At 38.9% G+C, this 129,440-nt stretch overlaps 1 protein-coding gene across 1 annotated transcript; it reads right to left on the bottom strand.

Moving 5' to 3' along the window:
• Positions 1 to 9,353: 9,353 nt before the first annotated feature.
• Positions 9,354 to 118,002, bottom strand: ASAH2 (N-acylsphingosine amidohydrolase 2). Its single transcript, XM_065893907.1, has 22 exons — positions 117,876 to 118,002; positions 114,579 to 114,742; positions 112,970 to 113,119; positions 105,222 to 105,398; positions 103,832 to 103,959; positions 102,669 to 102,746; positions 88,420 to 88,540; positions 86,298 to 86,423; positions 82,106 to 82,192; positions 79,847 to 79,951; positions 79,630 to 79,711; positions 68,404 to 68,519; positions 67,239 to 67,333; positions 65,542 to 65,581; positions 64,661 to 64,756; positions 61,874 to 61,969; positions 59,572 to 59,718; positions 45,794 to 45,853; positions 43,000 to 43,088; positions 40,860 to 41,034; positions 17,002 to 17,338; positions 9,354 to 9,481 (listed from the first exon to the last, which is right to left on the bottom strand). Exons 1-22 carry the CDS (start codon positions 118,000 to 118,002, stop codon positions 9,354 to 9,356), a joined length of 2,724 nt encoding a protein of 907 aa, XP_065749979.1.
• Between the last annotated feature and the right edge of the window lie 11,438 nt (positions 118,003 to 129,440).

Raw genomic sequence — 129,440 nt, 5'->3', positions numbered from 1 at the left:
TGGGGTAGGATCATGGCGAACACAGAGGAAGGCAACATCTTCTCCTCCACTCTTCAATCCACTCCCCATCTAGCTGACCCTCTACTGCCCCTTGCTGGTCCTAGTTTTCTTCCCACTGCCCCTGGGCTCTGGGTCCTGAGTTCTGCCTTTTGTTGACAGAGCTAGCAGGCACTTGGCCACATGGTGCAGAAGAAAAGATGAAAGATAGCTCTTGGGGGCATGTGCTTAGCCTGTCAAGGTCAAGAGGGCATTAGTAGGGTCTTAGAGCATTTGCTGGGTTCTTTCTTCCTGGAACCAAGCTACCTACACCTCAAACCAGAAAGGACTTCCTATGTAAATCTTCATATTAAGAGGCATGATGTCTTTTTCCCTCCTTCTGTGTTTTCCAGATTTGCTCAAACACTGACTCCCTTCTATTTACCTTCACCATTATGTTTGCTCATCAACTATCCTTCACCCCAAATCATCATATAATCCCATATAAAGAATTTATTATGTTTAATGGAAAATAATGTTAACAGATAGTTTCCTTTTTAACAGGAATTCCTTTTCACTCTTCCTTTATTCTCTTTACTAATATTGAGAATTAAACAAATTTTACAGTCTTTATTGCTATTAACCCACAAAACTATTCTTCATAGAATGTATGATCAGTCTTTGTTTACTATGCACCTACTCTTATGCCAGAAACTGTGAACACAAATCTATTTTTTAAAATTTCTTCCCTCAGTGGGGTACACAGTCTAGTGATCCATTCTGCAGTTTTTAAAACTGAATATAATTGCACGTATTTAAGTGTGTCATCTGGTAAGTTTTGTCACTTAGTCAGAATCCCCAAAATAAATCGACTCTGTTCTAAACCTTGTTTCCACTATCACTGCCAAACACTAGGTTCGTGTAGTAAGCCTTTTTAAAGACGAATTTAACTCTTGATCTATCATTATTGCTACTTAAGTAAAATGAGTTTTCAAATATTTTCCCCAGAAGAAATATAAAAGACTATGCAAAAATGTAAAAAGAAGAAAAAAGTTTAGTTAGAGACCCAGAAGGAGCTTTAAAACATGGAGTTGACAAATTCACATACTGATTTATGATGTTAATGAGCAGGGACGCGTGCTTTTTATTTACTTGAAAACAGTTTGGTTATTAACAACTTTTATTTTTTAAATATACCTGTGTTTATAAAATTAAAAACTGCGTAGAAAGCCTTATCTATACCTATATTTTTTGCAGTAAATGATTTACAATGAAGTATACCTATTTTCAAATGTAAATTTATTTTGAAACTTGGCATTTTCTACAATAATTTATAAGGGATTTTTGGGCTCACAGGCTGCAGAAAAGTCTATTAAATCAATCTGTCATTATCACTGGTTCAAATATGTGATGTAATTATTGGCATTTTTATCCCTATTTCTTCATGAGTTCTTTTTTCTACTTTTCTGACTGCAATATAGCCAGATATTATTATCTCTTCTCTTAATGAAAAGCATGCTGTCAGCAAAATGTATCTCTAGTTTCTAGATGTTAAACAATCTCTTCTTTTCCTTTTTGTTATTATTGACATTATTTATGTGAAGTTAGTTAGCTGAGGTACCAAGAAACAAAAACAGTATTAAAGAGTATGCATAAAGCACTTATTTTTGTACTTTGAGTACAATGTTTTATAAAACTCTGTGATCTATCTATATATACCGAGTAAAATTACAACATTCATTCATTGGGAAGATAATCATTGGTTTGGAAGATAATGGGCACTGTAGAATCATAAATCACATGAAATGAGAAAGAATGCAATATTGTGATGACTAATGTAATTCCAGGATGGTAAAATGATTTTAACTGAATTTTCAAGCACCATTATAAAGTTTTTAAAAGTATCAATATGTGTTGCTGATTCATTTTTTCTTTCCTGAAAACTAAAGTTTTGCTCTTTTTGAGTAAATACCTAAATATTAATGATCCATAATTGCAGTGTCCCTTTGGTGACTCCTTTACATTCACATCTTTTATAAAATTTCCCTCCGGTGCATCTTCTGAGAATAAATGTAACTTTTAACGATTGAGTGCATTATTTTCCAATCAATAAAGAAAACAAGAGGAATACTAAGAAACAAAAAAATAATGAGAAAACATGACTCCAGAAAGGTAAGTGGGCTGTGAAGTCAACATTTGCCCTGGGGGTATTTGCTGATCCCTTAATGGACGGGAGCAGAGGTCAGTAAACCATCCCTGGAGGACCAAATCTAGCTGCCTGTGTTTTGTTGGCCCTTGAGCTAAGGATGGTTGTAGTATTTTTATAGGACTGAGCTAAGATGTTTTTTACATTTTATAAAGTTGTTTTGAAAAAAAGGAAGAATTTGTGACAATGCCCATAGATGGCATATAAAGACTAAAGACTTTGCCATCTGGCCCTTTACAAAAAGTTTGCCAACCCTGCACTAAGCCAATACCACATATTTTGATGGTATTAACAGAATACCTTCTGTTACAGGTAGCATCCCACTTCTAGGTACCAAATTCTGAATTAGCTAGGATTAGGTTTGGCTGCCAGTGACAGTCCAAAATGGCAGTGGCTTAAATAATATAGCAATTTATTTCTCCTCACCCAAAGTCCCAAAATGCAGTACAATGCTGGTATTGTGTTTCACAATATCATGAACAGAGAGTCTCTTCTGCTGCTTTACCTGCATGGTCTCAATCTCATGATGTAAAACGATGGCACCTACATTCTACGTAGGAGGATAGAGGCGGGACAAAGAAGAAGAGGAAAAGACACCTACTAGCTTTCCCTAAAGGGAATTTACTGGAAGCTACCACACAACACTATGGCTTCCAGCCCATTGGCCAGAACTTAGGCCTAGCTGCAAAAGAAGAATGGGAAGTGTAGTCTTCATCTGGGCAACCATCAAAAATTATTTTACTGTAACAGAATGGAAGAATGAATATTGAGGGAAAGCTAGCAGAGTCTGCCACAAATACCTACATCACAGGAAATATGTGAGAGTTAAATAAGTAAGGCACTTGAGATCATTCAGCACGGGGCGTGGCACAGGCTAGATGCCTAGGACACTTGCCTCCCTTCCCTTCACCAAATAAAAGAAACTGTCAATTTACCTCAGAATTTCTTAAAGCGTTGTCACCCATTGAAAGTATAGTTGTGGTAGGGATGGTTCCACTGAAACCTCCTGGTATTCCCACCATTCAATAATCCCTTCTCCTTGAGTTCGGTGTGGACCGAGTGGCTCACTTCTAATGGACGGAATATGGGATATCACTTCTGAGATAAGGTTGTAAAAGGTTAGGATTTCCAACTTGCTGGGATCTTGCTAGCTCATCTTGTTTGCTCACTCTCATGAAGCCAGCTGCCATGTTGTGAGCTGTGCTATGGAGAGGGCCATATGGTAAGGAACAGCCTGTGAGTAACTGAGTCAGGCCAAGAGCCACATGACTGGGCTCAGAAGCAGATTCCTCCTCAATAGAACTGCAGTCCAGGCTAACAGAGTTAACGGCAGATTAGGAGAGATTCCGAAGCAGAGAACCCATCTAAACTGCATCTTGATTCCTGTGCCACAGGAGGTACAATGTGTTAAGTTGCTAAGTTCTAGGATAATGTGTTGTGAAACAGTGGATAATTAATGAAACAGTGAAAAGTTATAAAGTTATAGTGAATGCAAATGTGCTTATTTGAGAGTCGTTGAAGCTGTTATGCAAAATCAGAGAAATAAACTCAATTTTTAAATTTATGAATAACTTTGCTGTAGTCCGTATGCAGGAGCATATGCCCAATACTAGGGAGGATTAAAGCTAAGGAGGCTGGAGATACCTGATTGGAAGTGCTCAAAAATGTTGGCTGAGTAGAAAGAAGAAAGGAAGGGAGGGATGGATGAAGGGAGAGAGTGAAGGATGGAGGAAAGAAGAAAGGAAGAAGGGAAGGGAGGGGTAGAGAAAGAGAGGAAGGGAAAGAGAAAGAAAAGGAAGACATTAACTTAATTCTACTCTCACTTTATCCCCCTTTCTCAGAAGATCCATCTGTCTATCATTGCTTCGGTAAAGATATCTGGCCAAACATCAACCAGAGATTCCATGCAAGGCTTTCTGACTGTGGTTTTCCGAAAGATTTATCAATTCAAAGAATTTACAGGAAGTGAAAGAGTAGGAGATAGTGATTCACAGTATAGAGAGAGTATCATAGAGAAGGAAGAGGAATGACGTGTGCCCTCATCTCCAAAACAGAATGGGGGTGGGGAGAGAGAGAATAGTGAGACCTGAAAAGCCAAGAATATAGGGAATTTGGATTCTGCATCCAAGCAGCACCCACCAGAAGGTAATAAGATCTTAGAAAAGAATGGCTGCAGAACAAGTTCAGGCAGGCTTGAATACACACCAATGCCCCAAACAAAGCAGGGACTTCTCAAAGGAAATCAGAGGGGCTAAAGCAACAGACACATTGGCCTTCTCAGAAGTTATCTCTGTGCTCCAGTAATGAGGACCAGATCCTCCATTCCTACTACTACGAAGGACACCAAAGATTGTAACACAATCTCAGGAATGGGAGGATGAGCCTTGGCAAGTTTTTGTTTTAACCCACCCCACAAAATGGGAGTCAGTCAAAATTCAAGTTGAGTTATAGAAAAATAAAGTGATTTTTTTTTTCTTTAGTGCTTGTGTCTGTGGACTGAGACCTGCTACTCCATCATTCGAGGTCAACCTCAGCATCATTCCAATTGTTCTTTTTAACCCCATGCTGCCTTGCAGAGTGGCTAAAAGCACAAGATTTGTAGCCAGTCAGAACGAAGTCTGCCCTGCCACTACTTATGGTTGGGAATGAGAAAATAACTTAACCTACCTGATTCTGTTTCCTCATTCATTAGGGAGAAATTGTAACATCTCCCTTATAGGGTTGCTATGAGAATTGAGATCATGTACATATGAGTACTCATCATAATGCCTGACATGGTAAGAATCAAAAAAGCTACCAAAGCTTAATCAAGAAGAAACAGATAACTGGAATAGTCCAATAGCTTTAAAAAATTGAACTTGTAGATGAAAACTTGCACACAAAGAAAACTGCATGTCCAGATGGCTTCACTGTAGAATTCTACCAGACATAAAGGAAGAAATAATAATAGTTCTATTTACAATATTTTAATTTACAATAATTTATACAAATTATTCCAGAAAATTGAAAAGGAAGGGATATTTCCATGCTTATTCTATGAGGCCAGCTTTACCCCAATAAATAAGGCAAAGAAAGTTTAAAAGAAAACCTTATAATCATAACAATTCCCAGCCCACTAAGAATTAAAGGGAACTTCCTTAAATTGATGAAGAGCATCTACAAAAAAAATCTGTATCTAAAATTATAGTAATGGTGAAAAACTCTAGGCTTTCTCCCTGAGATAACATACAAGACCTGGGTGTCCAATTCTACCACTTCTATTCAGCACTGTGCTGGAGGTTCTTGCCAGTACAATAAGAAAAAGAAAATTTGAAAATCTAGATTGAAAAGAAAGAAGTAACACTGTCTTTATTCAGAGACCACATGATAGCCTATATAGAAAATGTGAAGGACTCTACAAAAAAGCTACTAGAACTAATAATTGAGTTTAGCAAGCTTGCAGGATATAAGATCAATATACAAAAATCAATTATATTCCTATGCACTAGCAACAAACAATCCAAAGTTGAAATTTAAAAAGCAATACATGGACATATACACACTAACAAACGTAGTAAGGTAGATAGCTAGGGGGAAGCAGCCGCAAGGCACAGGGATATTAGCTCGGTGCTTTGTGACAGCCTGGAGGGGTGGGATAGGGAGAGTGGGAGGGAGGGAGACGCAAGAGGGAAGACATATGGGAACATAGGTATATGTATAACTGATTCACTTTGTTATAAAGCAGAAACTAACGCACCATTGTAAAGCAATTATACCCCAATAAAGATGTTTTAAAAAAATAAATAAATAAAATGCACTTCTCTTCCCCCCCCCAAAAAAAGCAATACAATTTGCAACACCATCAAAAAAATGTGAAATGCATAGATTTAAATTTGACAAAAGATGTGATGCCTATACAATGAAAACTACAAAACACTTCTGAGAGTAGAGAAAGTAATTAAAGATAAATTAAAGAAAGTCTAAATAAACAGATAGATATACCATGTTCATGGGTCAGAGGATTCAATACTGTTAAAAATGTCAATTCTCCCCAAACTGATCTATAGTTTCAATGCAATCCCAATCAAAATCTCAAACTCAGCAGACTAGCAGACTTATTTAGACGCTGACAAGATGATTCAAAAATTTATATAGAAATGCATATAGAATATGGTGACACAACTTTGAAAAGAACAAAGTTTGAGGTTTTATACTACCTGAGTTCTAGATTTATTATAAAGCTAATGTATCCCAGACACTGTGGAAGTGGTGTCAGAATAGAGAAATAGATCAATGGAGCAAAACAGAGTCCCAAAATAGAGTCATATATACATATGTGTGTGTGTGTGTGTGTGTGTGTGTGTGTGTGTATACACACATACATATAACTGATTTTTGACAGCAGTTCAAAGTCAGTGAAAAAGGACAATCTTTTCAACAAATGGTGATGGAACAACTGGATATTTATATGTAAAACAATAAATTTTGATCCATACCTCACACTCTACCTAACAACTAACTCAATATTGATCATGGAATAAAATGTAAAGCCTAAAACAATAAAACTTCTAGAAGAAAAAAATAAGAGAAAAATCTTGTGACCCTAAGATAGGCAAAGGTTATTTAGATATAATACCAAAAGCATAGTTTTATATGAGAACAAACTGATAAATTGAACTTCATCAAAACGTAAAACTTCTGGCATTCAATAGAGAATGAAACAAGCCACAGACTAGGAGAAAATCTTTGCAAAGCAAGTATTTTATAAAGACATGTATCCAGACTATGTAAAGAACTCTCAAAACTTAACACTAAGGAAACAAAACAACCCAATCAAAAATGGGCAAAAGATATGAATGGACACTTTGGTGAAGCAGCAAATAAGTACATAAAAAGATGTTCAACATCATTAGTCCTAAGGGAAATGAAAATTAACACCCTAGAAAATGTCTCTATACATGTATTAGAGTAGCCAAAACTTCAAGAGACAGACCATACCAAGTGTTGACAAGGATGTGGAAGAACTAGAACTCTTTTTTTTAGCTGTTGGGAAGGTAAAATGATACTCTGGAAAACAGTTTGGTAGTGCCTTAGAAAGTTAAATGTATAGGTACTATATGATCTAGTCCAAGATAAATGAAAGCATATTTGTATACAGAAACTTATACACGACTGTTTCTACCAGCTTTATGAGAAAAAACAGTGGTTGCCTGGGCTTGAGGCTGAGAAGGGCAGGGTGATAGCAAATGATTCTGAGGAAACATTTCTGAGTGATGAATGTGTTTAATATTTTGAATATGGTGATGTTTTCACAGGCATATAAATGTGTCAAAACTTATCAAATTGTGTAATTTAAATATGTACCGTGTATCATATACCAAATGTAACTCAGTAAAGCTGCATTTTAAAAAGTTAAACACATACCTATTATATGATCTAGCCATTCTTTTCCTAAGTCTTGATCCAAGAGAAACAAAAGTATATATGTACACAAAGACTTGTTCATGAATGTTCATAGAAGCTTTATTTGTAACAGTCAACAACTGGAAAAAGCCCAAACGTCCGTCAACGGATGAATGAATGGATAAACAAATTGTGGTACAAGGAATGTTGCTCAGTGATAAATAGAATGAACAATTGATACATGCTACAACGTGATTGAAACTCCAAGTATGCTGAGTGAAAGAACTCAGACAAAAGAGATTCATTTATATAAAATTCCAGAATATGCAAACTCTTCTACAGGGAGAGAGAGCAGATCATTGGTTGCCTGGGGGACAGAGTGGGGCGTGGTGGGGTGGGGTGGGGTGGAGTGGGAGGGATGGATTACCAAGCAGCAGTTGGACACTTGGGAGCGTGATGGATACATTTATCCTCTAGACTGCAATGATGGCTTTGTGAGTATATATATGTCAATGTGTATCAAATCGTATAATTTTACTATGCGTAGTTTACTATATGTCGACAAAACCTCAGTATTAAAAAATGGGTATGAAACAGTAGAAGCAGCAGGGTAATTAGAGAAATCAAGGGATGAGGATTCTGAGGATCTGGGTACAAGAAGAAAAAAGAAAGGACAAAAGTATTGGCTCAGCTAAATGGCTGTGTACCCATCAATAGGTGCTCTATCACTTCTGAGCCCCCCATTCCTGATTGTGTGATGTGAAGTTGGTTGGATTTGATGCTCTTTAACATTTGGTCCACTTATAACAGGCTGTACTGCGATTTTTGATCATTGACATCAGGCTTCTTCAAAATAGACTCTCAAGAGACAGTGAGCTTCCTTAAGAAGCTTCAAAATCCTTATCAACTAAAGAGATAAGCACGCTTCACACGCCACACTTCCAGTCCCCTGGGAAAGGACCACACCCTCCCCAAACCCTGCAGGATCTCAGAACAAGTGCCCTAGGCAGTCAAATGTTTTCAATGGAAACCTGATTTACTCTTATCTTGGTAGCTCCTACAGGCCTGCAATTCTGCTGACACAGACCCAGAAATAACTTTCTGCTGTTCTAATGAGAACACAACCTGGAAAATCTAAATTGGAGACATAATTACCCTCTCTGACCTGGTTTTTCCAAAGGTGGTGGGTAGAGTGTGAGCGATATTAGCCTATATCCTCCTCCTGGTAGTTATGAAAATTTAAACTCCTGTGTGGTTGTGTACAGTTACATTATAACTTATTAGTACTCAGGGTGAGCTCTCTAGGCTTGTTTTTTCTGATAAGAGCTGGGATAAATCATGACCCTTGGCTTGTCTTACTGATTTCCTGTTAGAGGTTGTGGACTTTATTGTGAGCCTAATGTGTCTCTGCTAAGTGCTTTGGGAAACATGTTCCAATGTCCAAACACAGTCCCACCCCCCAACCAAGTTCATGAGAAAAAACACTCATGAGATAAAACACCCAATCTAGCGCTACTGTGAAAGTCAAAATATTCTGAAGCTTGTGATTGAACAGAGGAGAGAGCTAGAGTCAGATAATGATCCCTCTCATTTGCTTCTGCATAGTAGAAATTTCCTAAAGGTACATAATCTTGATGTAACTCTAGGGTACCTGGCTCAATGCCAGGCACCAATGGGGGAGTCAAGTGGCCTGAGTTCTAGTCCCAGATTTACCACCAACTTAAACTATGTCATTGGTCAAACCATGTAAGGTGTCTGGGTGGTCAGTCTCCTCTTCTATAAAATGAGATCAGGTGCTCCCCACTCCATTGCCTTGAGGAACCAGGTGAGTAACCCCAACGAGTGAAGGTCCCAAGTAGGGCTCTACAGGATAGGACAGGGTACCGTCTACCTGAGTGCATTCAAGTTCCATTAAAACTGAAAAAATAAAACATGTGCAAAACAAATTTGGCTGTGGCCTGCAGTTTTCAAACTCTGGCTCCAACTCTGATTCAAAGATCACTAAGGTCCACTCCAGCTCTGAAAGCACAAGACTGCCCAAGCCAAAGTACACTGGACAAGGTACATGTGGTAGCTTAGATCAAGTGTGACATCCAGTGGCTTATTTGGCTAATGACACTTAGAGACTTTAATAGCCTGGGGAATTCTGACCTCTTAGGCACTTAATCTTGCTGAAAAAGATTTCAGTTGAAGAAAGGGAACTGGAACTAACAAGTATTCTCCCCTGGGTTGTAGGCACTGTGAGAGGAACTTTCCCCATTTATCCTACCCACACTCCACAGTGACACCAGTATTATTATCCACCAAAATGAAAAACAGAAGGAGGCATAGAGATGAACTAACTTGTCCAAGCAACTTGCCAAGCTTGCAAGTAAGAAATTGTAAATACAGTCTGACTCCTGAATCCACGCTGCATCCATCATTCTGGGACTGTAGAGAACATGCTTCCAAATTTCTATTTTTAATGTGGAAGTTAGCCTGGGGAAGGTTAAGTGATGCCAGAAAGTTAACTAGCAACTAGGGAAAGGGCTGAGGCTGAAACCCCAGTCTTGCAGAAGATCCACCAATTAATTTTTCCATTATAAATTGCCCATAACAGAAACATCTTTTACCTCCACCAGGGCCTCTGAAATACAAAGACCCTTTGCTTTACTTCAGAGAAAAGCCCCCACTCTGACCACTGGAAGATTAGAAATGAACTTACAAACTGCTTCATACCAAGAGTTGGCAGCAGAAAGGAGAGAAAAGAACACTAATAATAATTTTTTAAAACCTGAATGTGTAGGTAGTACCATGAATACAGGGGCAAAAAATCTTGACATATTTTAAGGTCTCACTCTATACAAACTGGCATAATAACTGATGTCCATAATGATGACTCTGAGTCATTAAAGCAATTAAATTATTCTTAGAGTCTTATGTTTAATCAAGTAAGAAAATATGTAATCTAATTTAGAAAGATTTAACCTCCAAAATAATGAGAGTGAACATTTTCTCTGCAGTTAAATAGCTTATCTTGAAGACTGGCTTTGTTTTGCCACATTCTAAACCCTTGAGAGCAGTCTATAGGAGTAGTTAGATGACATCTCCTCTCTGGCCAGAAATTCTTCTACCATTAGTCTTTGGTTTAGGCTACAAATATGGGGGCACCATTCCCAGATAAGAACTATTTTTAATACCCTTTGCCGGTTTTGCCCTGATAAAATCTAGTCTCTTGCAGTTCAGTCTGAGCAGAGTCACCTTCAAGAAGGAGCTTATAAGGAATTTCATTCTTTATATTTCCCAAGTGACTTTGAAGGGCATTCAAATATAAAGTCTACAGTAATCTTGGTAAGAGGTATCACCTATCCTCTCTATTTACTTTTCTCACACACTGCATCTTCTCTGGGACGTACTTTTCAAAATCCCCAGGAAAAGTTTTCTCTGCTTCTTTACCAGCCACGCCTTGTCTTCTGCCTGGAATTTCTCCCCCATATTCACATCCCTTCTAGTCTTCTTTACCACTTTAGTCATGCCCACTTGTCACAAATTAACTCCCACTTTAGGGTTTGACTCAAATACAATAAAATCTCCCCTTCAGAGAACTCCCTGTGCCTCTCGCTGAGAATGAATTCCTTCTTCTACTGCATGGCAACTGCAATTTTAGTTCATACTCGTTCATTCTCTCAATTATGCCTGACATTTCAATTGTTCTTCCCATGCCCTATCAGAGTTCCTTGAGTAAAGGGACTATATATCTTGCTCTGTTTTGCACGTAGTAATCAAACAAGAAATACTGATGAATTTTTGAATACTTGTAAGTTGCTGAATTGAACTAAGCATTGCAGAGAAACTCAGAGAAATCTCCAATAAGTGTTTTACTTGCAACAGTTTTCATTGAAGACCTCTGTAAAATGAGTTTGCCTGCTTTGCTGACTTACGGCATCATTGAACTCCTAACAAATAATGCTCTTTGAGGATTTCTGGGTCCTCATTCATTCAACAAACATTTATTGAGTACCTACCATGTGCCAGATGGTTCTAAGTGCTAAAGATTCCATGGTAAACAAAAATTCTCTCTCTTTCTTTCTGTCTCCTCTTTCTCTTGATGATTACACAAGCTTAGAATGTATAAAGTTGGGCTTGAAGTTTATAAACTAATATTTATAACATATACCAACTTTTCTTCTATGAAATGCAGATGAAAGGACGTGGTTAAAGGAGACTTCTGGAAAGCTAGATTTCAGTTAGCCAAGATTTTGCCACATTTGTTATCAAATGTAGGGGAACTAGCATTTCTGGAGCATCTCCTTTACTGAGATTATTTGCTAAATTGTTTTCAATTATTTCATTTATATATTACAACCACTCTATGAGATACTCGCTATTTCCATTTTGCAGATAATTAAGCTGATCTTAGTTGAAGTTAAGAAAACAGTTCAAGTATAGAGTTTCCTTAAAAAACTAAAAATAGAACAACCATATGACCCAGCAATCCCACTACTGGGCATATACCCAGAGAAAACCATAATTCAAAAAGAGTCATGTACCACAATGTTCATTGCAGCACTATTTACAATAGCCAGAACATGGAAGCAACCTAAGCGTCCACTGACAGATGAATGCATAAAGAAGATGTGGCACATATATACAATGGAATATTACTCGCCATAAAAAGAAATGAAATTGAGTTATTTGTAGTGAGGTGGATGGACGTACAGTCTGTTATACAGAGTGAAGCAAGTCAGAAAGAGAAAAACAAATACTGTATGCTAACACATATATATGGAATCTAAAAAAAAAAATAAATGGTTCTGAAGAACCTAGGGGCAGGACAGGAATAAAGACGCAGACCTACTAGAGAATGGACTTGAGGACACAGGGAGGGGGAAGGGTAAGCTGGGACGAGGTGAGAGAGTGGCATGGACATATATACACTACCAAATGTAAAATAGATAGCTAATGGGAAACAGCCGCAGAGCACGGGGAGATCGGCTCGGTGCTTTGTGACCACCTAGAGGGGTGGGATAGGGAGGGTGGGAGGGAGGGAGACGTAAGAGGGAAGAGATATGGGGACATATGTATAACTGATTCACTTTGTTATAAAGCAGAAACTAACACACCATTGTAAAGCAATTATACTCCAATAAAGATGTTAAAAATAAATAAATAAAAAATAAAACAAAAACAACAAAAAAAATAAAGGCTGTCATTTTTTCAAAATTAAAAAAAAAAAGTTAAACAAGGAGGCCATTGCCCTGAGGCGGCTCTAATGCTGTGGAGGCCCATGTAAGCAAACCAAAATCTAAGCCCGTAGATGCCTAGATTTGAAGTAGAAAGCTACAGAAAACTAATCACAAACAGCCCATTAAGCTTAAGCTGTAGCCCATCAGGTAATTTGCTTTGGCACGTTTTCTATATGAGTCTTTCTCCTGGTTCCTGTGTGGGCAGAGAGCCCACTTCCAGTCTGGTGCTGCCCAATTCCAATTGATTTCTGCTCAAGTAAACTCTTAACATTTTTAATATGCTTCAATTTTAAAATTGCTTCAAGCAATTTTTAATATGCTTCAATATGCTTTTCACGCCTCTAACTTAAATCAAGAAAAACCTGGCCATCTAGAAGAATAAAAATAACCCCATGTGAATCCGGTAGTTTTGCTCAGGGTCCTGTCCTTATGTGTTCCTCTCTGCTAAGAAATGTCTACCTGGGGACTTCCCTGGCAGTCCAGGGGTTAGGACTCCGCACTTCCACTGCCGAGGGCACGGCTTCAATCCTTGGTCAGGGAACTAGGATCCCACAAGCCACACGGCTTGGCCAAAAATGGAAGGAAAAAAAAAAAGAAAAGAAAACAACTCTGTCTAGAATTTCCTCTGATGGGAAGAAATGCCCCACCCAGGCCCCTTTAACGTGTTTAATTGGAGAACTGCGCTGTGTTGGGCCAGTTAAGAAAAGTCAAAAGCCTATTTCTAGCACAAAACTCAGTGCTTTCCAGGGATTTTATTATTAATCAATTGGAGTATAAATTTCACAAGTGCTACTCCATTCTGGCTTTGGATATAAGACTGCTCTTATTCATTTCCTGTTAATTCTAACCAGGGATTCTTTACTCCATCTCTGCAAAAGTGATAGCAGGTTGACTGGTTAATAATTTAGAGCTCAAACAGTACTCAAGGAAGCACTATAGATATCACCAACAAACATGGGAAGCACGTATTACTAAATCACATTACACACATGTATACATACGACCCTAAACTCTTATCAGAGCCACTTTGCATACTCTTTGTAAGCTACAGCATCCCCAGCACTGTTCCCAAGATAACTATTTGCAAAGGGGCTTTGGAAGAAATACATTAGGAGGAATGTGCTGTTGCTATGAAGTCTTCTGAGATGCTTGAACTGCAGTCGGGCAGAATCTCCTGACATTCTCTAAATGTGATTTTAGATTTGTCCCTGCTGCCATCTTTTCCTTGAAGTCGCCTGGGAAACTTCTCACTATATCCTTTTGTCTTTGTTCATGGCTGTTCCTTTAATTGTGCTTTTCACATTAAATTCTGAGTAGGTCCCTTATCTATCTTCCCCGGGAGACTAGAGCTTCTGAGTGTTTCAATCATCATCTTACTAATATTTTATCCTTATTTGCCTGACGACTAACTAGGCTCTCAATAAACATTTGAGGAATGAAATAAAATACATGTGAATTGGGGCTTCCCTGGTGGTGCAGTGGTTGAGAGTCCGCCTGCCGATGCAGGGGACACGGGTTCGTGCCCCGGTCCGGGAAGATCCCACATGCCGCGGAGCGGCTGGGCCCGTGAGCCTGCGCGTCCGGAGCCTGTGCTCCGCAACGGGACAGGCCACAACAGTGAGAGGCCCGCGTACCGAAAAAAAAAAAACAAAAAACATGTCAATTAATTTGGCTTTGCGTAGTATCAGGAGACAGGAATAGCTTTAAATTTCAAACTCCTAGAAATAACTACTTGAGATGTTGATGTGCACAAATGAGACTTTTCTCTACCTCATGAAGACCACAGAAGGAAAGAATCTAGGAAAGAACTAGAAAGTGACCCTGTGTGGTAGCCACACAGTTCAAGTTTATGAGGATTTCAGAGAACTCACTCCTGAGCTGCATGAATCCCAAAATAGCACTACAAGAGTCCGCAAAGTTATATGCCACGCCTAGGAGACTCTCAGTAAATACTTGTAAAATAACTAAAGAGGACTAGAGTGGACACCCTATGATATTTGCAAGAGCAATGCGTAGACTCAAAGAAAAGATGAGCACAGGTTCTAGAGCCACCAATCTGTTTTGTTTGTTTACCTACCATGCATTATTCTGTGTGCCAGTCTGTGTTCTATGCATTTCACATGTATTAACCACTTGAAGCCTCACAGTTTGCCTGTGAGATAGTTACTGTAAACCTCATGATTTAAGATGTGATAACTAGGGCTTAGAGAAATGAACTACCTTAGAGAAATGAATAACCATATAGCAAATGAGTGGCACGGTCAAGTTTCAAACCCTGGCCCCCTGGCTCCGGAGCTGAGGTTATTAACCATTGTCATGGCCATGGAGGGCTGCCACTCAGACCTCCTTTAAGAGAACAGCAAGCACGTGAGGTGTGACAAGGCCACACTTCCCCCGGGGTGCTCCCAGACGATGGGCAAAGCAGAGGCATTAGAACTGGGCCGCCATTGCCCAGCACAGGACCCCTCTGTCAAGCAACCTTTCCTCAGAGATTCCCTGTTAGCCTAACCCAGACCTTCTCAGGGCTGCACCGTGGTCTGAGGATTTTCCAATGCAATCATTCCTTCCTTGCCTCCCTCTTTTCACAAATGCCAGATCTGCACCACAGTCTGAAGGTTCTCTAACCTGCTTCTGTTCCCTTCCCCTAAATCCTAAACAGGTATTTTCCCCAATAAAATCTCTTGCATGTCTAATCTCATCTGGGTATCTGCTTCTTGGATGACACAGGTGATACCACAAGTGGTCCAAGAAAACAGGTAGTATTATGAGGTTTCAGGACTGGCTCATTCACTACTCAAAAGGCAGGAATGACTCCATCCTGCGCAGGGTATAGATAGTCCCTGGCACAGGTGGCAGCCCAGTTGCTGAAGATTTCACTGGTGCTGACCTGGGAAATGCCCTGTTGGAAGGAAATGCTCTTAACGGTACAATAACTCAGATATTTGAAAGATATTGGGGAAAAATTCCTACAAAGGCAAGAGAGTTAGTCATTACCAAGTTGTTTTAATGCTCCACAAAGGAAAAATGTGAAACAGGTTTGGCAGCTACCGGCTGAGAGAGAAGCAAGAGGGCCTCTTTGGTAGCTTATCTCTTGCAGTGTAGATAGCTAATGGGAAGCAGCCGCATAGCACAGGGAGATCAGCCCGGTGCTTTGTGACCGCCAGGAGGGGTGGGATAGGGAGGGTGGGATAGGGAGGGTGGGAGGGAGGGAGACGCAAGAGGGAAGAGATATGGGAACATATGTATATGTATAACTGATTCACTTTGTTATAAAGCAGAAACTAACACACCATTGTAAAGCAATTATACTCCAATAAAGATGTAAAAAAGAAAAAGCAAACACAGCTGAGGAGCACGTTTAGAAGTTAATAGAGCTGCAGAATTCCAGAGACATTTCACTCATAAACAAAACAGCATTGGTGGCTCCAGAACCTGTTCTCATCTTTTCTTCACGTCTACATATTACTCTTGGAACTCCTGTAGGCTGTTCACTCTATATCTCTTTATTTCATTAATATTGTGTCTACTATGCACAATATGGAACTTTGCTGACTCTTGTAGCGCTATCCTTGGATTTATAGTTACTCACATTTAAATACACCGCCAAAATATGTCAGCTAAGCTAAAGCCTGGGCTCTGGTTGGGAAAACATGGGACCCTAGGATATGGGATGGAGATTTTCGGGTGGATTCCCTTAAGGATTTTACTCTGCAGACCTTCCTTCCCCCAAGAGCTTCCAGAGGGTGCCTTCACAATAAGAACTAGCATTTCTCCTGTGTGGGGAGACACTGCAGAAGCTTCTCCTTCATAAGGCAACAGATACCTCCCTAAGGTGATGCTCCCACTTCCTCTCCAGGACGGCCAGGATGATAGACAGGGTTCAATCCAGCATAACTCAGCTTGGACCATGCTGGGTTTGATAAGAGAGAAAAGAAATTATACCTCCAGAAGGAATAGCAAGAATTACCTAGTAGGTACAAGCAGAAGCCAAAGGCTCCTGTTAAAGTGGGGCCTATCAGGTGTCAGGTAATCAATGGAGACCTACTGAAGTCTGGCTTATAGGGCCTCTACCAGGTCCACAGACCCACCCAATGGTTACTGCTATTCACCTGAGCCAGTGGTGCTGAACAACCGGCCTTCTGGGCAAAGAAAGAAAAAAACATGTAATGTCTGGTAGGCCTCTTTGGGTTCTGGAAACAGGACGACACTCACTTAGAAATACTGCTCTAGTCGACATACAAGGTGTCAGGAGGCTGCCTGCTGGAGTGGGACCTGGAGTAAGAAAGGGCTCTGCAGCAGGTCCAGGCTGGAGAGTGAGCAGCCCTGTCCCTTGGGCCATATGAACCAAAAGACCCTGCAGCGTTGGGGTCGGTGGTGGTAAGAGACGTAGTGTGCAGCGTGTGGCAAGCCCTAATGAGGCATCTGCGGTGCAGGTCTGCGGGGGTCTGGAGCCAGGCCGTGTCATCTGCAGTGAAGAACCAGCTCTGGGCTTGTCACTGGGTCCTTGTAAAGATGAAATGCCCGGCACCTGCTTCTCATAGGATCCGAACTAACGCAACCACTCTGTTAAATCACGTCATCTGTGACAGCTCTCCTCCTGCGCGGACAAAGAGATGGTCTGCAGGAAGCTAGGCTAGTAGCCAAGCTGACGACCCGCACACCCTGAGGCATTCCTTAGTCCTTCCCTTGCAACTGATATTATCTCCCCAGCAAGGTGGTGCATGGTAACCCCCATCAGAGTGAGCTCCTTCCCCACCAAGTGCAGGTTTTGGTGTTTCAATGATTCCCCCAGAACCAAGAGAAGTTTTGTAGAGGAGCTAAATGGCAAGGGTCAATTTTCCCTTACCCCAAGCACCTGGATTCCTTGGGCAAGTAGACCTCTGGCAGGTTTGACCTTGAATCTCTGGAGTTTTGTACTTATTGCCATTTGGTTGCTTGTTTTCTGGTTCTTTTTATAGTTCTTGTTTCTTTCTTCTTCTTTTGCCCACTTCCCTTATGATTTTTTGTTGTTGTTGTTGTTTTGCGGTACATGGGCCTCTCACTGTTGTGGCCTCTCCCATTGCAGAGCACAGGCTCCGGACGTGCAGGCTCAGTGGCCATGGCTCATGGGCCCAGCCACTCTGCGGCATGTGGGATCTTCCTGGACCGGGGCACGAACCCGTGTCCCCTGTATTGGCAGGCGGACTCTCAACCACTGCGCCACCAGGGAAGCCCTTCCCTTATGATTTGATGACTATCTTTAGCATTATGCTTGAATTCCTCTCTCTTTTTCATGTGTGTATCTATTATGGGTTTTTGGTTTGTGGTTACCCTGAGGTTCATATATAACAACCTATATATAACTGTTTTAAGTTGATAATCTAATTCGTATGCATTCTAACTACCCTGCATTTTTACTTCTCCCTCCACCACATTTACTATTGTCAACATCATATTTTACATATTTTTGTTTTGTGTATCTCTTAACTACTTATTGTGGATATGGATGAATTTGCTACTCTTGTCTTTTAACCTTCCTACTAACTGCATAAGTGGTTGATCTACTAGCTGAAAAGTCAGCTCATAGTCTTATGGGAGTTCCCTTGTGTATAACTAGTTGCTTTTCTCTTGCTGCTTTTAAGATTCTCTCTTTATCTCTAATTTTTGCCATTTTAAATATAACGTGTCTTGGTGTGGACCTCTTCGGCTTCATCTTGTTTTGGACTGTCTGTATGTCCTGGACTTGGATGTCTGTTTCCTTTCCCAGATTAGGGAAGTTTTCTGCTATTATCTCTTCAAATAAGAGGAAATACCACTTTCTCTGTCTCTTCTCTTTCTGGGACCCCTAAAATGCCAAAGTTAGTACACTTGATGTTGTTCTAGAGGTCTCAAACTATACTAATTTTTTAAAATACTTTTTTCTGTTTTTCTTGGATGATTTCCCCTACTCTGTCTTCCAGTTCACTGATCCATGCCTCTTTATCATCTAATCTACCGTTGATTGCTTCTAGTGTATTCTTTATTTCAGTCACATTTTTCTGCTCTGTTTGCTTCTTCTTTGTATCTTCTCCTTGTTGACATTCTCAGTGTTCATCCATTTTTCTCCTGAGCTCAGTAAGCATCTTTATGATCATAACCTTCAACTCTTTATCGGATAGATTGCTTATCTCCACTTTTTTTTAGTTCTTTTTCTAAGGTTATTTGTTCCTTTATTAGGAATATATTTTTCTGTGTCCTCATTTTGCCCAATTCTCTGTGTCTATTTCTATGCATTAGGTAGGTTGGTTATATTTCCCAATCTTGGAGAAGTGGCCTTATGTAGAAGACATCCTATGTGGCCTAATAGCATACTCCCTTCTGGTCACCAGAGCTATGTGCTCTAGGGGTATCCTCTATGTGGGCTGCATGTGCCTTTCTGTTGTGGTGGGCTGACTACTCTGGGTGTGCTCGTAGGCAGGGCTGGCCTTGGGTCTGGTTGGTTATGAGGCTGTGCCCTGTGCAGTGGCTGCAGGCCTGCTGGAGATAAGGGTAGGCTTCCTGCATGGTTGGCTGTGTGGCCTGGGCATGGGGGGTGGGGGCAGGGAATGGAGCTGGTGCCAGCCTTCTGAAAGGTGGGACTGGGTCCCCAGGGCCAATAGTCTAGAGAGAGAATTCTAAAATGGTGCTTGCCAGAGTGAGTGTTATCATGGTAGAATGAGCTCTTAAACATGGCTGCCACCAGCATCTCCATCCCCAGGGGCAGTCCCTCTTGCCTCCTGGATCAGCAAGTGGGTCTGACACAGGCTCCTTTCAAGCTACTGCCTCCGTGCTGGGACTTTGAGAGCACAAGATTTTGCATGTGCCCTTTAAGAGCAGAGTCTCTATTTCCTATAACCCTCTGACTCTCCCAAACATAGGCCCTGCTGGTTTTCAAATCCAGACATTCTGGGAGCTTGTCTTCCCAGTGCAGGACTCCCAGGATAGGGAATCTGATGGGGACTTGTACCCCTCATTCCTTGGGGAGGACTTCTACAATTGTCATACTCCTCCTGTTTGTGGGTCACCCACTCAGGGAGTAGGTCTTGATTACACCGTGTCTCTAACCCCTCCTACCTGTCTCATGATTCCTTTCTATGTGTTTAGCTGTTGAAAATCTTTTCTGCTAGTCTTCAGGTCATTCTCACAGATGGTTGCTCTGTAAGTAGCTGTAATTTCGGTGCATCCATGGGAGGAGGGGAGCTCAGGGTCTTCCTACTTCACCATCTTGGCCACCTCTCTCCTGATCAAACTGTTAAAATTCACTTTCTTTTTAATCTACCACTTGAAGATGGCGGGACATCCAAAACACCTTCTACAACATGGGTCAGACATACAAGTTTCCTCCACCATGTTAATAAATCTTGTCAATTGTATTCCTATGTCATTGTCTTTGTTGGGTTTTATAGACTCATAAGAATTTGGAGTGGGAGAATATAGATATTCAGGATCTCATTTGGTACTCAATTAAGCCTCAAGAACTAGGTACATTCACTTCCTTTTAACACCTGAGGAAACTGAGACTTTGAGAATCACACAGAAAGCGAGAGACAGAGCCAGGAGTCAAAGGGCCCATCTTTTCCTGCCCTCTGTTCTAAAAGCCTGCTCTCATCCAGCTTTTCTATATAAAGTACCCAATATAGTCTGCCTAAAAATAGCTTCTGGATGAGTGACCTTCTGGAGTTATCTGTTCTTTAATAGCTGTTCTTCACCGGTAAGGTACAAAATCTATGATCCCTTCAGGAAAGTGACTTTGAAAGTTGAATCTCAGAGAATTAGACTATAAATTCTGCTTTCATGGCTAAGAAACCCAGTGCCTAGTACAGACCTGGGAAGAGACTAGAGGTGAAGCATCTTATGCAAATTAAGAATTCCCTAGAGACATCCATTCTCTCCAGTTATTCTCCAAAACAACAGCAGCTTTGGAAGTAGATGGTTAAGATTTTGAGGAGCAGCACGAAAAGACCATCTAGCACAGCAGGCCACAATTTCTTACCTCCAGGAGAAGAGAATCACTTGCTTCTACACGAGTGTACTTTAAAAGTGTCTCTACCCAAGGGAAGAGCCAACTGAAAGCAGCGCTCTTGTGACTCTCACCCCCTTGCCAAGCAGAAGATTCTGTCCTCAGCCCTTAGATACCCGAAAGGTCCTGTTGAGAGGCCATGTGATACAATTGGAAACAGCATGTTCTTAGGAACCAGGCAGGCCTGGGTTTTAAGTCTAACACTATCACTTTCTAACTATATGCTCTGCAAAAGTTACTTCTAACATTTCAACAATTTCCTCTGTAAAACAGAGGTAAAATCAGATGCCTGTAATGAAGCATAAATCAGTTAACACATATGAAGCACCTAGAACTGTGTCTGCCATATGAAAGACCAATATTTGAAATGCTTTAAAATAAATAAGCTATGTTCAACTAAATTTAGGAAACATTGAATTAGACAAACTTAAATAGATTTCTTACCTTCAGAGTGTCTAAAAACTTCTATTATCCTAATGTACAGCATGAATCTGTGAAAGAGGGGTTGAGCATATAGTAGTTCCTAAATTTATTGGATCATGAAACTTTTTTCATGACACTAGTATAAACAGTACTGGGAATACTAATTTGGAGCAACATCTAATAGACCCTGAACAAAACTTACTGTGGCTACAAGGACATCAGAAATGTACTTTGGGGCTTTGAGTTTTTAATCTTCAACTCTATCACTTAAAATACTCATTTCATAAAAGGGAAACAAGTGATTCAACATGTATTGACAACCTACTCATGACTGTTGTTTACACGGAATTAAAACTGGTGTGAGAGTTTCTCAAAAGGGTTCACCTATCATGTGAGAGTTTCTCAAAAGGGTTCACCTATCATGTGAGAGTTTCTCAAAAGGGTTCACCTATCATGTGAGAGTTTCTCAAAAGGGTTCACCTATCATGTGAGAGTTTCTCAAAAGGGTTCACCTATCATGTGAGAGTTTCTCAAAAGGGTTCACCTATCATGTGAGAGTTTCTCAAAAGGGTTCACCTATCATGTGAGAGTTTCTCAAAAGGGTTCACCTATCATGTGAGAGTTTCTCAAAAGGGTTCACCTATCATGTGAGAGTTTCTCAAAAGGGTTCACCTATCATGTGAGAGTTTCTCAAAAGGGTTCACCTATCAATCAAACTATTCTAATGAAAGCACAGCTAAATGATGAGATGAAAATATGTGCTCTTAAATGAAAAGCAGATTTCCTTTCATTGTCATCTGTAATGCTTTTACAGTCTTTGTACTATTTCCTACCTGATTCAGTAGATGGCACTGCAGATTTAACACAGAGAAAACCCCAAAGAGTATATGTAGATTCATCCTGGGATAAATATCCTGCCTTCTCCCCCCCCCTTCTAGTGTCCAATGTTACCTATCAGCCCAGAGGGGAATTTGTATATTTTGTTGGAGGGGAAGAGGGTTGAAGTTGGGTAAGAAATGGTTTTCTTCACCTTCTGGAGACTCTACCTATTTATCTTATCCCTGAAAAGGCACATTTATAGAATTCTGTAGATCAGGAAGGGCAAAGACCATTATTTGGCTGCTCATCTGGACCCAACACATGTCAGACAATGCAAATCAATGAGATCGCACTTTCCCACTGGACCCAAACACCATCTCCCAATTCTTTTCCATATACTTCTCCAAGTAGCTACTATGAATCGGTCTATAAAGGCAATAAAGATGAAATCTATTTATAATAGCAGCTGTAGAGTTCAGAGACTTTCAAGGTCAAATCCGTGATAAGACTCAGAAATACTAAGGAACTTATCCAAAACTTACCAGATGGTTTATGACAGAACCAGGACAGGGATCCAGGCCTTTTGACTTTCACTGAAGAGTTTTTATTCCACCGAGTCTTCATCTCCTCCTGCTAAGAGCCAGGCTATTTAAGTACAAGCCCTGAGCACCAAATCCAGATAATTAAGTGCTAGGGGGTCTGTCTGGTCTCATGTGGACCAATTACCCACTTGGAGAGAGAGAGGAAGGAAAGGAGTCAGAAGTTAAACCCAAAAGCTGTCTGTGGGGACCTAGTATTATTTGTGCCACCAACCTCACAGGCCAATTTTATCTTGGTACAAGAAAGTCCTGCTCTGTTGGCCCAGAATGTCACTGCCGTCCAGCTACTCCTACCCCAGAGCTCACCACCTCCATATGCCAAGGCTTTTAATCCCTTAGCATTTAAGGCAATCAGGTATTAATTTTGAGTCAAATGGCAGGTCCCTTCATTAATATTGCTTTTTCAGGAACTTTCCATGGTTTTTCAGCTTCTAACTGTGTTGCTCTAAAAGTACATCAGGAAAAACTGAAAGTGAAGCCCTTAAACTATATCCTGATTCTTTTTTCTCAAAACTGATGACATCAGAATGAACATTTCCAGTAGGTTTGGGGGCATTTCTAGATGAAATCCAGCCAGAATTTTAAATATCGTGCATCCAAAAGTGGTGCTGTCACCCTCTGTTTCATTCCTGATTTCCATCTAGTAATTGCAACTCTTAGAGGCATTGCTATTCTCCAGCCACCCAGATTTGAAATCTCAGTCATTCTCATCAGTCACGTTAATTTCTGTCTGTTCTGCATCTACTCTTTTTAAAACTCTCAATGCAATATTTCAAGCATATAGAAAAGGTCAAAAGAATAACATAGTGGACACCCATGTATCCACTATTAAGCTCTATCAAATGTTTGTGTTTTGCCATTATTACCTAATGTTTTTTAAGAAATAAAAGTACCATTTATATTTGAAGACCTTGCAGATCCATTCCTGATTCCATTTCTTTCCCACTTACCAGTTGTTTCAGTCAATAAATATTTCTCAGGCATTTCTAAGTGCCAGGAACTGGTCTAGGAATGGAAGTACATCAGTAAATGAAAGAAAACCCCCTGCTTTCATGGAGCTTACACACACAGAAATATCACCATTCCAATTTTTTTCTCACATCTTTTCTCATTTATCCCATTGTGTATATCCAAAAATAGTATACATTGTTGTTTTGCACATTTTCAAACTTTTTCTAAATGGTACTTACTAACATGCAGTACCTATGATCTTCAACTTACCATATTTGCCACATATTTTGATAATTACCTTGAGACAGGCCACTCTAGTTCACTCATGTTAACTTTTCTACAGCACTCCCTTGTACGGAACACCATAGCTTATTGATCCACTTTCCCTCTTGAAGGACAGTCAGGTTATTTTGCAAGTTTTCACAATTTAAAACAACACTGTAATGAATAGCCCTTCTCGCCAGTATCATATTCATATGGCTTCTTTCCTACTTCCCATACTTGGTACAGTGCCTTGCTCCTAGGAGCTCAGCCAATATGTGCTCTCTTGAATTTTCTAGCGTTTTCTAGGGTTGACCAGAAATTTATTAGTGGACTACTTTAGCTTGTAGGGAGAGCCCCAGACCCCCTAGATATCTTCAGAAGAGAATTTACATATTACAAAGATAAAATTAAAATTGTGCCCCATTACTAAAAGATGGGATTGTATTGGAAGAAGCATAAACAAGGTGAATTTGTGCAAGATATCACTTGTTACCTTTAGCACAAACTTCCCTGAGTCCATCGCTCCCTTATTCTTCTAACCAATATAGTAATAATATCTAGAAGAGTGCTTCTCAACCCTGGCTGACCATTAAAAGTACCTGGGAGATTTTAAATCCCAACTGACTCTGGGCCTCTTATCACAGCAATAAAATGAAAATGTCCGGGTGGATCCAAGGTGTCAGTGCATATATATATATATATATATATATATATAAAATGTTCCTATTCCAGGACTTATACTGCTCCCCCATTCTTTTTTTTTTTTTTTAATTTTATTATTTATTTATTTTTGGCCGTGTTTGGGTCTTCGTTTCTGTGCGAGGGCTTTCTCTACTTGCGGTGAGCAGGGGCTACTCTTCATCGCGGTGCGCGGGCCTCTCACCGTCAGTGCATTTTTAAAGTGTTATTGGGTACAGACAGTGTTGAGAACCTCTTAGCTAGGGCAGTGGTGAGCCTCACATTGTGGGCCACTGCACACTGCTGTGCTGAACTCTCTGCTAAGTGTTGGTCAGTCAATGTGCACAGTTATTCGGGCTCCAGGTAAAGATACATATTATTCTTACTCTAATTGATCACCTTTAGCAGCCTATCATTATCTGTATAGAACTGTTTACTGCCCTGTGTACTTATATACTCCCAAAGCTAAGTCCTTCCGGGTTCCACTGATCATGTGGTATTTCTTTGGAGTTAGCTGAATTTTGTCGGTACCTCATACCTGGAGAAGGTTAAAAGCCCTTTACCGCTCTACAACATGTCACACAAATCCTCGCTCAACTCAATGTTCTACCTGACAGGTGTTATCATTATGGCTGTTTTCTCGTCAGTAGTAAAAATAAATTGTACACTTTTATCGAAGTATACAGTGTTGTCTAATCTCAGGTTCTGGAATGAATACAAGTGGTTTTTTTTTTCATCCTGAAATTTGTTCTTTCTCTATACCAGTGATTACTTTTTAATCTCTTCAAATGTATTCCCAAAACTTTTAGTATTCTAAATATACTGTGAATCTTGAAAGGTTTGAAGCCACAATCCAAACGGCTCATATTAGGTTGTAGGAAGAAAAATGAGTCAAAATGTCTACTTTGTCTGCTTTTAGTGTAGGTCAGTGTTTTTCAAACTGAGGTCTTTCCAGGAGTTCGCTAATTACCTTTAAGAATTTTACATTTTGTATTTTGATGCCAAGCAAAGTCTTACAATATTTACATAAACAGCGATGGACTATATTGAGTGCTTGCTATATGACAGGCCCTCTGGTAAGTGTTCCACATACATACCTTATTCATCCCCACAACAGCCATGAGATAAAGTATTCTATCCTATTAGAGATGAAGGAAAAGAACAGAACACTTATTAACTCGCCCCAAAATGCACAGCTGACACCTGATGAGGTTGCGATTCAAACCCAAGCCATGTAATTCCCAGCTTCACCTTGTAATCAATAGTTTATGCTGCTACTTGAAGTATTAATAGAATGGTATTACTTTGGCACCAATTATTAAGAAAAGGTGGGCTTAAATGTAATCGGTTCTTTGTGCCATGTGAAGACCAACTGATGCCACAGCATTTGCTCAAATACGAACTTTGCAGTAGAACAGAGAAGAGTGATGATTAGAAGGGAGTCATCACAGTTCACCATAGCAAAGACAGGCAGACTCAAAAGAGCCCATATAAAAGTAGTGAGAACCATAATCACATTACAAGTGGCAATTTAACTTCAGCAAAACAGCATCAGGCATCACATTTAATAATTGCTGTTATTTGATTCTTACTGGTTTGTGGCTTTTCATTATATTTGAAATTTTAAAATTTATTTAGTTTTTAGAGGTGCGTAAGATTGATAAGTAAAACAAATTTATGCCTAATTTTGTCTCTGCATACTTAGCTAATATTTTATTAACAGGCTTTAAGTAAAATTATGGTATACATAATAAATTTGTTTTTCCTTTTAACTGCAGTTAATTTATTACTCAAGTTTGATAAACACTGATGTAGACTTAAAAACAAAAATGCACTAGAGCTCCCACACTTCACACAAGGTCCAGTCCTGGTCATTAGGGTTTAGGGCCCAAAGCCCCAGTGTTGCCTTGACCAGCCTTATTCTCTCTGCCTAGATGTACCTAAACAAATTATCGGGGGCCGCTGACAGAGCATCCAAATTTGCCAGGATCTTGACCATTCTTCCATTTTCTTTCCTACCTAGCTGTCCACAGAGCTAGCCCACAATCTCAGGTGACTACACTTTGAAATGAACACCCTTGTATTTGGAAAGAACTTCAACTTCAAAGATATACCAAGGCCTGTACAAAAGACTGACCTCTCTCTTCTACAGAAGACTAAGGAATTATATAATTTCTGTCTGGAGAAAGGCACCAAAAAATGCAACAGAAATTGTAGTAATCTTCTCTTCTCCTAAAGCTTGCATCTGTCTCTGGGCACATAAAAGATGCATTCACTCACTCATTTACTCATTCATTTCAGAAAAGTTATTAATCAGGCCATGTTCTAGGTACCAAGACCACAAGAATAAACAAGACAATTTCATAGGTCAATTTCATAAGGTGATAACTGCTGAGAAGGAAATAATACAGACTAGAGAAAAAAGGAGAGGGAGCTACTTTAGATTGGGTGCTCAAGGAAGGTGCCTCTGATAAGGTGAAATTCAATTACAAGACAAGAAAGAAATATTAGAGTACAAATATTAAAAAGAGCAAATGCAAAAATAAATTACTGAAAAACCAAAGGAAATTTTTCAAATAACATGAGACAATGCATTGTACAATGCTATCAAGTAAATATAACCTAGATAAAATTGATAATTTCCTAGGAAATCAGTAGAGATAGACCAATCTCCATAGAAGAAATAATGTCATCAAAAAGCTTCCCACAAATTTAAAAAAATAAAATAAAAATAAAGCCACCAACCCCAGATGTTTCCACAAGAGAATTATATAAAACATTTAAATATCATATAATCCCTGAAATACTTTAAATGGCCCAAAGTACAAAAAGAAAAACAGCTTCAAATTTTCAAAATTCTTCCTATAAAGTTAGTATAACATTGATACTAAAACCAGACAAATACTGAAAACATACACACAATACAGACCAATTTCATTTATAAACATTGTTGCAGAAATATTAAATATTTTGAGGACAAAATTTTACAGTATATTAAAAAGTACATCATTACAAAATTATTTTTATTTCAGGAATACAAAGGTGCTCAATATTATTTAAGCAGGAGAATTATACAATCACTCCATAGAGGTCAGGAAGACATTTGACCAAAAAAAAAAAAAAAAATCATGTAAAGAATACTCAATAAAATAAGAATTGCTGTATATTCTTTAACCTGATAAATACATATGCCTCAGCAAAAAAACCAACATAAGGCAACAGCAGAACAAGACCAGAATGCTTTCTTTTTCCTTGTTCTTTAATACTGTATTGGAGAGCTTAGCCAATGCAATTAGACAAGATAGAGCAATCGGAAGCATTAAGAATGAGAAAGGGATAGATAGAACTACATATGCAGAGGATATTTTTATATTTAGAAAAGTCAAAGTAATTAATGGATAACTACTACTAATGATAAGAAAATTTAGTAAAGTAGTAGGATGTAAAATCAGCATACAGAAATCCATAGCTTTCACATATAAGAACAATAACCAGTTGGAAAATATAATGAAAGAGAAAAACAACAAAAAGAAATGTGTAAAATTCTTGAGGAAACTAGAAAGCTCTACTTGAAAGACACAAAAAGAGACTTGAAAAATAGAAATTCCTACCACATTCCTGGATAGAAGGACTCAAAATAATAAAAATGTTGATTCTCCCTGAGCTTCCTTATAAAATTAATGAATACCAATAAAATACCTTCAACTTTCTTCAGGAGCCTAAACAAGTTGACTACAGAGCTCATATAGAAGAAACAAACAAGCTTGAATCTCCAGGAGTATACTGAAAAAGAAAAACAATGAAATGCAGAGCTAACTCTGCCAGCAGTAAAATGTATTATAAAAATCTCTATATTTAAAATTGTGGTATTGTAGCATAAAAAAAGGATGAGTGGAATAGAATATTGTTGTGACTTTGTTAAATTAACACTTAAGTAGACCCTGGGGTGTGGAATGGTGAGCCATCAACTTTCAACAAAAGATCACAAGGGGGCTTCCCTGGTGGCGCAGTGGTTGAGAGTCCACCTGCTGATGCAGGGGACACGGGTTCGTGCCCCGGTCTGGGAAGATCCCACATGACGCGGAGCGGCTGGGCCCGTGAGCCATGGCTGCTGAGCCTGTGCATCCGGAGCCTGTGCTCTGCAATCAATGGGAGAGGCCACAACAGTGAGAGGCCAGCATACCGCAAAAAAAAAAAAAAAAAAAAAGATCACAAGGGAAATTAAAATAGGATGTTTAGGGCTTCCCTGGTGGCGCAGTGGTTGAGAGCCCCCCTGCTGATGCAGGGGACGTGGGTTCATGCCCCAGTCTGGGAAGATCCCACGTGCCGTGGAGCAGCTGGGCCTGTGAGCCATGGCCGCTGAGCCTGCGCATCCGGAGCCTGTGCTCCGCAATGGGAGAGGCCACAACAGTGAGAGGCCCGCGTACTGCAAAATAAATAAATAAAAATAAAATAAAATAGGATGTTTATTACTTCTGGACATCCTGGGAAAAGTTCATGGCATGCCTCAAGGGGCCATGCAAGGAAGTCAGGGCTGGGTGCAGGAGAAAGAGTGGTAGGATCTGAGGCACATGCTTTTTTTAGGGTCCTTTGGTGGAGTGCTTTGGAGTGCCTAGGCTAAAGCCAGATTAGTTAATTAAAACCAGAAAGACTGGGGTTTTGGTGAACTCTGCAGGGTTTTACCTAAGGAGCACAAAATGTAAGTGCTCTGGGAGGTGAGGGACATCACTGTCTATCAAAAGGGCCATTGGGGGAGTCATATCAGGAATTTACATTTACTTGTAAATTATCTAGAGCATGCGCTGAAGGGTCTAGTGTCAGTTGATGGCCCCTGCAGGCCACATGGCCACACAAAATGGATGTCAAGGCAGCAATATAATGGAGAAGTTTAAACTCTCAACAAATATCTACAAGTCCTAGTGCATCAGACCCAAGGGTGTTAAAGATTTAGTAGTTAATAAACACAGAATCTCAAAACAGTGAAGAAAAGACAGACTTCTTAAGTGAGTATTAGGACAACTGGACAGTCATTTGAAAAGACAGAATTGTGTATGATCCCATACACCAAGGGAAATTCCAAATGGATTAGATTTCTAAATGTAAATAATGAAGCCAGGTAAGCACTAGAAGAAAATTTTTTAAAAATTCCTTTAAAGCTTAGAAGCAGAGAAAATTTTCTTTACTTTCACTCAAAATCCAGGCACAATAAAATAAAAAGTAATATATGGCTAATAAAAATTTTAAATAGCATGGAAAAAACTACTATAAGTCAAAAGACAAGTGACAAACTGGGAAAAATTTAACTAATTAAATTCCTGATGAAGGGCCAGTATACCAAATATATAAACATTGTCTAAAAATTAGGAAAGTATCCCTAATTTCAAACTATACGAAGTTGTAGTAATCAAACAATATGGTATTGGCATAAAAACAGACACATAGATCAATGGAACAGAACACAGAGCCCAGACATAAAACAATGCATATATGTTCAATTAATTTACAACAAAGGAGCCAATATATAAGGGGGGAAGGACAGTCTCTTCAGTAAATGGTGTTGGGAAAACTGGACATGCAAAAGAATGAAACTGGACCACTATTTTACACCATACACAAAAATAGATTTAAAATGGATTAAATACTTGAACGTAAGACCTGAAACTTCAAAACTCCTAGATGAAAACATATGTGGTAAGCTCCACAAGTGTGGCGAGGATGTGGAGTAAAGGGAACCCTTGTGTACTATTGGTGGGAAGAAAAATTGGTGTGGTCCCTATGGAAAACAGTATGGATTTTCCTCGAAAAATTAAAAATAGAACTACCCTATGATCTAGCAAAATCCACTTCTGGGTATTTATCCAAAAAAAATGAAAACATTAACTTGGAAAGATATATGCATGGCCATGTTTATTGCAGCATTATTGACAATAGCCAAGATATGGAAACAACCTATGTGCCCATCAATGGATGAATGGATCAATAAAATGTGGTATACATTTTATATATATATACACGTATACCACATTTTATTAATCAATAATATTGTATTGCATATTTGAGACTTGCTAGGAGAATAGTTCTTAAAAGTTCTAATTACAAGAAAAATAGTTTTATAACTACGTATGGTGACAGATATTAACTAGACTTGTGGTGATCATTTCACAATACACACAAATACCAAAACAATACACTGTATACCTAAAACTAACATGATTTTTATATATTTATATATTAATATAATTTATACTTCAATAATTAAATTTTTAATTTAAAATTTTTAATTAAATAAAATAAAACTAAGAAAAATAAAGACATACAACCAGTTAAAAAAATGGAAAAAATATATGAACAGTGAATAGGGGGAAAATGTAAAGGAAATGTGATCTCAGTTTTAATAAGAGAAATCCAAAATAATAACATTGAAATACCACCATTTACCTATTTGATTAGCAAGAATTTAAAAACCTGACAGTATATACTGTTAGCATGGCTCTAGGAAGACAGACATTCTCATTGAATATTGAAGAAAATGTGAAATGATACCAACCCTGTGGAGAGAAATTTGGCAATTTACAATTGCATATGCATTTATCTTTATCTATCAATCTCATATCTAGGAATCTGTATACTGGCAAAAATATACTTAATTTGTAATAACATAAGACTGGAAACAATCCAAATGTTTAACAACAGGGAACTGATTAATACATTACGGCATATGCATAGACTATGGTATGTTTGGGAAACTATAAAACATAAGAAAAATATCGGGACTTCCCTGGTGGCGCAGTGGTTAAGAGTCCGCCTGCCAGTGCAGAGGACACCAGTTCGAGCCCTGATCCGCCGAAGATCCCTCATGCCGCGGAGCAACTAAGCCCGTGCACCACAACTATTGAGCTTGCGCTCTAGAGCCCACGAGCCACAACTACCGAAGCCCACATGCCTAGAACCCATGCTCCACGACAAGAGAAGCCACCACAGTGAGAAGCCTGCTCACCGCAACAAAGAGTAGCCCCTGCTCGCTGCAACTAGAGAAAGCTGGCACGCAGCAACAAAGACCCAACCCAGCCAAAAATAAATAAATAAAATTTAAAAATAAATAAAAGTTTACAAAATTAAAAAAAGAGAAAAATATCAATATACTGAAATAGAATTATCTCTTGGTGTATTTTAAGTGAAATAAGGAAGACGCAAAGGAGAATGTATAACATGCTACCTCATGAATAAGAAGGGAACACTCCCGAACTCATACTACGAGGCTAGCATTACTCTGATACCATCACAAAAAGGACACTGCAAGAAAACTATAGGCCAATAACCGTGATGAACATAGATGCAGTAATTCTCAACAAAATATTAGCTAACTGAATTCAAAAGCACATTAAAAGGATCAAATCCCATGATCAAGTGAGATTAATCCCTGGGATGCAAGGATGCTTTAACATCTGCAAATGACAGAATGGACCTGGAGGGCATTTTTCTAAGTGAAATAAACCAGACTGAGAAAAAAAAAAAATACTGAAAAGTATCACTTATATGTTGAATCTGAAAAAAAATTGAACATGTAGAAACAGAGTAAAATGGTGAATTCTGGTAAGATGAATAAAGTCTGAGGATCTAATGTATAACATGGTAACTATAGTTGATAGCACTGTGTTGCATAGTTGAAATTTGCTGAGAGAGTAGAATTTTTTTTTTTTTTTTTGCAGTATGCTGGCCTCTCACTGTTGTGGCCTCTCCCTTTGGGGAGCACAGGCTCTGGACGCGCAGGCTCAGCGGCCATGGCTCACGGGCCCAGCCGCTCCGCGGCATGTGGGATCTTCCCGGACCGGGGCATGAACCCGTGTCCCCTGCATCGGCAGGCGGACTCTCAACCACTACGCCACCAGGGAAGCCCAAGAGAGTAGAATTTAAGTGTTCTCACTAAAAACAAAAGAAAAAGGAAAAAAAGGTAAGTATGTGAGGTGATGGATATAATTAATACAATGGTGAGAATTCTTTCACAATATATACATATGTAAAAGCATCTTATTGTACACTTTTAATATATTACAATTTTGTCAATTATACCTCAGTAAAGATAAAAAATAAAATTACTATTTTGTAATCCCTAAAGAAATAATGGATCTAATTAACACATCCATGGCTGTGAAAACCAAAGACTAAAGGTTGACAGGGACTTTTAAGATGGATGGATCAGGCTGACAACTCTCGAATGTCATGTCAATCCAAACATAAATGGGACAACCAGACATTATGTATCTCTTATTTCATAAAATAGTCCTATCAAGGAAGTATTCTTGCCAAAAGAAAAAATATTAACTTGAATCTAACCAACCTTTTAGATCTATCTATTGTTTATAGGAAATAGCAAGGATAGACAAAAAAGTTAAAACACACCATGAGAAAGCAAAAGGTCAGAATATGGGAAAAATGTGTTAGACAAACACCATGGTTTATTTATTAAACAAACAGCATGCAGAGGAGGTAGTATGGGGAGAAATGTTACATATTAAGAGCAACATAAGAGATAAGTAAACTAAATGCCATATACCAAACTTGTTTGGACCCTTAATAAACAAACCCTCTGTAAGGCATTTTTCAGACAATCAGGAAAATTTGACCATGGACTGAACAGTATGTGAAATTAAGGGGTTATTGCTCATTTTGTTAGCTATGAGACTGACCTTGTGGTTGAGTAAAAGAAAAATATCTTTTTCTGTTAACGAAATATAATAAAGTATTTAAAAGGGAAATAGTACAGCTTGAACCCATCCCCACCCCAGAAAATGTGAAGGGATAGATGAAATGAGATTGGCAAACTGTTTATAATATCTGAAGCTAGATGATGGAGTATATGGGGTATTGTTGTACTAGTCTCTTTCTGTGTTTATATGTTTCAAATTTTCCATAAAAATTTTTTTTAAGATCTCAAGAAATTCAATGATAGTCTAACCTTGGAGTCATGGTGGAGGCACAGGGAGGATGATCCCTATGAGAGAAAATTATCGGACTTTACTGTGTGGGTTTCACAGTCCCCACCAGAAGGAAACATATTTCCCACAGGACCCCAATAAATTTTATGCTAAAAATGGGCATTGAGATGCTACTTGGTTAATCCAAAGAAAATAAAATGTCCTCCAAAAATGGGAAGCTTTCTCTTCAATAGTCTTGAAAGCATTCTCTTATTCATAAAAACATGTCTTGAAATAGAAATATTCATTTTACATTAAAAAATATTTTTAATGAATAAAAATATTCATTTTTAATTTCATGTTTAAATATTCATTTATTTAAACATGAAGTGAATCACCCATAGAGAGAAAAAACTCAGTTACTACTTATTGCAATAACTGTCTACAACATGAATACAACCATATTCTACCTTAATCTAAAATTGACACAAATTCTTGAAGTATATCATTATTCCTTTCTAGCTTTGCCTCCATGTAAACAGAAATATGGACGCTACACTGACCTGTCCCCTATCCGCTGCTGAGCTTATAATACTTGCATAATAAATTTGAGAGGAAAAAACCAACTCAGTTCAATAGGAACTGAGAATAAACATGCATAACTATATGTGTCCTCATTCTGTCATCTTATAAATATATATAGTAGATATTCAGTCTTACCCACAACCCATAAAAGATCAATTCCCAAATTATAGAATGTTTATCCTCCATAAATTTTTAGTTAGAGCTACATCATAGCTGATTCATTTGGCTTTTTATTATATGTAAGTTAGTTTCAGAATTTACTAGTCTTTGACAGTGATAGATGACACTCATAGGCAATCAATGATAGATGAGACCAGTTGCCAAAAAGTGACCATATTATCCAGGAGAATAAAGGACGTAGTCCTCTAAACTGGGAGGCTCCCAGGAGTCTATTTTGGCAAGGTGCCTAAGGGGTGGAAATGAATCCATTGGCCAGTGTATTTGTTTCCTAGGACTGCCAGAACTAAAGAGCACACAATGGGTGGCTTAAACAACAGATATTTATTGCCTCATGGTTCTAGGGGCTACAAGTCCAAGACTGAATAGTCACCAGGGTTGGTTTGTTCCCAGGGCTGTGAGGGAAAATCTGTTCCGTACCTCTTTCCTTGATTCTGACGGTTTACTGGCAATCTTTGGCATTCCTTGGCTTATGGACACAGCACTCTGGTCTCCACCTTCGTGTTCACATTGTAGTCTCCTGTGTACGTCTCTTTACAGGGCATTCTTTTTAGAAAGGTACCAGCCATTTTGGATTAGGGACGTACTCTACTCCAGTAGAGTACTCTCAGAGTACTACTCCTCTTAACTGATTACATCTGCAATGATCCTATTTCCAAATTCTGAGGTACTGGGGTTGAGGACTCAGCATACCTTTTTGGGGAACACAATTCAATCCATAACAGCCAGAGAGTCAAAAAATAGAAATAGGTCACCATACCATTTTCTCCAGGTGAGCTAGTAAAAATCTGCTTTCTGATTTCATACAAATATGTTGATATTTGTTCTAGCCACAGCAGAAGAAAAGGCCTAAATTATAGCCCTCATGGGGGTCATAATCAGTATAGCAGTTAGAATATAGCATGTTTCATCTGTTCTAACAATGAAATGTAACAGTGAAAGATGAGGTGAAAGTTTATTTTCTCTTCAGTTAACCATCTGAGAATAAGCTGTCAAGGGATGATTTGACTATCAGGTACTATCACAGACCCAGGCAAGTAGTGGGGTGGTACATTGCCTGTTCTCCTCTAACTAGTGTTGAGCCAATACCCCAAGCTTCTAGTTTGCTTATTATCTTGAAACACAGCCAGAAAACAACAACAACAACAACAAAATACAGACAGGAAATGATGCATGCCAAGGTACTTTGAAATTTATATGGGTGGGTCAATTGTTTAGTATTGGACTGGCTAAAAAGTTCGTTTGGGCTTTTCCATACCATCTTACGGAAAAACCTGCATGAACTTTGTGGCTAACCCAATACTTGTAAGTACTTATAGAACTCTGGAATCCACCCAAAGGAAGAGAGTGGTCTTCATTGGCTGTATTTGACAACTCAGCAGGTATAAAAAAGCAAAAGGAACTCAAGATTTGAAAACATGAAATGTACAGAAGCAAAGAAGTATCTTAAACTCAATTCCGAGAGACAGGTTTATAGCCCATGAAGACAGAAGGGTGAAACCCAATATCACTGGAGACTGAGAACCAAAATCAGTTTCCTTGGTTATAAAATATGTCTTTTACTAGTACAGCAAAGGGAAAATACATTCAAGCACATTTGTGTCATAAGTGAAGAGTCTCAAGGAGGAAAAATGCTAATACAAACATAAAACCAAATTGCTATTTATGAAAGCAAAGTTCAGTGCTACATCTCTGACCACTCCTCCCTTGCACTTTAACTACAGCCTTGATAAACTACTTGATATTCCCTCTACCTGGAATAGTCTACTTCTCTTACACACATGCAAGTACACACACACACACACACACACACACACACCATTACCTTTCTCCTAGCTAATATCCTTCAGGTCTTAACTTAGATGTTACTTCTTCCAGGAAACCTACTGTAATATCCCCAAGACCATCTATGGTGCCATCTCTAACACCCTAGACTACTGTAGTAGCGTGGGCCACTCTGTGGGCTTTTTCCATTAAACTCCAAGTTCTTTGATGATAAGAACTTATGGTGCCTTCATCATTATTATATCTTTAGGGCTTAGTATAATGCCTGCCAAAAAGTATGTAAGTGCTCAATATAAATTTGCTGAGATGAATGCCTACATTTTGCAATACAGAAAGCAAGTCCTGTCATCCAAACATCCCTTATGTTTGGGTGATTACTTACAGAGGTCATTTATATCACTTTCCAACCTGATTTACACGTAATCTACCACCATTTGTTCCATCTCTTAAAAAGAAAGAATGGCTCATTTGTCTATACCTCTCATTAGAAAATAAGGTCCCAAGTGTAATTATTAATTTTTTAAACATTCTACTGAATACTGACAATTTACATAATACTCATTGAAAAATAGAGGTGGATCATTCAGTACTTTTTGAAGTAATAGCATCCTTAAAACCAGAGTAGACAGAGTACAGCAAATAAAACACAGACACTTTGACATGAGAAAAAAAATCTTCTCCAAAAGAATTCTCCCACCCACTGAACCCCCTTTTATACATTCTCCACCAATTTCAGTTTTCTCCACGTGCTTTGGCTCCAATGAGCCACTCAGAACCACAGAGATTGGATCTGTTTTTATCTTAACAGATGAGATCAGCCTCTATGTGCTGTTCTTTTATGCTCAAGTGAATAACTATAGTATTTATGATGTAGAGATCTGGTCTAATTTTTACAGGCAAACTGCAGGAATGGAACTTTATCAGATGGCAGGCAGTGAGAAAACAGGTTTCTGTGGGTTATATGGGGTCAATAGCACTGGTGGCAGAGGGTGGGGTGCCGAAGGATCAGCAGTAGGTAAGACAATGGTTGCCTTGGCATAGCGGCAAGTAAATAATACAGAATCATAGGCCGGTTGAGAAAAGCTTCAATGGGAGGCATGGAGGGGATGGAAAATAATTCAAAACCTCTTCTGAGTCATAAAAAAATACTTTTAAAAATATTGTCATAGGTTCAATATAATTGGTCTTTCTGGGATCAACTACCTTCAGAAGCACCTGCTCTTTTAGGCCTTTGAACTTTTATCCTAAAGAGGATGGTATCATTAGGAAAATGATCACCACCCATTGAAATCCTAATCAGTTAATTCTCCAGCAGTTAACCTGCACAGAAACAGCCTCTAGAGTACTGATTCATCAAAATATGTTCCAGGTTCATTCTAATAATACAATATAGCATGTTTAAGTCTTACCTAAATGGATGCAAATATTATTATTAATATCAGTATTATTTTCAAACTTGAAAGGTTTTTTAAACTAAAAGTTGATTTTTCCCCAAAATGCTAAAGCTTTTACACACATACAAAAGCATGACTCAGTTTTTGGAAATTTATTTTGCAGACTGGGAGCTCCTAGTTAACTTGGATAATTTTAAATGCAATTAGTACTTTCAGTCAATCGATGTCAGACTGTTATATCTCATTCTTTCAGATATTAGACTGGGTATTTCACAATACCCCGAAATAACTTTCAGAACAGCTTTCTCCAAGTTGTCTGGAGCCTATTTACCCCCAAATTAGAGTACCCAACATAGGCGATATACAAGATGTGACTTGAAGATTACTGATTTTTCAATGTCTCTGCAAAATTTATACATTGAATTGAATATTTTCTCCTTTAAAACAGTCACCTTGGGCTTCCCTGGTGGCACAGTGGTTGAGAGTCTGCCTGCCGATGCAGGGGACACGGGTTCGTGCCCCGGTCCAGGAAGATCCCACATGCCGCCGAGCGCCTGGGCCTGTAAGCCATGGCCGCTGAGCCTGCATGTCTGGAGACTGTGCTCCGCAACGGGAGAGGCCACAACAGTGAGAGGCCCGTGTACCGCAAAAAAAAAAAAAAAAAAAAAAACAGTCACCTTTTGACACATACGTTTAGCCTAAATATGATCTCACTAATTGTCAGAGCTGCACTAGTGCATTGCTGGGTAGGAGAGTAAGCCTTAATAAATATTCTATGATTGAACGGGTCCATGAGTGAGTGAGTGAGTGAGTGAATAAGAAATGACAGATAAATGAATTCAGAGCCTCTCCTTTGAGGACTCTGTTTAAAGCCAGTATCACTTTCTTTTTTTTTCCATAAAAATTTTTAAATTCAACTGAAGAAAAATTTTAAATTGCTGCATGGAAAAACTATAAACAAAGTCAGAAGGCAAACAACAACAAAAATTTTGCAACACATACAACAGACAACAGGCTAATTTCCTTAAAGTTTAAAAAGTTTCTATAAATAAGAAAATGACTATCCATCCAATAGAAATATGGACAAAAGACATATAGGGCAAATTTTAAAAATATAGATATTTCATTTTTCAGTTCTAGAATTCCACTTAATTTTTTAAAATATTTTTATTGGAGTATAATTGCTTTACAATGTTGTGTTAGTTTCTGCTTTATAACAAAGTGAATCAGTGTATATATGTATACATTTATCCCCATATCCCCTCCCTCTTGCGTCTCCCTCCCACGCTCCCTAGCCCACCCCTCTAGGTGGTCACAAAGCACTGAGGTGATCTCCCTGTGAGATGTAGCTGCTTCCCACCAGCTATCTATTTTACATTTGGTAGTGTATATATGTCCATGCCACTCTCTCACTTCATCCCAGCTTCCCCTTCCCCCTCCCTGTGTCCTCAAGTCTGTTCTCACGTCTGTGTCTTTATTCCTGTCCTGCCCCTAGGTTTGTCAGAACCATTTTTTTTCTTTTATAGATTCCATATATATGTGTTAGCATATGGTATTTATTTTTCTCTTTCTGACTTACTTCACTCTGTATGACAGACTCTACGTCCATCCACCTCACTACAAATAACTTAATTTCATTTTTTTAATGGCTGAGTAATATTCCATTGTATATATGTGCCACATCTTCTTTATCCATTGTATATATGTTCCACATCTTCTTTATCCATTCATCTGTCTATGGACACTTAGGTTGCTTCTGTGTCCTGGCTATTGTAAATAGTGCTGCAGTGAATATTGTGGTACATGACTCTTTTTGAATTATGGTTTTCTCTGGGTATATGCCCAGTAGTGGGATTGCTGGGTCATGTGGTAGTTCTGTTTTTAGTTTTTTAAGGAACCTCCATACTCTTCCCCATAGTGGCTGCATCAATTTACATTCCCACCAACAGTGCAAGAGGGTTCCCTCTTCTCCACACCCTCTCCAGCATTTATTGTTTGTAGAGTTTTTGATGATGGCCATTCTGACCAGTGGGAGGTGATACCTCATTGTAGTTTTGATTTGCATTTCTCTAATGATTAGTGATGTTGAGCATCCTTTCATGTGTTTGTTGGCAATCTGTATATCTTCTTTGGAGAAATGTCTATTTAGGTCTTCTGCCCATTTTTGGTTTGGGTTACTTGTTTATGTGATATTGAGCTGCATAAGCTGCTTGTATATTTTGGGGATTAATCCTTTGTCAGTTGCTTTGTTTGCAAATATTTTCTCCCATTCTGAGGGTTGTCTTGTTTATGGTTTCCTTTGCTGTGCAAAAGCTTTTAAGTCTCATTAGGTCCCATTTGTTTATTTTTGTTTTTATTTCCATTTCTGTAGGAGGTGGGTTAAAAAGGATCTTGCTGTGATTTATGTCATAGACTGTTCTGCCTATGTTTTCCTCTAAGAGTTTGATAATGTCTGGCCTTACATTTAGGTCTTTAATCCATTTTGAGTTTATTTTTGTATATGGTGTTAGGGAGTGTTCTAATTTCATTCTTTTTTCGTTTTAGTATCTACACTAAGAGCAAAACTTTGTGGGTTTGGGGTGAATTTGATTAGTGAAACAATCAAAAATCACTTAGAACAAGTCTTGGAAATACGGGACACAATTCAGTGGGATAAGGGCACCTAGGGAAACACAGGGCATGACCAAAATATTACAAGTCTGACTTTCTCATAATTGGGCTCTGAAGGCAATTCCAGAAATGATTTGAACATCAACAAAACTCTGGATCAGCCATATCAACTCCAGGGTGACTTCTTTGAAAAGCTACACTCAGTATAGAAAAACTGGCATGCTAATTTTCTCTAACTGGGCTTACACATTTATGGTCAATGTTTATATAATATTTTTAAAATGTGACTGAGGGACAAGGTCCTAGCCTTATGCTAATCTTAAATCCATAAAACTTCATTTTCCCATCTGTAAAATGAAGGATCCAACTAGATGACCTCTTTAAACTTTTTAAGTGCTATCATTCCATAATTCTATAAATAAATAGTTTAAACATTGTTCACACATCTTTAACCACTCTCACTAACATTTCAGAGGTTTCATATTGAGGGTAACTCTTTCTTTAAACAACCACAGGGCCCCAAGGGAAATCATGCTTTAGGCAGCAGACCATGATGTAAAATCTACTAGAGCAAAGGTAAATGGGACACATACACATGTCTCTCTCTCTCTCTCTCTCTTTCTCTCTCTCTCTCTCTCTCTCTCACACACACACACACACACACACACACACACACACAGACAGACACACACACCTGTCCCATTAGTAGTAAACTATCTGTCCCCAAACAAGGACAATTATTGAAGTCATCATAATGGTTACATTCACATGAAATTGATTATTTAAATCATACAGAGTACAGCTGCTCTTTATCAACTTTTTTATCTTTGTCAACTTTTCACCAAGTAGTTACAACGTCAAAAGTGGAGGGAGTGCTTTCAAACGGAAGTATGACAGCCTTGAGAAAGTTCTTTTTCCGATTGTGTCCAAAGTATCTTATTCTGTAGGTTCCAGGTTGGGCAGTATCTGGAATATGCCATTGTATCGTTGCATTGCTATGACCCCTTAATCCCTTGTGCCAATAGAAACTGTTGGCAGGAAACAAACAAACAAACCCAATTTTACTCTTAAAAATGTGTGATTAGAAAAGTGTATGATTATTCATTAAATGAATAGGAAGGGAGTACCTACCATAAGCAAGGCACTATGCTAGATATTGAGAGTATAGCAATGAACAAAACAGTAAATACTTCCTAGAAGCAGACCTTTAAGAAACAGCCATTTGTAGAAATATCTTCACTTGTTCTACCTAGCTACTTAAATTCTATCTATCCCAGGTAGCCTCACTTGATATTCAGAACACAGGATGTCCCCTGCTTTAAAACTGCTATAGCATCCTTTTAGCCCTTGCCATCCTCTGCTTCAACTTGACACTCCTTTTTGCATCTAGATTCATTTGTTCAAAATATATATTTCATTAGCTCATGTGCCAGACTCTATGCTGGAGGTACTGAGAATACCATAGCGAGTGAGACAGACGTGGTCCAAAGTTTCATGGAGTTTATGTTCTACTAGGGCAGAGATAGGAAGAAAGCAATAAACAAGTAAACCAACAAATAATTTTTAAATTTATAAGTGAAATGAAGAAGTAGGACAGAGGGAGCCCTAAGGAGATGTCATTTAAACTGAACCCACACACGTCTAGAGGAAGAATATTCTAGGAATAAGGAAGAGAGAATGCAAAGTGTCTGAAGCAGGAGCAGACTTGGTACAGCCATGGAACAGGATACAGGTGAGTAGGATCAGGGCAGAGTGAACTGTAGAAGAGTGGCTGAGATGATAGAAACAGATGGAGTCAGATCACGTTGGTCCTTGTAGACCATGGCAGGAAGTTCAGCTACTCTCCTAGATACAGCAAGCTACCATGGGTTAACTAACTGATACTCTCAGTTATGTGGAGGGCAAATCCCCTGGGCAGAGAGGGTGTGCTCAGCATCCTATGTTTCCTCAGTGACAGGTCCAGTGCTTTCAGTAAATAGCTGGTGATACTGCTGCTGTTGAACAAGGCTGAAGACTACACATATCCTCCGTGTTGAATGCTATTCTGATTGTGGGCTCTTGAAAACAAATCATCCTTTTTTGTCATCCGTATAACCTTATTTTGGCAATAAATATGTATGTATTACTTGTTTAAAGATTACCTATACCCTAGAGTCCTAAAGATCAGAATAAACATTATGCCCATATTTTTGAATGGCTATCAAATAGGCCACAACAAGGTCATATCTCTATTTTCAGTTAACCATGGGAGCCAAACCAATATACAAATAATCACTTAGCTTGAAGTGGTTTGAATTAGACACAAATTGCCAAAAATTTTGCCCATGTCCATGCTACTGTCCTGTGGTATGAAGTTTACAGAGTTAGGAACGGAAACATTTTCTTACTTCAAATATATTTTCAAATCTTTACATTATCTATTCAGCTCAGGTATTTGATAACAAAAAGCACAGAGAGATGTTTCTCTGAGGGAACTCCATAAACACATTCCTTTCCTCCTTGGGTCAGTAAGAATTAAACACTCAAGCTTCTTGTGTTTTAGTAATTCAAATGAAGAATCATTGACCATATACAAACATGTAATACATGGTAGGTATGGACTCGTTATTTTCCCAGAAGGGATGTTGGGCTCTACAGAGCCATCTCAACACCTTCACCCAGCAGCCCTTTCAACCACTTTGCAGGAAGGCTAACCAGCTCTTAGGGGTAATGTCTGTGACCATGGAAAAAGACAACACTAACAGATGTTTATAAGAATTGAGGTCATAACCTCATTAGCATCTAATCTTACAGAAGCACACACCACATTGTTTTGTAGAAAAAGAGGATCAAAATGAAATCTAATAAATCAACTAAATATGGCCAGAAGGCTCCTTGGGAATTTGGTATCATTAATATCATGTACTGAGCCAGTCTTCCCATTTGTCTTCTCTGCATTACTAACCAACTCGTTTCAGGGCTTGAAAAACAAAATAGTCAATAAACGTGCTCACCGAGTCTCCCAGGAGGCATCATTATGCATTATCTTCCATGTTGCTGATGTGGCCTCATATTTCTCCACAGTGAGGAAGGTCTGATGGGTCTGAAATGCAATTAATATAACTGATCAGACACTGCATAGTCACAGAAGAAACGTGTTTGTACATTGTACATACCCCATACTCCCCTTTGTTGACCATTGCTAACCTCCCAATATCTGATATGAACGTGTATTAGAATTTCATCCAAATCCTTAGGTGTTCCTCTTAACATTCTATGCAATGTCTTCAGAGTGTTAATTCATCCAGTCTATTAAAAAGCACGGCTTTTCTTTAGAAAGCGGAATGAAGCATAATTTTAGAGCTGAGAGAAAATTTTGGGAATTAGAGCAAAGAAGAGATGAAATAAAACAAGATTTAGAAAATGCAGCAAACAGTTTCATGACATGTTTACTGATCTGTATTCCAAGACCTTCTCTATTCACCTCAAGATTTAGGAGGGAAAATGGGAAAATTTCCTCATCTTTTCATCTCCAGGTAAGTGAATTATTAGTAAATATACCTGCCTTAGTGAAAGAATGGAAAAGGATGCATAAATCTTCCTACTCCTAGGGTGCTATAAGCGACCCTTATATTTTGTCATAATGGATTCCTAGAAACCCACATCATAAGCAGATTTTATTTTCCCAGTGGAAAATAAAAATTTCCACATCAGTGGAAAATTATAGTAATTTGTTTTAGGCCAAGAATTCAGCTTCAAATAAAGCATATATTTAAATAACATAATAAATTAAAATATACAAAGGCCATAAATCTCCAATTTTCCTTAAAAATCTTTAGATTATGGCCCTTAAGGGCAGGACTTGTGTCTAATTTACCTTTATCCATCACAACCCTGTAATTTACAGGTGTTCAAATAAATGCTGAATGGATCACCTACTTATAGCTGGGCCATGGGATTATTTAAAATTCTTCAATTACTCACCTAATGGATTATATTCAATAAAAAAAGTTTTCGTAACCACAGTGACTCTCAAAGAGAACTGTTCATGGCCATTTAGGGCAGAGTGACACTGGGAAGGCCTTCAATGGAGTAGGAGATAGGGTGGAGTAGGACCCAGTGTATAGGTCTAGAGTGCAGATCAGAGGACAAGGCTAGGATGCTGAATGTGTGAACTATGTGACCATCCTCTCCTCGCCTCCCAACCTTAATCTTTTCCAGATACATAATTAGTTCATACAGGTTAATTAATCTCTCTAAGCCTCAGTTTATTCACCTGTAAAACAGGGATAATAAAACATAACTCATTGGGCAGTAGGGAGGATTAAATTAGATTCATGTGATGATGTATGTAAAACTTTAGCCTCGTACCTGCAAAGAGTAAGCATTCAATAAATAGTGGTGAGGAAGTGATGATTACTAAAAATAAAGGGCACCAGAAATTGTTTTATGCCAAGTCCCAAAACATTCTTAGAAATTAATTCTATTCTCATTATAGCGCTTTAAGCAGTTTAGTCTCTTGTTTCTCCATGGCAATAATGATGATAATATTTCTCTACCCTAAGGATGTCAGATTACAGCTAATCCTGCAGTCTTGCTACAACACTTTAATATCTTTAGAAAGTAATGTTGTAAACATGTAAATATTCTGGCATGACTTGACTGCCTAGAGAAGTTATTTCAAACATGTGCATGTTGACTGCCCAAGCGGTAGAAAAAATTTCCCCAATATCATATTTGAAAATGTCATATTGTCACAATTTTTATCAAAGGAATAACCATATTTTAATAAACAGGGATGGGAAGGCTTATTTGGAAGAAAGGTATTTTGGATTGTAAGTGACAGTGGGCTCTGGGAAGAATGGCTCATAGATAAAGTGAATGCATTCTCCACCCTATGAAAAAATCTGACCTTGAAATCACTTTCATAAACCCACTTTCTATTTCCTCTATATATTTCTTTGTTGTTTGAATTTTTACAACTCAAATGAGTCTGGTTATTGCTTGTGTAGTCATATGAACATTCCAAGGAAGTTACAGAGGAATAAAATAACTTTATTCATAGATATATTATATATACTTTATTACATATATAAATACATATGACAAAAACAAAAAACTATGAAATGATATGTAACAAACTGTCAACAGTGATTACCTCTAAAAATGTTTATGAAAAGGAGGTATTTTCACGTTCTATTTTAAGCACTTCTATACTGTCTGTTTTTACATGGGATCTGTATTTCTTGTGTCATTTTTCAAGATTAATAAATAAATACCATATTAGTGCCAGTAGCAAAAACTAGGGAAATGGCCAATGCAAGAAAAAGTAAAGTGCATGGGCCAGGGCTCCAAGCCAGTAGAGCGTCCACCCAGGGATCCATGATCATTCCACAACAGTAGAGGCAGGACCAGAGTCAGGAGTGCAGGAGAAGAGGAGAGGAGACAAAGATACATGTCACACTGGCCTTAGGATTATTTTACCAAATTCAATAGAGTTTTAAAATTGGAATATGGAAATAGGAACTGTATTCAAATCTTCATCATCTCAAGAGACAATGCCATTCTCTATGCATTGTGCTATATGTGATCGTAAGTAGAACCAGTTAAATGTTTCCTGTGGGCTTTTTTCCCAGACTCAACTCTACGTTAACTGTTCCCACTGAAAATTTCCTCACACCTACAAAATAAGATGAAAAGTAAGTTGGAACATTTTACCTTTATTTTGTTAAGCTCTGTAGGGATACTTAAGTAAATGAAAGGCTAAAAAGTGGACTTAAATTTGTACAAAGAATCAATGATGCTTACCTTGTTCTCTGCTGAATTCTTCGGGTTAGCACCTACAAATGTAACTTCAACAACTTCTCCCTGAAAATAAAAACTCATTTTATGACTTCTAATAAAAGTATTTTTTGCCATGCTCATATTTGGGCCATTATTTATGAAATGTTTCTAGGAGTTTGGGTACCTGTAGAGATTGTATTCTGTTTAATCAAGTGAAGTTGTCTTCTGAGAATATTAGAGAAAATACACTTGTAACAATGGACACAGGAATTTGGGGGCAAAAAATTACTTCAGAATTTTGGGCCAATGGATTTGCTTTTGGTAGATTCAGATATAGGTGAAGATTTAGAGCTATAGTTCAAATTAGTGACAGCACATTAAAATGGCTTCTTCAGCCTTGGATAACTTCTTACATCTCCCTCCCATACACATCTAGGAAATGGACTGAATTAAATAAGGAAAGCCAAAACTTTCCATGGATGACTTATACTTTGTTGTTGTTATTTTTTTTATATACAGCAGGTTCTGATTAGTCGTCCATTTTATATACATCAGTGTATACATGTCAATCCCAATCTCCCAATTCATCACACCACCACCCGGCCCCCACCCCGCCGCTTTCCCCCCTTGGTGTCCATATGTTTGTTCTCTACATCTGTGTCTCAATTTCTGCCCTGCAAACCGGTTCATCTGTACCATTTTTCTAGATTCCACATATAGACGTTAATATGCAATATTTGTTTTTCTTTCTGACTTACTTCACTCTGTATGACAGTCTCTATATCCATCCATGTCTCTACAAATGACCCAATTTCGTCCCTTTTCATGGCTCAGTAATACTCCATTGTATGTATGTACCACATCTTCTTCATCCATCCATCTATCGATGGGCATTTAAGTTTCTTCCATGACCTGGCTATTGTAAATATTGCTGCAATGAACACTGGAGTGCATGTGTCTTTTTGAATTATGGTTTTCTCTGGTATATGCCCAGTAGTGGGATTGCTGGATCATATGGTAATTCTATTTTTAGTTTTATAAGGAACCTCCATACTGTTCTCCATAGTGGCTGTATCAATTTGCACTCCCACCAAGAGTGCAAGAGGGTTCCCTTTTCTCCACACCCTCTCCAGCATTTGTTGTTTGTACATTTTCTGATGATGCCCATTCTAACTGGTGTGAGGTGATACCTCATTGTAGTTTTGATTTGCATTTCTCTAATAATTAGTGATGTTGAGCAGCTTTTCATGTGCTTCTTGGCCATCTGTATGTCTTCTTTGGAGAAATGTCTATTTAGGTCTTCTGCCCATTTTTGGACTGGGTTTTTTTAAAAATATTTTTTAAATATTTAAAAAATAAATATTTTTTAAATATTGAGCTGCATGAGCTCTTTATATATATAATTTTGCAGATTAATCCTTTGTCCGTTGATTTGTTGGGAAATATTTTCTCCCATTCAGAGGGTTGTCTTTTCGTTTGTTTATGGTTTCCTTTGCTGTGCAAAAGCTTTGAAGTTTCATTAGGTCCCCTTTGTTTATTTTTGTTTTTATTTCCATTACTCTAGGAGGTGGATCAAAAAGGATCTTGCTGTGATTTATATCAAAGAGTGTTCTTCCTATGTTTTCCTCTAAGAGTTTTATAGTGTCCGGTCTTACATTTAGGTCTCGACTCCATTTTGAGTTTATTTTTGGGTATGGTGTTAGTGTTCTAATTTCATTCTTTTACATGTAGCTGTCCAGTTGTCTCAGCACCATTTATTGAAGAGACTGTCTTTCTCCTTACCTCCTTTGTCATAGATTAGTTGACCATATGTGTGTGGGTTTATCTCTGGGCTTTCTATCCTGTTCCACTGATCTGTATTTTTGTTTTTGTGCCAGTACCATATTGTCTTGATTATGGTAGCTTTGTAGTATAGTCTGAAGTCAGGGAGTCTGATTCCTCCAGCTCCATTTTTTTCCCTCAAGACTGCTTTGCCTATTCGGGGCCTTTCGTGCTCCATACAAAGTTTAAGACTTCTTGTTCTAGTTCTGTAAAAAGTGCTATTGGTAATTTGATAGGGATTGCATTGAATCTGTAGATTGCTTTGGGTAGTATAGTCATTTTCACAATATTGATTCTTCCAATCCAAGAACATGGTATATCTCTCCATCTGTTGGTATCGTCTTTAATTTCTTTCATCAGTGTCTTATAGTTTCCTGCATACAGGTCTTTTGTCTCCCTAGGTAGGTTTATTCCTAGGTATTTTATTCTTTTTGTTGCAGTGGTAAATGGGAGTGTTTCCTTAATTTCTCTTCCAGATTTTTCATCATTAGTGTATAGGAATGCAAGAGATTTCTGTGCATTAATTTTGTATCCTGCTACTTTACCAAATTCATTGATTAGCTCTAGTAGTTTTCTAGTGGCATCTTTAGGATTCTCTATGTATAGTATCATGTCATCCACAAACAGTGACAGTTTTACTTCTTCTTTTCCAACTTGGATTCCTTTTATTTCTTTTTCTTCTCTGACTGCTGTGGCTAGGACTTTCAAAACTACACTGAATAACAGTGGTGAGAGTGGACATCCTTGTCTTGTTCCTGATCTTAGAGGAAATGCTTTCAGTTTTTCACCATTGAGAATGATGTTTGCTGTGGGCTTGTCATATATGGCCTTTATTATGTTGAGGTGGTTCTCTCTATGCCCACTTTCTGTAGAGTTTTTATCATAAATGGGTGTTGAATCTTCTCAAAAGCTCTTTCTGCATCTATTGAGATGATCATATGGTTTTTCTTCTTCAATTTGTTAATATGGTGTATCACATTGATTGACTTGCATATATTGAAGAATCCTTGCATCCCTGGGATAAATCCCACTTGGTCATGGTGTCTGATCCTTTTAATGTTGTTGGATTCTGTTTGCTAGTATTTTGTTGAGGATTTTTGCATCTATATTCATGAGTGATATCAGTCTGTAATTTTGTTTTTTTGTAGTATCTTTTTCTGGTTCTGATATCAGGGTGATGGTGGCCTCATAGAATGAGTTTGCACGTGTTCCTTCCTCTGCAACATTTTGGAGGAGTTTGAGGAGGATGCATGTTAGCTCTTCTCTAAATGTTTGCTAGAATTCACCTGTGAAGCCATCTGGTCCTGGACTTTTGTTTGCTGGAAGATTTTTATTCAGTTTCAATTTCAATGCTTGTGATTAATCTGTTCATATTTTCTATTTCTTCCTGGTTCAGTCTTGGAAGGTTATACTTCTCTAAGAATTTGTCCATTTCTTCCAGGTTGTCCATTTTATTGGCATAGAGTTGCTTGTAGTAGTCTCTTAGGATGCTTTTTATTTCTGCGGTGTCTGTTGTAACTTCTCCTTTTTCATTTCTGATTTTATTGATTTGAATCCTCTCCCTCTTTTTCTTGATGAGTCTGGCTAATGATTTAGCAATTTTGTTTATCTTCTCAAAGAACCAACTTTTAGTTTTATGGATCTTTGCTATTGTTTTCTTTGTTTCTAGTTCATTTATTTCTGCTCTGATATTTATGATTTCTTTCCTTCTGCTAACTTTGGGTTTTGCTTGTTCTTATTTCTCTAGTTCCTTTAGGTGTAAGGTTGGATTGTTTATTTGGGATTTTTCTTGTTTCTTGCGGTAGGCTTATATAGCTATAAACTTCCCTCTTAGAACTGCTTTTGCTGCATCCCATAGGTTTTGGATCATCGTGTTTTCATTGTCATTTGCCTCTAAGTATTTTTTGATTTCCTCTTTGATTTCTTCAGGGATCTCTTGGTTATTTACTAACGTATTGTTTAGCTTCCAGGTGTTTCTGTTTTTTACTTTTTTTTCCTGTAATTGATTTCTAATCTCATAGCATTGTGGTCAGAAAAGATGCATTATATGATTTCAATTTCCTTAAAATTACTGAGGCTTGATTTGTGACCCATGATGTGATCTATCCTGGAGAATGTTCTGTGCACACTTGAGAAGAAAGTGTAATCTGCTGTTTTTGGATGGAATGTCCTATAAATATCAACTAAATCTATCTGGTCTATTGTGTCATTTAAAGCTTGTGTTTCCTTATTTATTTTCATTTTGGATGATCTGTCCATTGGTGTAAGTGAGGTGTTAAAGTCCCTCACTATTATTGTGTTACTGTTGATTTCCTCTTTTATAGCTGTTATCAGTTGCCTTATGTATTGAGGTGCTCCTATGTTGGGTGCATATATAGTCATAATTGCTATATCTTCTGCTTGGATTGATCCCTTGATCATTATGTAGTGTTCTTTCTTGTCTCTTGTAACATTCTTTATTGTAAAGTCTATTTTATCTGATATGAGTATTGCTACTCCAGCTTTGTTTTGATTTCCATTTGCATGGAATATCTTTTTCCATCCCCTCACTTTCAGTCTGAATGTGTCCCTAGGTCTGAAGTGGGTCTCTTGTAGACAGCATATATATGGGTCTTGTTTTTGTATCCATTCAGCAAGCCCTTGTCTTTTGGTTGGAGCATTTAATCCATTCATATTTAGGGTAGTTATCGATATGTATGTTCCTGTGACCATTTTCTTAAGTGTTTTGGGTTGGTTTTTGTAGGTCGTTTTCTTCTCTTGTGCTTCCCACTTAGAGAAGTTCCTTTAGCATTTGTTGTAGAGCTGGTTTGGTGGTGCTGAATTCTCTTAGCTTTTGCTTGTCTGTAAAGCTTTTGATTTCTCCAACGAATCTGAATGAGATCCTTGGCGGGTAGAGTAATGTTGGTTGTAGGTTCTTCCCTTTCATCACTTTAAGTATATCATGCCACTCCCTTCTGGCTTGTAGAGTTTCTGCTGAGAAATCAGCTGTTAACCTTATGGGAGTTCCCTTGTATGTAATTTGTCGTTTGGCCCTTGATGCTTTCAATAATTTTTCTTTGTCTTTAATTTTTGCCAATTTGATTACTATGTGTCTCGGCGTGTTTCTCCTTGGGTTTATCCTGTATGGGATGATCTGGGCTTCCTGGACTTGGGTGGTTATTTCCTTTCCCATTTTAGGGAAGTTTTCGACTATAATTTTTTCAAATATTTTCTTAGGTCCTTTCCTTTCTCTCTTCTCCTTCTACGACCCCTATAATGCGAATGTTGGTGAGTTGAATGTTGTCCCAGAGGTCTCTTAGGCTGTCTTCATTTCTTTTCATTCTTTTTTCTTTATTCTGTTCCGCAGCAGTGAATTCCACCATTCTGTCTTCCAGGTCACTTATAAGTTCTTCTGCTTCAGTTATTCTGCTATTGATTCCTTCTAGTGTAGTTTTCATTTCAGTTATTGTATTGTTCATCTCTGTTTGATGGTTCTTTAAATCTTCTAGATCTTTGTTAAACATTTCTTGCATCTTCTCGATCTCTACCTCCATTCTTTTTCAGAGGTCCTGTATCATCTTCACTATCATTATTCTGAATTCTTTTTCTGGAAGGTTGCCTATCTCCAGTTCATTTAGTTGTTTTTCTGGGGTTTTATCTTGTTCCTTCATCTGACATAGCCCTCTGCCTTTTCATCTTGTATATCTTTCTGTGAATGTGGGTTATTCGGATGACTTATACTTGCACATACACTTGCATATAAAAGATACAAGATGGATTGACAAGGTGTGTATTTAACTTTTCTCCTGACATAACTAAAAAACTCGACAAATATGTATTAAAGAATGGTTTTAAAGACAGTAGGCATGAGAACAGTGATGCTTGAGTGACAGAAAATGAAAAAGATGAACCTACAATTGCCTCAGTTTTATGCCTTCAGAGAGTTTACAGGCCACAGCATAAGGAGGCAGAATCAAGCAATGCTAGGCAGTCTATGTAAGTTAAGGAATAGATGTGGGAGTCCAAGACAGCCAAGTGGTCTTGAGTTCACAGGGTAGAGTAACAGAGAAAAGAGAGGACCATAGAAAGGAGAGGTACACAGAGAGAGAACTCTGGAGATTTGCAGAAGGCTCCCTTCAACTCTGCATGCATGTAAGGAAAGTACCTGAACCTAGGAAAAGAATCATTTAAAAGAAATAGAGAGAAAATTCCAGGCTCATAGAGAACTGTGAAAAGTTCCTGTTCCCACCAGCCAGAATGGGAAAACTCATAATTCAAAAGAATTCTACCTTAAGTGCAGGGTGGAGAGATTTTCCCTAGAATAAAAGCAGCTCTGTCTAAAAACTTACAAAGACCCACCCAAATCAAACTCTTCCCAAATAATTCAATAACACCCCAAAACAAAGTTCAAAAATATTTACAGGAATAGGAGAACATCTAACACCTAACAAGATAAAAATTCACAATGTCTGACATCTAAATTATCAAGCATACAAAGGAAAGAAAAGCTCTTCTCATACTGAGAAAACTCTCAATCAAAACTGACCCATAAATGAATTAGATGATAGAATTAGTAGACAAGGACACTAAAACAGTTCTTATAACTATTCTGTGTGTTCAAAAATCTAGCAGAAAGAATGAACATGTTAAGTAGACATGTGGAAGATTTTTATTTAAAATTACCTAATCCAAACCCCTAGAGATGAAAACTACAGTATCTATAAAGAAAATACACTAGATGGAATTATCAAATTAAACACTGCAGAAGAAAAGATTACTGAATTTGAAGACACAGCAATAAAAACTATACAGAATTCAAAAGGGGAAAAGACTGAAAAAAAATGAACAGAGCAGCAGTGAGCTGTGGAACAACTTCAAGCCACCTAATATATAGGCAATTGGAGTTCCCAAAGGATAGAAGAGTGGAAGAAATTCAGAAAAAAATAATGAATAAATAATGGCCAAAATTCTCCAAATTTGCTGAAAACTCTAAGCCCACAAATCCAAGAAGCTCAATTAACCCCAAGCACAAGAAACATAAAAAAAATGACATCAAGGATCCTTAAAATCAAATTGCTGGAAACTAGAAATAAAAAGAAAAAACTTCTAAAAACAAGAGGAAAAAGAAGACACATTACACAGAGTAGAACGTACATAAGGATGACAGCAGATTTTTTTTCCCACTGAAAACAATGTAAACCAGAAGACAGTACAGCAAAATCTTAAGGTCTTAAAAGAAAAAACTGCTAACCAAGAATTCCATAAACAGTAAAAATATTCTTAAAAATGAAAATGAAAGTAAAATAAAGACATTTTCGAACATATAAAAGAAGAAAGAAATATGTTAAAAGATGTCCTTCAAGCAAACAGAAAATGACACTAAATGGAAATTTGGATCTACAAAAAGAAATGAAGAGTCAGTTGTTAATTTGTGAGTTAATATAATATTTTTCTCTTATTATTTAAGTCTCTTTAAAAATAATCTACTGTTTAAAAATAACAACAATCCATCATGGAGTTGATAAATCATATAAAAGTAAAATATATGACAGTAACACAAAGACCAGAAAAATATCAATGGAATAAAACCACTGGCCAGAATGATCAAGAGATAAAAGTCAAACAGAAGGCTCAAATTATCAGTACCAGGAATAAAACAGGGGACATCAATACAGATTCTATAGATATGTAAAAGACAATAAGGAAAAATTGGCAATGACTTTACACCTGCAAATTCAAATAACTTAGATGAAATGAAATGGACAAATTCCTTGAGATACAGAAACTACTAAATATCATTCAAGAAGAAGTAAATGGCCTTAATAGTGAAAATTTACCAAACTGTATACTTTAAATATGTAGTTTATTGTATGTTAATAATACATCAATAAAAATATTTTTTATAATAACAAACTAACAAACAAATAAGTCTTCACATGACTTACTATGGCACACAAGACCTTTTACAGGTAATTTCCCACCTGTTGCTCCACCTTAGGCCCTCTATAGTCCACATACCTAGAGGCGGTATGTCTTGACAGGCTCTGTGAACTCCTATTCATCCTCCAAGACCTAGCCCATATTAAAAACATTTTTTAATAAAAACAGTCCATGGATTCATAATCAATGATGACCATCTAAACTGAGATGTGCTGTTCAATTATTTACTTTTAACTCCCCTGAATAACTAGCATTAATTTATTTTTTCTAATTTTCTTCATTTTCACCAGTGAGATTATCAAATTAGCCAGTCTCACCAATGGTTAGGAAAATGTTTCAACAACAATTAGAATTTTCTGCAAAAATCAGTATATTCTTTATATAGAGCAATCAGCCCTGCAGCCAATATCATGGTTCACTTAAAAAAATAAAATTTGTATCCAGTTAGCCAAATTTTCCTAATCCTTAAAAGCGTTCTTGTCCTTGATTTTTCTTCTTACCATCACAATTTCCTGCTTAGTTACACTCACCTTAACTATGAGAGACAACCCCACTACAAATATAATGTGCCAATTCAAACAGTAGTGGTATAGAACAGACGTTTCTGACATGAAAGAGTGAGGAGGTCAGTAGGCCCCTCCCTAAAAAGCAACTATATAAATAGACAACACTGTCAGAAATAACCATTTTAAAATTTTATTTTACCTCTTGAAATAGTTGATTTACAATGTCATGTTAGTTTCTAGTGTAGTGATTCAGTTATACACTTTTTTCATATTCTTTTCCATTATAGGTTATTATAGCTTATTACAAGATATTGAATATAGTTCCATGTGCAACAGTAGGACCCTGTTGTTTATCTATTTTCCATACAGTAGTTTGTGTCTGCTAATCACAAACTCCTAATTTATTCCCTCCCCACTTTCCCCTTTAGTAACCAAAAGTTTATTTTCTATGTCTGTATGTTTCTCTTTTGTAAATAATTTCATTTGTATCATATTTTAGATTCCACATATCAGTGATGGCATATGATATTTGTCTTTCTCTGTCTGACTTACTTCACTTAGTATGATAATCTCTAGGTCCATCCATGTTGCTGCAAATGGCATTGTTTTGTTCTTTTTTATGGCTGAGTAGTATCTATTGTATATTATATAATACCACATCTTCTTTATTCATTCATCTGTCAATGGACATTTAGTTTGCTTCCATTCCATATCTTGGCTATTGTAAATAGTGCTGCTGTGAACACTGGGATGCCTATATCATTTTAGAGTTTTCTCTGGATATATGTCCAGGAGTGGGATTGCTGGATCATATGTAACTCTAAAAATAACCATTCTGGCACTTCAATTATCAACCAAAAGCTGAGAAATGTTTGTTCATTAAAACTACTAAACTTAGTGGTAAGCACAGTGCAAGTTTTTGGTGTTCTTACCAGGGTTGCTCTCATCCTCTGTAGTACTATATTTCAACCAGAGCAGGGAAGGCCATAAAATCAACAGCTTTTCTGCTGCTGCCAGAAGGAACTTACTTAATTTGGAACATAGCCATTTAAAGTGGTGATCTCAGTGGAAGGCAAACATTGAGGGATAGTGGCTAGACTGGTAATTGGTGATTTAATAGTTTGTGGGGAAGATAACTGTCATAGTTTTAATAAGCTCTTATCCTATCCTGGACTAATCAGGGGCTATGATCATACACAGAGAACAGAGCAGGCCCAAACCACTCATATATCCCTGGCTAATGTCTCGATGTATGTGCAGACAAGATATAAGAGACCCCAGTGGAAATTAAAATTTGGGGAAAACTGAAAATGGTCTGAAGTTTGAATGCATACCCTAGCCCACACAGTTCCATCAGCAGAGATTGAAATTCTTACTTCTTGAGCCACCTAAATACAAACTCTGAACAATATCCAGCTGAACATTAAGTTCTGTAATCACAGAAGCAACACTTGAGAGTGAGACTTAAAATCAAGTATAAAAAACTGAGCAAAGATATAGCAGCCATACATTGTAAGAGAGACAGACTTTACTAATTAGTCCAGTCAAGTTTTAAATGAGCAAACAAATAAACAAAAATAACTCTGGGGTGGGGAAGTGAAGCTAGAATCCAGAGTTGCTACAATATATCAACAAACATGCAGTATTCAAACAACAACAACAATGAAATGAGATGTGCATACAAGAAAGTATCACCCATACTAAGGGGAAAAAAGGAACAATCAAAATTGCTTCTCTGTGTCCCCAGATGTTAGATTTAGCAAAGACTTCAAAGGAGCTATTATTAAAATGTTCTAAGAACTAATATAAATCAGGTTTAAAGAACTAAAGGAAAGTATAATGATAATGATTTAACAGAGACACAGTGAAGAGAATTTTCTGGAGTTGAAAATCACAACAACTGAAATGAAAAATTCACTAGAGGGATTTCACAGCAAATGTGAGATGACAGAAGAAAGAATAAGTGAACTAGAATTTATCAATATAAATTATCCTATATGAAGAATAGAGAGGGAAAGAAAGATTGAAGTAAAATTAACAGAGCCTGAGAAACATGTGGGACAACACCGAGTATATTGACATTCACAAAACAGAAGTCCCAAAACTAGAAGAAAGAGAGAAAAGAACAAAAAACTTTTTGAAGGAATAATGGCTGAAAACTTCTCAGATTTGATGAATGTTACCTTATAGATCCAAGGAACTCAACAAATTCCAAGTAGGATAATCACAAAGTAATTCACATCTAGATATATTGTAGCAAACTAGTGGTAGACATAGACAAAAAGAAAATTTTGAAAGCAGCAAAAGTGATTCATTTCTTACAGAGAAATTACAATAAAATTAACAATTGACTTTTCATTAGAGAGTGAAATACAGAAAGTAACAGGATAACATATTCAATGTAATAAAAGAAAAAAATTTTTCAATCAAGAATGCAGCAAAACCATTCTTCAAAGATAAGATAAATCCATTCCAGATAAACAAAGGCTGAGAGAATTTGTTGTTAGTATAACTGTCTTACAAGAAACACTAAAGGAAGTCCTTCCAGCTGAAAGAAAATGATGCTAGATGACAATACAAATTCTTAAAAAGAAATAAAGAGTACCAGAACTGGTAAATATGTAGGTAAATAAAATTTTTCTATAAATATACTTTTTTTTTTTGCAGTACACGGGCCTCTCACTGTTGTGGCCTCTCCCGTTGCGGAGCACAGGCTCCGGGCACGCAGGCTCAGCGGCCATGGCTCACAGGCCCAGTCGCTCCGCGGCATGTGGGATCTTCCCAGACCGGGGTACGAACCCGTGTCCCCTGCATCGGCAGGCGGACTCTCAACCACTGCGCCACCAGGGAAGCCCTAAATATACTTTTTCATAGATTTTCTTAATGTCTTTAAAAGACATAAGCTTTTATAAAACAATAATTATAACACTGTATTATTACATTTACATGTAGATATAATATGTGACAATATCACCAAAAATGGGAAAGGGAAAAAAGATATTTGGGAAGAATCTTTTTGTATTTTTTAGAATTAAGTTAGTATTATATTAAAGTAGGTTGTGGTTAGTTAAGATGCATATTATAGCTCTGTGACGTGAGATATAAATATATATATATATATATTTGGTCTCTGCCCCCATTTTCTGGCACACAGCTCGTAAAACCCTTGGAATCTCCACTAATGTGTCTTTTGTATGCTATTAAGATAACTGGTGGCTGCAGACTTATGCATAACCTCTGAATGGGAGCAAACAAACCCTGTGATTGGAGGGTTAGAACTTTCAACTCCAACCCCCGATCTCCAGGGAAGGGAAAAGAGCTGGAGGTTGAGTTAACTGCCGATGGCCAATGATTTAGTCAATCATGGCTACATAATGAAGCCTCCACAAAAATCCCTAAAGTTTTCGGTTTGGAGAGCTTCCAGGCTGGTGAATATGTGGAGACTCTGGGAAGGTGGCATGGCTGAAGAAGCTCTGCATTCTTTCCCCCATACCTTGCCCTATGCATCTCTCCATTGGTTGTTCCTGAGTTGTATCCTTTTATAATAAACTGGTAATCTAGTAAGTAAACTATTTTCCTAAATTCTGTGAGCTATTCCAGCAAGTCATTAAACCTGAGGAGGAGGTCATGGGAATCTACAATTTATAGCCAGGCTGTTAGAAGCACAGGTGACAACTTGGATTTGCCACTGGTGTCTGAAATATGTGTGTATGGGGAGCGGGAGGTGAGGGGGAGGGTGCAGTCTAGTGGGACTGAGCCCTTAACCTGTGGGATCTGTGCCAACCCCTAGTAAATACCATCAGAATTGAACTGAATTGTAGGACATCAAATTGGTGTCCACAGAGAACTGGAGAGTTACTTGGTGGGTGGAAACCTCCACACATCTGCTGTCAGAAGTACTGAGTGGAGTGTAAAGAGAAGAAACAGAGTTCTTTTTCAAGTCCCTAAAATAACTACCAGGAAAACAGCTAAAAATATACACAGTAAAAAACCAACAGAGGAATTAAAAAAGGACACTAAAACATAAAAATAACCTAAGCATCCACCTTAAGAAATGCAAAAGAAGAGGGTGTAAGAAGAGCAAAATAAAATCAAAGCAGGCAGAAGGAAAGAAATGAAACACTAGAGCAAAAATCAGTGAAATGGAAAAACAGATAAAATCAACGGAGCTAAAAGATGGCTCTTTGAAGACATAAGTCAGCAAAATCAGGCAGAAGGAGGGGACATCATTATTGACCTTACAGAAATTAAAAGAATTATAAGGGAATATTATGAACAAGTTTATCCCAACACATTAGACAATTATATGAAATGGGAAAATTCCTAAAGACAAAGTAAACTCTTAGAAAGACACATAATTGACTCAAGAACAGAAAATCTGAATAGGCCTAAAACGAGTAAAGGAACTGAATTAGTGATTTAAAATTTTGCCATAAAAAGAAGCCCAAATTCAAATGACTTTGCTGGTAAATCTGATCCAATATTTAAGGAAGAAATAACATCAATCTTTTGCATACATTTTCAGAAAATACAAGAGGAAACACTTTCTAATCCTTTACTGAGACCAGTGTCACCCTGATACCAAGGGCAGACAAAGATGACACATGAAAAGAAGACTACAAATGCCCCTCATGGACATGAGTACAAAACTCTTTAGAAAAATGTTAGCAAACCAAATTTAACAACATGTAAAAAGTATTATATACCGTTACTAAAGGGTATTTATTTAATATCTTAAATCAACCAATACAATACACCCTATTAATAGAATAAAAACCAAAAACCACATGATCACCTCAGTAGACACAGAAAAGGATTTGAAAAACTTCAACACCTTTTCTTCATAAAAACTCTCAACAAACTAGACATGGAAGGGAATTTTTTTAACCTGATAAAGGGCATCTACAAAAATTCTAAAGAAAACATTATACTTAATGACTGAATACTTTTCCTCCTAAGATTAGAAACAAGATAAGGATGTCCAGTCTTACAACTTCTTTTCAACATTGCATTGGAGACTCTAGCCAGTGCAATAAGGAAACAATTAAAAGGCATCCACAAAGGAAATTCATAAAGGAATAAGGAAACCTGTTCTTATTCACAGATGACATACTATACATAGACATTTCTAAGGAATCCACACCAAAACTATCTATTGGAACTAATAAATGATTTAGCAAAGTTGCAAGACACAAGATCTATATCAGATAGTAGTGGTAGAAATCCTGCTTCATTTCTATGTGCTTGTCCTATCCTTGACATATCATAGACAACTTTTCTATGCTACAATGAATGGTTCCAGGACTATCCCTTTAAAAAGAAAAGGAATAATTTGAATTTTAGAAATTCAATTTTCCACAATTACCAACTGAAAAATAAATACTTCCCCATTTGCATGTTTTCAGAGCCTCTGCAGAGATAAGAACAATTTTCTAAATCATTGCTAACAGCTGGCCCGAGGCATGATTCGAGGCAGGTGGTGACATTAAGCAACATCTTTCCCCCCATCCCCACACAGTCTTCTGAAGGATCCCAAGACCTCTCTGCGAGTCTTACCACTCTGTATTTAGGGTTGGCTGGCTGCAGGACATCCCCAAAAGTTGTGCCTACAGGCGCTCTATCCACAGTATTAGGGATTAATGGGGCCATCAGGCCTTTGAAAAATGGAGGCTCTGGACCGCTGCTCAGATTGGCTACTGTATCCTAGAACAGAGAGCACTTGCTTAAGAAGCATACAATGTAGAGTCAAGACCCTTCCCCCCAGATCCCCAAAAATGCCTTCATTAAAGCAAACACATACACACTCACTTTCCCACTCCCTCTCCCTCTTCCCCTTCCCAAGAGCTAACAACTGTAACAAAATGCGAGGGGAACTCTGCTGAAATAGGAGCCTAGATGTCCGTAATTTTAACTTTTGTGACTAGAAGAAAGTGTCAGTCACAGGTAACACTTTCACTCCCCTAGGCAGTATAATCTAGAGTGTAAGCTAGGAATCATGCTCCACGAGTTTAGATTCTGGGACAGCCATTCTTTAACTGTATGACTCCGGACAGAAACACATGATAAGCCTCTGCAACATGACACTGTAATTATTCTTTTCAGGTTTAAAAAGTGTTGAGTCTCTCTTATCCAAAGTCACTACCAAGTTTTTTCCTAAATCCTTCTCTGTGCTCATTAAAGAATATAATAAATATATTTTTAATTTAAAAGTTAAGATCAGCCTGTATCATGACTGGTTTAATCTATACTTTCCACAGAATTTGCCACCTTTAATAGTGTCACCAAAATTCTAATCTCAAATTTTAAATAGTCCTCATATGGACTTGATGTACTTTAATCCTTGCTTTATATGTTTAATCTTGACAGCAGCCACATAACCTACTCATTATCATTCTCATTTTGCAAATGGGAAGATAGGCTTGCAGATACTCAGTGGGTTTTTTTTTTCAAGATCACATAGATATTCTTAGACACGTAACTGTAAAATTCTGAAACAAATTTCCACAAAATGAATCACACTTTTCTTCCTAAATATCACTATAAAATTTGATGACTCTACTTCCATGGGAAGAGCTATAAACCTGTAATTGCATGAAAGTTAAACAGTGGTTATCTCTAGAGATGGGTTAGAGGTTTATACTTTTCTGTATAATCGGAATATTCTACAAATAGTTTTAGCTTTTATGATGAAAACTAAAAATAGTTCTGTTTTTAAAAAAAGTATCAGACCTAAAATTGAAAAGAATATTATGATAAAACAATAACCTGATAATTAAAATATATCCGAAGTAAATACCTTGTACTGAAACTTCAAACACACAGTCAATAACTAATTAGATGGAGACATATGAAATTGCCCATATTTCACTATTTTGACCTACAGAAACAGCAGTTTTGCTTCAATTTAATATATCCAAGCTCTTTCTGTGAAAGGGCTTTATTGTCTTTGCTATGCCATCATTGCCTCACAGCCTTTATTGGGGCTTATGTGGTATTGTACAAGGGTCCATTTATCACATTGAAGTCCTTATCCTGCTTATTGACTAATCTTTTGACACCAGAGTGAAGCTTCATACATAAACTGTATTCCAGAGGGAAGATTTACACAAGTTGAGTTCCTTTAAGTAAACTTATTTAGGTGTACAGATTTTAGGTAGATACAATGTGTGTGTACATTCCAAGACACTGTTGCACTTTATCAAATCTAAGGCTGTATTGATTATAATAACTATTATTATTTTTGAACCACCAAGAAAGTGAAAACATGCTACTAACTATAATTGTAAGATTCCTTTGACTGGAAGATATTGAGTTGGCCAAAAAGTTTCTTCAGTTTTAGGTAAAAGTAAAAGACATTTTTCATTTTCACCAAGAACTTTATCAAACAATGTATTCATTAACTGAATGAACTTTTTGGCCAACCCAATACATCCCAATTTCAGAAATGTTATAATATGGAAAATGGGCATCTCAGAACTGATAAACCACTCAATTCAGGAAGCAACCGGAGAGAAATTGACCAAGATTAGAGAGCACTGGTTCAACTCACAATTATAGTAAGCTTGATCACTTCTCATCTCTGAACCTATTTGCTCATCTGATAAATGGGGAAAAATACCTCCATACTTCACAAGGTGACTGGGAGGATAATAGGTATGAAAAAAGTGGTCACTACCAAAAGATGTTAACTGACTCTGAATTTATTTTACCAGTTTCACTTCTTAGAGATACCTCACAGCTACAATATTTTTAAATATAAAGATTTTCAAAGAAACTGAACACTCAAAGCTAAGGTCTTTTTTGCTTCCCTCTGCATCTCCCCACCCCTGAGACACACAAACATACAATTTTTGATTACCGTAGCAATGGCCTTAGCAAGGACTCTGAAAAGCTGGATGTAAGCAGACAGAGTATGTGGTCCATAAATTGTGGATGCTGCCTCATACCGCTGAGCCTGCAGGAGAGGCAGAACAGAGTCTTATACCATTCTGCATATTTCAATCCATTTACAGAGGTGTTGCATTTTAGTGAGGGGTGATGACTGCACATCTTGCATAATCCAAACTGACATAATTCAAGACTACTTATGACAAAGGAGAGTGGGCATTTCCATTTACCAGCAAAAGTAAATGGCTCCCAACAACTACTTGTTCAAGGCAGTGAAGAATTCTCCTGGCTTATGCCATTTGGACCAACAGTCCAGTTAACCTGAAAGAGAGTAATAGCTCCTGAGTTTATGTCTATCTTAAGTACTTGTAATATAAATGTTTTCCCCCAAAGAGTACAGCAGGAGAAAAAAAATGAGGAAAAATAAGAGTCTTAGTAACTCCTGGATAAACTGGGGGGTGATGGAACTATCTGGAGAAGGACATTTAACCCATCATAGAACTATAAAATGGAAGCAAATACAACTCCTTTTACTTGAGCACCAAGGCTTTGGTTGTTCCACAGAAACCGCCAGTTCATCAAATCTAACCTGGAACTCATCACTCCAAATATATCAGCTTTCCCTGCAACATTCTTCATCTCAGTGAAGGCCATCCTTCCAGTCTCCCATGCCAGGATCATCTTGCAGTCAGCTTAGACCCCTCTCTCTCCTTCATCCTATATCCTATAAGTCTCCAAGTCATCATTACTTAACATCTCTTGAATTTTTTCATTTTCCTCTTTCTTTACTGCTTTACCTTGGTCAAACCCTTAGCTCTCACCCAGATCATAACTACAGCTTCTTAATCAGTTCTCTGCCTCTACACTTGTCCTTCCAATTCATTTCCTACACTGCCAGCCTAGTGAGCTTTCTAAATTACAGATTTCAACAGAGCATTCTTTCCTCTAAATTCTACTGCAGTTCCCCCAAAATCTTCCTTATTGAATCAAAGCTCTGAGGCACAGCATAAAAGACTCTCCATCGATCTAACCCTTGCCTCGCACTCTAGCCCCTGTCTCACTGCCGTCATCATGCTAATTCCATGGTACTCAACTAATTATGGCCCCTTAAATATACTAAGTCTGCCCCTCTGGACCTTTGTGTATGTAGCTCCCTCAATATGGAACACCCTCCCTAACTTTTATTTGCTTAATTAGTCCTTACTCATTCTCAATAACTTGGACAAATTCTACATCTTCGTGAAAATCTGCCAGTCCCCAACTTCAAATACCCAGTCTAAACCGGTGCTCTTTCTCTTCGTTTTCACAACACCTTGTGCATCCCTTTCACAGAAGTGTAATCACCTGCTTTCTTCTATGTCTTTTACTGGCCCATAAATTCTAGTGGTCTTGAGGGCAAGGCACTGTTATGCCCAGATAGTGGCTAGTACAGTATCTCTCACAAAACATATCTGTTGACCGAATAAGTTAATTAATTAATTAATTAATACTAATCTTTTCATGTCCCTAACCAGGAGACAAGCTAGTAGGGGTTCCTAACTTTACTTGCGCCTTGGACTACTTTGGCAGTCTGCTGAGGCCTATGGACCCCTTTCAGAGCAACATTTCTAAACACATAAAATAAAATACATGGATTGACAAAGGAAACCCATTCAACTGAAATCAAACAATAATAAACCAATTTTGCAATAGAGGAATGTTTGTGCTTCTGTATGATGCTACTGAGTAACAAGACCTAGTAGCAGATCTAATAACTACTGTGATTTTAAAATAGCAATGAGAGTAAAAGGTATTTCCAGATGTGCAGTAACTATTTGTGATATGAAAAATATTCATGGTTCCTATTGGTGACAAAAGTCAGAGGTACAGCTAATATTCTGTCATTTGTTGCTTACATTCATAATTGAAAGAGATGCTAAAAGACAGTTACAGATAAATGAAAAAGTGGATACGTGAAAACTTATTCACACCTAAGTTTACCCCAGTTAAGAACCTTTATTCAACAGAATTTCCTAGAAGGCAGGGACCCTTCAGTAAAGTCAACAGAGGGCAGCAGGGCAGACTCTACTGCTGGAATTACTGAGTATTTGTCAAGGGGTAGCCTGTGTGCCACAGTATGGATTGCCAAGTTATACCTGCAGATGTATTAGAAACCATTAATTGTGGAACTCTACACCGTTTTCACGTTTTTAACTACTGTTGTTTAAAAGTACTTGGGCTACTTTCTGTACTATTTGTAAACAAAAACGCATTACCAGGCAGCAGCCTCCCTAATTTTTTTGAGGCTCTGTTTCTTAATCTGTATCACGGATATAATAATACCCTACTTCAGTCAGGGCTAATTGTGAGGATTATGTAAGATCACATTTGCAAGCTGCTTAGGCAGTGCACTCAATAAACAGAAGCTATCAATGGGAGTTTTCCCCAGGTTCTACAGAAGTTTAAGGCACCAGAAGTATTAAGGATAGAGTTAGGAATGTTGTATGCCATAACCCAGGCTTATTATCAGTGCCCCCGACACAGTAATTTATTTCAGGGAAAGTGGAAGTCAGTGAGACTAGAATTTTGACCTGAACTTGGAAATGGTCAACCTAGAACTCCCAAATACAACCTCTGGCTTATCATTCTCTTACCAGCCCTAAAACAAAATCACCTCTCAAAAACACGATTGAGGAAGTCCACAAAGAAATTCTGCATTTGACGCAATAGTCTTGACCAGGGTATAATTCATTTAAATGATGAGAACTTTTAATTTTACCTGGTATTCTTCATAGGTGGTAATGTAGTGTGTATATACATTGCATAGACCCGAAATAACAACAGTCATATTCAGCATCCCATAAGTTGCAAATTCCTAGGGGGAAAGGGAGAGTGCAATAAAATTACTCTTCATCTTATAGTGTATTATCATCCTACTTATACTTAACATACAATTATAAATATGAATCATTAGTGTAAGGTAACTATCTTAATATTTTTCCTAATGATCAAAACTGCCTAGGAGTACAGGAGTATCTAAGGATCCCTTAGGAAAACTTAAAGCCATAACTCTGCACTATAGTTGGGCAAGTCAATGGATCTCCAAACATCTTAACGATTGCATTTGCAGATGCAGAATCTTATTACCAAAATACAGATATTTTATCAATTTCCAAAAAAGTATAATGGGAACATATTAGCTAACCACAGGAGTTATTTCCAGCTCCAAATAATAAAACATTTGTTGATTATGTCATCTTAGAACCATTTACAATACTTTCTGAATGTAAAGAAAATCACAAATATAAATAAAATACAGCATTTTTAACATGTGTTAGATTTCTATTTACACAGGACTATAAGATACTAATGTACTTGGGGTCATTTACTACTGAATCCATAAAACCATTATCCATTTTTAAATTATTCGTATATAAATACAAATGAAATATTTTAATCTTACTGTAGTTCTCTTATATTTTTTAAGTTTGTTCTTATGCCATTAATATTTCATTTTCACCTCCAGCCGTTATTTTCAAGATGTGTAAAACTGTCGTCATCTTCGCAAAGAATAATTTAAAAGGTGCCAGATCACAGGGAATTCTTTTCTCTTTTCTAAATAAAAATGCGTATGGATATTTTATTCCGTTTTTAATTTACCTCTTGAACTGCCTCCCGAAGTCTTCGTCCAGACATGGTCCTGAGTCAAGAAAACAGAATTATCAGAGTGTTTTCCTATTCAGAATGTACACAAGGTACACAGAAAGACTTGTAGCGAAGGCCAAAATGTTAGCCTGGCTAACAATAATAAAGTGTATAGAAACAATGAAAGTTAAAGTTGAGCTTTTTTCCTCACTGCCCTATCTTCAAAACAAATCCTAAAGTGAAAACAGACAACTTGAAGGAGGAAAACAGAATCAATGAATATCACTGGCAAAAGATCCCAATCACTTTCCATTCACTGAGTCAACAATAGGTTGCATTCTATTTAATAACAGCTGAGGCAAGTAGAGAGTGTACTGTTCCTGCCTACAAAGAACTTACTATTTCATTCATTCATTTAATCCTTCAGTAAAATATTGGACACCTACCACATACCAGACTCACTTCAAACTGCTAAGGATTCAACAGTATGGAGCTGACATTCTAGGGAGGGAAGATGGTCAACAAGCAAATAAAAAAGTGAGATGACAGTAAGTGCTATGGAGAGTATAAAGTAGGATAAGGATGAAAGAGAATGGTGGTGGTCATTGTGGGGATGGTGGTGTTTGTGCTGATGCTGTAGTGATGTGGTGGTGGTAGGAGTGGTGGGGGGGTAAAGACAATGTTATATCATGTAAGCAAGACTGGCATCTCTGTTAGAGTTTTGAGCAGAGAATTGAAGGAATAAAAGACTTGGCCATGGGGATAAATGGAGGGTAAGTGTTTCAGGCGGAAGGAACTGTAAATTCAAAAGCCCTAAAATAGAAGCGTGCTTGGTAGTCTGGGAACGGCACTGAAGCCAAGGTGGCTGCAGCAGGGGTGATCAAGGGGGAGTGGTATGAAATCAGATCAGAGAGCTGGCTGAAGAGAGGATCACATAGGGCCCTGTCGGATATTATAAGCATTTGAGAATTTCTCTGGAGAGTTAGAAGCCACTGAAAGGTTTTGAGTAGTGACATGATTTGACTTATGCTTTACAGGGATTACTCTGGCTATAATGTTGAGGAAAGACTATAGAGGAGTGAGGGAGAAGCAGGAAGGTGAGACAGGAGGTTATTGCAGTAAAATCCACGGGAGAGATAATGGTGGCTTAGACCCAGGTTGGGGCTGGGGGGTGGGGAGGGGAAGAATGATGGAAACTGTTGAATAGAACATACAGACTTTGCTGAAGGATTGAAAGCAGGGAAAATTGAAAAAGAGAGAATTCAGGGATGACTCTAAGATTTAGGGCCTGAGCAATGAAAAGATAAAAAATTGCTACTTACTAAGATAGGAAATATGGCATAAGGAGCGGATTTAAAATATGTTTCCATGCTTCTAATACCTAAATTGATTGTTTCACGACCCTATGTTTTAATATTATTTAAAGTCTTTCTACTGACATAATAAATCACTGCATAATTTTATTGGAATGATAACTTTTCAAATTTTTCTGTTTACTTCAAGTTACCCACTAGTAACAGGCAGAGAGAGATTTATTCTTCAGAGGCCCCACCAAAAGAGGGTGGGAATATTTGTCACCGTCACCAAACATAGCACAGTAGGATACAAAGGAGTCAGTACAGAATTATCTGCCCATGATAAGAAGTGATCCCAACAGAAACACATCCACAACAGTTACATGTGTAACTACAAAAAGAAAAACAGGAACTTACGTAAACTCCCCAGGGATGGCAGTGATGGCCAAGAACCCAAGAGTAATAATCTGAACATCAACTATATCTGGGTGCCAGGGATGAGGTTTTGACAGCTAAGAACCAAAAGCATGAAAACTGTGTTAAGAATATTATTTTTTCTATCGTCAAGAGACTGACGCTGCTCATAGAAGTTCCTTTATTAAAGGATTTTAAATGTTTCCAGCTGTTTTGGGGTGTCTTATCCTAATATCATATTTCTTTTCTAATTCATGTAGTATTAAATATTCTATCTATTCAATAGTAATAAGATGTAAATATTATATACCAGTGTCCCATTAACCTGGACTTATTTTCTCATCAATGAAGTTTCTAGTGGATTTGTCATTGTGGCATCACAATGTGTAATAGATAACCAAGTGTTCTCCTATATTACCATGGTGACTATCCTTATACAAGATGAATAAGAAACTACCATCATTTGGAATAGCTTAAGTTAGTGATTTCTTTTTACTTTAAATCTTCAGTTACCAAGTCTTGCCTTACTTTTTAGGTTTTCTCCAAGAGAATCTATCCTTTATCATATTCAGATTAGTAGAATCTTTCCCTCTATTCCTTTGTTTCCTCGCTTTCTTCTTCCTGGAGAATTTTAATTAAATATTAGAAAAAAACTCTATTTAAAAATTTTTTCTACATCAAAAATCCGTAATAATATGATGAATGAATGAATGAATTCATATTCACTGTATGAATATGAAAATCCATGTTCCAAAGAGTATTTAAAGAATATTGCTTTACTTAATAATGTTGCCTGAGTTGTGAGAAAATAACCTGAGATGTTTTTCTCTGCAAAGAATTCTGTGTTCATTCCTATCCTGGAGTCAACATAAACAAATCCTGAATAAGAAAAATGTTAATCTTATTCTTCCTTTTCCACTGTTCTAATTGCTTCATTTATTTACTATAGATGTAAAACTCTAAGTCAGTGTATTTAATAATCATAACCCTTATTTCTTAGAGTTACACTTATAGCATCCATATTTTTTAATATTAAAAATTTGATATGGGAACATCTGAATAACACACAGATCTACTATTCAACACAGAGCTACTATTCATATCTGATAATTCATAAATGTAAAATTAACGATATACTAATTTCACCATGATAATCAAAATGTATTACCTCTCCAGTATGAAGAAGGATTGGCTTTGGTTTTTGGCATTCTTTGATTTCTTCAGATGGCTTGCCCAGGTACTGATCCCGAATACTGTCCCAAAGTGGATCCCCTACTGTTGTCCCTATTAGGAATGTTATGATTAATAAGATTCCAACCCTCTGAAAAATATCATCATTTTGACAAATGTTGTACAACAATGCTTTTAGGACTTTGAGAGATTTTATCGAGGTTGTTGTTCAATGATTCCAAACAGTTGCATAATAGAAGAGGCAAGATTTCCTGTACATCCTAAAGTAGGAGCCATTGTTTAATTAGACCTCAGTGTGGTTGACAGAATAAAAGAATATATATGTTCTACAACCTTAATTTTTTTTATTGCTCTTTCTCAACCATTTTGCAAATAAAAAATATGATATAATTAAATGTAGGTCTATGAACTGAATCACCTTTTTCTTATTTTGAAAACTATAAAAAAAACACCTCCAACGTGAAGTACCAGTTGTTTGACTTGTGGTCTCTAAAGACCCACTCTTGAATCTCCACTTAATTATGTACACACACACACACACACACACACACACGAGCAATAAAAACAACCATCAAGCGTAACACCCATAATCTGGGGAAAAGCTATGTTAACTACAAAACCTAAGAACATAGAATCTATAATCCATTAGGAAAATATAACAACTATGAACATATATGAACCTAATAACAGAGTACAAAAATACATGAAACAAAACTGACAGAAATGAAGGGAGAAACAATCAACAATAATAGTTGGAACTTCAATAACTCACTTTCAATAACAGATGGAACAACGAGTGAGAAGACCAATAGGGAAGTATAAAATTTGAACAGCACTAGAAGCCAACTAGACCTAACAGATACTAACAAAGGACTCCATCCAACAACAGCATAATATATATTCTTCTCAAGTGCATATGGAACATTATCTAAAATAGACCATATGCTGGCCATAAAACAAACCTCAATAAATGTTTTAAAGTATAAATAATACAAAGTATGTTTTCAACCACAATGTAATGAAATTAGAAATAAATAACAGAAGAAAATTTGATAAACTCACAAATATGTGGAAATTGATCAACATGATTATGAATAATGGTCAAAAAAGAAATCAAAAGAAAATATAAAAACAGTTTCGGATTAATGCAAATGAAGACACAGTATATCAAAACGTATAGAATGCAGTGAAAGCAGTTCTCGTAGGGAAATTGATAGCTTTAAATGCCCTTATAAAGAAAGGAGATGACCTCAGCAAGATACCAAAGTAGGAGATATCAGCTTTCATCCCCCCACAGAATACAATAATTAGCTATCCACAAAAGAAAATAGCTCTGGGAGGGCTCAAGAGTCCAACTAAAAACCTACAGCAACACAGTGGAGCAAAACACAGAATAACCACATGAAAAGGATCACTGGGAAGGCTGGCTTATCTGAGACATCTCAAGATGGCTAAGAAAGAAGGGCAGAAGATATCAGTACCAGCCACATAATAGGTGCCAACATTTGCTGCAGTGGCCTGCTCTGTGGAAGACCCTGGAAACCCTTGCCACTGAGAACCTGAACAGCCTCTGCAACAGACTCTCTACAGCTTTCATGAAAGAGGACCCTGTTTGTCAGTGCAAACCCCAGAAGACTGCTCCACAGAGACAACAGCAGCTTGTATGACTGAGGTAACCAATGATGGATTACCATGGATCACTGAAGAGCGATGTGATGCTGTACCTCCCTCATGAGAAGCTTCTGTTCCACTGCCCTGGAGTCAGGGCTGTCAGTCCCCCACCCCCAAACCCATACATGACCCTGACCCCAGAGCCATGGGTGTTCCATGTACACCCATGTTTCAGACCCCAACTTTGTGACCACTCTGTGTTTTCCTGGGCTCCAAACCCCAGACCTGCAGCTGCCCTGCAAGTACCTGTTCTAGGCCCCAGCTCCATGGCTGCTCCACATGTGCCCATACCTCAGGCACAGAGCTGTTGGTGAGCCAGTGCCCTGGACCCTGGAGGCATGGTTGCTCCACAAGCACCCAAGCTCCAGATCTCAGGTATGTCACTGTTCCATGAATGCGACATATCAGACATCAGTGCCACCACCACTGTGAATGTACCTGAAGCCAAACATAGCACCCAAAGTGATGCCCTTGGCCATGACATCCTCCAAGGGAGAAAAGGATGTCAGGATGTTCCCAGAAGACTTCACCACTGAAGATCACAACAGCACTCACAGCAGCTGCAGATACCCTTAGTACTGGCCTTTGAGGACGCATGCAACCTTCACCAATGATGACCTCAGCTGACAGAGCTGCATGGAGACTATGCCACTTGGGCTGCCCTGGAGCTGGAACAACCACAGTCACCCAATGTCTCTGCAGCCACCCAAAGGTGAAGGCCTTTCCCCACCAAAACCATTCTGTAAAGTCTGGAAGAGGTGACTGATCCATCAAATGCACAGACAAATGTAATTCTATGAGAGACAACAAAAATCAAGGAAACATGACATCACAAAAGGAATACAATAATTTTCCAATAACTGACCCGAAGAATTGGAGATCTAGAAATTGTCAAAGAAGAACTCAAAATAATTGTGTCAAAGAAGTTCAGCAAGCTACAAGAGAACAAATATATACAACTTAACAAAATCAAGAAAATAATTATGAACAAAATGAGAGTTCAACAGAAAGGCAGAACCATAAAAAAGAGCCAAACAAATTCTGGAGCTGAAGAATGCAATGAATGAAATGAACAATGCAGTAGAGAGCATCAACAGCAGATTTGATCAAGCAGAAGAAACAATCTGTGAACTCAAAACAAGTCATTAGGAACTATTCAATTAAAGTGAAAAAAAATGAAAAAGAATGAAGAAAGCCTACATGAATTATGAGACACAAAATGCCAAAGGGAGTTCTCCAAGCTGAAATGCAAGGATGCTAATAGCCCATAAAAGATATGAAAGAACAGGTATACCTCATTTTCTTGCACTTTGCTGATATTGTGTTTTTCTGTTTGTTTGTTTGGGGTTTTGTTTACAAATTGGGGGTTTGTGGTAACCCTGCATTAAGCAAGTTGATCAGTGCCATTTTTCCAACAGCAATTGCTAACTTCATGACGTCGCGTCACATTTTAGTAATCCTCACTAGATTTCAAACTTTTTCATCGTTATATTTCTTACGGTGATCTCTGATCAGTGATCTTTGATGTTACTACTGTAATAGTTTGGCAGCACTACAAACCACATCCATCTAAGACAGAAAACTTAATTGATAAATGTATGCGTTCTGACTGCTCCACTGACTGGCTGTCCCTCCATCTCTCTTCCTCTCCTTAGGCCTCCCTATTCCCTGAGACACAACAATATTGAAATTAGGCCAATTAATAACCCTACAATGGCCTCTGTGTATTCAAGTGGAAGGAAGAGTCGCACATCTCTCATTTTAAATCAAAAGCTAGACATGATTAAGCTTAGTGAGGAAGACATGTTGAAAGCCGTGATATGAAAAAAGCTAGATCTCTTGCACCAAATAGTCAGCCAAATTGTGAATGCAAAGGAAAGTTCTTGAAGGAAATTAAAAGTGCTATTCCAGCGAACACACAAATAAGAAAGTGAAACAGCCTTATTACTGATATGGAGAATGTTTTAATCGTCTGGAGAGAAGAGCAAACCAGCCACAACATTCCCTTATGCCAAAGCCTAATTCAGGGCAAGGCCCTAAATTTCTTCAATTCTATGAAGGCTGAGAGAGGTGAGGAAGCTGCAAAAGAAAACTCTGAAGGTAGTAGAGGTTGGTTTATGAGCTTTAGGGAAAGAAGCCATCTCCATAACATAAAGGTTCAAGGTGAAGCAGCAAGTGCTAATGTAAAAGCTGAGGAAAGTTAGCCAGAAGAATAAGCCAAGATAATGAATGAAGGTGGTTACACTAAAAAACAGATTTTCAACGTAGGCAAGACAATCTTCTTTTGGAATAAGATGCCATCTTGGACTTTCTTAGCTAGAGAGGAGAAGTCGACGTCAGGCTTACTCTCTTGTTAGGGATAAACATAGCTGGTCACTTTAAGCTGAAACCAATGCTCATTTACCATTTTGAAAATCCTAGGGCTTTTAAGAATTGTGCTAAATCTACTCTGCCTGTGCTCTATAAATGGAACAACAAAGCCTATATGACAGCATGTCTGTTGACAAGATGGTTTACTAAATATTTAAACACCACTGTCGAGATCTACTGCTCAGGAAAAGATTCCCTTCAAAATATTAGTGCTTGGGCTTCCCTGGTGGTGCAGTGGTTGAGAGTCCACCTGCCGATGCAGGAGATGCGGGTTCGTGCCCCGGCCCGGGAAGATCCCACATGCTGCGGAGCGGCAGGACCCGTGAGCCATGGCCGCTGAGCCTGCGTGTCTGGAGCCTGTGCTCCGCAACGGGAGAGGCCACAACAGTGAGAGGCCCGCGTACCGCAAATAAACAAAACAAAACAAACAAACAAAATATTACTGCTCACTGACAATGCACAAGTCACCCAAGAGCTCTGAAGAAGATGTACAAGATTAATGTTGTTTTCATGCTTGCTAACACAATACCCGTTCTGAAGCCTGTGGATCAAGGAGTACTTTTGACTTTCAAGTCTTATTATTTAAGAAATACACTTCATAAGGTTATAGCTGCCATGGACAGTGATTCCTCTGATGGATCTTGGAAAAGTCAATGGGAAACTTCCTGGAAAGGATTAACCATTCTAGATGCCATTAAGAACATTCATGGTTCATGGAAAGAGGGCAAAATATCAACATTAACAAGGGCTTGGAAAAAGTTATTTCAGCTCTCATGGATGACTTTGAGGGGTTCAAGACTTCAGTTGAGGAAGTAACTGAAGAGGTGGTGAGAACAGCAAGAGAACTAGAATTAAAAGCAAAGCCTAAAGATGTGGCTTAACTGCTGCAATCTCATGATGATAACTTTCACAAATGAGGAGTTGCTGCTTATGAATGAGCAAAGAAAGTGATTTCTTAAGGTGGAATCTTCTGGTGAAGATGCTCTGAAGACCACTGAAATGACAACAAAGGATTTAGAATGTCATGCAAACTTAGTTGATAAAGCTGTGGCAGGGTTTGACAGAACTGACTCCAATTTTGCAAGAAGTTCCATTGTGGGTAAAGTACTATAAAATGCATTGCATGCTACAGAGAAATCACTTGTGAAAGAGTCAATCAATGCAGAAAACTTCATCATTGTCTTATTTTAAGAAATTGCCACAGTCACCACAACCTTCATCGACCACCACCCTGATCAGTCAGCAGCCATCAACATCAAGGCAAGACCCTCCACCAGCAAAAAGATGATGATTATGACTCCTTGAAAACTCTGCTGATGGTTACCATTTTTAGCAATAAATGTATTTTTTATTAAGGAATGTACATTTTTAAGACATAATGTTATCACACACTTAATAGACTAACAGTATAATGTAAACATAACTTTTATAAGCACTGGGAAATAAATAACAATATAATAATAGTAGGGAACATCAATGGCCCACTTTCAAAAGTGGTTAGATCATCCACACAGAAAATCAACAAGGAAACATTGGATTTGAATCGTATCTTAGACCAACTGGACCTAAAAGACACGTATGGAACATTCTACCCAACAACAGTAGAAAACACATTCTTCTCAAGTGTGCATGAAACATTCTCCAGTATTGATCACGTAGGGTCACAAAAGAAGCCTCAGCAAATTTAGAAGATTGAAATCATACCAACTATCTTTTCTGACCACAAAGACCTGAAACTAGAAATCAGTAACAGGAAAACTGGAAAATTCACAGATATGTGAAGATTAAAAAACATGCTCCTGAACAACTAATGGGTCAAAGAAATCAAAATGAAATCAAAAACACCTCAAAACAAACAAAACAAAAATGGAAATACAATATACCAAAAACTTACTGTATAGAGAACTTATACTTACTGTATAAGTTCTGGGAGTGGAGTTTATTGTGATAAACCCCTACATTAAGAACGAAGAAAGATCTCAAAAAAACAACCTAACTTTACACCTCAAGGAACTAGAAAAAGAAAAAACTAAGCACAAAGTTAACAGAGGAAAAGAAATAACAAAGATCAGAGTAGAAATAAATGGAATAGAGACCAGAAAAACAATAGAAAAAACCCACAAAATGAAGAGCTGGTTTTTGAAAACACAAAATTGACAAACCTTTAGTTAGATTAACTGAGGAAAAAAAGACAGAAGCCTCAAAATTTTCAAAAAATTAGAAATGAAAGGTAAGACATTACAAATGACACCTCAGAAATACAAAAGGATGACTATAAGCAATTATACACCACCAAGTTGGATAACCTAGAAGAAATGGGTAAATTCCTAGAAACATACAAACTGACAAGACTAAATCATGAATAAATAGAAAAATTTGAGCAGACTAATAATGCGTAAGAAGATTGAATCAGTAATCAGAAACCTCCTAACAAAAAAAGACTAGGATCAGATGGTTTTACTGGTGAATTCAACCAAACATTTACGGAAGAATTAATGCCAGTCCTTCTCAGCTCTTCTCAAAAATTGAGGAGGAGGGAATACTCCCAAATTTGCTTTATGATGCGAACATTACCCTGATACCAAAGCCATATAAGGGCACTATGAGAAAAAAAAAAAAAAAAGGCCAATATCTCTGATGAATATAGAAGCCAAAATCCCAAGCAAAATACCAGCAAACTGAATCCAATAGCACATTAAAATGATCATGCACCATGATCAATGGGATTTATTCCTGGGATGCAAGAATGGTTCAAAAAGTGTGAATAAATAAATGTGATATACCACATTAATAGCATAGGAGAGTTTTCTCTGTGCCCTAAATAGATAGGAAAACATCCATGTTCAAGGATCAGAAGACTTAAAGTTGTTAAGATTACAGAGCTCCTCAATTTAATCTACAGATTCAACACAATTCCCATCAGAATCTCAGCTGACTTCTTTGTAGAAGTTGACAAACTGATTCTAAAATTTAAATAGAATTGCAAAGGACTCAGAATAGCAAAAACAATCTTGAAAAAGGAGAACAAAGTAGGAGGACTCATATATCCTGGTTTCAAAACTTACTACACAGCAGTAGTAATCAAGAAAGAGTGATACGAACCATGGAATACTACTTAGCTATAAAAAAGGAGGAATGATTTTTCTTTTTTAAAAGGGTGATACTAGCACAAAAAATAAACACAGATCAATGGAATAGAATTGGGAATCCAGAAATAAGACCATGAATCTATGGTCAACTGATTTTCAATGAGTGTGCCAAGCCCATTCAATGGGTTTAAAAAAATAGCCTTTCAACAAATGGTGCTGTAATAACTGGATAGCCACAAGGAAAAGAATGAACGTGGATTGTTACCTCACACCATATATAAAAGCTAACTCAAAATAGCTCAAAGATCTAAATATAAGAGCTAAAACCATAAAACTTCTAGAAGAAAACAGGGGTAGGTTTTCATGACATCAAATTTAGCAAAGGATACTTAGATATGACACCAAAAGCATGAGATACAAAAGCAAGAATAGACCATTTTGATTTCATCAAAATTAAAACTTTTTGTGCTTAAAAGGACACAATGAAGAAGGTGGAAACACAACCCACAGTAGGGAGATCAGCCAAAATGGTGGAGTAGAAAGACCATGAGCTCACCTCCTCTCATGGCCACACCAAAATAACAACTATTTACAGACCACGTATTGATGGAAAAGACCAGAACCTACCATAAAAGATCTTCTATAACTAAAGATATAAAGAAGGAACCACAGTGAGATAGGTAGTCAAGACCCATACCCTCTGGGAAACCAACAGGAAAATAATTACAATTTCAGAGCATCTCCCCAAGGAGTAAAGGTATTGAGCCCCACATCAGTGTCCCCAGCCCAGCATTCCTCTGCCAGGAAGATGAGCCACTAGAACTTTTGGCTTTGAAGGCCAGTGGGGCTTACTTGCGGGAGACCCAGAGAGCTGTGGGAAATGGAGATTCTACTAATAAAGCGTGCACACAAAAATCTCACATGTTCCGAGACCCAGCTCAGAAACAATAATTTGAAAGGAGCCTGGGTTAGACCTACCTGCTAATCTTGGAGAGTCTCCCAGAGAGACAGGGGTCAATTGGAGCTCACAGACGCTGGTGGCAGCCATTTTTAGGAGCTCATTCTACCACATACTATTTTGGATCCTCCCCCCAGCTTATTAGCTCCAGGACCCAGCTGTGCCCATGCCCACCAACCCACAGGCACCAGTACTAGGACATTTCAGCCCAAGTAACTAACTGGGTGGGGACACAGTCCCACCCACCAGTAGACAAGGTGCCTTAAGACACCCCCTGAACCCACAGCCACCCCTGGACACAACCCTGCCCACCAGAGGATGTAGGATCTGGCCGCACACACCAGTGAGGTGGACACCAGCCTCAGGACAATGGTACCGCTGCAGCCTGCAGACCCAGCCCACCCATCAGCAGACCAGCAGCAGCTCTGGGACTAGCTGGGCTCTGACCCTGCCCACCAGCAAGCCAACACGAGCTTTAGGACATCCTGGACTCTGCAGCCAGCCATGTCAAGAACCAGCCTCACCCACCAGCAGTCTGACACCAGCTCTGGGACCCTGGGCTCTGTAGCCAGACCCCAGGACTCAGATCTTCCTGCCAGTGGGCTGGCATTAGCCCCAGGACCTAGCTTCACCCACCAGTGTGAAGACACCAGCCCAGGATCTCCTTGACTCCAGCTCTGCCCACCAGTGAGCTAGCAGTAGCCCAGGGGCCACCTGTGGGTCTGCAGCCAGCTGCCTCATGACCCAGCCCCACCAAGCAGTGGCCAGCAGCCTCTGCACAAGGCAGGGCCTGGCAACCAACCAGACCCGTGGCGGGTGGTAGAGCCAAGCCTACGAGACCACCCACAGTAGTCAGCCCACCACAACAGAAGGACCCAAGCAGCCCAGCTAGCGGGCATCCCTAGAGCATATATGGGACCCATAAGGAACTCTTTCAACTCAGTAATGAGAAGACAAGTAGCCCAATTTAAAAATAAGAAAAATATATGAGTAGACATTTCTCCAAGGAAGAAACACAATGGCCAATAAACATGAAAAGATTTTCAGTATCACTAATCTTCAGGGAAATGCAAATCAAAGCCATAATGAGATACCACTCCACACCCAGGGGGTTGCTAGAATCAAAAAGGAAGATAAAAACAAGTATTGGTGAGGATGTAGAAAAAATCAGAATCTTCAGAACTACTGATGAGAATGTAAAATTGTGCAACAATTTGGAAATAGTCTGGTAGTTCCTCAAATTATTAAACATAGAGTTACCATATGATCCAGCAATTCTACTTCTAAGCATATACCAAAGAGGAGAGATGAAATCATATGCTCACACAAAAGCCTGGACATGAATATTTATAGCAGCATTATTCCTAATAGTCCAAAAGTGGAACAACCCAAATGTCCATCAACTGAGGAATGCATAAACAAAATCTGGTAAAACCATACAGTGGAATATTATTCAGTCATAATATAACATAAATGAACTTATCTACAAAACAAAAACAGACTCATGGACATAGAGAACAAAATTTGTGGTTGCCAAGGGGGAGGGAGGGTGGGGGAGGGATGGACTGGGAATTTGGGATTAGCAGATGCAAACTATTATACAAAGAATGGATAAACAACAAGGTCCTACTGTATAGCACAGGGAATTATATTCAATATCCTGTAATAAATCACAATGGAAAAGAATATGAAAAAGAATGTATGATATGTATAAATGAATCACTTTGCTGTTCAGCAGAAATTAACACAACGTTGAAATCAACTATACTTCAATAAAACAATTTTTTAAAAAGAAAAAAAAGTAATGAAATACTAATCCATGTTACAACTTGGATGAACCTTGAAAACATGATGCTAAGTGAAAGAAGCCAATGCAAAAAGTCACATTTTTTTTTTTTTACAATTCCATTTATATGAAATGCCCAGAAGAGGAAAATATAGAGATAGAGAGATTAGTGGTTGCTTAGGTCTGGGAGAGACGGAGACTGTGTTGTAATAGCTAAAGAGTACAGGGTTTCTTTCTGAGGGGATGAAAATGCTCTAAAATTGACTGTGGTGATGGTTGCACATATCTGTGAATATACCAAAAAACCACTGAATTATACATTTTAAATGGGTAAATTTTATGTTTTGTGAATTATATCTCAATAAACCTGTTAAAAATTATTTATTTTAGAACAGTAGACCAAACTAGATGAAATATTACCAGGAAAGATGATGCCAACTATATCACATTACAACTGTATTTATTAATTTAACTAATGGCTCCAAAATATATATATATATATATATATATATATACAAAAGACAAGAATGAAATAAGCCAAAATATTACCTGTAGGTGCTACTCTTCAATTTTTTTTTAACTTTCTCTACTTGCCAGTGCATGTTATCACAGTGATAATCAGGATAAAAGTATAAAACCTATAATAATCAGTTATAAATTCATGGAAATACACAAAGGAAGAACACCCAGGACCACATGCATTAGGTTCCTAAAAGCTTCTGTTCTGAGGAATCTGGGCTCCAATAAAGGAATCTGGGAAAGAGACACTAACAACCAGATGGAAGGGCCAACTCATACTGTCGAAGTTACACTGACACTCCCGCTCTGCACCACTCCAACTCCACCCCAGGCTCCAGCCCAATTTAAAACTATTCTTTTTTTTTTTTTTTTTTTTGCGGTACGCGGGCCTCTCACTGCCGTGGCCTCTCCCGTTGCGGAGCACAGGCTCCAGACGCGCAGGCTCAGCGGCCACGGCTCATGGGCCCAGCCGCTCCGCGGCGTGTGGGATCCTCCCAGACGGGGGCAGGAACCCGTGTACCCTGCATCGGCAGGTGGACTCTCAATCACTGCGCCACCAGGGAAGCCCTAAAACTATTCTTTCATAGATTGAAATGCAAAGAGAATCTCTGATTCTACCTGAATCAGTGGAAAGCTAAATTATGAAAGATACCTACCCCTGAGAAATCATGTACAAACCTGGAAAGCCTGCATACTCCCAAATTTAAAAAATAAAAATAGTAAATGTATTGGTTACATTAAACCTTGTTAGGGAACAGAACCCTGAAGTTCAGAACCTGGAACTATAAATCACATCAGACTGCACCTCACCCTGCGTAAAATTGAGGGTTCCAAATCCGTCAATCGTGCCAGCTGCAAAACTGTAGCCCAAGGCTGGTTTACATGTTTTTGCCTAAAGGAAAAAATTTTAAAAACAAAACAAAAATGAAACATAAACAGAAAAAGACACAGAAGTTGAACTTCGATAATGAGATCAGCCCAGAACTTTACCCTTGTGGCATAATCAGTGTGACTCAGTGACACTTACTGTGTGTGTAGAATTGAGCCAGACGGTGACGTCCGTCATATTCACCCACTGATGAGCTGAAGCCAGTGGCCCAGTTACCTCCTGAGAGGCGGAGGCATACAGTTCCTAGAAAACACACAGCCTTACCATTAAAAGCAAAAAAGCTAAAATGAATACCAGCAACCGTACCTAAGAAGTGCCAATTTGGAAAAGAGTCGTTCAGTCAAGTTTTGTTTTGCTGTCTGATTAGACAGAGCATGCGCATCTCTCCACCAAACCCCCTGTAGCTTCCCAGAAACTTGAAGGCCCTGAGACCATTGATCTGTGTCTATTTCCCACAAATATGAAATTCCAGTGATGCAGGCTATGGTACAAATGCTCCAATCTCACTAGAAAGACAGCCAAGAAAATTTAAGGTTAGGAGTAGGTGGGCCAAATTACCTTCTTTGGCAGAACAAGGGTGCCTCCATGGGGATTCTCATGGAGTTTTCCCTCTCACAGTCCTTGAGTCCTCTGGCAGGGCTGGTGCCAAAGCGGGGCTTGAAAGTCTTCAGGACCCACTTCATCTGCATCTGTTCCCCCACCCACTGTTCACCTTTGGATATTCTTTTTTTTTCCAGTATGGTCAATTGATGCTTTTTTAATCTTAGGGGCAATGTGAGTCAAAATATATTTAGGAAGGTTTGTTTGTATTGATCTGTATCATACAGTAGAGGCAAACCCTGCTTCAGCACCAATGCCTTTGCCTGACACCTAACTCATTTCTACTCTATTGCCATGTCAGTTTCCACAGCCACATGGGAACGCTCAAGTTGTCAGTAACACCAGCTGCACCCTGCTCTCCTCGTTAAGAGGGAAGTTGTGCCTTGCTGAGAAGAGAATCCAGAATGTGGGACAAATCTCTATGTAGACTGGGCTCAGAATGGTAACAAAATTTCTGACGCCAGATTGTGTTGGGGTGCACACCCTAAATAGAATCTGTTAATTTAGAACAATCCACTGATAATACCACAGTAATTAAAAAGAAACTGCAGCAATTAGGTTGGCTGGTGTCTGATGATTTTAAGGTGTTTTTGTTCTTCCTTAATTGCTCCTGAAACATTTTAGAACCCTTGAGACAAAATATTTACACACACACCCTCTCTCAAGCCCATGCTCACTACAGGTATGGGTAAGCTATAAAAACGAAGAGATTTAACTATGTTTGTCAGAGATGGCTCAGCCCAAAGCTGTCTTTTGTTTTTTCCATCAGAAATGTCTCCATAGGAGCTGACACAAAATATGTAAGCAAAATGGAAGATAAAATTTAGAAGAGGAAGGAGGGTAGAGTAACTTGTAGTAAGCTCAGTGGAGACCAGATTCTCTCTTCATCAAAAAATCTTTTAAAAAGAAAGGAAAATGTAAGATGGATGATCTTTCCATATCAAAAAAGACCAGGGACTAATTTGAATCCAAATTGCAAGAATTGGCAGTGGTGCCACTCAGCTTTACCTTGTCACCGAAGGAAAAGTTAAGAAATGGTAGGGCTTCCCTGGTGGTGCAGTGGTTAAGAATCCTCCTGCCAATGCAGGGGACACGAGTTCAAGCCCTAGTCCGGGAAGATCCCACATGCCGCAGAGCAACTAAGCCCGTGCTCCACAACTACTGAGCCTGCACTCTAGAGCCCGCAAGCCACAACTACTGAGCCCGTGTGCCACAACTACTGAAGCCCGCGCGGCTAGAGTCAGTGCTCCACAAGAGAAGCCACCGCAGTGAGAACCCTGCAACGCAACGAACAGTAGCCCCCGCTCGCTGCAACTAGAGAAAGCCTGCGCACAGCAACGAAGACCTAATGCAGACAAAAATTAATTAATTAATTTTTTTTTTTTTTTAAAGAAAGAAATGGTCAGGTGACTTGGCAGGCCAAGGTCTGAGAGACTTCTGAGAATTTGGGTCAGTCTGGTTATATCTGGTCATACCACATGAATTGAAAACTTTACAGTCTATCATCCAACCACCTGAAGCAAGCATTCTGGCTGAAAGAGAATATTTCCTGATTACTTTCTTTTAAATGTACTTCCCATAAGAAGCCAGACACAAGCAGTCACAGAGAGGTTCCTGTGTGGTTTGTGAAAACAACCTTCCTGGTTGACAATAAACAGCATTCAGTCTTCCAGACTCCTTGCTGCAGCTTAAGCTCCTGCTGTCTTCCTTACAATTACGGGCTTCCTGATGAACAATGTCAGTGGATTTTAAGGCATAATTTTGAATGAAGATGAAAGAAGCAGGCCCACAGCTTACCTTTGCTTTCTGATATATTATCCGTCCTATGATTTGTGTGCTGTCAAGCATATCCTGCCCAGGTCCCATAGCAATGCACATGCTAGGCTGGAACAAAATGACACAAGATGTGTTCTTAGTGAAATAAGCGATTCTTTTAGGGAATGGAAAATGACAGGTGAATCTAAGCAAATAGATTTTTTTAAAGCCACATTCCAGCATTTCTTTTCAGGTGTTCTCTTAATTTACAGATTATGAGAATCAAAATCATTCACGGAATTAGAGCAATGAATGTTGCTAGAAATCCTCTATTCTAGAAACTTACTTTTAAAAATAAGGAAACTGAGGCTCAGGTGGGTTAGATTCACTGAAGATTATACAGGTAGCTAATATCTGAGCTACTACCTAAAGCCAGGTCTTTCCATTTGCAGCACATCTTTCTCTTTGCTGGTTCCTGCCTATGGCACTTGTTCATGATTGCCTTCAATTGAAACTCAGTTAAAACTATATTGGAACAACTAGCTGACCCTCTGGAAAAAAAAATCAGTAAATACATCTGGCTCTATATTTTACTTCTTAAACGAGAAAAATTTGCGAATGATCGGATACTTAAATATTATAAATGGCACCCAAGATGTATTAAAAGAAAATATGGATGAATATATTCTAAAGTCTAACGATGTGAAAGGCCCTTCCAAAAATTATATGGAACACAGTTTGACAGTTTAAACATCCATACTGGGGGGAAAAACATAAGTAAGACTGAAAGATAACTGATAAATGGGGTGTTGAGGGATGAGTTTGCAGTTTATGACAAACTAAGACTTTAATATATCAGGAGCTTTAAAAAGTCAGCAAGAAAAAAAATACCCTTATTAATACATTTTGATTCATTCATATTGAGTTGGGTATTCTCTTATTTGTAGTAAAACTCATCACATTGTATACCTTAAACTTAGACAGTGTTGGATGTCAATATATCCCAATAAAGCTGGAAAAAAAAAAAAAGCATCCTAATGGATAACACCATGGATGCAGATGAAATAGGTAATTCACACACACACACAAAATGTAAATGTAAATGGCCATTCAACGTTATAATAGGTTCAATCTTAATGAATTTAAACTACTAAATTTAAACTACGAAGAGAGAACTCTTCACATTTGTGCTAGAAAAAACTGAAAGATTGACAAACCTGCTGGAGGAGTTTGGGGAAAGTGTCACTCATGCACTGTGGGTAGAAACGTGATTGAGAGTATTTGAGCAATGTGTAGAGTATATTAGAGGTGCTTTGAAAAAAAAGAACAAACTCACTTTTAAGAATTTGTCCTAAGGTGAAACTCACACATGTGAAAAAATATATGACAAGCATAGTGACCATAGCATGCTTATATGAAGGAAGAAAATAAGAAGGGAGAGACTGTGCGAGGAGAAAAGCAGGAAAGGAGAGAAAATACTCATCAGTAGGGGATTGGTTAACCAAATTATGGTACTTAAAAATAAAGATTACGAAGTTAGTTTAAATAATGTTTTAAAGTATATTTACTGGAAATAAGGAAGCAGGGTATAGAACAGCATTACAATATGATCCCATCTATGTAAAATTGTACATATATATGTGTACAGGTGCATAAAAAGTTGTCTGGGGGCTTCCCTGGTGGTGCAGTGGTTGAGAATCTGCCTGCTAATGCAGGGGACACGGGTTTGAGCCCTGGTCTGGGAGGATCCCACATGCCGCGGAGCGGCTAGGCCCGTGAGCCACAACTACTGAGCCTGCGCATCTGGAGCCTGTGCTCCACAGCAAGAGAGGCCGCGATAGTGAGAGGCCCGCACACCGGATGAAGAGTGGCCCCCGCTTGCCACAGCTAGAGAAAGCCCTCGCACTGAAACGAAGACCCAACACAGCAAAAATAAATAAATTAATAAATAAACTCCTACCCCCAACATCTTCTTTGAAAAAAAAAAAAGTTGTCTGGAAGGACGTTTATTAAAATTTTCACAGGTTAATTGTGGGATTAAGGGGTACTCCTTTACATAAGTTTCATTTTCTGAACTTTTCAATATTGTGTATTTTTTTTTTTTTTTTTTTTTTGCGGTACGCGGGCCTCTCACTGCTGTGGCCTCTCCCATTGCGGAGCACAGGCTCCAGACGCGCAGGCTCAGTGGCCATGGCTCACGGGCCCAGCAGCTCCACGGCATGTGGGATCTTCCCGGACCGGGGCACGAACCCGTGTCCCCTGCATCGGCAGGCGGACTCTCAACCACTCTGCCACCAGGGAAGCCCTGTGTGTATTTTTAACAAAGATATATCATTTTTCTAAAAATCATTAAAGCTATTTTCTAAATTAAAAAACTTTTTAAAGAAACCACATTAAAGCAGAAGACACGGCAACATTTGTCCATTTCCCTCTTTCTTTTTCTCAAGCGTCTTCTGATTTTGTTCAGAAAGCCATCCCTCTCCTTGCAGTGATCCCATTCCTCATTCCAAATAAGTCTAAGGCAATCATGGAAATTCCCTAGGCTTTGCCAAAGATTGGTCTGGAGCCCAGCTTAAGCCAATCAACACATACCATTTCTCCAGCAACTGTTTTGGTCCAGGGATGGACATGTGACATAAATTGACAGTCAGACTAAAGAGAATTCTTATTCCGTGGTTGGAAGAGAGGCTCGCTCTCTCTCCTACTGGGTATGAGAGAAAAAAGCACACACCTTCCTCACTGATGACTGACATCTTGCAGACATGAGGGAAGCTAATCCAACACGAAGGGAAAGGAAGAGAAACTGAATTGTGTTGTGGAAGGGGGTATGATTTTGCTGTAATTTTTTCTGATTATAAAGTAAAATAGACTTATTGTAGAAAAAGTATTAAAAAGTATAAATAGAATTAAAATAATGAACAAAAAATAAATAGAAAACTGCCTATACTAGTGCCCAAAAGAGCAAATCGTGGTTAACAAATCAGTGTGTTTCATTTTGTCTTTTTACTATGATACATTTATTCTCAAAACTGCAGTCATGATGAATATGCAACACTAAACCCTGAGTTCCCTAGTATTATGAGCTCTTTCCCACATTAAGTATTCCAACATAAGACATGAAGGTGATGCATAATATTCTATTGCAAATAAGTATTATAATTTATTTAACCATTTCATCTGTGAATTTTGGAATTTAACAAGTAATCCTCAAATCTAATGTGAATTAATGATGTGTAAAAATTTTGGAAGTGAATGGTAACAAAGACTTTTTTTCATTGTAGTATAGTTGATTTACCATGTTATGTTAGTTTCTGGTGTATGAAGACCTTCTACATAAAAATAATAATATACAATGGAAAAGTATAATTGTTAAAACTATATTTCTCATTGAGTGGGGTTGACTGGGATGAAATAAATAGCCCAGGAGTAGTGTTTAATAAAAGCAATATGGCAGGTGGAATACTGTATAAACACAAAGAATAAGAACCCAGAAGCTAGAATCTGCTGCTCATGTCAATGTTGCAAACATCTAAATGAAGATGGGAGGACAGCCTTACTCGCTACCTTTAAAACTTATCACATAGAATTGTATATAGTCATAAAGAGATTTTTTTAAGACAAATTAGGTAGAAAACTCAAATCCTATACCAATAAAAAAATCAGTAAGTTATAGAATGTTGTTCATGAACACATAAACATATGAAGAGGTGTGAGAGTGGTAACTTTGGGGAAAGGGAGAGGGTAGAGGGGAAGGAGGTGAACAGGGACTTTCACTTTTTACTGCTCTTCATGCTTCCCATGTGGTTTGAGTTTTTACACCAAGATTGTTTTGTTTGTAATTTATAAGAAAGGAAAAAGAATTCTGACCTTGTATTTTTAGAAAACCCTATAGACTTTATAATCACTGAGAAATGTCTCAGGCAGGCAGTTTTTGTACTAAATTGTGACTTCAGAAATGCCAAGGAAAAATGTTTCAGGCTGTCCAATTTTGGGGAAGGATATTTAATCTCTGATATTTACTAAATTGTCTTACCATTCAAAAAATTTAACAATCAAATGGAAAACTACAATTTTACTCAATCACAATTTAGTGGGTGCTTTTGAGAAGAGCAAATGCTAGCAGTAAGTAGGTCAGAGTATAGTTGAGGAGAACATAATTGTACATGAATGTTGAATAGTTAAACATAAAATGTACTTGAGATGCAAAAACAGATTTCACGTCATTATTACCTACCCCACCAATGGGACAAGTGCTATTGGCATTATCACAAGACTCTCCCGTGTTGATGCAGTGCGGGCCAAGAATATTGGGGGACACATCTCCCAGGTTCGATGAAGCAAAAGCTGCTACATACGGTCCCTGCCAAAAGAAACATCCAGTTGCCGTTTATTCTTTCTTTCTTTTTTTTTAATTTCAGGGCCAAGCAAGGAGAACAGGCAGCTCCTGCTCAAAAGACCCAAACTCCCCAATGGCTTTCAGGGGAGCATTTTTAAAGGCAACATTTGGGGGTGAAGGCTGCAGGATTCATGACTTTCTTCTCGCTGATATGTCGTGAAGTAGCAGTGTGGTGTTTTAGGAACCTTAATCATCAACTTTCTGGTTCCAAACAGTCTGGGGTCTAGCGCTTGTGCGCAGCAGGTAGTCGCCATCCTCCACCTGAGTCGGGGTCTCAGTTCCTGTAGAACAACTGGTTTCAGGACTTAATGAAGCTCAGGTTCTTGATGTCTCATTGCAGAAAGAATTCAGTGAGAGACAAAGTGATAGGTAAGAAGTGGATTTATTTAGAGAGAAACACACTCCACAGACAGAGTGTGGGCCATCTCCGAAGGTGAGAAAGGCCTATTCTTTGTTATTTACCACAATGAGTTCATTAAAAAGGCAAACATTCAACCCACTCTGGTGAACTATTCAAAATCATTTGCATACGACAAAAGGAGGATGTACAATATTCTGAGAGAATTTTTTATTTCTGAAAAGGCTCACATTGCCATCAGCATACGTGTTATTACTCGTGATATTCCAGTTATCAATAAAGCTACTTCAAGTAGGAGAGTTTCAAATTTCTGTCTCAAACAGCAACATTTTGACAAGAAATACAGTGTGCAACGAGTTATAAAATACTGACCCATCAATCTAGTGTCTGGTGTTGTACCTGGAGCTCAGATAACCATTTTCCCTTTAAAAATAAATAGCTTATTGGCTTAAAAAGTGAAGAGCCAATCCGGATTTTTCTGTTGCACAACTGAACCTAAATATAGCCTCCACCACCCAGACGTGCCCTCTGTGTATATTTTCTCTATCTCTTCAACCTGAAATAACAACACAAAACCTTTTAGAGTAGGGCAAGACCTTAACCTCAACCAACTGGACTACAATTCTACCTTAAATTCTTAAATTTTCTTAGGGAAAGAGATAATCAAGTATAGGAGATTATGTGTCTTTTTTTATACTAAAAAGATAATGGGAAACTCCTTTCTTTTCCCTAAAACACAGGCTAAAATGAAAAAAAATAGAGATTTGTCAACAAAGGAGCTAAAAAATCAGACCAGATGTTCATGGGCTAATATTCCCATAACATCGCACAGAAAAACCTGAACGAACTTTTTGGCCAACACAATACCTTTGTAACAGAACACTTACTCTAGGCGAGGGCCTGGGGTTCTCATCCCATCATATATTCTTCTGCAATTGGGGGTTAGATGCTGGGGTCAAGCAGAGCAGGGTCCTTCCTCTCCAAATATCTGCAGTCAGTAATTTACACAAAGCTGACGAGTTTCCTGGAGTACATGGACTGGGTTCCTGGACACCCCCAACTCTGATCCCATCACTCACTACATTTCAGAGTTACAAAGACAACTCTAATGGATTAGGGTTGTCTCTGACTTAGGCCATATTGCAGGAAAGTAGAAATTCCTTGAAAGGAAATTAAGAGGGAAGTCTGGACCACAGAAAAGGACTCATTCCCTGTCCTCATTCAGATTCCTATACCATTAAGAAGGTGCTTAATAATTTTATATCTCTGAAAACAAGAGATATAAACACAACACAGCTTATCATATTTCCAAGTTAATCAAAAATTATATATGGCAAAAGTTATTATATATTAATTTGCCCTTCCTTATCCAACTAATTGTAACTTTATGAAATCATCACATCAGTAGTATTTGACACAAAGCTAACGGTCATTTAAAATTTTTCTTAGGGAGGATGGAGAATTCTTTCTATCCAAGCATGTCAGTATGTGGCATCCATGATGACACCTTCCTCTGAAGATTTGAATCAGCTATTCTGAACACTGAATGAATGATGATACTCAATGAATTAAGATGAAGCTTTCAATGCCATAAATTCTCACCTCTCCAGGTAGATATCCTTTGTTCTTCTCTTGCTCAAAAAGGTAAGAGGCATAGCCCACATTGTCACTGTTTACAAGATGATTGCTATTGTTCATGCTGACTGGGTGGATGGCAAACCAGCTGTAAAAGAACAGGCAGCCCTAAGTTAATGAAGAGAACCAGGTAACTGGGGTGAAAAATGATGACTGGGAGCTTAAGGTTTCTCCAGCTGTAAAAAAAAAAAAAATTCTTTTGATGATAGGCATTCTATCAAAACATTTAGGTTCTTTCATTGTTAATGAAACTTAAATTACTAATAATATACTCAAGAAGTCTGACCACTTACTTAGATTTAAAATATTTCATCATTGTCATCTTCATCATAAGCTTTTAACAAGAGCCAATACTGGTTAGTTACCAGGTGATATACGTAAAGAATTGTATCGACATAGACTTTATCCTTCAAGACAGGTACACACATAATTATGCAAATCAATCCTATCCAATTCAGTAGACATTTACTGAGAGTCAGCTGTGTGCCGAGCACTGAATAAATTGCAATTTACTCTAGAATCTTGAAGAAGACAAAGATGTAAACAAATGGCTTTGATACAGTGTGACAAATGTTATAAATAAGGAGGCATAAAGTGTTTGAGGACCACAGATGACTAGCAATTAATTCTTAAACACATTCCAGAGAGAAAGAACAGCAGAGTAAATGCACAGGAGTGTGAAAGAGGATGTTATGCATAATTCAGTATATCCTTATGCATAGTAATACCTTGTTTAAGTGTAGAGCTATAGAGTTCACAAGTTAATTTCACATCTGTTATTTCATTTGAATTTCACAACAACCCTGAAAAACAGGCTGGTATTACCTGTGCCCCACAAGGTGTCTCGGAGAAGCAATATGGAAGCCCACTTGTCATACAGGACCAAGGCTAAAGTGTTGGTCTTGTGACACCTTGTTCAGTGGCCTTTGTAGGATCAAACCTCGACACAGGTGAAAAAGGTGTTTACAGGATAGAAGGCTGTAAAGCAGATTATCAAGAATACTCAAGAAAAGAGAGATGCCAATCAATAAATTTTCAAGCTAATTTAGGATTTTAAAAAATCCTTTGTTGATTTTTCTTCGCTGAAGGCTTTTAAAACATTTCTACCCGTGCCCCGGTCCGGGAAGATCCCACATGCCGCGGAGTGACTGGGCCCGTCAGCCATGGCAGCTGAGCCTGCGTGTCTGGAGCCTGTGCTCCGCAACGGGAGAGGCCCAAGTACCGCAAAAAAAAAAAAAAAAAAAAGTAAAAAAAAAAACATTTCTACCTAAGCAATATGGTACACAAAACTGAACACTGACTTAATGACTAGGGATGTTTACGGGCTTCAAGTCATCATTCAGTATTCAGTTCCCGTTACCCAACAGATGTAATATGTAGGTCAGAGGTAGCCAGCACAACACCCACGGGGGCTGGGTAGGCAACATAGGAGTTAATCTGGTTGGTACAATAGGGACTGTGAATTGCAGAGAAACTTGCATAGTCTAAGGACCACCGCCTCTACTGCGGCCAAATGCTGCCTGATGGGAGCATAAGCCAGTGCTGCCAGATCTTCCACAAATCCATGGTTTTGGGAAAATGTATCGATTTAAAAATTCTATTTAAAGAAGTAAATGGCATGGAAACCAAGGAGAAGAATGGTTACAAGTTAAGAGACTTAAGACACCAAGCCAACAAATGTAGTTTGTGGACTGTGTTTGGATTCTGACTCAAAACAACTGGAAAAAGACTGTTGATACAATCAGGGAAAACTGAACACAGACTAGGTTTTAGATCATATTAAGAAATTATTTTTAATTTTGTTGATTGTGATAATGGACTGTAGTTATATTTGTCTAAGTTTTTATCTGGTAGAGATACACACTGAAATATTCATGAATAAAATGATACCTGGTATTTTTGCTTTTAAATACTCTAGCAAAACAAACAAACAAAAAGGAAAGGAGGGATGAAACAGAATGGCAGAGGACTGCTAATTATTGAAGCTGGATAATGGTTCCATGGAGATTCATTAGACTAATCACTCTAAACTGGCATATATTTGAAATTTTCCATAATTGTTTTTTGTTATGCTGACATCCATTGAAAAATTTTTCCTTCCAATTTTATTGAGATAACTGACATACAGCACTGTGTAAGTTTAAGGTGTACAGCGTGATTTGACTTATGTACATCGTGAAATGATTATCACAATACGTTTAGTGAACATCCATCATCTCATACAGATACAAAATTAAAGAAAAAAGTTTTTGTGATAAGAACTCTTAAGATTTACTCAAGAGCTTTCATATATAATATATAGCAGTACTGATTACATTTTTCATGTTGTACATTATATCCCTAGTACTTATACGTGGAAGTTTGTAGTACTTTTTGACTGCCTTCATCCATTTCAATTTTTTTTTAATAGTGTTAGACCAAATCACCAGTCTATAGGCTGCATTCAGCCCCCAAGGTGTGTATGGGCCACTGTGCAAAGGTACAGAAGTTTGGATTGAAGGCAGTTCTAAGGTCATTCCCTAGAAGTTACTTGCAAGGTTTCTATATGTTTTAAAACCCTTATATTCGTTTCTTTTTTGTGGTTTTTCTTTTTCTCCTAAGACTCAAGCGCCAAGGGATATTCTAGTCAACTAGTATTTTCCAGTCAGTTGAAATCTGCTTTTTTGTAGTTTTATTCCATTTAGTTTGGAAGGAAAATGAGGTGGTGGCCATGACAGTTCCAAGGCTCTCCAACCAAAATATTTCCAACATGGTCACACTGAGGTCAGCCAGATGCAACCTCTCCAGTGCAATCAAAGGAAACCCACAGAACAATTCTATCAATGTTAGACTATCATTTAGTACTTATTGGGTGAAAAACTTTATATATAGGTTCTCATTTTATTCTCACAAGAACCCTTTGAGTCAGATGCTTTCCTTATCCTCATTTCAAACCGAGGAAACAAAGGCTCAGACTGATGAAGTAACATGACCAAGGTCACAGAGTTGTAAATCAAGAAGCAGGACTATGAATCTAGGTTTGTCAGACCATAAGCCTATGTCCTTATCTGCTATGGGATGCGGGCTCTGTTCATTCAATCGCTCATTCAATATACATTTAGTTAACTCTGACTTTGTGCCAGACACTGGGGACAAAGAGATGCACGAGGCATCATCTCACCCTTGAAAAATGCTTCACAGACGATGTGACATTTGAGCTGGGTCTTAAAAGATGAATACGTCAAGAGGGAGGGGACATGGGGATATATGTATACATATGGCTGTTTCACTTGGTTGTACAACAGAGGCTAACACAGCATTGTGAAGCAATTATACTCCAATAAAGATTAAAAAAAAAAAATGATGAGTAGGAACTTGGCAAGGGGATGACTGGAGAAAAGACATTTGTAGCAAAGGTATGGAGATGGGAAGGAGTGCAGTGTGTTCAGAGACTGGATAATCAGCATGACCAGAGCAGAATGGATGAGGGCAAGGAGAGATGGAGGTTGCTCCATTCATTCAATCAATATGAATGTATTAGTAACCAAGTATGTGGCTGGCCTTATGTTAAACCCCAAGGAACATAGAGAGGAATCAGGTGTGTTCTCTACCACCAAGGAACCACAATAATACCTGGGCGAAAGCAAATGCTAAGAATTTTGGCCTATAATTAGATTATAGGCTTGAATTCTTATTTATTTTCATTTATTTTAGACCATAGAAAATTAATTGAATTTTTTCTTTACAAAACTGAAAAAAAATGTAATCAAAAAAGTTATTTGCATGTCAGAATAAGAAGATACTGTTTTTCCTTCTCTGCCCTTTAAAATATATGCTATAAGAGTATCAGGCTTGTCACAGCAACCAAAGTACTTTGGTAAGAGATGAATATTTATAAAGATAGGCAGAAAAGTGGTCATTTTAATTTAAGAATGCTTACTTACAGTTTATTTTATCTGGTCGAAAAGTATTCATCAAAGCAAAGTTCAAGAGAGAGGAAGAAAGGTTTAGGTAGTTTCAAAAGAAGTTAGAATATAGACATAAAAGGATGACTATGTCTTTCATAATAAACTTTTAAAAATAATGATTATGTCACAGCGAGGGCAGGGCTCTACTTGAGTCAGCATGATGCAATCAAGGTGCTGAGGAAAGTCAAGAGATTTGAGATCTTATCATTATAAGGAGCAAAGTTAGCTAAAATTTCTAGATCCCTGTTTCCTAAGACTGAAAAATAAATTTCAACTATGCTTTGTGAATCAATAAACAGCGAATTAATACAGAATAGTATAATTATTCTCTCCTATGTAACTGAGACATTTTCTAGTGTCTTTTTCAATTCAGACATTGTGTACTTCCTATTCTGAAGCAGAAAAGCCAAATGCAGAATTGAGCTTCTTAAATATTCTAAAACAGTAACAACCCATCCCAGGTCCCATTCTCTCAGACCTGAGCCGCCCTGTTCATATGGAGGTCATGCTCTGCACAAAGGTGACTGGCAAAGGGGTAAGTGGAGGCTGAAATCCAGCCCCCTCTCAGCTCCCCAAACAAGGCACCTTAGTCAGCCCAGAGAAGGGAGCGCCTTTGTGTGCTGTGCACCAAGTCCTATGTGCTAGGTGTGGCCATCTCCAACCTAAGTGCCCACAAATAGGGGAAGAGAATATTGTACCTCCATTCAAAGGTAGTGCTCATGAAGATGTGTAATAACATGGGAGCCCTTTGGACAAATACAATAGAAGATGCTGTAGTGGATTCAATAGTGTCCCCCCCCAAAATTCACATCTACCAGAACCTCAGAATGGGACCTTATTTAGACATGGTCTTTAGAGTGTAAACGAGGTAAAGATCAAGTGAAATGATACTGGCTTAGGTTGGGTCTAAAATCCAGCAACTCATAACAAGCGGAAAGGGACAGAGAGACACCCAGAGATAGAGATGTAGGCAATGTGAACATGAAGACAGAGATCGGAGTGATGTATCTACAAGCCAAGGACTGCTGGCAGCCACCAGAAGCTAAGAGGAAGGCATGGAACTGATTTTCCCTCAGAGCATCCAGAAGGAACCAAGCCTGCCAACACCCTGATTTCAGACTTCCGGCCTCTCGACCTGTAAGAGAATAAATTTCTGCTGTTTTAAGCCAGCCACTCTGTAGTGCTTTGTTATGGAAACCCTAAGAAACTAATATAGAGGCCATATGTCTTAGTGGCTAAGAGCTCTGGAATCAGACACAAGTTACTTATTTGAAACTCGGTATTCATATCTGTAACATAATGTTAATAGTATTATCTACCTCATGGCGTTTGACAATTAAAGGAACAAAAACATCTGAAGTGCTTAGCACAAAGACTATTTTGTGCTAAGAATGGAATAAATCATCACTATGATAATGTTGATGCTGATTTTGATACTGTTGCAGCTGGTGGTGATGATGACTATAAGGGAAAAAGATATCCAAAGCCCTGTGTATATGCGTGTTTCATAAAGTAAACACAATATTAAAATATATGATGTGTGTGCATGTGTGTATTCAACACACGTATATTCACCCCCTATAATATGAGCTTTAAATAATTAAATGAGGAAACGCTGCCCTCTTGTGGCAGAGACTTGAGGGCTTACAAAATACCAACGTGTCCTCTCCTTCCCAGTCCCTCCGGCAGGGTGGGGCATGTGAATCTGACCAATAACATATGTGAAGAAGGACCACCCAATTTTGATTAGACTTTGCATAAGTGGGAAATGTGCACATTAAGATCTTTAATGTGTTAAGCCACTGGAATTTCATGGTCTATTGCATCCCCTGGCATTAATGAACACCTCTTAACACTGAATTAACACACCACTTTTTCACCTGCCTTACCATCCTCCTGGCCTCATCCCACTACAGACTATTGGGAAAAGGAAAGCAAAGGGTGTTGCATCGTGTTATACTGTAAGGGTTATTAGGCCCGGAATTTTACCCAAAGGGCAATCTGAATTTGAAACAAGCAGAAGCAATGACTCCAGACCAGACTACTCAGATTAAAGGACAATGGGCTGTAGCCAGAGGACCCCTTCTAAAGTTACAGGTAAACTTGGTGGCCAGCATCCTGGAGAACCTTTCTACCATCTCTGCTCAAGAGAAGAGATGTCCATTCTCAACTACTCATTTTGTTATCTTCAAAAGTCCTGGATGAAAAAAAAAAACAAAAATACCCTCTCAATAATGTTACTGGAGAGATATCTGGTTTGGGCGGATTCCATTAAGTTCATTAAGTTACTGCAATCAAAATTCTTGCATCCCAAATAGTATGATTAAGCAATCAACAGAAGTAAAACAAGAAGTAGCCAATAAGAATAGTTTTTTAAATTCAGCCTAACTACCCAGGAACTGAAGAAATTGAAAGGAAAACAAGAATGATTTGGCTTTTTTGGGTCTATTACTTAACATTCGTAAAGCATGTTAAAACCAAAACTGGCAAGAGCACAGGAAACAACGCTCCATTCATGTTTGGGTAGAAGCAGTGTAAACCAGCAAGTTTTCCAGAGGACCATTTGGCAAATTATGAGAAAAGCTGTAATAATTAATATCCCTCTATTGGCTCAGCAACCCCACTTCTAGGAATTTAGCTTAGGGAAATCATTGGCAATATATACAAGATATCTGCTCATGAATGCTTATCACAGTGTACTTCATGATAGAAAAAAGCTATAAACTGAAATGTCAAATGATTGGTGATTTATTTGGTACATTTTCATACATATAATGGAACACTATACAACAATTTTAAAATGGTGATTTAAAAAATACTACATTTTTTATGGCTGAGTAATATTCCCCTGCATATATGTGCCACATCTTCTTTACCCATTCATCTGTCAATGGACACTTAGGTTGCTTCCATGGCCTGGCTATTGTAAATAGAGCTGCAGTGAACATTGTGGTACGTGACCCTTTTGAATTATGGTTTTCTCAGGGTATATGCACAGTAGTGGGATTGCTGGGTCGTATAGTAGTTCTGTTTTTAGTTTTTTAAGGAACCTCCATACTCTTCCCCATAGTAGCTGCATCAATTTACATTCCCACCAACAGTGCAAGAGGGTTCCCTCTTCTCCACACCCTCTCCAGCATTTATTGTTTGTAGAGTTTTTGATGATGGCCATTCTGACCAGTGGGAGGTGATACCTCATTGTAGTTCTGATTTGCATTTCCCTAATGATTAATGATGTTGAGCATTCTTTCATGTGTTTGTTGGCAACCTGTATATCTTCTTTGGAGAAATGTCTATACTCAGCCATAAAAAGAAATGAAATTGAGTTATTTGTAGTGAAATGGATGGACCTAGAATCTGTCATACAGAATGAAGTAAGTCAGAAAGAGAAAAACAAATACCATATGCTAACACATATATATGGAATCTACAAAAAATTGTTCTGAAGAACCTAGGGGCGGGACAGGAATAAAGACACAGATGTAGAGAATGGACTTGAGGACACGGGGAGGGGGAAGGGTAAGCTGGGACGAAGTGAGTGAGTGGTATGGATATATATACACTACCAAATGTAAAATAGATAGCTAGTGGGAAGCAGCTGCATAGCACAGGGAGATCAGCTCGGTGCTTTGTGACCGCCTAGAGGGGTGGGATAGGGAGGGAGACGCAAGTTGGAAGAGATATGGGGATATATGTATATGTATAGCTGATTCACTTTTTTATAAAGCAGAAACTAACACACCATTGTAAAGCAATTATACTCCAATAAAGATGTTAAAAAAATAATAATAAAATAAAAATTAAAACTACTACATAGCACTGAAAGGTATTCATAAGGTAATTCTAAATGAAAAAGTTGCCAAATTGTATATACAATAAAGTGTCATTTTCAAAAACTGAAGAAAAATAAACATGATTAGGTAAAGGTCTGAAAGGCTATATAACAAAATATTAGAAGTTATTGAGGCCCAGGACTACCAGATGATTTTAAATTTTTATTTTTGTTCACCTTAGAAATTTTAGGAAATACATGAACAAAAGGAAGATTTTTTAAAAACAACTGTACAACACCAAGAGTGAACTCTAATGTAAATTATGGACTCTGGGTGAAAATGACCTGTCAACGTAGGTTCTTGGATGGTAACAAATGTACCACTCTGGTGGGAGGTGTTAATAATGAGGGAGGCTGTGCATGTTTGGGGGCAGGTGTATATGGGAAATCTCTGTACTTTAATTTTGCTGTGAATCTAAAACTGCTCTAAAGAATAAAGTCTATTAAAAAACAACTTTGCCAGCACTGGCATAGTGTCACTTCTCTCATCTTTTATTAATCAAAGTGGTCCCGGGGCTGGCCAAGTTTCAAGGGCTGGAAAAATCTCCACTCTTGAAGGGGACTGGCAAGGTCACTTTGTATAGAATACATAAGATAAGAGCTATTGTTGCCACCATCTTTGGAAACTATAATTTTCCATTTAAAGATTTGTTTTAGTCTATCAATCCCAAAAGGAATAAAAAGCACTGAAAAAGTGAGATAAGTAGCAAAGTGAAGAGATATAGACAAGTCCAGATACATAATAATCATAATTCATAAAAATAAACTAAATTCACTCATTAAAAGATGAAGATTATCAGAGTAAAAAACAAATAAAGCTATATGATATTCATAACAGACACTTCTAAAATGTAAGAACAAATAAGAGTTGAAAGAAAATGATAGAAAAAATATACATGGCATATTCTAACCTACAGAGAGCTGAGTTAGCTATATTAACTGAAAATACATAGATTTTTGAGACAAAAAATTTATTATTAGGTATAAAGAGAATCACTACAAAAACAAATAAAAAGCACTTCAGATACATGGAGATAACATTGTTAATATTTTTTATAGTATTTTAAAGCTTCTAGTACCCATAGTATATGAAACTAAGAGAGCATCTACCTTGAAAGAATGACCTTTTAGTCATGTTTATTTCTTATCATACATTCCACATAGGAAAATAGGCAGAAGAAAATGTACCTGAATATTAACCATGGTTGACTTTGGAAAGTAAGTCCAATGTCTTCTGCCAGTTATGACAGCTGGCTTTTACAGCTTTGGTTTCTAAACTTGGGACAATTTAAATTAACAAGTATGATTAATCTCTGCTATCAGTCAACTCTCATCACCCTCGTCATCAGAAAGCCCTTTTTAAGCACCTTCAGTTTACACAGGCATGGACTAGACACAGAACGAATACTCACTACATAACCAAGGCCTACACTTCACTGAAAAGGGAGAGCACAAATAAGCTGGTAGGAAAGTTGGAGCAAGAAGACAGTGTCAAGCTTCACAACAACATAGAAGAGGCAGAATAGGAAAGAGAATTTCAGGATGTAGAAACAGAGCGGGGCTTCACAAACCAGAGTGAAGGCTAATGGAGAAGGTATTTATAAAGACATGATGACGAGATGCAGAAAAGAGGTCAAGAATGGCTGGTGAAAGGCAGTCACTTAGGTTTCCACATTTGCTCTCGGCGTGGGGTTAAGTACACTGAGGAGAGAATGCAGGGGGGAGAATAGAGAGCCATAGAGGATAAACAGTTAGAAATTATAATTCAAGAAGTCATAGTCAGAAATCATAGAGAAGATTTATACACACACACACCCCTCAAACTGAGTTCCATAAGTCAGTATCATTCAAATGAATTAATTTCATAAATTGGGTTTTTCTAAGTGTGTACATAAATTATTCGAATAGGTTGCACAGATCACTGCCCCCTGTTGTCTTCTGAAAATGTGCCTTGAAAGGATAACCCCTTTCTGTAAAAATAAAAGGATTTGCAATGTGTAAAACAGAAGACAATAGAGAAATTATTCAAAAACCTGCTCAGACCTTCCTTCCAGCTCTGAAGGAAACCGTGCCATACTGACTCCTAAAGCGTTAATGAGGTGAGAAAAAAACAAAAAAGGAGGGTCCATGCCACTCCTACAAACTTGAGAAAGGAAACTTGGCAGACGGGAAAAGATAGGAGAAGGGAAGAGAAGTGAGACAGAGCCTGTCCGGCTGCACCACACTTGAGGAAATGAATCAGTGTTTCCAGCTGCCACTCCCAGAGCCTCCATTCAGATTATCTGCCTACCCCTGTGATTCTTCTCTTGGTACAGATATTTGAAACCTGTTTTGTTTTCTCCCTCCATCGTCTCTTCGTTCCATAGCATCTTACTACATCAGGATCTCCCAGAACTCCACTCCACAGACTCCTTCTTTGAGGTGCCTTCCAGAATCTCCCTAAGTGAATTTTGTGACTGCCACACAGCTTATACTTTAATACAGAACATCCCAAACATGTTCTCCACGTCTGGAGAAAAATCATTTACTGTTTTTTCATACAGTAGTATCAGTCAAAAAGAAATATTTTCCTTATAGACAGATCAACTGAGGCAAATGTTGGCCTTACAATTGTAGAGGACTTGATGGATTATGGAATATTTCATGCACATAATTCTTTCATCCCTCAAGTCACTACTCTTCCTAACCCTTCAAGAGCCCCCAACTCCCAACCCCAGCTGAAAACACTTCAGTGATTTTCTATTCCCCTTTGTTTAAAGACCCAAATCTTTATCATGGCATCTAATCTCTACCTCTGAATTTAATTCACAACACCATGCCCCACTGTCCTCGCACTCCAGCCACACAGAACTATCAGCACCTCAAACAGGCCACAGGACTTTTGCACATGTTTTCCCATCTGTGTTAAATGTTCTTTTTTACCCCCCACTTTGCCAGTTAATTCTTACCCTTCCTTTGGTTTTCAGTTCCATTGTCTCTTCCTCAGGGAAGACTTTCCCAATCTCCCTGACCAGGTCAAGTCCCTTTAAGATAGCTCTTCATACCCTCCTTGCTTAGCAGTTAACCCAATTATAATTATACATTGCATTTGTATGACTATATGATTACCTTTTGTCTCCACCAGTAGACTATAAGTTCTATAAGAACCACAACCCATTTTTTTCTCAGTGTATCTGTATAGTACTAGTTCAGTTCATGACACACATCTTCCACAATATTTAATAAATGAATGAATGCATAATAATCTCTATGTGGAGAGATGTTACATCTACATTTGAGAAATGTGGAAACTGAGTCTCAGAGATTTTAAAGGATTTACTCAAGGAGCACAGACACAGGTATTTGACTCCTGACGTTATGACCATTTACTGGAAATGCATCATTCCAAGGACTGGAAAGCACTTCCTGGCACATAGTAGGTGTCTGGTGCAGACTTGTTGAATGAAGAAATGAAAACAACAATGAAAGTGCAAGGAATAAATTATGAACTTCAACATGGTTTTCAGGGTGAAGAGAATAGTCTTGCCTGTGACATTGGGCAGGTCGCATCAGCTTTCCAGGCCTCAGCTGAAGTTTAAACTTCGATGATCTTCATGCTCTGCAAATCTGAGGTTCTGTGCTTCTAAACTCCTCACACCTTGGCATCCTGCCTAATAGCAGGTACCTACACATGGTGGCTGAGTTACTCAGCAGCCCAGATTTGACTTTATGTTTTGGATCATTTTTACTGTATTCAAAGAGCAATTATCCCTATGCAACAAGAGGCAATTGCAGGGGCAATTTCATCAAGGATAATATACGGCGGCTATAGAAACAACAGAAAGTTATTGCAGGCTGTTAAGCACAGCAGATGGAAAAGCATTGTTATAACCTTGACAGTTGACCCTGGGACTTCCAGATATGTTATATAGTTATATGCAAGGAAGCAAAGAGAATCTGGCCCCCAAAATAGCATTTTGAGTGTCCTCTTGGCATTCTTCAATGATTCAGAAACTAAATCAAAGTGAGAGAGTGGCATGGACATATATACACTACCAAATGTAAAATAGATAGCTAGTGGGAAGCAGTCACATAGCACAGGGAGATCAGCTCGGTGCTTTGTGACCAACTAGACGGGTGGGATAGGAAGGGTGGGAGGGAGACACAAGAGGGAAGAGATATTGGGATATATGTATATGTATAGCTGATTCACTTTGTTATACAGCAGAAACTAACATACCATTGTAAAGCAACTATACTCCGATAAAGATGTTAAAAAAATAAAGGAACGAATATATGTATATGTACAACAGAATCACTTTGCTGTACACCTGAAACTAACACAACATTGTAAATCAACTATAATCCAATAAAATTAAAAATAAATTTTAAAATAAAATAACATTTTAAAAAAGGAAATCATGAATGGTCTCAGTCATTCAGCCAAGAGTTAAGTAGAAACTATAAGGGAAAAGGCACTTTCTTCTCCTAACAAATTGGGAATTCTCTAACTAGTCATACATACATGTCCTTATCCTGTCTCCTAACCAAATTCCCCATTAAAGCGATCCAAAATCAAGAGCTAGGTTAGCTTTCTAGATTCATCTCTCAGCCACTCCTTGACCTAAGCCCATAATCTGGCCTCACAATGCAGTTTTTTCATGGCTCCATGAGAACTCCCATGGCTCCTTCAGGTCCAGTTCAGTGTCATTTCCTTTTTGAAGCCTTTCACGATGCTCCCAGGTAGAGCTCAGTGCTACCACCTCCAAATTCCCACAGCATTTATTTACGCCTAGGTGACAGCACTGATGGCCATCTGATTATGTTATGATTATTTGTCTGTCTGTCTCTTGTCTCCTGCCCAGATCACCCCACTAGCCTATAAAACTAAGATAGGGACTATGCTTTATTCATAATAATATACCCCAAGCACACAATTGCATGCCTGACATTTAGAAAGCCTATTGAGTTAAATGCTAGGTGGCAACTAATCAGTAGATGAATTAACTGTAAACAAAGAATGAGTCCTATTATATCAACCCACATAATAAAGGTTATTTTATCAGGGAATTTTTAGTGACCTCACTTTAACCCCAAAGAAGTAACACCAATGCTAAGAGTTTCAAGCACTCTGAGATGCCAATAATGGCATTTTTAGAAGAGGTAGAATGTTATTCTATGACTTACCTTTTAGCTAAATTTATTAAACTCTTTTTATGCATAGAACTAGAGTTTGTACGCACTATCTCATTTAATCTTCAAACAATCCCATGAGGTATCATTATTCCCATTTTCAAACAAAATACTTGAGGTGCAAGTAGATAAATTACTTTTCCCAGGCCACAGGGCTAGTAAGCGGCAGAGCTGGGGCTTGAATTCAAGTCCTAAAACCTATATCTAAAACCTAAATGCTAAAACCCAAACTCCTTATCACCATGCTGTTCTCTGCCCAGTTATAGGACCAACCCTAGTATCTGAACTGTGGGTCAGTCTTCAATGTTTTTCTTCACCTCGTATTACTTTCAATTTACTTAATTTTATTCACATAGAAACTTTTACTTAGGTATTTTATAATCTCCCGGAAGACTCCTACCACCTTTAAGAACGGTTATTATCAACATTTAAGGACTCATTTTATCCCTCAATTTTAGAGTAAGAAACCTGAGACACAGCAGTTAAGTAAGTTGACCAAAGTCACACAGCCACTAAGAATGAGAGCCCAGAATGAACACAAGCCATTTGACTCTTGCACCTACGTGCTATCATCCGCTTCCTTAGGACATTTCTGTGTCAGTCTGGAAGTCCACGGGTCAAGGTGTCTGAGACTGTTACCCACCCAGACAATTCCTGAGTCAGTTCAATCGCAGCAACCAAAATCACACATGAATGCAAATGCTTTCTTGTCAAAGAAAACAAAATTCATGTGTTTTCTTACGTATAAAATGGAGCTAAAATCTGTGCCAAGATGTAATTTTGCCTCATCTGCTTCCGTTAGGTGGTCTCGGTTCTGCTTTTATCACTAATTGGCATTGTCCTACATTAGACTTAATCCTTTCAGAAAAGCACAGGTAAATAACCTCAAACCCATAATCACTTGCTGGTTGGTCAGACTGTTTTCTCATTTCCAAGAGATCATCGTCTACCACCATATGAGATCTTGATACAGTGATAACCACTAGCATTTACTGAATCTATTATATGTCAGACGCTATGCTAAACTTCTTCACCCAGATCCCTCATTCACATAATCCTTTTATTAGTCCTGTTTTACAGGTGAGGAACTAAGCCCTGGGATGCTGAGAACGTTGCCTGAGGGCCCATGGCTGGACCCCAGATATGATTCAACCACTCAGCTTATTCTCAGCCTCTGCCGTCACTGTTCTGGTCTCTTTTTCCCCCCTGTAATTAAGGAAAATCATTCAAACAGAAATTTTTTTTTTTTTAAGTAAATAGAGTACCTGATAAGACCCAGGTCGTCTCCGTTCAAATCTACCATTTTCAAGAGTACCATTTCCTTGTCTGTATTTGAAGAATACCTAGTCAGCAAAACAGAGGAACTTAGTGAGTTCTAGGTTAGAGCCTGGCCCTCATGTATGACCCCCTTAGCCAGAAGCTGACACAAAAACCAAAACCAAAATGACTCTCAGTAAGCAAGGCTCCCTGACACTCTAGTTCTACAAACTGCATCCAGGATCTCATTTCTCAGCTAAAGAAATGATTTGCAACTGTGAGCAAAGGGGCATTAGGTCAGCTAACTGGAGATGAAATATACATTTTTATGTAAAATATGCAATATTATATAGCATATATTATTTCTTAAAAAAAGGTTTTGTCTTTGAAATATCTACTCATACTAAATTTTTGTGAAATCTCTTAAAAATAGCAGGGAATGTGCAAAATCAAAAGCATTCCTGACCTACAATTTAAAGGGTTCTTTTATGTCCTTTCAAGGGAAATCAGATTATATTTTCTAAAAATCAACTCCTTTGAAATCTTTTAAAAAATATAGAGACAAATATGAAATGTCAAGTGGTCAAGTTGAACTGCGATATTATTTTACTCTGCTATAGTAGCCAAGTACTTCTCTTCTGTCACAAACCTCGTTCATCACATAAAAAATTAAAAAATAATGGGCTTCCTTAGTTGTCCCATTCAATTACGCCAGTTTTATGTCTTGCTGGCATAATGTCTTATGTCTTGAAAGAGTTATTCATTAGTCGAACAAATGTATGTTATGCACATTTTTATATTTTCCAGATGAGAAGCAGAGAACCCCTAAATTAAGATTTAAGTGGATCTCTAAAGGTTACACAACTAGGAAGGGATAAAGCTAAGATGAGACCACAGTTGTGCCTTCTTTGAAAGCCCAGAGTCCTTCAAACATTCACATCTGACTCCCACAACCAGCAAAGGGGGAAGACGTGTGCATAGGCTGGTCTGTGCTTCTGCATTCTCTTTTTATTTCTGCTTGTCTTAGATTATCAGCATGTTTTTAAATTATTTCAGCTTTAATACCCTTTCAGGATCTCACCATACCCATCAAGTTACAACCCTGTTCTTAGATTTTGTTGCTGGTTCCTAAAGGAAACACATGATTTTATCTAGATAATCGTACCCTCACCTTGCTCTCTCTGACTGTGGATTCCGAAGGTATGAAGAAGGGCTTCGATTGATCTGTGCACCATCCACATTCCCTTTATTGATAAAGATTTTGCCTGGTTTCATATTTGCATGTGCTATCTCAATGCTCTATACGTTTAAAAAAAAAAAAGTTGTAAAGTTAGAAATCCTGGTGGGCATTAAGACTTAGTTGATATAAACAGAAGAGCCCTGTGGAAAATTTCTTTTGTCTCCAACTTGTCCCTGCTATGGGTTGAAAGCTGGAGAACCACAAAGCTGGTGTCATTCTGGGGGTAACAGACATGACCTTCAGGGTTGAGATGAGGAAATGCTGTGTATAGGGAACGACCTGAGTGTCTCAGGACTGCCAAGTCAGGAACTGTCTGCCATTTCAGATGGCCAAAATGGGAGACTTGACCTTACAACTCTCCATCCCCCTGCTCACACCCTCTAAGGCAGAGCTTTTCAAATGTTTTGGACTGAGAAATATAGTAATTGATATATTTTTCATCATAACTCAATACACAGCAAGATATGTATCCTAAAACAAAAGTTCACAATACAAACTATACCCTGTGTGTCATGCATTATGTTATTTTCCAATCTCTTTTAGTTCCTTTTTTAAAGCTTATCACAACTTTATGAAATTGATTTCATAAAGCCATTCATAGACTGTTATTTGCTCTTTGAAAAACATTGTTGTAAAGACATTTCTTCCTTTGCCAGATGGATCCCTGGATTTGGGGGTGGCGGATGATGGTAATTTTATGAGAAAAAGTAGAGAGAGAGACTAAACCTGAGAGACAAAGGAATGAAGAAAACATTAGCAAGGATTCTATGAGAGAAAATAATTACCTGGAAGACAGGAGAGAGTAGTAAAAGCTACCCAAACCAGGAATGGGAGAAGAGTTTGAGGGTATCAGTTCAGAGCCCCACGTCAGTCTAGAGGACTTGAGAAATGAGGGTGTGTGGTGTAAATTGGATCCCCTTCTGTGCTCTTTGGGAAATACAAGGAAGGCTCGAAATTATTTGTAATTACTTTGAGTTCCTTGGTGGATTTCTTTTCAAGTGACTTTGTGCAGAGAACTGACTATGTGGGACCCTATAATTTATAAGGGTTAGCTACAAAATGTTCTCTGTGTCTTTGGGTGACAATATGAGGCTTACTGCCACACAACCCTCTTCTCCCAATCAATCAGTGCCTCAGGACCAGCATCCCACAGCTCAGAACCAGAAGCTACAAGGCAGTCAAAAAGGAGAAAGGGAAGTAGGTGCTAAGACTGTGCTCAGACGGAGATCCTATAGGGACTCTCCGTATCATACCACGCCACTCCTAAAACACTGTAAGCAATGCTAAAGAACACTGGGGTCCTCTAGGGTCCCTTGCCTACCTTCATGATGCCAGCAACCATGTACTCAAAAGTTCGATTGCTAAATCCTCCACTGGCAATCACAAATGTAGAGTACTGGAAATATCCTGCTGGAGCTGAGTGTGTGTGAGTACCACTCAGGATAACGTTGTCTCTTCTGTACAGGGAGCCATATTTACTCTGCAGCCTGTTCAGGACCTTTAAGAAAGGAAAACAAAACAAAACAAAACTAAGAAGAGGAATAACATAGGAGCATAGCCTGAGAAAAAGCGCTGATGGGTCTAACCACTGAGCCATATCAGTGACATCCCTGTCAAGTGACCTTTCACTCTATGCTTGAGTTTATCATCTCAGTAACAGCAACATCAACAATAATTGCAGTCGCTAACATTTTATAGATTCTTGCCGTGTACGAGCACAATGCTAAGTGTTACATACATCATGTCGCTTAAAAATCTCTATAACACCACCAAGACGTGGGTATTTTTAATCTTATCTTTTGCTGGAAACATTGACATGTACAGAAGTTAAATAGTTTGCCCACAGGTCTAATAAAGAGCAGAGTCAGAGTCTAGATCCAAGTCTAACTATATAACCCGTATTCTCACCTGCTCATTTCCAGACACTGTTCTAAGCACTAGGGACATATGAGGTCCCTACCCTGGAGAAGTTTTTATTCTAGTGAGGGAAAGATAAATAAATATGTAATATTATATTATACAGTGATAAACTCTATGAAGAAAAATATAGCTAGGTAAGGCAAAAGAACATGATAGGTGTTAGTGAGGAAAGATCTTCCCAAAGATGTTACATTTCATCAGAGGCTTAACTGAAGAGAGCAAACTGGTCATGCAATACCAGGGGGGAAAGCATCTCAGGAGCAGTGCAAAGTCCTCTTTACTGCCTCACTTCCCAAAATGAAAAACTCAATATTCCCAGACACTTACACTTATTGGCCTGGGGAAGCCACCCGCTGTGACCTGAGGACACCCCAGCAATCCTGTGGAGAGGCCCATGTGGAAAGGAACCATCTTGTCAGCACTAACTTGCCAGCCGTTTGGTGAACAACCATAAAAGGTGAGCCTTCAGACACAGGCAAGCTTCAAACAACCTCAGCCCCAGCCAACATCCAAGTTCAACCTCACGATACAAAAGTAAGGATATGTGACTGTGGTTCTAATATGTCAGAATCAGCCAACCCAGCCATTCTAGGATTTCTAACCCACAAAAATCCTGAGCACTAATACATGATTATTGTTGTTTTAAGCCACTGAGTTTTCTGGATGACTTGCTGGACAGCAATAGATACCTAATCCAAAGAGACTCAGTACATGTTCATTGAATTAATCAGTGAACATCCAGATGAATAATTAATGTTTTGGGGTGGTATAGACACATCAAGAAAACAAAAGAAAAACTTAGTGATGTTGCTGAGTAGCTTTTTTTTTTTTTTTGGTTGAAATGTCTGTTTTTTATTGAAGTATAGTTGACTCCAAAGGCTACATTAGTGCTGAATACCTATATCTGATGGTGCTTTAATCAACTGCAATCTGAAGTTTGGTATTACTGTGGTTTCTCTGTGGAAGATGCCTTGACTTCATGTCAAAAATTACTAAAATGTTCCAGCAAAAGTGTCAACCCCAGGCAACCTTCCTCAGTGTAAGATACTATCACCTAATACCAGGGACAATGACGGAAACTCATTTATGGCAGAGCTGGAAAATACTACTTATCTCATGCACTCAGTCCTATTCATGGGTGGTTGCTATCCAAAGCAATGTGTTGAGAAGGATTCTGAATCCAAATCTGAGCTTAGCAAAAAAAGAGTGCCTTCTGGTGGGGGAGGGGGAGGCGTGCAGCATCTTAGTTCCCCAACCAGGGATCGAACCCACACCCCGTACAGTGGAAGCGCAGAATCTTAACCACTAGACGGCCAGGGAAGTCCCAAAAGAGTGCCTTTTTTGATTAGCAATGCTGTCCACCTTGAGTATGATATAGGCAGTAGTATGTTGATAAACTGTTTCTCTGAAAGAAGAAAGAATAGCCCTCATTTGTATCATCTGTCAATTTCTGTGGCACAAATACACTCACCATAGTGAATTTCAAGCTACCAAAAGTTTAACCACTAACTCACAAAGTTCCTAAATATTTAACAATCAGCTCTCATGAGCTGGTACAAGCCAGTTCCAGCACACCAATGGTACATGAGGAAGCAGCAGCAACTGGTGTGCTATATACTGAAAATACATAAAGACATGCATTCAACCCCTATCTATTTTAGGTGAAGAGCTCCACCACCTTCATTCTAAGTCACATGGTCATTGAATCAGGAAGGAGATCTTACAAACCATCTTCATGCCTCATTAACCTCTCCATGCCCCAAACACTGATTCCTAGGTTACCACATCCACATGAACAACCATGTAATTACCAGGCAAATGTGGAAAGGAAATAGGATATAACTAGACCAACATTATCAGCCCACACTCTCCATCCCAATAAGGTTCCATGTTCCTTCTGTTTGATCCTAACTCCAGCCCCAACTCTTCATCACTCTTCCATACTCTTTCACACAGTAAATATTACTGCTTCATGAAAAAGAAATGTCTGTAGGGAGAAGGGGAAACAGTCAATGAATGGACACCATGAAAGCTTAACTAAAGTCAAAAGCTGATGTTCTTACAATTCTGTAACCAAGACAAGAAGGTCTTAGAAAAGAAGGAACTGCCAGTCAACTTTAGAGCTCCCTGTCCCACACATTTTTATTCCTAAAGAACTGTAACATTAGGATTTTTAGAATTCAGTGCATTTTTTCAGGTTTACGCAAGAATCAAGCTCTTGAAAACATAGAAATTATGAATTTTGAATTTTAAAACAAAAGAAAAAGACTATCAACAGCTTACAGAAATCTTATCCTAAACTACAGTCTCTGATATGAAGTCAGACATGTGGGACTTCTGGGGAAAAAGAAAAAAATTAAAAACTCAGTCATGTAATAACAATGCCTGCCAATAGCCATTATAAGTAGCATGTTTCCTACTTCATGAAAGGAGGGCTATTTTAACATAGAGCAAAGAAGTGACATTAATGTCTATCGCTCACTTCTTCAACTGCAGTTTCCATTCCATTTCCTATTGCTGACACTCTTGGGAACATGACATAGAAAGAGTTAGAAAAGTCATTCTGCTTTCCTGCCCTGCCTCACTGCTCAGGGATCTTCTTTAATCTTTATTCCATGCTGGAAATTTCATCAATCTCAAAGCTGAGACAGAGAATCTGACTAAAACCAGGTGTTATGCAGGGAGGTCAGCTCGGTGCTTTGTGACCGCCTAGGGGGTGGGATAGGGAGGGTGGGAGGGAGGGAGACGCAAGAGGGAAGAGATATGGGAACACATGTATATGTATAACGGATTCACTGTGTTATAAAGCAGAAACTAACACACCATTGTAAAGCAATTATACTCCAATAAAGATGTAAAAAAAAAAACAGGTGTTATAGTAAGTTTAATGACACTAGTTTAGTTACATTTATCTTTCACACTTTCCCCTTGGATTAACTTGGGATAAGTAAGTGGGTTCATTTACAGGTCTTTCCTCTGGGTCTCAGATTGTAAGGGGAAGTAAAAACAGGAGGAGATGGTTAAGTGGTGCCCAGCATTAACTTCATAGTGGTCTACAACCCAATACATTAACCTGCTATCCCCTCCACACTCCACCCCAAAGTGTCTGTTTTGACTCTATTTCTACTTAATGACCTCACCATTTCCTAATCAGAACCATGTTTGATTCCTCAGAAAAACAGTCTAGTGCTATGGTAATGAGCGTGTGCTCTGGCAGGAAGATGTCAATGTCTGAATCCCACCTCAGACGGTTCCCAGCTGCGTGCACTTGGACAAGTTACTTGGTCCTCTGCAACTCAGTTTCCCAGTCTGTCAAATGACACAATAATAGTTCCTCCCTCATACAGTTGTTTGGAGGATTAAATGAATTAATATATATGAAGCACTTAGACCAATACCTGACTCGTCACAGGAACTATGTCAAGTGTTAGCTTTTATGCCAATTCATCCCCAGATCTCATTAGCATTTAATTTGACTTTTTACCACCATATAGTCTCACTGCTGTCCCATTGGTTTAAAACTTTTAGGCCAGCATTACATAGTATAGGGGAAATGGCCAGGTAAAGTTTAAATCCCTCCTGCAATGCTAGTTTCCCCTTCTAGTTCTTTCAGCCTTTTAACACCTTGTAAAATTCCCCCATATTAAATCCCCTGTTTGAAATGCCTAGTGTGATTACTGTTTTCCCAACTGGACTCTTATCAATAGAGCCTTGATGCTAATTTAAGGAATCTGCCAATTTGTGTCTTCACCGCTAGCTCTAGTCTATCACAATCCACCTCGAACATCACTGTCTGATTAATCATCCTAAAGCACAATTGTGTTTGCATCACTCCTCCACGCAAAAGTTTTCTAAGAATCCCCATCACCCACAGAATTAAAAGCAACCTGGCATCCCAGGACCCTACAAATTATGACCAACACACCTTCCAGGTACATCTCCAATTACATGCCCACATGTGTCCTAATAGAACTAATCTGTCTCTTCAAATACATCTACACTTCTCCCTTGTGCCTCTCTGTGTCCATGTTGTCCCCTCGATTTGATAGCTCTTCCTCCCCATGTCAACCATTTAAAATTCTCCCCATTCAAGTGTCACTTCCACTTTGAATTTTCCTCTAGTTTCCATTTCCTGAATCCCTGTGTTGTACTTTTAAAGTACTGTATGTCCACAAATTCTTCAATATCCCTGGCTTCAAGAGGTGAAGTATAACTTTCCCACCTGTGAGTGTGAACTAGACTTGGTGACCTGCTTCTAAGGATAGAACAGGGTGAAAGTGACGGTGTGCATCTTCTGAGCCTGGGTTATGAAAGGCACTGTGGTTTCTTCCCTGCTCTTTTTTTTAAAAATTAAAGTATAGTGGATGTACCATATTACATAAGTTACAGGCATACAATATGGTGATTCACAATTTTTAAAGGTTATGCTCCATGTACAGTTATTATAAAAGATTGGCTATATTCCGTGTTGTACAATATATACTTGTAGCTTATTTTATACATAATAATTTATACCTGGTAATCCCCTAACCCTATATTACCCCTCCCCTCTTCTCTCTCCCCACTGGTAACCACTAATTTGTTCTCTATATCTGAGTCTGTTTCTTTTCTGTTATATTCACTAGTTTGTTCTATTTTTTTAGATTCCACATACAAGTGATATCATACAGTATTTGTCTTTCTGACTTATCTCACTTAGCATAATACCTTTCAAGTCCATCCATGTTGTTACAAATGGCAGAATTTCATTCTTTTTTATGGCTGAGTAGTATTCCATTGTATATGTGTATATACACCACAGCTTCTTTATCCATTCGTCTATTGATGGACACCTAGGTTGCTTCCACATCTTGGCAGCTGTAAACAATGCTGCTATGAACATGGGGGTGCATATATCTTTTCATATTAGTGTTTTCATTTTTTTCAGATATATACCCAGGAGTGGAATTTCTGGGTCATATGGTAGTTCTATTTTTAATTTTTTGAGACACCTCCATACTATTTTCCACAGTGGCTACACAAATTTACATTCCAACCAATATGTATGTGGGTTCCCACATCCTCGCCAGTGTTTGTTATTTGTGTTCTTTTTGATGATAGCCATTTTGACAGGTGTGAGGTAATATCACAGTGTAGTTTTGATTTGCATTTCCCTGATGATCAGTGATGTTGAGCATCTTTTCATGTGCATGTCCTCTTTGGCAAAATGTCTATTCAGGTCCTCGGACCATTTTTTAATCAGGTTGTTTGTGGTTTTTTGATGTTGAGTTGTATGAACTGTTTATATATTTTGGATATTCACATCTTATCGGTCATATCATTTGCAAATATTTCCACTGACAAAACGAAAAGACAACCTACTGAGTGGGCGAAAATCCCTGCTCTTTCCTTTAAGTTACACACTATGAGGGAAGCCAGCAGCTCTGTCATGAGGATATGGACAGTGGGGGAACTGTCAGTAGCCACATGAGTGAATCACCTTGGAAGTGGATCTTTTAGCCCTAGTCAAACCTTCAGATGACTGCAGCCTTTGCCAGCATCTCGACTGCAAGCTACCCTAAGTCATGACCACCTAGCTAAGCCAGTTCTGAATTCCTCACCAACAGAAGTGTGAGATAAAACAACAAATATTAATTAAGTCCCTATTTCGGGGGGGGCTATTTATTACTCATGAATAGATAACTAATATATCACTGTCCTTTATTCCAGTAAATTATAGTTATTTGCATATTTCTGGTACAATCCTTCCTCCAATCCCCTAACTAGGTACTGAGCTCATAGGAACATGTGTTATGACTCACTTAGCTGTGTGCCCCTGAAGTGCCTAACAAAGTGTCTTGCAAAAAGCAGGTGATCAATGCTCTCCAAGATAATAGAATGACCTCACTTTTAAGAATGTAGGCTCTGGTGTCAGGCATATATGTGTTCAGAACCCAGCTCTACCTTCTTCTAACTGTGTGAACTTGGGAAAGTTACTTAACCTTCTCTAAGACTCAGTCTCCTTACCTGCAAAATGGGGATAACAACAGGCTGACCTCACAGTTTTGTTGTCAGTGTAGGTGAGGGGAAAGTACTTAATCCTCTGCTCCTTATGTTTCCATAGATGGGAGAGACTTACATTCTACTCCTCGTGAGGGGGTGACATTAGAGAAATGCTTTTAGGCCCTCTCATCATCCCTCTCCCTGGCCCCTTCACACCGCAGGAGGAGAAAGTGTTTGTTTGGTGAGGTTGATAGAACATGACACTGAATAATGGACATTTAATGGTCATTATTCTAGATGTTCCAGACTCTCCTCTTTCTCACATTAGTAAGTATGTGAGCAGATACTAAGAATACACTTTCTTTCTGTGACCTGATCCCTGCAGAAAATATAACCAGATCAGGGTCTAGAAATTGGCTGAGAGAGAGACACCTGGAAGTCCATGTGTCTATAACTATTTCTCTCTCCCTCCCCACCCGCTCTCTGCATCTTACAAGCTGCCTGTCCAGGACCTCCTATGCACCTTTCTGCTAAGCTCAACTTTCCCCACAGGTGGTTACATGGTCAAAATTGGCAGAAAAAATCATAGAAAAGCCTACCATATTCTACAATACAGTTTAGAGTTTAAGAGCGCTAATGTTGTATTCTTTTAAAATTTTATTATGGAAAAGTTCAAACATGTACAAAAATCATCAGAATAGTATAATGAAACCCCCATGTGCCTTTCACCCAACTTCAGCAATTTACGGCCAACCTCATTTCAGAGTTGCTTTTTAATTCTCTTTAATTCCTTGCATCTATTCTTAATTGTCTAAAAACTTGAGGGGAGGGTTAGTGATTAATTGGCACTCTCAGACTTCTAACAAGGAGGATTACAAGAGCGTGTATGTGAAAGTCACTGGGACATAATAAGCTTGCAAAAAAATTAGCATTAATAATGACGGTGAGCCATCAGCAGAATGGAAAGCAAGTTCTGACCAAGATGACTTGGAGTGGAATGAAGCTCATTCTCCCCATTCGATCATCTGCTGGATTGTCAAGAGCTTATAACCTTGAGGGTAGTAGAAACTCACTGGATGTGAAACCAGGAGAGCTTAGTTACTGTCACGTTCACCTGCAGACTTTGCCTTTAAATCACGTCATCTCTTTCCCACCTCAATCACTTACCTCCAGCCTGAGTCGTTGGGACACCATGCCGATCTCAATGCTGACAAACAGTACTCGACTGGACTCATCTGGTTCCGCCAAGATGAACGCACGACTGTACAACCTTGTGAGGATGCCTTCTGCATTCTGGCCAGTTTTGCTGTAGCCCATCTAAAGAGGAAGAGAGAATCAGCTCCACTCCTTCTCACCCCGCCGTTACCAGAAACCAGGCACAACCATACAAGAATAGACTACTTAGGAAAGGCAAAGAAATACAATCCACGTGACACTGTGGCTCCGAGTGAGACAGGATATGTGTTTTCAAGAGTAAAGCCAACATCACAAAACAGGCTTTACTCTTCTGTGCAGGAAAAGGCAAAGTAGTTGTTGGGTTGGCAGTAGCTATTCACTGGCCTGTGGGCAAGGAGGGAGCTGGTGTGACTCAGGAATTCCATCACGATGCTGGAGACCTTTCATAGCTTTTCTGTTCTTTGAAACAGGACCGTTTCTCCAGCCTATCTAAGGTACTAGAGAAGAAATCGCTGCCCAGCCATCATTCCACATTCCCAGGAATACCCTGAAGACTGGAGGCCCCTTCATTTTGGTTGTTTGGCATGTGATTTTTTTTTTTTTTTTCCTGAAGAAAATGGTTTCCTTATGACTAAGTAATCCGTATTGAGGGTGCCTCACCCTGGCTTTTATCATGTTGTCCCTCCCTCAGCCAAGTCAAATCAAATACACCTATCTAAAAGCCCCTCTCTCACCATGTCATAAAGTCCGCCCATAAAAGCTGCACCCAGGTCTTCAGCATGGCCCCTCTACTGCTTGTTTTACCTCTCATGTGAGTGGTCATTTAAGGTTTACATTCCAGAGTCACTTTTCAGAACAGACAACAGGGAATAATTCCTAGAATCTAAAGATTATTTGGTAGGAGAGAGAAAAATCCCATCAGGCAACCTCCTGCTCTGGTTACCTAGCGAAGGGTGGCTAGAAATGTGTGTCTACCATCACAGCCCGGAAGTTGCATGCCAGCAGCCCATAGCCACAACTGATCCAGAGAAGTGTTTTATTTGGCTAACACACTGTTGGCCCACATTAGATTTCCAGTTTTAACTAGAGTTGCTTCCATTTTCCAATGGAGAGACTTAAATCCTCAGATCTTCAATCCATAAATATTCTGGCTTCTCTTGAAAAAACTGTAAGGTAGGGCAGCCCTAGATCCACACTCTTACATGGGAACAATCAGCTAAAGCCATGCAACTTTCTACTTGTACCACAGTCACCACCACTTTCTATTGCCCCCCCAAAAATTGAGGATTTACTAGACATTTATCATCTTACACTGGCCTTCTTCAGTCATTTATGGTGCCGGCCCATCCCCTGTAGTATTGGAGTTCGTCCGCCTTGCCACTTCCACTCACAAAAAAAGGCCAATTGAGTTTACAAGGGAGTTGTGGTTAAATAGAAGGTCCCCTCTTCCTCATAGTACAATATCCATGATGTTAGACAGCAGTGAAGTCAATAAAAAGTGAGAAGGAGATTATGACATAATATTTAGTAATTAATACAGGGTGCAAAATAATAAAGTTACCTGTTTCACAGTCTCCTCAAGGTCCCATGATTTACCTACCAAAATGATATCTGCTACTTGGCCCGTGCAGTCAGCTCGCCCAACACCAATATGGTAGCCACTGAAGTTCTGAAATAGAGTAGGCTCTGGGGTGCTGGGTGTTGGAGATGCCTGGATGGCTGTGGGGCCCTGGGTGGCTGAAGGGATCTGGGTGGTTGGAAAACCTGAATCAAAAAAACAATAAGATATTTAAGAAACAACATTTCAGCCCATGCATTTGTCGGCATCACTTAGAACACACAGATTCGGGTTCCTAAGGATGAATCTTTGTATATTCTCTTACATCTAACATACACGGTGAGAAACATCTCAGGAACATGTTTTATAGCGTAATCCCAAGGAGGATCTTTTTCACGGAGTGGAGATGTTTCAGCCTAACAGTCAAGCTCTCTGTCAAATGTCCTTCAACTTCTCCTCACAAGCCGTTCCTGTCTAACCTGTCACTCTTCATTCACTCACCCTGCACTTCTATTCCAGCCAAACAAATCAGGTGCCAGGTTCCTGGCACACAGCCCACTAAATCCAGCCTCTGGGGATTTGTGTCTACCACTCTCTCCATCCAGAGACCTTACCCCTTTCTGGTCCCTCAATCAGTCTCCTCCACCCCTTCAGAGTAGGTGTAGTTCCATCACAGCCAGATCCAGCTTAACCCCTCACCTTCAGGATGCCACCCCAGCTGTCTCTACCCTGCTCTTATCCTCCTCGACCTTCTAAATCTTCTATTCTTAATGCAACCTAGATCGCTGTACACTAGTTAACATAGTCCTGCTTTATTTTAATTATTCTCATATCACCTATATGTATGCATATTAATACATATATTCTACATCAACATCACACACACACACGAATATCAAAGGATGCAGAATGGGATAGAGACTAAAAGAGCAAGTGCCAGAAACAGCCCAGGTTTGAAAACTAACTATCATTTACTAGCTGAACAAATAACTTAACCTGTTTTACCTCAACTTTTCTCATCTATGAAGAAAAGTAACATAACTTTCTCATAACAAGAAGATAATAATACCCTACTTCCGAGGGTTGATTGACAATAAATATGTTAATACATATTCAAAATTTAAAACGATGGCTGGCATATAGATTTGGTTTTTTTGTTTTTTTACATATTTAGACATCTTACTTACATTTTTATTTGTTTGTTTCCACCCCAGACAACAGCCAGGGGTGGCCAAGGCAACACATGTCAGTGTCACAGTACATTAGTGGTCAGAAAGTATTTAGGCAAGAGATTAACAGAAGACTTCTTCTGGGTTCCAGAATTTTGGAGCTCAAGAAAGTTTAGAGATCACATAATCCAATCTCCTCCATTTTACGTATAAGAAAACTGAAACCCAGAGAAATGACTTAAGCAAGATTTCATGGAGAGCATATGACGAATCAGGCGCCTAACCCAGATCCTCCAACTCAGAATCTGCAGCTCTTTCATCCACATTCTAAGTGTAGTTAGAGTTCATGGTTTCCCATCCCCAAGCCCACGTTTCCTACAAGACATCAAGTATTGCAAGGAAGGAATCAGGCACCTTTGTTATTGCCTCATTTGTTCCAATGTAGGAATGTAGTGCCAACCAACGCCAAATCTAGTCACATAGCCAAAGGATTCTTTTCGATCTCAGAGACTCAGATCTGTAAAGCAGTACTAAGGCTAGCACCTACCTTTATGGGAGTTTGTGAGGATTAAATGAGAAATTTACACAGAATGTTTACCATAGTGCTTGACACAAAGTAACCATTCAATAAATAGCAACTTCTACTATGAAAATAGTGACTGTAATTATTAATTAGCTCCCTGAGCCTCAGGCTCTGGATTCTCCAATTTTAAAAGAGAAAACTAAGTCCTATGCATTCTTTCATTTCTAGCAGTCTAAAACCCATTCTGCCCGCTCCCAGAAAAGAGGATCTCTGTTTCTTTTCAGTGAATTCAAAACATGGGGACAGGGACTTCCCTGGTGGTTCAGTGGTAAAGAAGCCACCTTACAATGCAGGGGACACAGGATCGATCCCTGGTCAGGGACTTAGGATCCCATATGCCGTGGGGCCACTAAGCCCACGCGCCACAACTACTGAGCTCACATGCCTCAGCTACAGCCTGCGTGCCGCAAACTACAGAGCCCAAGCACTTTGGAACCCACGCGCCACAACTAGAGAGAGAAAACCCGCACTCCACAACTAGAGAGAAGCCCGCGCACCACAACGAAGAGCCCGCACGCTGCAACGAAAGATCCTGCATGCCTCAATGAAGATCCTGTGTGCCACAATGAAGACCCAACACAGCCAAAAATAAATAAAATAAATAATAAATAAGTCTTTAAACAAAAAAAACCATAGGGACAGGTAGAGAATACATTAGAAAAGAGAAGAGCCCACAAAAGAGAAAACCAAGGTGAACAATGTTGCCTCTCCTTCTCCATTGGGCCTGTGGCCAGCCCTCGCTTTACTTTGGTGAAAGCATTCAGTCCCCACCTGTCTTCCCTACTGTTTATCAGGTATATAACCTATCATCAGAGGAGAGCCTCCCATGGACGCGATATTGCCTGTAAATTTAGCCTAGGTGGTTTTCAAAAACTAAGTTAATTTCCAACATTTAAAAAAAAAATCAGGAAAAAAAACCCCCAGATGTCTAAACCGCCTCCCCCAATTTCCAGCTTCCCTTGAAAACTCAGAAGGGCTGAGTCGATGTGACATCATGACAAAAAACAGCTGGCACTCAGGAGGGCCCGTGGACCCTCTTCACCAGAGAGACACCTGTCCCCACCCTGGGCCATGCCCCCCACCCCGGGCCACGCCCCCCACCCCATTTATGGAACTTGATTGGCCCTCATGCGATTTGAGTTCAAGATCCCCTTCTCTAAAGCTTTCACAGACTAATTGACATTCAGTGGGTCTTTCCTTCTCCTTTTGCCCCCCACCCCCTAGAGAAGATGATGCCAGAAAGGAGGCAAAGAGCAAAAGAAGAGGCTCAGGTTAAAAGCTCACATTACTGGGCCTTGAAGAATCCTGAGCTGTACTTAGATCAGTGGAAAAGTGAGACAAATAAGTACATGTCAGAATGCAGCACTGGCTACTTGGGCCAAAGGTAAACTTGATAAAAATTGCTATCAATGCATAAACGGCAACTAAGGTAAAGGTTAGATAACCATCCCAGGCTGCTTAAGTACACATTGAACTGCCCTGTTATCAGCATTATCAGCAGACACTGTTTCTTGCCTTGATGTCCCCCCAAATGAAGAAATTTCCTACAGGCTGGGAATAGCATACAAGAGAACCCATGATACTTGCCTGTGTGATTTTCAACGGTCCCGCTGGTGACGAACAACAGGCTGAGAAGAGCCACCGTGACCCCTGTCATCATCACAAAGAGGAAAATCAGGAATATCTCTAATGTGGAAAAGGTACGTTTGGCCATTTCTCCTGAGGAAAAGCAGAGACAGAAGAACAACTGCGGAAGAGACAGAAAAAAGACAGAATAACAAATTAAAATACACATGCTTCAAGCTGTCCGAGGCTAAGATGTCTTAGCTCTTTCATATGAACAGACTATACCAAGAATGCCAAGTACAGGGCATATTTGCCACTAGGTCCATATCCCAAGCCTGTGGAAGAAAAGACCGGTCAATTACAGCACTCCTTGATGAATTCACGTGGGGTTTCCAAACGCTTCTCTGCACAGTGCTCATGCTGGAAGCTACCACCCAGCATCTGGCATTGGCAGCTAAGCTAAAACCTATCTGTATTCCTTGGATACATCATACTGCTTTCATTTATAGCAGTGATGCTCTCTGTACATGGGTCTAGATTGGAGCATTTCTGTCAACAGGGATAACTGATGTACCCACACGGCTTGTACTTGTGAGAAAGCTTGCTGGGGTTAGGGCTTTACTTTGTGGCCATGGACTAAGTTATCTTGTCCAATAGGAGGTGAAACAGACCTTTGGCCTTTAAACTTCCTGTTCTAACTTTCAATTACTACCTGAATAGAAAAGGGCATGGAAAAGGAGATTGGCATCTCTGATCTCAAGCCAGGCATTTGTAAAATTTCCCTCTTCAGTGGTCACCAGGATCCCACATATTCTGCAAACCCCACGTTGAAGTATGAGGATAAAGACAATGGCCCTTGTGTGCTACAAAAGCAGAAAATGTCCTTACAGATTCCTTAAGATATCTTTGGAGTAGAATTCATCATAACTCAGAGGGACTACAGAAGCTGAAAACTCACATAATGTAGCATGAGAAAGGATAATATGATGGTTAAAAATTGCATTCTGAAGTCGGGTGCCAGAGTTCAAATCTCATTTCTGCCACTTACTAGGTGACCCTGGAAAATCATCCCCATCACTGAGCCTCAGTTTCCCCATCTGTAAATAGGGATGTGACAATGATGATAATCTTAGTACCTATCTCATAGAGGTTTTATAAAAATAAGACAAGATGACACAGTAATAGTTTGTTTCATGGAATGTGTAAGCGTTCAGAATGTCAGCATTTATCATTAGGTTCTAAAATAGCAAAGACTCTGTGCTCCTCTGCAGCATTAAGGGGAGTTTATATGAGTTTGTATTAAAGAATCACGAATCACAGGTGGGAACTTCAGAGTCCGTTTTCTTAACCTCAAGGAAGCTTGAGCAGTGAGATGGGATTGTGGTCCCAAGACTTGCCCCACAAATGGCTAAGATGTGGCTAAGATGCTGTTACCCCCAAGAGCTGTAAATTGGCAACAAACAGATGTATTTAGTATGGCCCAATTTTTCATTTCAACGTGACTTAGTCAACAAGATAAAAGATAGAGCTTACAATTTATCTGTAAAAATAGAATCTACTTTTACAAATATGAAACTTCGGTTTTCTTTCAAAATATTTTGTAAAATATGGCAACACGGAGACAGCATTCCCACGCACCAAGAGTTTTGTAAAACTTAGTAGCTGCTGTTCCCTTTAGATGCGGCAGCCCTTCTCCAACCGGCCACTGCCTCCACCCAGTAGGCCTTATCTATCCGGTCTTCGTAGTCATTTTATTTTGCAATCCACAGACTAAAGGTTAAATATCAGTCTGGCAGCAAACACTTCAGAGGTAGGGCTGAACTGGGAGAGGACCAAGAGCCTGGAACATCTTCCCTATTTCCTAGTTTTTTGTTAGCAGGCGTTCCTCAGCCATTTATCACCAGCATGATCACCTTCACCACCATCGGCAGGGACAGCTTCAAACTTAGGGCAAAACAACTTTCAGTATCAGCCCTGAGTCAGAAAGCACATGTAAGATATGTCTCTGAAACTTTGATGAGTCAAAAAGGTTTACTAGTCATTAGCTATTGTCTCAGTAGCAAACTTCAAACCCTGTAGACCTAGTTCTTGCCCAAAGCTTTGGTTTCTATGAGCCTTCCTGCCAGCTGAGACAGCTTTTGCACAAATAAGGCTATTAAAAATGGATGACTGACAGGTGGACCCTTCAACCCCAAAGCGTGTACCTGCAGATGACGTATGTAAATGTGGCTATGTGGTAAGAGCCTATGTAACAGACATGATATGAAATATATGTGTATGCATGTGTGTCTGGGTTTTTTTGTTTGTTTGTTTTTTGCTGGTTTTGCTCTGCTGAACTAGCTGCCACCACTGGCCTTTTACACAAGTCAACGACGGCACTTGATTTTACATTAGCATTTCCACCTCTTACTTGGATTACAACCACGTACCTCGTGTATTTCACCACTCTATTGAGTTGCCAGAATTACCACCAGCATATTATCATTCTTTTTGAAACCATTAGCACTATTTCTCGTAAATGATTAGAATCTGAATTTAAACATGAAAGCAAATGCCTTATATCTCCCTTCAGAAGGCGAATGTACCTTGGAGAGCTGAGCCAATGATTACATTTTAAAGGACTGTACATATTTAAATAGTTCCCACTTAATCTAGCATAATCCTGCAAGGTCAACAGTGAGGCTCTAATGACATCATAACAAGCCACTTGCTAGATCTTTACCACCCTGAGGTCCCCCATTTTTCAAGACTGTGACAGTAAAAAGTAATATTTTGGCAAAATGGGTTTCCAAAGCTAAGCAAATGAGGTTTCATCAAGATCTCTGAGACAATGGGGTGATTCAAGATCCCTCCCTCCTTCTCCAAGATAATACAGGCATTCTTACCTGATTCAACCACTCAGAAGAACTTGTGTATCCTGGTAAAGCAAATGATGGTCCAGAATCGTGTTCCCCTTCCTCTGGAATATCACTTGGCTGGGACTTCTTAGCACTTCCTGAAACCTACTGAGGAAAGATTTTCACAGTCATGTCCAGGAGAGTTAGAGTTCCCATGAGCATAGCTTTGTGGGTTTGGCATATGGAAGAGATTAAAGTGTACTGATAACATATGACTTACTAGCGAACTCTCCCCTGGGACAGCCTGAGAGTGAGGTACTGAGTTGCAGAAGGCCTGCCAGGCTGAAGGTCATTTCAGAGTTCAACACAACTCTTCCAGCACATCAAGGTCTGTGCAAAGCTCCAACCTGGATCACAAAAAAAACAGCACCTGCTTTATTTACCCCTGGCCACTCAACCAGTGCTCAAGAGGAAGTGATAGTGTATGCTGGACATTAGTGTGGGCTATGGGCCCCACTAGGCAATATTTACAATCATTTCAGAACAGAAAAGTGAACTTTTAGATTCTCATGTATAAAAAGAATGCAAAGTTTTAGATGAACTAAGAATGTGAATAATGAGTATACAAAAGGGAAGAGTGTGTGCAACATTAAAAATTATATTGAAGGAAATAATATTTAGTAATTTTTTCATGTCATTAAATTAATTTAAGTTTGCAAAACATTATGATCCCATTTTTGTAAAGTATACATTATTTATATGTGTGTGTGATCACAAAGACTGTAAGAAAATACAGCAAAAAATGTTAAGAAGCAATTATCTGGTGATAAGATCATGGGTGAGTTTTGTTTTCATCTTTTTGATTCTTGACATTTTCTATGACAGCCATGTAGCATTTCTGTAATGAGGAAAATAAAATGTTTTAGCTTATCTCAGAGAATGTACACTGTATAACAGCATGAAGTTAAGCAATGGCCCACAGAAGACAAAGAGAGAAATAAATAGACCAAAGTCCTCCTTTTTTCCTAGTAAATCCAAGCTATTCGGGAGGCAATTTGAAGAAGACCACATTGGCTGCTGAATTCCACACAGAGTTTTAAGAGAGACCAGCCCCAAAGTTCCAATGGAAATATTAAAGTGCTTTCAGATAGGGCATTTAGTAACGTGTCTTAGCTACCTCTCTGCTACAAAAGAGGGGAACTGGTTAAATTATGGTATTAGACCAGTTGTTTTTTCTTTTCGTGCAAATATGTTTGTTGCCTGACACCAAGAATTCTGAGACCAAATCTAGCTAACTTAAGGCAGCTGGGGAAAAGGAGAAGAAAATTCACTAGAAGGCAGCAAAAGAAGTTGAAGATGCAGAGGCTCAGGAAGGCCACAGATCAGCTCTGAGGGTCTACGTGGCAGGCTCTATTGAGCCATCTCTTCAGGGCTTTGTCATCAAGATGGATGCTCTCCAACTACTTTAGGTCTTTACCTTGTTCCACTCTGGATTCAGTTCCTAAAGGACAGCATTTGGGGACTTCCCTGGCGGTCCAGTGGTTAAGACTTCGCCTTCCAATTCCAGGGCTGCAGGTTCAATCCCTGGTTGGGGAGCTAAGATCCCACAGGCCTCACGGCCAAAACACCAATACATAAAACAGATGTAATAATGTAACAGCTTCAATAAAGGCTTTAAAAATAATAATAAAAAAGTTAAAAAATAAAAGACAGCATCTGACTGACCTAGCTCAGATCATATACCTACCCCTTCCATTGAGAGGATATTTAAAAAGACCATACCCAAAGAGGGAAGGACAGTTCTCCAAAATAAAATCAAGGTAAAACAGAAACAACAGAGAGCCACTAGTGACCTGCCATTGGATTTCCTTCTCCCTTACGTGGGAGGTCCTCTAAACTGGCCCTGTGATCTAAAATGTGGTCTCTTCTGGACCTCTCCAGCCATCTTTCTCCCTGTAAGAAGGAGCCACGCCAAGCTCATTCCCACTGAGACTACCTAGGTGTCCCACAGTTGGGTCAGCGAAAATCATTTTAACCGGGGTTTCAGTAGATAATCATGGCATAATATATCATTTCTCCCAGACAACATTTGAAGACCCATTCCTGAACACTAAGGGGGTGAGAATCAAGGAGATTCCAAGCACCGTGGCAGAGTCAGTGAAGGAAAAATGTTGGGCCAAGGGGACTTGTGGTGCCCATCAAGACAGCTGACTCCTATAGCCAGAAATAGACTACCTCGAGGAGAGGGGAAGACGTAATCATTGTAAATATTTCATGCGTGTATTTTATTTCTGTCTGAATGACCATCAGACAAATCCTGTTTGCTAGGATAAGGATGGCTGTCCTTCTCAACTCATCACCCCAAGACCCTCACTCATGTTCTACCCATTTTACAGATGAGCAAACACACACAGAAAGGTTAAAGGCCTTCCAGAACAGGAAAGGATGGTTAAAAGTGAGCATGATTAAACAATAATTATTCCAGGATGTGAGCCCAAGTCCCCAGATTCCCAGACAAGACTGCTTACCTTTCACCAAACTCTTGCTGTCTACATCACTTCAACTCTGGCCCTGGCATGGCAGCCTCTGGGCACAGACAAGTCATGTGTTCACTCCTCATTAGCAGATGATGAAGCAAATCATGTCCTCTGTCTCTTAACATCCTAACACTGAGGAAGATTCTCCCAAATGCCCAACTCCTCAAACATTAACCAATAGTTTAGCACTATGAATTCTCTCATTTTATTTATGCCTACAGAATAGGGGCCTTAAAAGGCTTGATGCTAATTGCTTTTTTTTTTTAAACACATCTTTATTGGAGTATAATTGTTTCACAAAACTGTGTTAGTTTGTTGCACAACCAAGTGAATCAGCCATATGCATATACATGTCCCCATATCCCCTCCCCCCTTGAGCCTCCCTCCCACCCTCCATATCCCACCCCTCTAGGTGGTCACAAAGCACCGAGCTGATCTCCCTGTGCTATGCGGCTGCTTCCCACCAGCTAACTATTTTACATTCCGTAATGAGTATATGTCAATGCTACTCTCACTTCGCCCCAGCTTCGCCCTCCCACCCCATGTCCTCAAGTCCATTCTCTGTGTCTACCTCTTTATTCCTGCCCTGCAACTAGGTTCTGGTCACATCCTTTTTCATTCTTTAATTCTTGGAATAATTGAAGAATAAATTACTTTTAAAAACCATATAGTATTTCATATAGCACCCAGATTGTGGTCTCTAAATATAATTCCTTGCTAAAAGGAAAAAGAGATCCTTGACGAAATGGCTGGTTTTGGGTCTGGGCCAGGAAACACATAAATCTGAAATATTTTTTCATACCAGAAATCAAGGAATTCATCGAGATGATTATAATTGTTTCAAAAAGAACTAGAGTTTCCCACTAGCCAAAAATGGGTCAATTTGAGCAATTTAAAAAATAACTGCAGTAGATAAGCAAATCATTTTTACTTAAATTCATGATGTCATAATGAAATTTTTAAAAATCTCATTGATTACCTTTAAAAGATGCTAGGGAACTAGTTTGTTTTTTTCTGAAAACTGGTAAGAAAAAAACAGGAAGTGGGAGGAAGGATCAAGAAATAGAGTAAGAATGTACTCTTCTTTTGCTGTACAAAGGTAACTTAGGGAAAGGAGCAACTATTTACAGAGCAACTATTGATGAGAAAGAGTGGAAGGCTATCAGAAAAGATCTACACATAAAGATATAAAGAAGGAACCACAACAAGATGGGTAGGGGGTGCAGAGTCGTGGTATAGTCGAGACCCATAATGCTGGGTGGGCGACCCACAAACGGGAGAATAATTTAAATTGCAGTGTTTCTCCCCAAGGAATGAAGGGTCTGGGCTCCACATCAGGTTCCCCAGCCCAGGAGTCCTACAGGCTTTGAAGGCCAGCAGGTCTTACTTTTGGGAGACTCAGAAGGCTGTGGGAAATAGAGATGCCACTCTTAAAACGGTGCACACAAAATCTCACACACTCTGAGACCCAAGTCAGCAGCAGTAATGTGAAAGGAGCCTAGGTTAGACCCACCTGCTGATTTTGGAGAGTCTCCCAGAAAAGCAGGAGGCAACTGGAGCTCACGCTGGGGACATACACATGGGCAGCAGCCAATCGGGGGAGTTCATACTACCATAAGGACACTGGTGCTGGTAAGTGCTATTTTGGAATCCTTTAGCTTATTAGCTCTGGGACCCAGCCCTACCCAATAGCCTCTCTGCAGCAATACTGGGATGCCTCAGGCCAAGCAACCTGTCAGGCAGAAACACAGCCTCACCTACCATCAGGCTGGCTGCCTTAAGATCTCTTAAGCCCACAGCTGCCCTGCTACCCAGCCCTGTCCAACAGAGGGCCTGGGACTGACCTTGCAACCAGAGTGCCAACATTAGCACTGGGACCCCCAGAGCCCTGCAGCCAAAGACCCTGACACCTGGCTCCACCACCAGTGGGATGGCACCAGACCAAGGAGCCCCTGGGTTCCAGCCCCACTCAACAGTGGGCTGATACAGCAACTCTATGACACCTAGGGTCCAGTAGGCAGAGACACTGGGACCCGGCTCCACCTACTAGTGGGCTGGTACTAGTTCCAGGACCGGTCTTCACCCACCAGCAGGTGGACACCAGCCCCAGGACCACACAGCCCTGCAGCCTGCCAAGTCAGGATCCAGCCCACATACCAGCAGGTCAGTACCAGCCCCGGGACTTCCTGGGCCCCAGTCCTGCCTACCAGCAGGACACTACCAGCTGTGGGACACCTTGCACTCCTCAGTCAGCAGCCCTGGGATCCACTCCAGCAACTAGTGAGCTGACACCAGCTTCAGGACCCCCAGGGCCTGGCTCTACCCATCAGTGAGCAGACATTTGTCCCAGACCACTGAGCCTAGGCCTGCCAACACCAGCTCCAAGACACCTTGGACCCCTCAGCCAGCCACCCAAGGATCTACCCCCACTCACAAGCAGGCCAGCACCAGTTTGGGGAAACTCCAGATTCTTCAGCCAGCTATGTCAGGAATAGGCCCTGCCCACCAGCAGGCTGACACTAGATCTGGAACCACACACTACAGAACCCAGCTGCTCCCCACAGTGGGCAACACTAGCCCCAGGACCCTTGGGGCTCCACAGCCAGTCACCTCATGACCCAGTCCCACCAAGCAGCAGCTGGCAGTCTCCACCAAGGCAGATACTGGCAATAAACCAGACCAGGGGCCAGTCACACCACCCATAGTAGTCAGCCTGGCACAACAGAAGGACCCATGCAGCCCACATAGGGGACATCCCTAGGACATATAGCTCTGATAACCAGAGGGGAATGTGCTGCTGGAATGCATAAGACGTATCCTACAAAAGGCCACTTCTCCAAAGTTGGGAAACATAACCAACCCACCAAATATATAGGAATAAAAATAGCAAATTAGACAAAATGAGGCAACAGAGGACTATGATCCAGAGGAACAAGAAAAAACCCCATAAAAAGAACTAAGTGAAGTACAGATAGGCAATCAACCCAATAATGAGTTCAATCAATAATGAGTTCAAGGTAATGATCATAAAGAGATGCAAAGAACGCAGGTGAAAATTGAATGTATAGAGTGAAAATTAAGTTTTTTAAAAAGAGAAAATATAAAGAACAACCAACCAGAGATGAAGAAAACACTCTCTGAAATGAAAAGTACACTAGAAGGAATCAAAAGTAGATTAAATATTACAGAGGAAACATACCTCAACATAATAAAGGCCATATATGACAAAGCTATAACTAACATCATACTCGATGAAAAGCTAAAAGCATTTCCTCTTAAATCAGGATTAAGACAAGGACGTCCATGCCTGCCACTTTTATTCAACATAGTTTTGGAACTCCTAGCTACAGCAATCAGAAGAAAAAGAAATAAAAGGAATCCAAATCGGAAAAGAAGAAGTAAAGCTGTCACTGTTTGCAGATGACATGATACTATACATAGAAAATCCTAAAGATGCTACCAGAAAACTACTAGAACTCATCAATGAATTTGGTAAAGTTGCAGGTTACAAAATTAATACACAGAAATCTGTTGCATTTCTATATACTAACAACAAAAGATCAGAAAGAGAAATTCAAGGAACAATCCCATTTACCATCACATCAAAAAGAATAAAATATTAATATCTAGGAATAAACCTACCTAAGGAGGCAGATGACCCGTATTCAGAAAAATATAAGACATTGATGGAAGAAACTGAAGATGATACAAACAGATGGAAAGATATACCATATTCATGTGCTGGAAGAATTAATACAGTTAAAATGACCATACTACCCAAAGCCATCTGCAGATTCAATGCAATTGCCATCAAAATACCAATGTCACTTTTCACAGAAGTAGAACAAATAATTGTATAATTTGCACGGAAACACAAAAGACCTCGAATAGCCAAAACAATCTTGAGAAAAAATAAAACTAGAGGGTATCATAATCCCTTATTTCAAACTATACTACATAGCTATAGTAATCAAAACAGTATAGTACTGGCACAAAAACAGACATATAGATCAATGGAACAGAACAGAGAACCCAGAAATGAACTCATACTTATATGGGCAATTAATCTATAACAGAGGGGCAAGAATACACACTGGTGAAAAAACAACAAACGGTGTTGGGAAAACTGAACAGCTACACGCAAAAGATTCTACTCTCTCATACCATGCACAAAAATAAATTCAAAATGGATTGAATACTTAATTGTAAGACCTGAAACCATAATAATTCTAGAAGAAAACATAGGCAGTACTCTCTCATACATCAGTCTTCATAATTTTTTTTTCGATATGTCTCCTCAGGCAAGGGAAGCAAAAGCAAAAATAAATAGGACTATATCAAACTAAAATGCTTTTGCACAGTGAAGGGAACTACCAACAAAACAAAACGGCCACCTTCTGAATGGGAGAAGATATTTGCAAGTGATGTCTCTCACAAGGGGTCAATATCCCAAATATACAAAGAACTCATACAACTCAACTTCAAAAAACAAACAACATGGTTTAAACATGGGCAGAGGATCTAAATAGACATTTTTCCAAGGAAGACATACAGATGGCCAACAGGCACATAAAAAGATGCTAAACATCACTAGTCATCAGGGAAATGCCAATCAAAAGCACAGTAAAATATCACCTTACACCAGTGAGAATGGCTGTTATCAAAAAAAAAAACCAAGTGTGACAAGGATGTAGAGAAAGGGAATCCTCATGCACTGTTGGTTGGAATGTAAATTGGTGCAGATACAGAGATTCCCCCCAGTATAGAGATTCCCCCCAAAATTAAAAATAGAACTACAGGGCTTCCCTGGTGGCACAGTGGTTGAGAGTCCACCTGCCAATGCAGGGGACACAGGTTCGAGCCCTAGTCTGGGAAGATCCCACATGCTGCGGAGCAACTAGGCCTGTGTGCCACAACCACTGAGCCTGTGCGTCTGGAGCCTGTGCTCCGCAACAAGAGAGGCTGCGATATTGAGAGGCCCACGCACAGCGATGAAGAGTGGCCCCCGCTCGCCACAACTAGAGAAAGCCCTTGCATAGAAACGAAGACCCAGCACAGCCAAAAATAAACAAATAAATAATTTTAAAAAAAAAAAGAAAGGAGGGAAAAAAAGGTAACTTGGGAAAGCGAAATTATTGATGAGGGACAGTTTCTCACAATGGAAGTATTCAAGCTAACAAATGAGGAAGGAATGACGAACTTAGAATCTAAATGCTTTGCAAACCCCTAATGAAATAATGGATATAGGCAATGACCATCAGCGGCTGGCTGCTTAGGTCACCAAAACAGTCAACCAGATATTGCAAGGCTCTGAATGATGTACACGACCTTACCTTTCCAGTATTCTTACCAAAAATATTAAACCTAAATTGGATCAGCCTCTAGATCTCAGTGCCTGTTTATAGGAAACACAAGAGACAACCAAGTATTTTAGAAGCCAATGTAGGGATACGGTAAGCAAAATCCAGACTGAGAGACTCTGTAAGACAAATGAGCCAGTTTCCTTAACAGACACATTGGAAGTGGAAAAGGAAAGAAAGATGGAGATGGAGGTAGAAGAGTAAGAAGAGGGAGAAGAAGAAGAGAACATGAGGAGGAAGAAGAATGGGGAGCAGAGAGACAGGCAAGGGAAGGGGGATGGGGCCAGGAAGAGGAGGAAAGGAGAAGCAAGCTGTAGATTAAAAGAGGCTGAAGAGACGTATCAGCCAACTGTATGCTGTACATCCCAAACCATCGCTGTTTGGAACCTGATTCAAAACCGGTTTTTAAGAATTATGAGACAATTGAGGGCTTCCCTTGTGGCGCAGTGGTTAAGAATCCGCCTGCCAATGCAGGGGACACGGGTTCGAGCCCTGGTCCAGGAAGATCCCACATGCCGCGGAGCAACTAAGCCCGTGCGCCACAACTACTGAGCCTGTGCTCTAGAGCCTGCGAGCCATAACTACTGAAGCCCATGCACCTAGAGCCCGTGCACCACAACGAAGAGTAGCCCCTGCTCGCCATAACTAGAGAAAGCCCACACACAGCAATGAAGGCCCAACGCAGCGGAAAATAAAATAAAATAAAAATTTTTTAAAAAGAATTATGAGACAATTGGGAAAATTTGAACACTAACTAGATATGTGATATTAAGGTATTATTATTTAGAATGTTAGTGAGATAATGCTGTTGTGGTTATATATATAAATCTTTCTCTTTTAGATACATTCTGT

The sequence above is a fragment of the Phocoena phocoena genome, chromosome 16 (genome assembly GCF_963924675.1).
Source record: "Phocoena phocoena chromosome 16, mPhoPho1.1, whole genome shotgun sequence".
NCBI classification, from domain to species: Eukaryota; Metazoa; Chordata; class Mammalia; order Artiodactyla; family Phocoenidae; genus Phocoena; species Phocoena phocoena.
Note: the sequence above shows the minus strand (reverse complement) of the source record. Positions and strands in the feature narration are given on the sequence as shown.

Bases quoted from the DNA above. Each gene is read 5' to 3' on its own strand.
- ASAH2 (XM_065893907.1), bottom strand. From the start codon at position 118,002: ATGGCCAAACGTACCTTTTCCACATTAGAGATATTCCTGATTTTCCTC. The intron at 68,520-79,629 runs GTGAGGTGCAGT...CATTCCTAATAG, and splicing joins AACCCTCAATTTTACGCAGG to GGACAACAGTAGGGGATCCA. The intron at 67,334-68,403 runs GTAATACATTTT...TTTGGTTCTTAG, and splicing joins TCCTTCTTCATACTGGAGAG to CTGTCAAAACCTCATCCCTG.